Raw genomic sequence first — 141,357 nt, 5'->3', positions numbered from 1 at the left:
TTTTTTCTCGTTATTATTTTTTCTCACGCTGCGCCTCCCCTGAAGCTCTCTGGCGCCCCCCAGGGGAGGCGCGCCTCACACTTTGAAAACCGCTGGTATAGCCCATTCGTTCACACGAGGCCGTAACGGAACCGCGGAAACGGACCCCGTAAACGATAACGGGTCCCAAGGTGGATAGATCTGCAAACGGAACGCTCTGGGGGGCCAAACGGCTCTGTGTGTACACCCTATACGATCATTTCCTGATAACGATGAAGCCATAGCCCCACCTCTGCTGCTCACTGCTGTAGCATGGTCAGTAGCTACTGTCAGTAGCTACTGACCATGCTACTGCTACTGACCATGCTACAGATGTTAGTACAACATCTACAGCTCCTCTACCACAACCATCAGCAACAAGTGGACATGGAGAATTACATGAACTACATGTTGCTAAATCTACCGCGGGGCATAAACAGAAGGGCAACCATGCTCGGGGGTCTTCTTCGCTGCTTTTGGTGTATTTTGTGGCAGAAGTACAGCGCCACTTACAGGCCCGGCATATGTACTACAGCGTCTCCAGCGCTTCCTAGCGGTCTCGTGCGGAAGTACAGCGCCACTTACAGGCCCGGCATATGTACTACAGCGTCTCCAGCGCTTCCGAGCGGTCTCGTGCGGAAGTACAGCGCCACTTACAGGCCCGGCATATGTACTACAGCGTTTCCAGTGGTCTCGTGTGAACGGACACGTTAAATGAGCCGAATGCGTGTGAACGGAATACTTTTTTGATAACGAATTCCGTCTGTTTGCGTTTGCGCTCCCGTGTAAATGGGGTCTAAGTCACGCTTCTCCTGTTGGTGGATCCGAACTATACAACCCTCAAAAGGGGAAACTTAAAGGTAGGGTAGGTAAGTTTGAGAAACCGGCTCGAGATCGCTAGAATTTGAAAATACACAACCGGAGAAAATCTGCCACTTCCTTATAGAGCCCCTCCTCCAACACACACGAACGCGCTAGGGATGCCAGAAACTGACCATGATCAAATTCGAAAATCGGACAGCCCTGGCGAATATTAATCGATTATTCGCCGTCGCCGCCCCGCAAAAAGTGTATCTCGAGCCGGTTTCTCAAACTTACCTACCCTACCTTTAAATGAACCTAATTGAATAGATTCTGTGAAGCTGTGAATGGTTCATGGAAATAAATCCTCCCCATGACTCTTTGATAACTTTATTCTGAGTTCATATATAGGACAGTAGGAGCTTTGCTGTTCAGGTTCACGTAGTCTCAGAGTGCATGAGAGTAGTTTAATCACCGTGACGCCCTCTGTGAGTCGGAGAGGAGCTTCTGTTTGACAGCTCTGCGTTTGTCTTCAGGGTGAACGTGGGCTGCGGTCCTGCGGAGGAGAGGCTGCTGCTCACAGGACTCCACGCCGTCGCCGACATCTACTGTGAAAACTGTCACACCACGCTGGGCTGGAAATATGTAAGTACGACCGCGTGTGAATAAAACGCCGCCTTGGTCGCGGTTAAACTGATATTAGGTTTGACGAAAGGCAGTGACATGGTTGATTTACAATTCAGTGTCAGGTTTCACATGTAGATGGTATTTCATTAGATGGATGCTTTACTTCTATTGCCTTACTGTGTGTACATTCTCTCATCTACTCTGACAAAGCCACGTTAAGTTATGCACATTCTTAGGAAAACTGCTTCAAGGCATTGAATATTTGATGTTCCGTTTATCCAAACGTATTGCAATTCACAATATTATCCTAATAGTCATTGGAAAAAAATGCTTACAACTCTCAAACATTAATTAATATTACATTTTGCAAAGAAACGTTTGAATTACGATTTTAGTTTTTACTGATTTTATTTGTATTTTTAAAATAAGGTAATCATAAGGTCCCCCTGCATAAATCAATGATAAAAAATACCAACATTGTGTGAGTTGTTTCTTTCATGGGAAGTCCTGTATTCTTTTTTGTAAGTCTTTTTTTTCTATAATAATGAGCTTGATAGCTTTTTCAAGTCATTCAAGAAGACGCCAAAGTTGATTCTGATAATGAAAATTCCCCATGATCAGTTTGTTTTGATGTAAGGAGTTATTGTCATGAGTTTCTTTTAGCATGAGAAAAACCCGGGCCTATATTGTAGTTAACCGCAGTTACTTCCAGGGGATTTCTATTATGTGCTCTACATTTCCTGTGCTCACTTTCATTTGTTCCCTGTGGTTGGGAACATTAATTATCTCCACCGCCATCAGAAACAAGAAACAGAAAACACAAGCAGCCCATCTGACCAAACACATTTCTTACATAACATCTTATAAGCTGCAGCAGTCCTAATGTTTAATCACATTTTCAGGAGGAAATCAGCTTCCATGTAGCTACAGAGCTCATGTGCACAGAGTCAGAAGCATCATCGTTACCTCTTGACAAAAAAACTAGAAATACAGCATAACACATTTTATGATGTGGTTGCAGATTACATTTCTCTAGGCTAATAATAGAAAATAGTTTCAAATTAAGAATATTTGAAGGCCACATTTTCACAGCTGATTTCTTCATACTTTATATTATTATAAAGATTATTATAGATGCAATTACATTAGATATACTTTATTCATCCCAAATGGGGAATTTTCTCAAAAGTGATAATTTGGCCTAAAAAAATAACGTTTCAACTTGTAACTAGAGCTAAGCAATATATGAATATTCTATCAAAATCCTGCTATGAGAATAAATATCGTCTTACATTTGGATAGTGTTCTAGTATGTCTTTTCCTGGTTTTAAAGGCTGCATTAATGATATTATTTAACAAATGTACCTGACAATAATGCGTGTTACTAAGCCATTGTGTCCACAATTTCCAAAATGTCATTGTGAAGTCATTTGGAAAGCCTCAATAGTAAACCCTGCATTGTCTTTGCAATATCAATATTGAGGTTTCTGCTCAGAAAAAGAGAGATATTTGATTTTCTTCTTATGTACCTTTGAAAATATCAGTATATCATTTTAGGAAAATTACTGGATAGACATTGTGTAATTCTGATTTGAGCTTTACTCTAACCTACTTTTGAATAACCTCCCTTTCTGCAGGAACAAGCCTTCGAGCTGAGTCAGAAGTACAAGGAGGGGAAGTTTATCATCGAGCTGTCCCACATGATAAAGGACAACGGCTGGGACTGAGAGGGAAATCTTCATCTTTCTTCATGACTTTTTTCAAAAGTTGCATCCCTTCGACTATAAAGGGTTCCAGTGTAGCTTCCTCATCCCGCGTACGAGCCATCGCTGTGCCACACTTTCACTTCGTACCAAGAATAGCATGTGATGCCTTTTATCTTTTCCGTTCTTCATGTTTTTCCAGCGACCACGACAACACATTTGCTGATATATCGCTATCCCAATTGCTGGTTGTGCTGGGACATGGACTGAATGAGTGCAGGGTTTGTGTGTGAACGACTGGGACATGTAGCCACACAGGTGTGTGTGTGCGCATGTTGGGTTTTAAAAGCGTGTGTGAGTGATGACCGCTTAACAGTCTCGCTGTGTGGGGCGAGGCCAGTGAAAGACAGATAATCTGACCTTCTTACACATCAGATGCAGGTATTTGGGTTTTCCTTTCTGAGTTTAAGGTGCGCATTTAGACATATCTGGTCCAAAATGAGCAAAGTATTTGAGACTGTTCAACCTGTAGATCATTTTCTGAGTGATAGATGGGTATAGGAAGAGTTGGATTGGCTTTTTTTATCAGTGAAATCTATGCTTTTTTTTTTATGGTAAGGGATCAGTGACACATATTTTGCTAGAGGCAATCAGGTTGTTGAATTAGTAATGTTAAAACCCGCAAAAGTCTCCTGCAAGAATTCTTAAATCTGGAGTGTGAGTGTCTTCTGCTTGTAGGTATACATTTTAGTGCGTGTGTGTGTGTGTGTGTGTGCTGAGATGTATTTAGCTGGATGTCGTAGAGAAGCATTAGCCTGGGGTTCACGTCTAGAGTTTCTGCTTCACAGTTGGGATGTCTTCACTTTTCCTTCATGCTGAGATCTATCCTACATGTGTTTGTGTGTGTATAGCCTAACACGGAGCTGCCCCTACAGATACATTTACTCAAATGTGTCAGAGGAAAGTGTGTTTAGGATTGTGTAGCATATTTATGGTGATTTTTAATGTCTGCTTCTTTCATTAAAGTGTATTATTTTAACCTAATCTTTCATTAAAATACAGTGTGCCTGTAACCTGTGTTCAGTCTTCTTTTGCTGGTGATCTTTAGGACTGTCTCGATAATTATTATTTGACTTATCATACCATATATGGACATGATCATTTTCGCTGACCAAGATATAAGAACTATAATATTCCAATTCCAATATCTGAATATTCTTAAGTATTAGAAGTTCATTGCTGTTTGAAAACTTGTGCTAGGCTTATTCCATTATCTTATTAGAGGCATAACATTTTCCAAAAAAGGACAATAATGTTAATAGGAATTATCTCTGGAACAATATATCGTTTCTCAAAATAAGTTATTGTGACAGGACGAGTAATATGTTCCTGTATGTACTCTTGCCTTTTATTCCCATTAAAATGACTTTAAAAAGAAATATATAAATGCTTTAGAAGAGTAGTAAGAACAAAGACAACATATAAGCCTTTTCTTTAACCCTTGATAACTGAGGGTCCTTTCAGTTCAGTGTTTCATCTTCATTTTCAGTTCCTGTTTTACTGAGCGTTAGCTAATGCATGTGACGAAATGGTGTGGAAATAAACTGAAGGTCAAACATTCAGTTTGTAATTTAAAGTGAAAATATATAATAAACATGTCAGCGGAGTTGTCATTTACAGGGAGGATGAAAATCAACAGGATCCTCTGACTGGTCCGTAGATCAGCCAGCAGATGGTGATGTAGGGACTTAATGATAAGAGGAATATGATCTGTTTGATTCAAATATGCAAATAATTCAGACAAAATGCTACGAAAATATATGTACAGTCATAGAAGACAAATTCAGTTATGCTACTGAAAAAAATGGTGCGTATTGACATTAATATAATATTTCACAACATGGAGTATGGATTGGGTTTACAACACATTGGAACACATAACCGTCCAATTGCTGCAACGTTCAAACTGAAAGAGGCAGCAAAAATGCCCAGTGTGGGGGAAACTTCTGAAGCACACGAGGAGAGCTGGAGCTTTGATGGCAAACACTGATGGTTTATTTGGAGCTTCGGCCGGAGAATTCACAAGACATGTCACGGGCCACGAGTTGACCACACGGTTGAGATGCCACAATCAATTCTGAAGAATCCTTCTGTAGTTCGAGGTTTTAACTAGTTCGGAGTGTAATAATCAACATTCTTTATCAGCGAGACTAAACAAATATGTACCCTGAATCTAACTAGAGCTGTCGTCCATAGGAAAGAATGTGCGCCAGCCGCCAGGGAACCTACGTTCCTCAAAAGAAGGTCTTCTAGATGTGCCTGAACAATAAACTATCTCATGTCAGCTTGTGCTCGGTCATAAACTGGCAATAACAATGCGCCCAAGCGGCCCCTCCTTAAGAGAGATAGCAGCAATACCCAAGGCCGTAGACCTATGCCATGGGAAAGGAGACAGTGAAAAGAGGAAAATTATGAACTTTGTCAAAGGTTGAATACCTAAGCAAATTATTCCCCAACACCCAGGACAAAATGATCTCCCAAAAAAGCATTCTCCTCCCCCCAAAAAATCCCCCTCTGAACTGTTTTTCCTTTTACAGTAAAGTATAGTGATTGTTGATCTTGGAGCAGGAACTGGTCACATGGTTGAGCTCTGACTAAGGGCACTTTACGACTTTATGACTTTACGATATGCAGCGCAGAGGCTGCTGACAGTCATGTATGTGTGCAACACATTTTCTGCTTTCAGTTTGTATTCCCATATAAGATTTAAGCACATTCTCATGACACAATTGAACTAAGACCAAACTGAGAGACAAGCATTTGAATTAGAAATATATAGGAAATCAAATTTGAGTTAATCAAATACCCTACAAGATAATTCAAACTATTCCTTAAATGCCTGTGCAGGAGCTGGAGTGACTCTAAAACCATGAAAGTGCCATATCTCACCAAGTAAAATCCCTCAGATTGAATATGATCTGTAGTGTAATTAGTATTGTGGTCGATGCTATTAGATTCGGGGAATAAATCTGCTATAACTGAGGACTAATTTGATAATTAGGTTTTGGGTTAAAGACACAGAAACTTAAACCTGGAAGTGAATGTAAATTAAACGTGTAAAGTTGTATAAGTAATCGTAATCTGCAATGAGTATGTGTGTTTATACACCACAATTTTCCAAGTATCAGATGAAAATGTGTGTTAGGCTTATGGATTATAAAGACAATTTCCACAAAGCAAATATTAAGTCATCATAAACCAATTGGGGTGATGATTTACAATGTTTTCTGTTTTAATGACATACTACATTTACATGTTTTTGCTGGTGATCTGCGAGGTGGGTACACAAAATCTTAGTCCAACATTTCTATGGTGCCCTAACCTAATATGTTGACTAGTTTGACAATTCTTGAGTGGAATAGACTTTTTATTCTTTCTTTTTTTATGCTGAATGACCATTTTCAAATAATTATGAGCACATCTCTTGCAAAAACAAGATTTAAAGTGGTACTTGTGCATGAAACTCAGTTTTACACATTGATAGTTGACAAAAATGGTATAAGTGTTAACCAAACAAGAATTTATTTATGCGAGGATTGCTATAATATTACATTTATTGTATAATGCTGTGTTTTAGGCTCAGGTATTGATGTTTGTTTAACTGCTGTTTTGTAAGGCACTTTGTAACCTTTTTATGAAAGGTGCTATATAAATGGATTGGATTTTAGAATTGGTAAAAAGCAAATTGTAGGTTATTATTTTCAAGGAGAAGGATCATTACAAGCTAAAACCAAGATCATTTTATTTTGGTTTTGTACAAAAACATACTTCAAACTAAAAAGGGTCTCAGGAAATAAAACTCATTTGAACCATGGATTACAAAATGTGATAACCATCAACTCAGTAACGGGTGCTGTGGAAGATAAATACCTAAAATATATCAAAAAGGTCAAATAGGATCTGGTAAGAAATAATCTATTTAGGAAAACTGACCAAAACAAAAATACAAATGTCATGAGGGAACATGTCCTTATAGCTGACATTAGATGTTACAGTGTCACCTTGACAGAAGCAGCAGCAGGATGTGTCTCCGGGTCACTCAAAAACGGAAGAATGTGTTTGGTTCTCTAATGTTGATTAAATTAACTTCTGCTTGACAGGTTATTTTCTAGGCGAATAATAACAAAACATATGCGGGGCTATAGCTAAAGGAGCATGAATGGATGCTGGGAAACTGTGCTTTCTGGTCGCCTCTATTTATCAATTGTTTGACTAAAGTTTATTTTGTGTTCCTTTTTAAATTATAGAGCTAACGTGGTGTTTATAGTTGATTTGACTACCTATTTGATACCTAATAATTAATACGCCAGCGTGTAGTGACCATAGACTGTATATTTAAAGGTAGTGACAACTAGCGTTTCAACTGCAGTCAGTGCACTTGCAGCAGAGCGTACCATAAAACACAGTACAGCTACTCGTATCCTAAATCGTATTTTAACAAAATGCTTTTAAATATAAAAGCTATGATAATTAATATCAGATGAGTATTGTATAGGATGTATTTTACAGTGCAATAAACAACAAAGGTTAGATGTTTCAAGCCTGTTCGTGTCGAGCACCCCCGTATTCACATAAATAGATCCTTCCGAGATGGTAGCTCGTCATGTGACTTTTTCCGTTTCGCCATTTTCCTCTTCTACACCGGTGATCTTGTTGGCAGCTACCTTCTCTCCCCTCTCTCTCAGTGTTGTAACCTGTCCGGTAGTTAAACGGGGAAAACCTAAATTAGAAACAAGAAGTCTACCTTGTAGCTGCATCGCCCGCGAGAATAGTGCGAGAATGTCTTCTGAGGAGAGCCCCGAGTACGCGCCTTTCTTCGCTGTGATGGGAGCCACTGCGGCCATGGTCTTCAGCGGTAACTACACCAACCGTCATTTATATACCAACCGTCTTCTGCACCTTTCACTGTTTTATAACGATGCGTTAGCTTAGCAAGGTGTCAAGTTCGTATTAGAAAACTACAAATGGGGGGTGCTGTCTTCAAACTGGGTGTTAGCTGAGGTGGTCACGGCTCACACACCTGCCCGGGATGAGAGGCAGAGGATGGAGGGGAGGAGGTTTCCACCGCCGACGATCCGCTGACCACAAGCTCCTCACCCTGCTAACCCTGGAGCTAGCTGTGGTTATATCATATCAAGCTCTCCATGGTGACGCAGACCGTCATTTATTAGATGGCAGATGCTTGGAACCGGATGTCTTTTAAACATTATTACATTATATTACAACACAGGAAGGTGCAGGTCCTCATGGATTATCAGATAAATACGATGCTCGTTCGGGTTGGATGCAGCCACATTGGTCGTAAGGTGTTGTGTTACAGGAGGGCCAGCATCAAGGCCTTAACGTCAGTGAGTGAACATCCATCCATCCATCCATTCAGGTTTAGCATGCACTCCAGCGAGAGGCGGGGCACAGCCAATCTGTCAGGGAGGAAATATCAGAAGAAGACTTTAACATGAGGAAAGGTAGCCTACTGCCTGGGGCCCAAGCAAAAAAAAAAAGCTTCAAATGGCTGTAGATTATGATTTTTAGATGTGAAAATATTAAATAATTTTCATGATCATACTTATTATACCCCAAAATATCCTTCAAAAGCAATGCATTCTACTTACTCACGGTTTACTTTTACTTCAAAGGAAAATATTGCATTATATTTACCTTGGAGACATTTTACTACTGTTACTGCAAATTGTTCCCACAGGGTTAAACTCCAAAATGGTGCAATTATCTTTGTGTTTATTTAATTTAATTAGCTGAACAGTTATTGTTTTAAGGGCTTAATAATATCTGTCATATCGTAGGTGACAGTCGTTTCATTTTTCACATGCACTGTGAACAATGATTACTTCAAATAAAAAATATTGCATTATATTTGCAGTAGTAATGGTTACATTTCCCAGAGAAATGTAACTATTACTACTGCAGATTTTATTCACAAAAGATCCTTACTGATGCATTATATTAATGGAACTATTAATGGAACTATCCAGCATTATATTATCATTTAAAGCTCCACCTTGAACAGATGTTAATTTATTGTGCTGATAATTGCCCCTCTTCACTTGGAGTAAACATTTGAATGCAGGACTTTTAGGGTGCAGTATTAATAGCTCTACTATTAATAATTAATCGTTTTACTTCAGAAAAAAGGTTTTGAATACTTATTCTACCACTTCTGAGGCCAACAATCCCAGTTGTGGTATAAGTAAAGCAAGGTGGTGTTTGACTTGGGCCTCCAAATGACCCCTGAGGAATATACATCCTGCTCTTATAAAGATCTTTGGGGGGAGATGTATATTCCTGTAGACACAAACCACTGTCTCTTTCATGTGGACATCATTGATACTATGATGATGACATCAGGTGACACTTTGTGCAGTTTGTCCATTGGGTGGTGTGACTCATAATAATTTACTTTATGATTGTATATCTACACATGCACTCAGGGTGTCTATGTATCTATCCAATGCAAGTGCTCTTACCTTCTTAATTTAAAATCTGAAAACCACACTGTAAGGAACTTGGATCTGTACATATGTAAGGTTACGTGAGGCCAGGGTCTGCTGTGGCATTCATCTTTCTGCATGAATTTATTTTGCGGAACAGCAAGGCCCAGATTTTCATGAATTATAACGTAAATACGATTTATGTTGTGATTAGTTCAAGCCCTGTTTCCCATTGGTTGTAACATATTATATTATATTATATTACAGCACAGTTCGGAAATGTTTAAATATTGGATGACTCTTGAGGTACATATCCAAAATGTTATCTGTCAAATAATTAAAATAATTTACCCAGCATATATAGCTAACAATCCAGTACCAGGGCTCTGTCTGATGAAATTACATTTCCCACAGTGCTTTAAAATTGGATTCATATTTTATATAAGGTAACATGAGGACAGGGATTGCTGTGGCATTTAAAAATGGATTCTGTGATTGTAAATGTTACTGAATATTACATTTTGTAATGAGATTGGCAAAGAAACTCAGCTTTTTGTGGAAACTGTCACTTCCTGGCCAACCAATGGTTTCAGCGCTTCTCTAAATGTTATTTAATTGTAGGGCTAAACTAAAACCTATTACTTACTATGCAAATGTAGCTGATGTATACCTTTTCTAAAATTATCTACATGTTGGTACTGCACAAATGTTGGCCTGCTTTAATTATTATTTTTCAATATTTTAGGAAGTGTACAGATAACATATAGCAGGACTGGAAGTAGCATTAATTCCTTTTTCTCAAATTGACATTTTGACTCTGCATTTGTTTCCGTTTACAGTATCACAAAGCAAAGGGAAACACAATTATTTAGTTAAGCACTTCAATGCCTCAAGGCCATTTTATAAACTACTTCCTCCATTATAGGCACACAGAGACACCTTGACACCAGTATAATCTGGGCTTTACAGCTTTCTGCCACAAAAACATCCCGCCCCTCAGTGAAATCTCCATGCTTGCTGCTGTTACAGTGTCACAACAGTTGTTTGATGTTCACAATGGAGTCGGTCCAGGATCTTTCCATATTGGATGCACAGCGGGAAAGCAGAATTAGCCTACGATGCATTGGAAAAGGGAGGCCTCAGAATATATATTGGATGACAAAAAGGTATTACATTGTCTGGTATTCCTGTTTTTTATGAAAAGAAAAGAGATACTCGCTGTTAAAATTGTGGAAGAAAATGCTGGGTTGCTTTTTCACACAATATTAAAAAATGCCTTGTAGTCGATTAGAACACAGCCATCGAAAGTGTCAACACACCCACATCAGCAAGTGAGAAGTGGCGGAGTCGGTGTTGTGTGATATGTTTATTTGTACGCTCCAGCTAGTCTTCATGATAAGCCAGTAACGTCGTCTCATCAGAGTTGCTCTCCACCTGTTGTCGTCAAAGCCGTGTGTGATAATCGGTTATATATGCCTGCACAGATTGTCAAAAATAAGGTGTGTACCAACCCTGTGAATGGGTTGGTACGTTTTTTCCATAATCCTGCTGAAAGTCAGACAAAGGGAATAAAGTGTTGAAGTGTGCAAGGTTGTATGGGATAAAAAGGCTCCAGATTGCATCCGTTTATCACTTTGTGAGGACACATTAAAAATGGAAGCACTAGTGTGAAGTGCAAGCCGTTTTTTTTATATCACTTTAATTCCTGTTATTTATGGCTTGGCTGGAGAAAACTGGCAGCCGAATATATCTTCTACTGTTTCATTTTGCCTGCACGCCGGGTCTTTACACACTGTCAGAGCCAGTATGATGGAAGAGAGAATTTAAATCGATTAGCTGGATAAATAATTCTCCTAAATCCATATCCTGTCTGGTTTTGTAAAGAATCATTTAGGAGTGAAGTACAAACACTGACTGATGAATTACCTCTCTCCTCTCTTCACAGCATTAGGAGCAGCGTATGGCACAGCGAAGAGCGGCACAGGCATCGCTGCCATGTCCGTGATGCGGCCAGAGCTCATCATGAAGTCCATCATCCCCGTGGTCATGGCGGGTATCATCGCCATCTACGGGCTGGTGGTGGCCGTGCTGATAGCAAACAACATCTCAGAGAGAGTCACTCTCTACAAGTAAGATCAGCCTCTGATACAATACTCTACTAGATCTCTTTCAGTGAGTGGGAAGACATTATAGCAGACGGCGTCTTCTACAGCTTATGTGCTTTTAGTTGAAGCCAATACACTTAAACATCAAACTGCCTAACTTTCACAATAAAATCCTCAAAATAAAAAACTCAAAGTCAGTCCTGTAGCTATATTTACCACTTCTAATTGTGACCACGTCATGAATTGAAGGCCTTTTATCCGTTTTGATCAACTTCAAAGATAAACATCTGGGTCTTGCACTCGCTAATCGATTTCCTTCTTGGAAATGGTACATTCACTTTGTTCTGGTCATTGCTGTGTTGTGCTGGGCCGGTAATGAGGTGTTTCTTTTGGTAAAACTCCATCATAGAGTGTGGGCCGGAGAACATTATTCCCTGAGGGTTTTCTTTTTCTTTTCATGCAGGGTATAATTAACTTGGAATCTTTACCCTTGTTACATTTTTCAAAATATACATAAATCAGTTTTTACAGAACAATGTTGCCTCTGATCCCTGTAGGTTGGTCATCTGTTGTAGGTTGGTCATCTGTTGTTGGGTGTTGATGCTTTTCTTTGTGATGTTATCTGCCCTCTATTGTTATTGTTTTCAAACTTTTTAATGGCCACCCATCCTGAACATGACTTCCTGGTAGAGATAATGTTTTTGAGTTGGACTTTTCTGGGTAAATTGAGAAAAATGAAGTTTAGCACAATGAATGACCCTTTCAGATTTCATATGTTGTAACAACAATTTTTGTTCTCATTTTGCATTTATTTGATTGACTCAAATTAGGGAAAATGCAGTAACATGTTATGCATATTACCAAATATGTCTCCAGACAGCAATTCATAGTTATTAAAACTATAAATGCAAGTCTAAAAACAATACTTTTGGATTTAAATTACATTTTCAAACATAAATGGTGCTTGTGAAGTCACAGTGAATCAGCAAAGTTTAATATGAATCACTTTTGATATATTATAGTGTTTAACAGGAGAAGGGACTCAAAATTTGACGTTGTTCTTTCCTCCGTTCCTCCCCAACAGGAGTTTCCTGCATCTCGGTGCCGGTCTGAGCGTGGGCCTGAGCGGTCTGGCAGCCGGCTTCGCCATCGGCATCGTGGGAGACGCCGGCGTTCGAGGCACCGCCCAGCAGCCCCGGCTCTTCGTGGGCATGATCCTCATCTTGATCTTCGCCGAGGTGCTGGGGCTTTATGGCCTCATCGTGGCTCTGATCCTATCTACAAAATAGATGTCCGCATCAAAACACCATCTCATTCATTCCACATCAAAGCAGCAAGAACAAATAGGAGATTTTCACTTAACTTCCATTACACCCCGTGGGTCTGACAGGACAGGATGGCATCAGAAACATGTTGGTGCCGCGTTCCCCAGTAGATGTGATCTATCCATATTGTTTAACGCCATCCGGTTGTGTCAGGTCTCGTGAGTACTGAACGGGCATGAAGATGTATTGGTTGTTGTGGGATGATGTGTGGACAGTCTGCTTGATTTGTTGTCTGATCTTAACATGTACAGTGATCCAGAGTCCCTCCACCCCCCTGTAAATGTAGTAACCAGTCTGTGCCGTGAGTGTGAGTATCAACGTTTATCCTTCTGCCCATTCCCCTCTCCGAAGTTTCGTTTTTCGTTTGGTGGTTTTGATTGTCACTCTCCGTCTTGAGACTGCTGAAGAATCATGCACACTAGTATTTTATCTTTTCATGTTCTTTTCGGTGACTATTTTTTAATCACAGTGGCGAGGAGCTGTCAATACATATTATTTTTGTTCACTATTTATGGAAAGTTCTGAGGACTTTTGACTTAATGAAACTGTCTAAATGGAATAATGTTTATTGAATACCCTATATACATAAAAAATATATAAATGATCTGTGTATAGTTAGATTAATTGCACTGTGGGTAATTGTTCTAAGTGCTTGGAATTCCTCTGGATGTAGTGTGATTATTAATGGAGGATGTCCACATGTTGACATGGGGTTGACAGTGTGTGTGTGTGAGTGAGTGTGCGTGTGTCTGAATGACCTGAGTGCATAATGTGTGTGTGCAAGTCTTTATGTTTAATATGACATTCTGAAACACTAGTATCGTTTACCTGTAGTGCTTATGTCTTTTTTTGTTTTTTGTTTTAAGGTGAGCTCACTGTTCAGCCATGCCTGTCAGATTTCCAAATAAAACTCAACCTCCTCCAGAAACTTGTCATTGTCATGTGCTTTTTTTGCTAATGTGAATGCGATGACTTGGAAACAACATTTCAGAGTTAAAGATTAATTGAATAAGAGACAGTTTGTAGAATCAGTAGCTCGATGACAAGTGAAGGGTTATCACAGTTCACCCTGAGGTGGATGTGAATGTCTCCAAAACATTTTTAATGAAAGCACATGTTGATGTGCTAAACGTGCATAACATTGCTTTCTTAATGCCTTAATACTGCAGTGTTTTAAAGTGGAAATTAATAGACACTTAGTAACTAGGGCCTTCTCGATACATATCCTGCTGTGTAGCTTGAGCTATAAAAACATTTGTATACGTTTGATTTCTAATTATTAATGATCTTAATTTGCATCCTAACAGACTGATAAAGAATACAATGTAATTGAGTTAAGATTCATTCCCCCTGAAATGTACAAATTAAATGAAATGGAAACACTCAAAGGGCAACTCCCTCAAAATGAACTTTTAAGTAAATGTAGCCTACTAAGTCTTATAACGCAAGATGAGTATGTTTTATAGTTTGTGGCATTTATACTATGTAACTACTCCCACCGCTGATAATATGAACAAACTCTAATCTTAAAGGGGACAATCTTCATCAATATTTCCACTATATATTGTTTTAACTGCTATTGTTATAGTATTATTGTGTGTTGTACTGGTACTTTTACACAAACAACATCTAAATACCTCCTCCACCAGTGAATAACACCTCCCTGCTGTCCCATGGATGTATAAAGAGAGTTTAGAGACTGCATAAAGAGAAAAGGGGCTGGTCCCTCTCTGACAGGAGTCTGCAGAAACTTCCTGTGGAGGAGACAGTGCTGGGGCTCCTGCAGAGAGCCTGCCTGTTATTGTTTACCGTCACAATAATGTAAAGTAGGTCATGTAAAAAAGGGAAACCCAGCTAGCCGCTCATTCAGTTGTAATAAAACAACTATCTAGCTTTAAGTGGCATCACGGAACTACGTCTCTTCGCTGCTGTCAGGGATTTCCCGCGAACAACAGGCAGGTAACGTTAACGTTTTATCCAGCGCTGTTAGCTTCACGCAGCTTACAGAAGCTAATGGGCTAGTTTACGCTAGGTCTGAATCTGCCTCCGGTCAGTTTTTTCATAATACATGGCTAATAAACCGTGAAAACACCGCAATAAACGACTTTAAGAAGTGTACATGGTTATATATTGACTCACAAAACCATCAGTCTGGCTCTGAAATGTGGTGTTCTGACCTTGCTATGGTTAGCTTTACTGCTAAAGTGTTATTTGATGCGCAGTTCAGCTGCTCCTGCTAGCGATGGGGCTAACTAAAGCTAGTTAAGAAAACAACAACACACGTCAAATGACCACAACAGTTTTTCTGATGATGACAGCGATATGTAGACAAGGACCTGACTACTAGCAATTTGTTATCGTTGAGATAAGTAGTAAGCATTTGACAAAGTGTCTCACTTTGGTTATTAGCATTTGATAAGATGGCTTAATAAATAAGATAAAGCTGATGTTTGTCATGAAATGTAGGATTGCAAGTTCAAAAGGTAATAGGGTCTGTTACAAAAGGTGTAGTAAATGTTAGGGGTAAAATCAAGACACCAGGATAAACACTAAATGATGTAACTCATGTAGGAATGTGTTTTTAACTGATTCAGAAAACTTGCAGTGCACAGAGCTACAATCAGCAATTCAAACTGTTGGTAAACTACCACTGATAACAATGTTGTCCTTTTATCTTTCAGGAGCTGGATTGATGCTGCTCTGTCAGCATCTGGACTGATCCTGAAGTGTCTCAGTTGCTGCCATGTCCAGGAGAAGCAGGAACAGTCGTGCATGGCGATATGTTTGGGGTGGGATACGACGAGATGCTGATGCCCGGGCACTTGAAGAATGGAGCTATGACCGCTTAGACGTAAGGTTCCGCGTTCACACCGGAGTAAAGGCTGCTGTTTTCCCCCGAGACCTAACGCTCTGAACGGATCTGAAGCATCAGCGGACACTGGGGTTATTGTTTGTGTCATATGATGCCACTTGTTTACACTCCAGGCAGGAGATAGGATGTGCCACCATGAGAAAATTCACCTCATAAAACCCTGTCTTACTTAAAGTGTCTGATTTGCCTTCGGCCGTTAAACAATGTGCGTTTGTTGATGATTTACTTTCAGTTGTTTGCTGCTTTGTATCAGAACCAATCGTTTCCATAGCAAGTAAACAGAGGCAGAAACAGGTTTATTGCCAAGTAGGTTAACATACAAGATATTTTCTTTTGTGTAAAATGTTGCATACATTAACACAGAAAAATAAATTAAGTTTTTAGAATAAGCTAAAAAAAAACTATTATTAAAACTATTACAAAATTAAAAACAGACAAATGTTTACAAGTGATATATCAAAAAGCTTAAATTAATGACAACTAACTCTGAAAAATAAAATATGTCCAATATATCAGAGATGAAAGAAAAAGCAATATAATTCCTGCCTTTCACAATTACATTTGATGTAGATGTGTACATTTTTCAATGCAGTGCCAATTTTCAAAACAAATTTGCTATGCTGTTACATAAGAAATGCTCCTGGCATATGATTTTTTTGTTTATTTGTTTACATTGCTTCCCCCCAGTACAGTGATTCAGACTCTGAGGCAGACTTCTCAGCAGTGATGGTGCCTCCCGTCCCCAGCGCAGTGCCTGTCACCGGAGAGTCCTTCTGTGGCTGCGACTCCCAGGCAGAGACAAACTACAACCCTCGTCTGCGAGGCTTCCACCAGGTTAAAGACTGCCACTGTGGAGAGGAGGACCAGGGTAAAGACACCTGCTGCACTTCAAGACCACTGTTTATAATAAGGTTGATTGAGAGATGTCGCTTGAGTTTTGGGCTGCACATTCAAATCAAGAAAGTATTTGCTCTGTGACTTGCCGAGTCACCACAACAAAAAAGACTATCTTGGCTTTAACACTTTTATAGTAAAGGAATTATAAATATTATTCAAAAATATTACATTTTGCATAGACATTTGCTTTGTGTATGTCGCTCCATTAAGATGTCATCACTTTATTTATGTTGACAAAACTAACAAGATTTCTTAATCAATGAAGTTGATATAATATGATAATTTAATCCATTGAACCTCTTTATTCAAATCAAGTAATTTTTGAATATTTACGACGTCATAAAATATGAGGATTGATATTCAAAACTTTATTGAAAAAAATAGAAGCTTTGAATTTAAAAAATGACATTCGGTACAGCCCCACTTGAGTCACACCATTGTAGTGTAATGTTGTATTTTATTAAGTTCTGTGATTTTCTCACCTATAGATTCTACAAGTAATATTTTTTTGTGCTAATTGACACAGATAAAAAAAAACAGTAAACAATATGTAATGTCTTGTATCTTTAGCCATGTTTGACTGAATGACTTCTGATGTTTCAGAGTTTGACTGGTTCTGGGATGTCAGCAGCAGATCTACAGCAACATTGCTGAGCTGCGACAACCGCAAAGTGAACTTCCACTCTGAGTACAGCTGTGGCACGGCAGCCATCCGCGGCTCCAAAGAGCTGGCAGAGGGCCAGCACTTCTGGGAGATCAAAATGACGTCCCCAGTGTACGGAACAGACATGGTAACCCTCAATGCCTTTACCTTATAACACTGACCTGCTGTTTCATTACAGAAACCCACATCAAGGTTCAAGGTTCTTTATTTGTCAAACGAACATAGCTACAGTGTAGTTATGTCGATGAAAATCTTGTGTCACATAAAGAGTAAAAGTGTGTGGAAGTTGAGGTTTATTTATGTCTATATTGTTCTTTATGTCTTTACAGATGGTTGGCATCGGTACCTCTGATGTCAATCTAGACAAATTCAGACACACGTTCTGCAGCCTGCTGGGAAAAGACACAGACAGCTGGGGTCTTTCTTACACAGGTGAGAATAACACAACTTGCTGTGATGTAGCATTCACTGCTCTCAGGGATTGTTGCATAAATCAATGTTTTTTTTTCCTCGCTCAGGCTTGTTGCATCACAAAGGAGACAAGACAAACTTCTCCTCCCGGTTCGGACAGGGGTCCATCATTGGAGTCCATCTGGACACGTGGCACGGCACACTCACTTTCTTCAAAAACCGCAAATGCATAGGTTAGTAACAACACATGACGTAATCAAACAATCCTTATATGAATGGTGGAGTTTGTCAGTTTTCCTTTGGCGACAAACTATGTAATGAATATACCTTTTAAATTACCTAATGTAGTTTGGCATTCCTGTACTGAAAATCCTTGTACCATAACTCCAAAAAGCTAATACCTTCATATATCAATCAGGCTCTGCCATATAGCTCAATATCAGCATTGTCTTTATGTAAGAATAAGCAAAGAATACTGTGGCCTGAAGCCTGAGAGGGTGGCCTTCCTCATAGCAGACCACAAAATGTTATGACATTTAAAAAATTGATGGTACTGATTTGGCATATCGGATCACTGTATCCATAATCACATATAAACCTCAACAAATTATTTCTTAAGCTTTACAAAGCTTTCTTAGGACCATATGTATGAAACTTATCAAATATATTGTACAGCGAGCATGTAATACTTTTCTAATTGAACCATGAGAGGGTAATGTAGGAATTATTTTAATCACCCTGACCTAATAATGACACTGTACATAAGCTCACTAATTACATGGCAACTTCACTAAACAAGTCAATGATATGACACACAATATTGTTTTAGAAGGAAATATATTTTCTAATGAACAGCATATAAAGTGATGGTATGTTTGTGAAAGCACTATTCAGAAATTACACATAGTACCTGCTGCAGGATTTAGTGACCTGTGTATCCTACCTGTGTGCACATTTACTTGGTTATTGATATGTACACAGAGTGGTATTGTTGCAACATATTACACACTAATATGTCACAATTTTTCTATCTAGGTGTTGCTGCCACGGAGCTACATAACAAGAGGTTTTATCCGATGGCGTGCTCCACGGCAGCGAAGAGCAGCATGAAGGTGATCAGATCGTGCTCCGCCCCCACCTCCCTGCTCTACCTCTGCTGCGCCCGCCTGCGCCAGCTGCTGCCGGACTGCATCGACACCCTGGACGTGTTGCCGCTGCCCCCGGGCCTTCGTCAGCTGCTACACAACAAACTGGGCTGGGTGCTCAGTCTCAATAACGGCAGCACAGAAGAAACCCCCGATGGGCCAGAGCCTGCGTTGCCCGACCCCCCCGCTGCCCGGACCGCTGTCCTCTGAGAGTGACTCGGAGGAGGGCTGTACGCCCGACCTGGAAGCCTGTCAGAGGAAGAGATGCCGCTGGACATGATGGACGGCTCGACTCCTACCTCTCCTTAAACACTGGCTGAGTGTTTCCTGCCTGCCTCCAGCTTTCCTCAACATCTGAAGAAAGGATCGGAGCGGTACGTAGGTGGAAAGCTGTGACGGCGGTATCTCTGCCCGCACGATCTTACTGTGATCTTCCTTCACGCCGTTCAGATGTCTCCATGCTCGTTATTATCCAAACCAGCTTCAGTAATACGTGAAAAGGTGTGGTGTTATTTCGTTAGCTAGCATACGTTGTTGCCATTCATGTATGAGGAGTGCAGGAACCGACTGTACAGTGTAACACTGAAGTCAAGTATGGCCACATTTTGGTGGTCATCATGGTATATTTGCACAAAAAAAGAGGGTTTAAAAAAAGATACTGTATATTTTCACATGTATGCAATTTATGTATGTTGTTCTCAATGCTACCAATGCATTATCCAAGTCATCTGTTACATGTTTTACTGGCATCTGCAGTTTTTTGTCAGATTGCCAAATCAAAGTGGAGAGACACACTTTAGGTCATAGAGGATTTTTTATTACTTACCCTCATGTTACAGCGCTAAAGGTAAAACTGTCCAAAATGTTAAGACAGATCAAAAACGTAAGAAATGTTTAATGTAGGTTCAAGAACCCGAATGTATTTTATAGCTGTTAGCGCTCCAAAAAGGGGCATCAATCATCTCCAATCAACCCATACACACATGATTCCTCTTTCTAATTATCTAGTTCATGTTACAATTTAAATATTTGTTACACTTTTGGCAACATCCATCCGTCGCCAGCTTTTGTAAGTCTCCTGTTGTATTCTCATGCTAGGTGTTATTTTTCCTCTTTTCTAAAAGATATAAGCTGTATACATAATAAGTGTAGCTCCTTTAAATCTGATTATGAGACAGAATGCCACTCATAAGATACGCACATTTAAGGTAGGTTCTCATGGCTCTTTCTCCTTATAGGTTATTTAGACCTTTTTTGAAAAGTACGTTTCTTTCATTGAAAAAGTCTGTGATTATAAGCAGTTTCGTGCTGATCTGTTTATGCAAGTGTGTTCTTTTGGCCTTGTCCCTTCACGTCCTTTACCAACTCTTCTTGACTGTAAGTAATTAAGGTCATACTCTATTATAAATCATTTTTGTAGGAAACACTCAGACCCTGTTGGCCTAAAATGTGGCTGAACAAAGTTCCCTGTTTCCCCATTAATGGGAAATGTGGTCCACACAAACAAAATTCTAATGATTAATGAATCCATAACAATAGAAAACTTCCCACACAGCTCCTGCACCGTTATATTGAGGTTTTAGCTCTGTGTGTGTCTGACAATATTATATATTTTTGATTATAACTAAAAAACAGTGTCTGTATTGGGCCACTGTCTGGTGACAATCACAATTCCAACTAAAGGTGGGATTGAGACATATGTTGTCACAGTTACTATCCCCTTTTAGAATGTATTGATCACATGAAAGAGCAGTAGAGATGTTTATTATGCTGAAAGAGTGGTTTTCAGACAATCTTTGGATGCTTTGATTGTGAAATGCAAACATTTTACAGCCGCCTTTCAAGCCTGCGGGGGGGGGGGGGGGGGGGGGGGGGGGGGGGGGTTAGTTGTGATCAATTCAAGTGTTTCTAGACATGAATAGCTGAGAAGGGGATTGTTACCCTTGAGTCAAATATGTAAATAATCAATGTAGCTTTTGTGGACTCACACATACAAAATATAAGTATTTAAATAGTATTTGACCGAGGCGTTGAAGCTACAGTCTGCCAACTACTGCCTCAGTCACCTGTCGTTGATCAGTCCGATGAGGTCCTGGTTTGAGTGAACGTACACAAAGAATGAAGGTACTATGCAATACCAGCCTCTTATGGATAATGGTTTTCAGAAGGACTGTGTTTTAGGATGTTATGATGGAGGCTCTGACACAAACAACAGCAGTGAAAGTACCAGAGGACCACGATCATTAATCACGAGTAGTGTGACATGACGCACTTAAGTCTGTCTGATTTATCAGATGTAACTATAGATCTACTAATGTAACTACAAAGAGGTTAGTTGTAATCAAAAAGATGTATATTTTTGTTTTATTTCACAGTATTGGTCTTCACATTGATGCATCTAAGCACTTTTTCTTACTGTTGTACTGTAAATAGTAAAATTCTACGTGTCTTCTATACCCGTCATATTAATTATACTGTATGTGAAGGCCTTTACTTGCCTTTTTTCTGTATAACTTATCAGCATGATTTTCAGCTGAAAATAAAAATGAATGCTAAATATGCTCAAAGAACTGGATGTTGTTATTATCTACCATGGGAAATGTTTATTTCTAGATGTCAAAGTCTTATGGTCAACGAAAAAATGTTGTATTTCTTTTTACTTTTCATTTTACATACAATATTGCTGTTACTCAAGTGTAGTAGAAAAAGGTAAGAAAATTGACCTGGGATTGGACCACCAGTTGATTGATATACACATCAGAATTACAAATGACAATCTTTGTTGTATCGTGTTGTCAAAATAAAAAGTGTATTGGTTCACTTTCACAACAGTGCCAAGTGTCCATGTAAAATACGTTTTCTAAATTAGTTAAATGCATCCCGGAGACACTTTCTTGAAGTCCACAGTTTGTAATCCACATCAAGTTTAAATCTGATTAAAAATACAAAGGCCAAAAGTACAACTATTATTTACTGTAGTAATAATATGTTGGACACTGCATTTAAACCAAGTAGAACTTTGTACTTAGACAATTATAATACTTATTATAATTATATTATATATTATTATATATAATAATAATTATATATATAATATAATAATAATATATATATTATTATTATTATTATTATTAATTATAATACTAGAATTTAGACATTTGTAGTAAATCTTTTTTAATTATAAAATGTTATCTAAAAGATCTGCACCGGTTATTTCTCCAAGAACCTTCAGTTCAATAATTAATGTTTCTTCTACTAAAATGTCCCGCATGCGGAACAAAAGTGCAGTCAGTTTATGGGGAACTCTTAGCGGGCGGACCGAGTGAGCGGAAGTTGTGTACCTTGCTTGCGGAGGTCAAGTCGCATTGGTCCTTTTCATCAGGGACATTCAGGTACTTATAACTCCATATTATTTGCAAATTATAAACAGTATCAATAGTTCGACAATAGGTCTGTGTGTGTCAGAGTAGTAAAGGATTTTAGGAAGTGTTCTTAGCATCTAACGCTAGCTAACAGACAGTTAGCATCAGGACTGGACATGTTATTCTCTCCTCTGATGATCCATGCTGACATGAATTACTTTCTTCTGTAACCAAATAGCTGCTTCTGTTAGATTGACGGATAATTACACAAAAGGCCCCCGGGCAAAGACAGTTAATGGGCCCCTAAAGCTCCTAATGTTAGAACAAGAGCCACATTTTTCTGGTCGTTTTGCATCTCCGTTTGGTCATTTACGTTTCTCTATGGTAGTTTATTGTCTTGTTTTGATTATTTTGCATCTCTACGTGGTAGTTTAACAACTTTTTATTAGATAGTTTTGTATTTGTTGTGGGTCTTTGGTCATTATGCATCCTTTTGTGCTCATATAGTTGACTTCCCAGTAAGGTAACAGTGACTTCAAACTTTGTGTCTGGCCCTGGGACCCACATACCTTTTTCAGTGGTGTAAAGTAACTACTTTTACTCAAGTGCTGTACATTAGTAAAATGTTAAGGTACTTGTACTTTCCTTGAGTATTTCCATTCTCTGCTACTTTGTACTTCTACTCTACTAGAATTCCAAGGGAAATAATGTACTTTTTATGGCATTACATTTATTTGACACTTAATTTTACACAAATAACACGATATATATATATATACATATACATATACATATACATATACATACACTCACACTCATTTACTTTACAGTAGTAAAGTAGTAGTGTGTTCTACAATTACAAATTAAAACATTACAAATACTGTGTATTTGTAATGTTTTAAAAATAGGATAATATATATTCTATAATAATATAACACTTTCAAAAGAAACTGCAAACTGAGTAATTTTACTTTTGAAACATAAGTTCATTTTTTCTGATAATACTTTACTTTTACTTAAGTAACATTTTGAACTCTCGACTTTTACTTGCAATGGATTATTTTAAGACCCTAATATTTCTACTTTTACTTAAGGAAAGGATCTGGGTACTTTTCCCACCACTGAACGTTTTAGGCCCCTAACCCGTGCATAGTTCAGATGTAAAGCTACATAACTCTCTTTAATCTCTTCCAGGATAAACACTGTGTATCAGTGAGGGTTTCCTGTAGAAGCTGCTGAGCACCAGGCAGTCATGGTGAAGAAAAAGCAACCTCGCCTCATAGCGGAGATGGCTCGGAAGATCCGGGCGTACCGAGAGCTGAAGTCCCGACCCAGGGAGTCTCAGAAGTACGCCCTGGACTACGAGACCCTGAGGAGGCCTCACACCGGGAAGATGCTGCCAGTGCTGGCCTGGCAGGACGTCCGCAGGGAGACTCGCCTCTTCTCACTGCTGGCCGGCATGAGGATGTTCGGGGTGGGCCGAATGTTCACCCGAAAGTCCTGGCTGGAGCAAGATCCAGAGCCCAGCTACTGGCAGATCACTAAGGTCAAGGTGGACTACACAGCTGAGGTGAGAGGGAGACACATTCATGCACTGCTGCCGCTGTTGAGTGTTGGGCACACATGGGGTTTGATCGGATACCTGTAACAAAATGACTCCTGGTTTGTGTGCTTCCTAGAACATGGATCATGGCAAAGCCTGGGGGATCCTCACCCAAAAAGGTAAAATGATACCCTGTTTATTCCATTTTAAACAGCGACAGTATTTTGTATTTGCATTTTATCTTGATATCTTTAAAGTATATCAGTATTAATGATACAAATAATTGTATATGTAACAGTAAACGCTTATTATTCTCTTACCAAACTGCATGTAGTACATTTGTTGTATTTTGTGCTTGGCAGGGAAACAGGAGAGCGAGGTCAAGGAGGTGGACAAGGCGATATACCACGACTGGCGCCTGATTCCCAAACATATGGAGCAGCAGTTTAAGGAGTTCGAGCCGCTGCCTGAGCCCCCGGTGCGTTACGTCCCGTATCCTCCGCTGCTGCGCGCTATGATGCTGGCTCAGTTCAAGAAGGCACACGGCAGCGCTGCCACCGAGGAGCCGGCCCTGCCCTCACGGAGGGACGTCCTGCTCAACAAAGACTATTTCCGCGAACAGGAAAAAGCAGCGCAGAGGAAAGAGGGAACACCGGTGTGATGCTCGTGGTTTCTAAAGATGAAAATCTTGGACATTATGGACCAATGAGATTTGAAAGAAGTCATAACTTCCTCTGTCAAAGTACACTGGGAGACCTCGCCTAAATGTTCTGACGAATCCTGGACTCAAAGAAGTTCTATCTACATCTGAAGCAGGCTCTCTGTGTGTAATGTAACTGTGTAATGTGATAAATATTAATTATTAAAGATAAGATGGAAAGTGTTGTTTGATGTATTTGTTCCTGCATAGTAGACTATCTAGACTCCTAGAGTACTTCATTAGGGTGATTTCAGTCAAATTATGAGATAAAATCTCAATTAATAAGGTTTGAGATAAATTATAACATGCTAAGATATAATAACTGGATAACTTGTATTGCCTTATTTTCCAGCAAACTTTCCCTGCTACCCTGAGCCTCACCGTACAACAATAGGCGGCAGTGGTGGTGGTGTCATAAAAAATTATGACAAAAAGTCATAGGATATAATGTTATACAGACATTTCATTAAAAATGTCATTAAAAATCAGAGCATGGTATGCTATAACAATATTTGAAAAAGTTAAAATATAATTGTCATGAAAAGCCATGAATTTATAATACATTTCTCATAAAAAGTAATGGCATGTCATGAAATATAAAAAAAAAAACATAGCAACTTTTAGACTAGAAAAAAAACTGCCTTTTTTTCCTTAATTTTCGCGCAATGGACAGATTTGCATATGTTTTGCTACTCGTGAGACTGATTACACACGTGCCCGCGCTTTGAGCAGCTACGTGCCCGCGCTCTGTCCTCCTGTCTGTCTTCCTTCTTCTTCAGAGAAACTCTCCGTCCAGCTTCAACAATGATCTGCCTGTTTCTGTCCGTATTCTCCTACTTCCTCCAGACAGGTTGGTGATATATCTGTTTATTTGTTTATGTTTTATTCATTGTCATTGAGTTTAACTTCCACAGTTGCTCACAGTTTCCACTCTGCAGGAGATGCTAACTCCCCGGACAGACTGCTAGCTACACGAAGCTAACTGGTGAAACAAGTCATGAAACCTTCACTAACTTTGATTTTGTAACTAACTGTGTGTTAAAATTAAAGAGTAAGGTCTCTGGGCTTTGGAGTTGAACTATTAACAGTGTGAGCTACTGTTAGCTACTTTAGCTTCACTCGTGAGTCGTGGCTACTTTTGACTCATACCGGTAGTGGTCCATGTGTCTCCTGTAGAGTTCCTGATCCTATAATTATCCCCGGTGACAGTGCGCTGCTGACGGGCTGCTGCACTGCCATGGGGCCGAGGAAAAGGTCAAAGAGAGATCTGCATGAACTGGACGATTTCGTGGTTAAACATGCACGGATTAAAGAATCTGGTGAGACGCATTATAGGTTAAAATGACAGAGATTTAGGCGTGCTGTGAGTGAGGGGTTTTCTGCAGAAACTGTCAAAATGCAGGGTAAATACACTCTGCTTGTTGTGTGACTAACAGTGAGGGGACTGCTAGGGAAGACTTGAAAGTAATATTTGAGACGCTGTTGATCTAAAATGACATGACATTTGTGAGGACATATGTAGTTTTTCTATTAGTTGTTTTTACTTCTAACCTGTGTGTGCACTGCTGCATGTGTGTATCCAGAGTCTGCAGCAAAACATATGCTGTGTAACCGTTATATGTACAGTCTTTGCGTGTAACACTGACTGTCTTGAAGTGGATTAGACACTAATGTCTGCACTCTAAAGTTAGTTTCAGATTGGATATCAGCCAGATATTTTTCCACAGAGGACGGCTAGTTCAAATCCTCACCCCCCATCAGGGTTTCACTTGGGAAGCATCAATAGAGTTATTTTTGAATTACACAAAACCAGTACCTCTGTGCTAACTTCCCAATGTTAATGAATATTATGCATAAAGTATAATTATGTGTCTTTTTGGCTCATAATTTTTGTTTGCTGATGAGTCATGAAAATATTTCAATCAAAGATCACAGTTAAATAAGCTTCCATGTCATGTGAGCCAGTGACTAAAAATCCATGCCAGATCTGACAAGTACAATTGAAAGTACAAAAGACAAATCCTAATATTTGATTTTAGTCCGCATCCTGTTTTTATATGAATATTTGAATGAAAATTGTTCTTAACTAATGAAAAATCTACATTTCTATTTAATGAAAGGTCTTCATTTAATTTGAACCAGTCGCTCCAAATCAATGCAGCATTGTACCACTACACTGGACAACACACTTCTAAAAAACCAAAAAATGTATTTCAATAACTTCCATATCATGAGCTTATGAGTCCAAATCAATGCAGAATTGTATAACTACACCAGGAGAGAAGGACACGCCTCTTTCCATTAGATTTTAGTGCCTTTTCTGATGGATAAAATATATTTTAAAATTATAATCCACTATTAAATACTATTCCATAATGTTCCATCCTTACCGAGGTGCATGCCAGCTTCTCCAGGTTGTGTGTGGTGGGCGTTGTCGTTCACTGGTTTGCTTTCATCAAACCTTTGCCGCACTTTATCTCTGGTTCCAGTCTTGACCGGTGTGAGCGAGCGCACCTTCATCGCCGTGAAGCCAGATGGCGTGCAGCGGAAACTGGTGGGGGAAATCACACAACGCTTTGAGAAGAAAGGGTTCAAACTGGTGGGCCTCAAACTAGTGCAGGTATCAAAAGCCTTTTCATACTCACTTTAAAACATTATTCAATTCAATTCAAATTGATATAATATTTTTATATATTCAAATATTTTTATAGCCCAATATCACAAAACACATTTGTCTCTGAGGGCTTCATAAATCATAAATCAACAAACATGAATGATAATGAAATAAATGAAGGATCGTTTTTATGTTTTATTTGATCATGTGTCTGTTTTGTGTGCCAGGCGTCAGAGGACCTCCTGAAGGAACACTACAAGGACCTGAGCAGCAAACCGTTCTTCACAGAGCTGGTGAGCTACATGAACTCTGGACCAATCGTAGCCATGGTGAGTTCCCCCCATACTGTACACCTAATTTACACACCACACTAAAGGCTTACAGATGTTCAGAAGGCTTTTGATTTGGCATGTAGTCACGTACATTTCCGTGTGTGTTCAGGTGTGGGAGGGTTTGGACGTGGTCAAGACGGCACGTAAGATGCTTGGAGAGACCAACCCCGCTGACTCTCTGCCTGGAACCATCCGAGGAGATTACTGCGTGGAAGTGGGACGGTAAGAAGAACAGCGATGCTGTCAAATTGTCCAAAAATCAGCTCCTCCATCGTCTTTTCCTAACTACTAATCCTTGACCTCTGTGTGAAACATCACAGGGTTAAAGAATGGTGGTTAGGAGAATTCAAAAGGACTTAGGAAAAGACGACCGGGCATCAAGAGAATCCAACTGCACTTACACTATCCGACATATTTATGATGCACCAGCGGATGTTATTAATGTGTGTCTGCCGTGAGGAAAATACAGTTTGTGGTGCAGGAACGAGTCCTAAAACCCGGAAGTGAGTTAGCATTTTATAATTTTATAATTTTAAAATAGCTAGAAATAAGGTCTGTGGTTGACACAAATTCAAGAGACGGATCACGTTTTGTTCTACGACATTAAATACATCAGCAGTGACCCCACTGGTGATTTCTGAAGAGTTTACGTGTCTGAAAAACGATGGTTGTTAACAAGTGGCTGAATAGGACTACAGAAGTTGTCGAGGACGTTGTACGTCATTACGCCGAACCTGCACTCTTGCAAACTGTTAAAACAAACGCTTCAACTTGTACAATTTTGAATCTGTATTTTTGAATATCGATCTTAAGTTGGCGTGACGTGGAAGTTGTGCGACCCTGCTGTAGTTCGTTTATAGCATAATGTTAGCATTTTGCTTCTGGCGATTAGATTTATGATTCGAAAATTATAAAAGTAGGGTAGACATGTGGAGATCATCCGGCTGAACAAAACGTTTATCTTATTATTAAACAGGTTCGTCCACAGATCTTATTTTTTACAATATTCCAAAATCCTATGGAGAAATCTCATTGCTTTTTTGTCGAGCGAACCCATGCGCAGCTTACTTCCGGGTCGGCCTACAAAGATACGTCATCCCTGCGCATCTAGATACTTTGCACCGTGCTCTTATGTTGTTTTATGCAGGCTTTATGAACAGTAAAAAAATTACAATTGTATTTATTATAAACTTGTTAGGCCTTAACATTTATCACTGTGTATATCACACATGTCCTGAACCTGTTTCTGTTTCCTCTCTGCTCTGCAGGAACGTGATCCACGGCAGCGACTCGGTGCCGAGCGCTCAGAGGGAAATCTCTCTGTGGTTTCGACACAACGAGCTGCACTGCTGGGAGGACAGCAGCAGCCGCTGGATCTACTGAAACCCTGCTGAGATTACACCGTCCTGCTGCTGACACAAAGCTTTATGCAAGATCCCATCGTACCTCAGATCAATCTTATTTGGCTTTAGTAGCTTGTAGACCCAAGGGAGACGAGGTGTCATGGATGGATCTTTTTATTAACCCTTAGATGCACGAGTGACTGGACCCTACACTCTTCCATAAGTGGGTTAAAAAGGACCCGTATTAGAATAATATATGTTTTTATGCCATTTTTGTCATTTTGGTTAAGAAAAAGCACTTTTATAATATTTAGTATTATATTTTGGTTCACACTAGAAATATTTTATATTTAATTTTTCACTATTTAGAATTTTAGAATTTTTTTTTACATTTTGAAAAAAAACGTTTTGAACATATTGATGCAAAGATCTCCGCTATTCTGAGACCCTCACAGTATTCCAGTCCCTTTTCAAAACTCATCTCTTCTCCTCTTGTCTACTCATAGCCCACCCCCCATCAATCCATGCCGGTTGATCAAATTATTATTATTATTATTATTATTATACTGACAGGTATCCGATCTTACTATGTAAAATAATCTTCCTGAGAGGTGTCACGTGTGATGTAGTCCGTGTGGTCTACAGTGAATGTATTCCTGACAGCAACAGGTGATAAGAATCAAAGGTTCCCAGAGGATCCCATAGAAAATGCATGCGGGTCATTTTTGACCCACTTATGGAAGCTTGGGGTAGTAATACAAAAACTACAATTTCTTAAAATTAAAATTTAAAATTTGAATGGCATGATATCCAAAACATGTTTTTTGAGGAATAGCTGGAATATGAAATGATACAAAAATGTAATTACAAAGATACTTCAAGAAAACCACCTCACCGGGTCAAAAAAGACCCACTTATGCATCTAAGGGTTAACATTAATTTGATCTCAATCTTGACTATATCTCTAAGGTAAAAGGGCTTTATAAAGCAATCAAGTGTCCAATAATTCTTTGTCTGCTTCCGTTACAGTTTTCTTTGTTTTGTCTAGAACACAAACTCGTGTTTACGTTTCTTAAGCAATAAGCTATGAATGTGGAGCAATAAAATGTCTCGATTCATAAATGTTCATTATGGGCAACGCATCAGGGAATGACAAGTAAATGGCTGCATTTTAATCAACATTAAAGGTTAATTTATTTAGAAAATAAATTAACCTTTAATGTGATGTGCAAAGTATTTTATTGTTGTTCAAATCAGCAGAATCTTTTCTTATTCACGGTGCTCTGGTAATGGTACTTGCAATACAAATCCCAACCCCATGGGAGGAATGACCCTACACAATGAATGCCTTCCTTCACACAGGAATTGTATTGTACTTTTTAAATTCAGGCTCTCTAGGGGTGGGACTACTTGAATGTTACAAGTTTCAAAAGGAGCTTTATTTTGTAATATATGTAATAGTATATCAGGCTAAGTTTCCAAATAAAATAATATTTGTTTTTATAAAGTTCTCCAAAAGCTGCTTTTTTAAAATCCCATCATGCTGTATGGGTTTGTATTGTAATAATCAACAATAAAGAAAGAAACTCTTTAAAAAAAATGTGTGGCCAGTTTTTGTTTCTGTGTTTGAAAAGTAAACACACATCACTCATACGTTTTTTTCAGCACACATATGTTTAATATTTAATCCACACAAATGGAGATCAATGCATGAATTTCCATACTGAACAAAGAGGATGGGCTTCAGAATGTCTTTTACAATGATCCCTGAACACGTAATGAGGACATCACTGTTCACCTGCTTTACAACGAACCGCCTGATCAACAGCCAGTCAGATGAGAGACCCTCCACACATTAAGCACCGCCCCTTCCCCTGGCTTAACGACAACTCTTTAATTTACATCAGGCACCAGATATTTCCTCGCAAAATAAGTCATTTATATCCTCATGGGGGTTTTTACATTTTTATCAGGGTATAAAATGAGCAAGCGCCTTTTTTCAAGACTCTAAATAGACGTGATTGGATGCAAAATATTTTAGGGTAGCAGCCAAAAAAGCCCAGACAATAAAGTCGTAATTTAGACTTTCTATTAGTTTCATTTTCGTCATAAAATATGAAACTCTGGACATCCACTACAATCTTGAAGAGTTTGCTGCCTCAATTTGACAAAGAGTGTCAATCCTTAAAAACCCGACAACTGCATCCATCTAAAAACGTGGATTATCACTAATTGATACTTGGCTTTATTAAAACCAGACAAATTCACATTTCTGTGCCTGCTGTTTATTTGTTGGTACAATTGATACATGTTGGGGCTCTGGGCTTTTGCTTTAAGACGAGGTGGAGGCTTTACATATGAGAAACTAAGTGGAGGAAGAAGAGGAGGGGGAGTAACTTTTGGGGCAGATGCAGGACAATTGAGGTCAATATAGGAGGAGATACAGTGTGCTCAAAGGGTGAATATAAGGGAGGTAGTTATGAGGCTGGGTTACAAGGCTCATGAAGATAGTAACAATGCCCGGGGGGGGGGGGGGGGGGGGGGGGGCAGAAACAGGCAGATTACTAGATCAGAGGAGGTACTTACAAGGCATTAAAGTTACAAGGTGACGGGGCAGGAGGGGAGATAATAGTTACAATACACGGCTTGGAGGGTCGTTTTAGAGCCAAAGGGGGACTTTTACATGACATGGGATAATTACAAGGGTGGCTGGAAGCTTTAGGGGGCAGGAGGAGGAGAGTGTGTGTGTGTGTGTGTGTGTGTGTGTGTGTGTGTGTGTGTGTGTGTGTGTGTGTGTGTGTGTGTGTGTGTGTGTGTGTGTGTGTGTGTGTGTGTGTGTGTGTGTGTGTGTGTGTGTGTGTGTGTGTGTCACTCAGGGATGTAGGACACCTGCCACACGATGATGTGGCTGCGCTCAGCTTTACACAGAGCCGGTTTGACCTGCGAGGCTCCAGTAGCCACGGCAACAGCAGCGTCTCCTTCCTCCGTCTCATCGTCCTCGCCGTCGCCTGAGGGAAACATAAACAGAATACTTTGGAGATCTAATTTCACAATAACAACAGTAAACATTATTGTGTTGACGATAATGTTAAAGAAGTGTTTCATTTTCAGAAGGGGTAACCTAAAAAAAAAGGACATTTGTAAACACAATTTGGCTTTTATCACAATGTTTAATCACACAGTAGTTGATGCTGTTGAGAATTATAATAACAAACATAAATACATTATTTAAAAAGTACATTTATGAGTGGCAGACGCCATTTAGGTCGACCACATAAAACATACTGCAACCTTGACTAAAATCATCGATGGAAACAATTGGTATAACTACACAACTAAACATATATGTATATAACATAGGTCTTATTATTATTATTGAAGTTACCATATTGGAAGTACACGATCCCTTTCAGGTCTTTTTTTATACTTTTTTGTCAGAGCTCAGTGGTGTGCTGCAAGTTTCACTGAGGGTGTTTGTGTAAGTGTAGTGTGTGTGTGTGTGTGTGTGTGTGTGTGTGTGTGTGTGTATGTGTGTGTGTGTGTGTGTGTGTGTGTGTGTGTGTGTGTGTGTGTGTGTGTGTGTGTGTCATCAGGTTCATGTGCAGGTGTGATTGCTCACCTATGCGGAAGTCGATGTATCCCTCTCCTCCGCTCAGCACCAGCACGTTGTGAACGCTCTGAGTCTCCGTCTCTACGGGCGCTGTTGACCCCTGACCCTCCGACGGGCTGTCCAGCACGCTGCCGTTCAGCGTGGCCAGGACATTACCTGGAGGAACAAAAACAGGTTCAAAACTAGAAGAGAAGTCGGGTACATGTGTGTGTTAGTGGTACAGTCGGGCTCTGTGCGTACCGGGCACAGAGACGAAGAACTTGACAGCATCGCGGTGTCCATGGAAACACAGCTGGGCTTGAGCCATGGAGCAGTACGGGATGAAGCTGCCGGAGCTTTTCTCAGAGCCGTCGTCTCCGTACACATGGATCACCCCGCTGGACGACGTAGGAGACACCTTATTGGCTGAGGGAGGAAGAACCCAGGGGTGAGGAACTAACCAACTCTGAAGGATTACCGGCAAATCATAAGTGGTAGCATGACACAGGCGAAATAAGAAAATAAAACACCCACAATATCCACATGTTTCCATAGAGCAACTGAAAAGGAGAAATGATTTTAGACGGCTGAAACACATCCCGTACATGCAGTGGATCGTCACACAGAAGAAGCTTTCGTCATTGATGCAGTGAAGCTCAATGATAAATAACATGCAAAGCAACCAATGAGCAGAAGCACCGTCTTGATAGACAGTAAAAGGTAAAACCATTGCACACAATTTCAACCTTTATAGATAAAAGAGAATCAATTAAAGGTGGGGTAGGTAAGTTTGAGAAACCGGCTCGAGAGACACTTTTTGTTATATTCCATGGAATGCTCTTAACATCCCGATAGCAATGAATATCTTAAGTGCTTTGACAAAAAATCCATAAAAAAAATGTCATCTGTGGAAGCCGTAGTACTGTAAAAAGCACGACCAATCATTTTAGCCGGCCCGGCTAAAATAACTGGATGGCCTACCTGCCTGTCAGCCTTCCATCTGTGCACAAACTTATCTCGTGCCCTCATTGGTCATGTGCGCGTTCGTGTGTGTTGGAGGAGGGGCTCTGTAAGGAAGTGGCAGATTTTCTCCGGTTGTGTATTTTCAAATTCTAGCGCACTCAAGCTGGTTTCTCCGAAATTACCTACCCCACCTTTAAGTGTTCAATATTGGTTTTGTTCACATTTTAAAAGGGAGTTTGGATTGTTTGAAGTTGGGTTTTATGAGGTTTTCGCCTTTTGGGGAAACAGGAGTTCCAATGGATGCAAAGCAATGTGGACTGCTGTGGACCGGGGCGGCAGCACACACACACACACACACACACACACACACACACACACACACACACACACACACACACACACACACACACACACACACACACACACACACACACACACACACACACCACACACACACACACACACACACACACACACACACACACACACACACACACACACACACACACACACACACACACACACACCACACACACACACACACACACACACACACACACACACACACACACATCATAATATATATTTATCTTGATTGTTAATATTACTGAGTATCATGTTCTGTGGGGATAATGGCCTACATGAAGAACAATCCACTTAGTCCGTTTTATGACTACCACTAAGTAACTTTTAGACTTTAAGGTGCAACATTTTGGGTATTGTGTGTTAACTGTATGTTGTGCTTTCTTATATGCTTGTGGCAAAGGCAGATTTCCATTTTATGTCAATATAATGGTCAATTTAATGGTCAGGGTTTGCTGATACCAAGTCTACAGCAGTACATTGCTTAACTTTCGTCATCTACTGCACCAACACACTGATTATAGAGAGTCACCTCATGCAACTCCACTTTAAACATCCTCCCTAAAATATGGCATAAAAACACAGGAAGCCATATTCTGCACACGTCTCAATGTTTCAGGGGGCATGAGGGTTTGACTGGGCAAGAGAAGGTAGATGATAACAGCAGGGGGGGGGGGGGGGGGGGGGGGGGGGGGAGCGCTCCCACTTACCCCTCAAACCAAGGAGCTGTCCCCGGTGAAGGACCACCGCTACAGGAGGCGGAGGGGGGGAGGAAGGAGGAGGAGAAGGAGAAAGAGGACAGTAGTAATAGTTATGACCAAAGTTTGTTTGTGAACGAGGGGGAACCCTTGAGGGGAGGCAGGAAAAAGAAGGTGTAAAGAGGGAGATCAAGAGGCAGGGGGAGTATGCTAAAGAAGAGAATAGATCTGTGAGGAATAAGACCCTCTGTTTGGGTTTAAGTCTCTCCATTAGCTGAATTTAAGATAATCAAAACAGTTCTAAATAGCAAAGAAATGTGCGAAGTCATGGCCTATTTGTCTCAAACTAAGGAATCTAGAAAAAAAGTCCGGAAGAAATCATGTTTGTATATTATGTATACATATATCATGTTCAGTATTGAAGCTGAAATGTAAAGTGACAACATGGTGGCTGCTGGGTTCAGATTTCTCCCCCAGTCTTTTTAAAACAAAAAGTATTTGAGATATTCTGCTAAGTAACATCCAGACAGACTAACACATCTAAACATGTTCCTCCTTAGCAGAAGTAACTTACGCCCCAAAGACTTTTAAGAGCAACGAAAGACTATGATTTAAAAAGGATTAGAATTGGATTTACTGCTGATCACTCCCTAAAGAACTTTTTAAAATAGGGATTGAGATGTTGCAGGTTTTGCTGACAGAATAAAGGTGACCTTTTTAGTCATTAGACAGTCACTGCTCTCACTGTTAGGACTTTAAATGAAATCAAAGCTGATGACAGATGGTTTGAGTCACGTGTTGTAAACTGAACAATTTAAACTCACTCTCCGTCAGTGGGATGGAGATGATCACGCCGTTTCCAGTTCCTACCCAGAGACGATTTCCACCAATCAGAAGTGCCGTGATGCGCACAAAAGAGAAGCCCAGTTTGCCAGTACCTGTGAATCAAAACCAGAGTCAGTGGAGAACATATGAAGACTGAGAAGGGCTGCCTGTCAGTGAGAAAATAACACCAGAATAATTTACATTTAGCAACCAAATTAGCCCAGGTGTCCATAGATTCTCTCTCAAACAAAGCCAATATCTCTCACCCAGCATCTTGCTGACGTACGGCTCGATGTCCACGTCCTGCAGGTGTTGGTGTGTGTGTGCGTGGTAGAGACGCAGCGTGGAGTCGAGGCGGATCGAGACCCAAACACCGTCTCCGATCCAGGCCAGCTGCCGCACCTGACTCTCCCTGCGAGGGTGGGCGTCGAAGGACTTCTACAGAGTGAGGAAGAGGAGTGGATCAATAAAACAGTATTATTACACTTAACCATTGTGCAGCACTTGCAATATGCAATATGCTATTTTATGATGTAGCCTGATTGCTATATGATCAAACATTTGAGTTAAAATTAGGATTGTTTTGTCTTTTATGATCTGAATGTCTTTATTTTGAATACATAGTTTATTATGGACTTATAATAAGAGCTGGCGGGTAAACCTATGAAATTCGACAAACAATAACCTCACGTGGATTTATTCCTCACCTCGATCTGCATGCTCTTGGGCTGGATGACGTGGATCTTGTTCTTGTATCCGCACCAAACCTTATCGTGGACCACAGCCATGCAGCGGATGGAGTGATGAGGCCGACCCAGGTCCATCAGGTGGTAGTTCGACAGATCCCACTGGCCATCTGGGGACAAAACCAAACCTACATTAACAACTAATCTATTGTTTATTAACACTTTCTTCTTACATTTTTCCAGGACTTACTGAAAGCATTTTTCACAGTTAGTGTTTCATCATCAGGACTGTGATAAAGCCTTGATAGAAGCTTTTCAGAAACAGTTGATTGTTAAACAAAAGTTCACCTACACCTGTTTTAGATCTGCAACTAACAGATATTTTTTAAAACCTTGTTTGGTCTATATAATGTCTTTAAAAAATGCATTGAAATTATTTGATTAAGCATTCAGCTCTACTCTGTGTTCCTGTAAATCCACGATTTTTCATCCTGAATTTAGTTTTTCTTGTTCCACCAAACAACCTAGAACTTCAGTGTTTATGTACTCTGCTTTAAAAAATATATTTAAAACCCCAAATACCCTCTGATCTGTGGAATATGGCGAGGGTCCCGTCAGCGAGGGCGACCAGCACACGACCTTTCACATGTCTGCAATTAGAAAAGAGATGAGACTGCTGCAGTGACAGAAAATCCCAGAAAGACTTCTGAACTACACAACATTATGCAAACAATAACAGAGTTTAACAACGAGCACTTACACCAGGCTGAGCACAGAGTCTTTGAGTTTGATGGAGTGGAGGCACTTCTTCCAGTTTCCAACCGCTGAGTGGACGTAGAGCCTTGAAGGAGAACAGAGGCAAGATACTGCAGAGCAAAACCAAACTGCATACAGAGTTCAAGAGACAAGAGTATGTATAAAGGATGGAAGATATAAGCACTCTTTCTGGTTCTTTTGAGGAAAGAACCAGAAAGAATCCACGCTGGATATCCAGCGTGTACCTTTTTGGAAATGTGTTATATTTTTTGTGTGGCTTCAGCAGAAGTCTGGAGTACTTCTGCGGAGCGACTTACCAGCCGTTCTGGGCCCCGAGCCACATGGTGGGGGCCACGCTGGTGTAGTTCCTGGTGTCTTCACCCCCGTCTTCAGACTCTGAAGGCTGGGAAGATTCCTCTTTGGATTGACCTGAGCTCCTGTGGGAAAACACGAAATACAAACTTATGTTTCACAATTAAAAACAACTGCAGTACTATATTTTTCACTTCATTCAAACTGTTTTCGAAGCTTCACCAATCACCATTTCACTTCTGTAATTGTCTTCTATATGTTTAGAAAAAACAATCACTGTAGCTTAAAGTATACATTGTCATTGAGTTGAACATAACAACAAATGATAAATATAATGTTTTAATGCTGGTGGTAAGTAAAATATATTTGTTTTGCTCTTTGGGTAGAATCACTCCCAGCTGTGCTAATGTTGGAAAGGTTATAGGGTTTTATGTTTCATGCTATAAACATTTGTTTATGACATTCCTGATGGTTGTCTTTATGTTATGGTAAATTAAATGCATTTGTAAATAACTTTTTTCTAGTTTTTGCAACCACTCGAAGGCGCTTTAACAATATGTCAATTCACCCATTCACACACATATTATATATAGAGGCAGACGCTACCTTTCTTAACAGGAGTGACTAACATTCACACAAACCATTAGCCATGCAATCTGTAGCAATGTGAGGTTCAGCATCTTAACCAAACTTCAACATGTTGACTCAGAGGTCAGGGATCGGACCCCGGACCCTCCTGAGTCCCAGGCTCTGGCTCCCACCTGTCCGAGGCGTCTGAGAGGCGGGGCGGGGGGTCGGTGAAGACGTGCTCAGTGAAGGGTCCCGGGGGTCCCGACCTCAGCTCTCCGTGGCTCGCCGTGGACTCGGGGACCTCGGTGGCCTCCGTCGCCTCCTCAGCCGACTGGGCGGGGTGGATCTTACCATTCATGGGGGGGGTGGTGGGGGCTGGAGAAGCACAAGATTGTTGAAATTAAAGCAGCGCAGTTTAGAACAAATTACTAATTGTTAATATTCTTACTAATATTGCTATTGTGATACGACTTGCGTTTTGTATTTGTATTTTATTGTTTTGCACAATTAAAAAATACACAAACATAACAGATACCGAATGATAATCAGTGCAGGAAGAGGCAGAAAACCCACTGGGCTTATTTTATAGAAAACATAAGACCAATATAAAATTCAATAATGATAGCAAACTTTAAGAACAACAAATACTAAAATAACAGACATTTAAAAAAAGAAAAATGGAAATATGATTTTTAATAAGCCTCAGATTGATATTCTCAAATATACAGCTATTAACAAATATTGCGTTTACTGGGATTTGGATATTGCAAATTGCAAAAACTGAGCAGCCCTAGTATAAATAATACACAAACCAGTGGTCTTAACATCTCTCTGTGATGATGATAACGTGCAGGAGCTTTGAGCCCACCTTGTCCTTTGTCCATGATGGGCGTGTCAGTGCGTGAGGAGCAGTTGCTACGGGCAACGCTGCAGTTGGTGGCGCAGCCGACCAGCGTGATGCCGGCCAGCATGCCCTCCACGCTGCCCGAGTCATCGCCCGCTCCCCCGACCCCCCCGTCACCGGGGTCCAACACGATCTCTCCGGGGGGGTAGTCGTTCTCACTGGCAGCTGGACACAACAAACACACACATTAACACACACTTTCTCCCTGTAAACACAACAACAAAGTGTTTGCAGTACATATTCAGGGATATTCTTCGGCAGAAAAATAAGGCGCAGGTAAAAACACTTTTCTGAATCAATGATACAAATCCGATGACAACTTCACTCACACTCAACTGTTGATTCACAATCTGATGACTAGCAGTAAATAAGAGATGTCTGTTTGCACTTTGTGTTTTTCAGACTCTAAAAAAAGACAACATTTCAGTAACAACTCAATTAAAAATACAAAAGGCCTCACTCTTTATCATACCAGATGTATACAATTGCAACTATAAGGGTTTTTAAACATTTTGACTAATATCACCCAGATGAAAACGTACCTACCTTGCTACCTTTTGGTGAACCTATGTAAAATCTACTGATGCAAATAGTTAAGTGCAGTGAAATGAGCACCTTAGTGTCTATGGTGCATGCTTTCTTTGCATTAATCAAAAAGAAAACATGTTATGTAAGCAAGATAGCCCACATTTCAGCAAATGTCCCTGTAGCGCCTCTCCCTAACACCAGCTCTCCGCCTCACCTGGCACGCTGGAGATGCAGAGCACGTGGGCGTTGCAGACGTTGAACTGATCGACCAGCGAGCCCGGCTGGTTGGCGTCGATGATCACCACCTTACTGGCAGAGTGGGTGCTGGTGAGGATCCACACTCTGCTGCTCATGGTGTCCGTCTCCTGCAGCTCCTTCGACTGGGGAGGGGAGGGGGAAGAGAACAGGGTTTACCACAATCACAAAAACTGAAAAATAGTTTCAACTCCATGCAGGCTGTTAATATGATTCTTCCACATGTATTTCTAGTTGAGTGTACAATACCAGCTTTGACTTTACTCAAGTAATATGACAGGTGTTACTCTACCATCCTCTTCTCTGGGGAGGTGTGGCTGCTCTTCCTGCCTCCTCCGTTCTCCTCAGCATGCAGAGGGTCGCTGCCCCCCGACGGAGCTTTGGCTAACTCCGACTCCTGGTAGCTGGCCCTCCATCCCGTCAGGTCCACACCTGCTGCACACCACAACTACAAACACACACACGCATATTTGAAAAACGTGTAAATAGTCAGAGAATAAAGTTCCACCTGACCCTTGGATGACTTGCGCGGTGTCGTTTTTATTATTTGTATTCAGGAGCAAAGACTGCGTTGTTCTAATGAAGCCTCATTGTGACCAATCCTCTTGTAGTCATATGTTTTAAACTCAGATTTTTTGAGGGTAACTTTTCCTGTTTCTGCTGATTAATGTCAAAGTGTCCGTGCCCAGAGAAGATTGAACATGCCGATACATTTTTGATTAGAGTTACTGTTGTTCATCATATCCCATAAAACGTTAATCCTCTGAACTGCTCACCTTCCTGTTGGGGTCTTTCTCTACGAGAGGACGGCAGTACACCGGGACGGGAACGTTCTTCATGCGGTTGTCCTCCTTCTCGGTTGGCGGCTAAAGAAAGAAGGTAATAACACAATGATCAAATAAGTGAATTATTATCTGGTTCCTTCAAGAAACATCCAATGTTATTATCCACTAGTGAGGACTTTCAGTGTTTACAAGCCAGAATATTATTCCACTGTAGAAAGTGCTGTCAATGGACATATTTGTTTCTTTGGCTTTTTCTACAATGGATTTATTTCTGCTGAATTATTCACATCTGCTCAAAATGGTACTTTCAGATAGAATACTCTTTTTGATTATGGCACTAAAATGTAATATCTATGTCTGAATATTGTACAGTTAAACTCCAAAGCAATATACTAAAAACAAGAAAAAAAGAGAACTGTCTCTTGACTTTTATGCATTTCCAGAGTTCATGGCAAACTATTACTCATACAGTGTTGGTGCAAACTTTGTTCCATTTTTCTTTTAAATAGAGCTGACGGTCTCTCAGTTTTCAAAGCACAGAAAATCCTGTCTGGGTTATCTGTGTATGTTTTAGGAAAGGCTTCACTTACCTGTTGTCTCTTCAGCGGGCTGTCCTGAGCGGTTTCTGGCAGAGCTCCAGGCTGCGGGAGACCAGAGTTAGAGACACCTGATTCAAACACACACTGCACACACCTTTTTACTATTCAGAAAAAGGTGTGAGCATGTTTTTAACATCAACAAATTCCAAAAAAAGACCCCAACCAACAATGAATTGATCCTATTATTGTAATGGACTCAAACTAGAGTCAACAGGAGTTTGAGATTAGGAAATGATGTTCCAAAGATATATAGCTATAAATAACACGTGGTAAATATGTAAGAATCTTTTTAAATCTCTACTTTCTAGTGTAAAATCAGGGAGAAAATGTATACCTCTACTTAAATGTGTTTTTGCAGGAGTAACACACAGTGTGAGAGATTGTGCTGAGTTTTATACAAGGTTATTTTTTATTTAAAAAATATTTTGTGTGACATCCATAAAATAAACTTGAAAACCTCATGAGTTCGCCACGCGCTCACTAAAAGTTAAATAAAGCCAAATAATTTCACAATCTTTGTATCGGATCATAATTCGTTTTCATGATTTATTGACTGTTTCTGTCAGTAACGTATCCAAATCAGTGAGCTGCGGGGTTATTCTACATGTGTGTGTGTGTGTGTGTGTGTGTGTGTGTGTGTGTGTGTGTGTGTGTGTGTGTGTGTGTGTGTGTGTGTGTGTGTGTGTGTGTGTGTGTGTGTGTGTGTGTGTGTGTGTGTGTGTGTGTGTGTGTGTGTACCTGTTTGAAGCGAGACGGCACGCTCCAGCCACACGCCTGCATGATGCCGTCGTCGCGCCTCATGTGCTCGCGGACCTGCCGGTACTGTTCACGCCGCTGCTCTCGGCGGGCCAACAGTGCCGAGTCGCTGAGGAGAGACGCAACACCGTTACTGGCCAGTCTGTGAGCAACAGGCGGAGGGAAGAGAGGAAGAGAGGAAGAGAGGAAGAGAGCAGAAGAGAGCAGAAGAGGAGAAGAGAGGAGAGAGAGAGAGAGAGAGCGAGAGAGAGAGTGAAGCGTTAGCAGCCTGGCCAGCCAGCAGCAAAAGAGCTAGAGGAAAGCAGTGGTTATCAGCACAAGTGAAAGTCAACTCTATTCTAGCTCAAGCCAAGCCATTGAATTCGCACAAGAAAATCATAACTTATTTTTAAATGTTCAATATTATAACTTTGTGTCTTTGTGTGAGTGATAGATCTATTGCCAAATGTACTTCTGTCTGTGTACCTGAGATGTTACAACAAATATATAACTTGAGAAGGATACATGAAATCAAACTCTCCCATCCCAATTAACACTCAAAACAGGAAGGTATAAAACTTTTTTTTAAATGTTGGAATAACAATTCTAATTATGTAACTATAGAAGCTCTACTATTAAAAATAACTGTATCTTTCCAAATCATCTTGTTCTTATAAAAGTTATACAATAGCTAAAACAACATGTTACCGTTATTCAGAATATTTCCTTTCACATGCATGAACACATGTGTCTGAAAGGGATGTGAAGGCACTAACAAACATCCTAAATGTGTGAATTATATCGCCACTTCTATGTTGAATTCTGAATAAGCAGCTTGAAGTTTTCTACTCTCCAAGCTTCTGCAAAGCGAGCAAGCGACCAGGCGTTCAGCAGAGTGTGAGGCAGGTAAGGACAGAGGTTTTAGAGAGGTTAGGTTTAAAGAAATGTTCTATCTGGTTCCTGCTCACTCTTCGGGGAAGAACTCCAGCGTGCGGTTGGAGGTGGAGATCTGGCACATGGTGTGGCTGCGGCGCTGAGAGAAGCTGGCGGGCGAGGGAGACTTGTAGTGGATGTTGACGCTGTAGTACGGCCTCTTGACGGGCGGAGGGCTGGACGACGTGCTGAAGAGACGGGCGAAGCTGGAGGATAGAGGAAGAGGGGTTTTACCTTCATGTTTCACAGATTCATTTGTTATCAATCAGGTTATTTATAATTCATAAATCCATTATTTGTTCCATAGAAATTGATTATTCAATTGAATATTGAATAATCAATTTCTTGCACAATTAATGTATATCTAATATCCTGCATTATATTTTGTTACTGGACATTTTTATTTCCACATGTATATTTTTTTACTTTTTAATGCTTTCTTATTTCTACTTCAGAAATATTTTGGATTATTTATTTCTAGTGTCTTAATTTCTCTTAAGTACATTGCCTTGTTTTGTATCTATCTATCTATCCATCTATCTATCTATCTATCTATCTATCTATCTATCTATCTATCTATCTATCTATCTATCCATCTATCTATCCATATATATATATATCTATCTATCTATCTATCTATCCATCCATCTATCTATCTATCTATCTATCCATCCATCTATCTATCTATCTATCCATCTATCTATCTATCTATCCATCTATCTATCTATCTATCTATCTATCCATCTATCTATCTATCTATCTATCTATCCATCTATCTATCCATATATATATATATATCTATCTATCTATCTATCTATCTATCTATCCATCTATCCATCTATCCATCCATCTATCTATCTATCTATCTATCTATCTATCCATCTATCTATCCATATATATATATATATATATCTATCTATCTATCCATCCATCTATCTATCTATCTATCCATCTATCCATCTATCCATCCATCTATCTATCTATCTATCTATCCATCCATCTATCTATCCATCTATCTATCTATCTATCCATCCATCTATCTATCTATCTATCTATCTATCTATCCATCTATCCATCTATCTATCTATCCATCTATCTATCTATCTATCTATCTATCTATCCATCTATCTATCCATATATATATATATCTATCTATCTATCTATCTATCTATCTATCCATCTATCCATCTATCCATCCATCTATCTATCTATCTATCTATCTATCCATCTATCTATCCATATATATATATATATATCTATCTATCTATCTATCCATCCATCTATCTATCTATCTATCCATCTATCCATCTATCCATCCATCTATCTATCTATCTATCTATCCATCCATCTATCTATCCATCTATCTATCTATCTATCCATCCATCTATCTATCTATCTATCTATCTATCTATCTATCTATCTATCTATCTATCTATCTATCTATCTATCTATCTATCCATCTATCCATCTATCTATCTATCCATCTATCTATCTATCATAGGGGGGACATTTTAATTAAATGTTTACAGCAAAGGGGGACATTGCTGATAAAAGGCCAACATAATAAGTCGATTTTCCTATTAACTAAAGATGCAAACATATTTAAATAATATAAAATCAAATAAGTACACATCCATGCTAATAAAAATAAGCAGCACCAGTTTTAAAAGTAAGTCATATAAAGCAGTGATGTAGCAGCCAGTAACTGCATGAATAACATGTGGAAAAGTAATTGTTGCACAGTATTATTCACAACAGTGTCGTTACAGTCAAAGAAGTTAATATATCATTGTGAATAAGTTGAAGAAAAAGCTGATTCTTACAACTGCCAGATGGTGGACTTCTTTTTCTCTGACATTTGAGGACTTTCTCTGGACGCCCTGAGAGGAAACAGAGGTGTGAGGAGAAGGAAAACAATTAAAGTTGAGCCAAACTAACACAGCACACAAAACTGATATTTTATAAATACATGTGGTTTAATATAACCTTTTAAATTCACAATTTTGAAAAATATACCCCTTTAGTAAGATAATTAGTATAAAAAACACAAAATTATGCTTAAAACTGTTTAGTTTCCTGAGTATTGAGAGATCTTGCAGCTTTTTGAAGAGCATAGTAAACCTTTTAGTTTGCTGTATGCTTCTTGTGATCACATACGTTTTTCCTTCCCTAGTTTAAAGCTTCCTTTGGTCTACCTGATCATCTCGGTCCACCGCACGGCCTCCTGCAGCTCCATCAGCCTCTCTTTGTACTGGTTCCTCTCCATCAGAACTCGGGCCATCTCCACCCGGGTGAACCTCCGCCGCTGCGTCATCGTCATGTCTCCGTCCTGCATGGGCGATGAAAACTGGACACGCAAGAGCATAGCGTCATTTAGTTATTACAGAAGATGTGAAAACACAGATTTACATGCAGAGATGTGCACTATACTGGCAGTGGGTTATGTTTTAATGTGTTAAAAGTGTTCTTCCACTGCAACCAAACAACCAAAACGTAGAATAATGAGGATTAAATCTGCTCAAATGTGAGTAATTAAGACAGTTTACACATAGTTACATTTTGTTTTACAAAGTATTCATTTATTTTACTTTTGAAAATAACTCAGTAATGCAGTTTACTCACGTCATCGCCTGCTTCATCCTTTGAGTCCCGAGACGCACCGAGAGCCTCTGCTCTTAACCTGCAGCCCGGAGAGAAAGAACTAATTAGGAAACTTATTTTTTACTCGTGAACATCTGGACTTGCACGCAACAGGTCCACTGAGACTGGGAGAAATGTGGCCTCTGTGTTTTGGTAAGTATTTCAGACAAACACACATTATACTCTGTGTCTCTTCTCAGTTGTAGTTTGATCTTATCTACTTTCTTTCTATCTAAAATGACCAGCCATGAATTTCTTTCTGGGACCTCAAACTGTCTCAAGTATATGTAATGTAGCTTAAGATTTATTAGGTGTCATAAAGATGTTTGTTCAGCCTCTGGCACTGCGTCAAAATGAGTTTTAAAAATCCCTACTTAGCACTTTTTAGCAGTAAAACGTCAGCTTTAACTGCCTGTGAAAGTGATCTTTCTATTGTAAGCACATTTTTCTATAAATACAAATAAAATAGCATACTGAAAATGAATAAAGCCTGAACAGCAGAAACTATTCCAACTGAGGATGTAGAACAAAGTAACATTATCACCTTAGAAATTACAGACGTTAAATGAGAACAAGTTTTGCTTCATGAAACCAGAAAGACTGAGATCTGTATTCAGACATGTTATCCTCTTGTTCTCATGTCACCTGTCGCAGTTTTTCAAGACTATCATGTTACTCTTCCTCTGTGTCTGTTGCCAGGATGCATCCATTTGGTAAGGTCACTAAGTTTTGGACTGCAGGTCAACAGCAATTACGCTGAAGGATGAATGTAATTGTCTCCTAACTGCTGCCCTGTTTATTTATTCATTCTAATTGTGAGGGATCATATCATCATCATGGTTACGGCCGCTGCCTCCCTGGTCCTGGTAACTCTGTTTTGAATGTGTCTTATGTAAATGAGCTGTGCGGTTGCCCTGAGGTCCTTGGCTACCCATCTCCTGGTCCGCCCCCGAAAATATTGTGATTGGAGCACGCCGGGCCCGACGCGCTCCAATCCCAGCGCACATCCGGCGCACACCTTCCGGAGACGACTACAAAGCCTGGGGACAACGATCAGTCGGGAGGCTCTGTTGTGTGAACAGACGCCTCTCGCTACGTGCTCTTTGATTGTGTACGAATCTGTTAACAGTGGTTAACTCGTGTGGTCCGTGTTTAGCTGTGTGGTTATGATTAGATGTGACTAGAGTAGTTTAGCATTTACGTTGACTGCGGTCATTTAGCTTAGCTGTGTTTTCCTACAGCCTCCTTTTCGTAGTCTGTACCACTTCAATAGTGAGGGTTGTTTTGTTACTATTTTTGTTTATTAGTGTCTATTTCTTTGTATTTAAGTAGGCTCCCTTCTTAGAGTCCTCCCTTTGTTTGGGTGCTCAGTTAAACCTGCGCCCTTGTGGCCCTTTTGTTTGTTTCAAGTTGCTTGCCTTCCATTTTGTTATCTTGCTATTTAATAAACTCCTTATAATTATGTACCAATTCCAACTGGTGTGTGTTGCATTTCCTCATCCCCTCGTGGGGACGTAACATACATGTTAACAAAAATACAACTTTGGTATGTCCACCTCCTGAGCTCCTCCTCCAGCTCCTTGACTCTGGCCTCCACTTTGTTCTTGGACTGCCTCAGAGCCTCCACCTCCTCCCTCAGCACCTCATGCTCCCCCGACAGCTCGTCCACTTTGGCAATAAGGTCATTTTTCACAATGTTGAGAGCATTTCTGTGGAGGAAAGAGCAAAAAGAAAGATATCAAAACCATTGAGACAAATAACGCTAATGATAACACTCATAAGAAGTGCCTTTTAATTAAAGATGATTTGTTATTCACTTAAAAGGATGTTCAAGTAAAAAAAATATAAATCTTGAATTAAAAAAAGTGTCCTATCTTTGGAGAAAAATATTAGCTTCTTAGCTAAATGTAAGGTTAAAGGTCGGGTAGGTAATTTTGGAGAAACCAGCTCGAGTGCGCTAGAATTTGAAAATACACAGCCGGAAGAAATCTGCTACTTCCTTATAGAGCCCCTCCTCCAACACACACGAACGCGCACATGACCAATGAGGGCACGAGATAAGTTTGTGCCCCGATGGAAGGCTGACAGGCAGGTAGGCCATCCAGTTATTTTAGCCGGGCCGGCTCAAATGATTGGTCGTGCTTTTTACAGTACTACGGCTTCCACAGATGACATTCTTTAATGGATTTTTTGTCAAAGCACTTAAGATATTCATTGCTATCGGGATGTTAAGAGCATTCCATGGAATATAACAGAAAGTGTATCTCGAGCCGGTTTCTCAAACTTACCTACCCCACCTTTAAGTGATGCCAGTATGTTTAAGTGCCATTGTATATGGAGATACATAAATCACAACTTGTTTGCCCAAGATAAAATTACATTTTTCATATCCATATCAGAGACAAATACACACACATTAATCTTCTCTGTGTCTCTTACTTGGTCTCTAGGAGCTGTTTGTTCTCTGTCAGCAGGTTTTCCACCTCTTTACCCATCCCTGAAATAAATAACATCTCTGTTAACCATCACAAACATCCATAAATCAATAAATACAATGATAGATAAGAACAATTAGAATCCCAAAGTTGCAATGCAGCCTTTCAGACCAGCCAATCTAATTATTAAACCCTTAATAAAAGGTACGGGATTGTGGAGGTTTTCAATCCCGTACCTTTTATTAAAGGTTTAATAATTAAATATGAGAATGAATGAACAGATTGTTGATTTGACCTCTCTCGCTAACAAGGAAACTACGTCAGGTAAGGAGGGATGTCAAATATCTGGATAACACTCATGAAACTAGACTAAACAATATTTGACTGCACATACAAATATGTTAATGTAAAGCTCAACCTATTAACTCCTAAATGAAATCTTTATTATCTTCATCATTGCTGGATATCAACTGAAAATTGTACGTGCAAGCAGCAGGCCCTGTGCAACAGAAGCCAAGCGCACACAGTATAAGCAGAAGCTTCAACACAGAAACATTTGGAAATAAGAAACAAAACAAAAACAAAATAGCCAAGACATTATATTATACGAAGTGCCAAATGGCGTGTGTTGTCTGCAGAGAAACGAGTACTTGCTGAACTCTGGGTTAGAAATCTCTGCAGGCAGATCACATATCACAACATCAAAATTACAGGTTGGTGTCCATCTTTCTGGGTTCCACTTGTGTCTACTTAAGGCTTAGACTGACTTAAGGCTCTGATTGGTTAGCTGGCCGGCTCTGTTGTGATTGGTCAACTGTTTAGAGAATGCCCCGCCCCTTAGCATATCACATACAATTTGTTGGAGTGCTAGGAAATAGAAGTGCAAGTGTTATATAATAATAATAATAATAATAATAATAATAATAATACATTTTATTTATATAGCGTTTTTCCCAACTCAAAGACGCTTGATATATATATATAGTAATATATATTATATAGTAATGTAACTATGTTACAGAAGTAAACAAAGAAGTCCAACGAAAAAATAACCTCTGATGAAGCACTTTGTTCTTTCGTTTTGGCTGTGTGCGTCCTTCAAAGACTTTCACAATTTGTTCTTAATTGTAGTGCCTCTTTACCATTAGATCATTCTGTAGCTTCCTTTTTTTGTTCTGAAAATGAGCAGCTTCGTATTGACAGATATCTAAACATTACGTATGGGAGATGCGAACGTGGTTCAGAATGTTAATAAAAGCAACACGGACACAAATAAGGAACCAGAAAGATGTCAAAACGAGCGGCCAGGGAACAACAGAGCAAGCATAATGTGAGCACGAGAGTAGGCAAGGTGCGCCTTACCGAAGAAATCATCGCGGACTGGAGGCAGAAGAAGAAGAAGAAGAAGAAGGGAGAAAAGTCAAAAAGTGGAGGAAGAGGAGAGGTCATGTATCAGAGAGGAAAATGTGAAGTACAGGAATGGAAAAGAAAAGATGCTGATAAGCATTTATTAAGTTGGACAAACGCTGCTATGTCTCACACAGAAAGAGGTATTACAGTGATCCTACAGATCACATCATCAAATATCATAGGATTCATTTAAAGTCCCAGTGAAACATATTTTACTATATAGAGAGGCGAAGTCCCTCCCCTTCCGGTGGGACCCATGGGACCTTATTTCGGAAATGGAGTCAATGGAGAGAGAAAAGATTATCTTTCGATCCCGTTTGAATTGTGCCACGAATTACACATATGATGTTTGTCAATCTTAAATAATAATTTCCATGTCAAAAAAGTCACAGTTTGTCGTAAAACTGTTGAAATATAAGACTATGAAAAATACGCAACTAGAAAGACTACAAATCCCAGAATCCCGGTCCTGCATGCTGGCTCTTATGAACCGACTAACTCCCCTTGTGTGTATGTACAGCTCTCAACATGCCCAGACTTGTAGTGATTTTCACCTCTTTTAAAAATGTTCGCCTCATTCTGAAAGAAAGAAGTGAAATGTGCCAACGTGACGGCCGTCTTGGTGTGTGGTGCGAGACGGGAGATGTAGTTCATTGAGCGGTTTCACACAAAAAAAGTGTTACTTCACATTTTTACGACACATTTTTATTTTTTTGACTTGTAAAATTATCTTTTAAATTGACAAACATCATATGTGTAATTCGTGGCACAATTCAAACGGGATCGAAAGATAATCTTTCTCTCTCCATTGACTTCAATGCATAACTTACGAAATAAGGTCCCATGGAGCTCAACTGGAAGGGGCGGGACTTCGCCTCTCTATTGCTTCTGTGAAATGATGCAGTTCCTGTTTGAACTGGATGAAAGGGGTTATTATAAACCGTTGAGTTGTATTGTAAGTATGTGAGAGACTAAAAGAAAAAAGGTCTATGAAGTCAATGTAGTCTGATCACAAAGGATTTCAATGATTTCACTGTGACTTTAAAGGAACCGTTTTACTTATGTATATTGGGCATCTACTGTATCATCAAAGTTCAGGGCAATAGGATCATAATAAGCTGTTGTATTGTTCCTTCTTCTACTTCGTAAACACTGGTTTATACCTACCCTTAGATGTGGAGTTTAGAAATAAGAGGAGTCAAAAGAGGTTAAAAAATTAAAATATATACCAACCAATGCATGATCAGATACACACCTGAGAACTCGCCTATGGGTGTCACCAGCAGAAGCACATAAAAAGGAAAAAAAAAGAAAACGTGTGAGAAGTTATCAGATGGACAAGAAGATGGAGAAAATCCTCTGTTCCGTTTCTGATGATGAATAATACAAACATCCCCTAAAAACTGAAATGAAGAATCCACCAGAATCCCCTTAAAGTGTGTTTGTCAAAGTAACAAGCATAAAGTGCAATGAAGTCAAAATAAATGGTAAATATAACTTTTAAAGGATCTGTTTAAACGTGCAGCTTTTGAAATGGACTTTACTAAACATGCCTGTGCCCCAAAAAAGAGAGAAGAGAAAAGTCAAAGAAATGATAAAAAAAATTGAAAATACACTGCATGAATGAGCAGCGTGGGTCGGGGGTGCAGCCAGAGAGGGATTGTATGTTTTTTCAGGATGTGACGGAGAGATAAGCTGCCGGCACAGAGAACATTTCAGCCTCAACAATGCAAAGTAAAAGTCAGTGCAGTGGCACATTCACACAGCCTCACATGGAGCTCCTGCCCTGCAATAACACAGAGCCAAAAGAAAAGATGCATTTATGTAACAGTCACATGCCTTCATTTCCCTTACTTTGGATCTACTCCAAATCTAAGAGTTATAATAATACACATAACTGGCATGTAAGCTTACAGTAGAAGCCTAGAGTGCAGAAGGACGAAATACTGCTACTTAGTTTTCTGTACTTATCTGTTCTTTTCTTTTTTTTACTTGTTTGTGCCTGCTTTTTATATAATATGTAAGTTTCCTCTATTTACTTTAATCTGCACTGTACTTTTAGCTCCTGTGAAACCGTTCATTTCCCCGTTGCGGGACAAATAAAGGATTTCTAATTCTGAAAGCGGGACAATGATCACTTCAGTTGAATGCATCCCTTTGAGTGAACACACTGAGAGATTTATACTGCCAAGCTTCAGGGCAGGTATTCCACTTGAACCCTTAAACACATCTAAACCTATGGAAGACACAGTCCTGTTCGCACCTAGCAGCTCGGCGCCTGCGTCTACGTCTCCGATGATGTCTGATTTGGCGTCTTTGATCTCGTGGTAGAGAGAGTCGGTGTTGATGCCGAAGGCCTCGTTCACGATGCCCTGGGAGGGGCTGAAACACACATGACGTTTAATAAACAATAGCAATAAACAAAGATATAACTTACTATTTATCACTTGTACTCCCTTCTATTGCAACTTTTGGTCCTAAGACCTGGTCAAATCATTACGTTGTAGCACAGCTGGGAAAATTGCACACTGATACATAATTCATAGAATATATAATTTAATTAATTTGATTTAAAATACGACACTTTGTTATGGCACTCCAGTGATGCGGCCACAGTATATTTGTACCTGTTTCCTCCTCCGTACACACGGGGGTCCACACACATGTCCAGCTCAGGGGTCGAATCGATGATCTCCTGAAACTCGGACCACTCATCGCTGCTTCCCATGCCTGGAAAACATGACGGAAACACAACTGAACGTCAAATATCCTATTTTTTGATGCGCAAAAATGCACCAATTTATTATTTGGGAGTGAACAATGTCTAAGTTCCATATCTGAGATACAGATCTAAACTAAGGAGGTTTTATGTCAATAATTGACTAAAGTGTATTCATATTTACTCTGTATATGTCTATACTGTTTTTATTTTTAGTCTATTCAATATTTAAAGGGGACCTATCATGCAAAATGCACTTTTGTACGTCTTTTAACATGAATATGTGTCCCCGGTGTTCCAGGGAACTCACCAAGTGTCAGAAAACACAACCCTCTCTATTTTCCTCCATACCCAAATCTCTAAAAAAGGGGCTGCAACGGATCTGATCAAAACTGATCCAGATTTGAACACTGTCCTGACGTCAGGACGGTGGCGCTACGGCTATTGGGCCAACTCCACCAATCAGGAGGAGACAGCCACGGCCATTGCCGTTCGAAAGCGCTGGAGACGCTGTAGTACATATGCCAGGCCTGTAGATGGTGCTGTTCTCACTGAATCAGCCCTTGCAAAAACAGAGCTAAACATTTCAAATTGAGCGAAATGAGGCATGGCTAAAATGCATGATCTGTTTGGTATTTTGAAAAAAAAAAATTATAAATATGCCTTTATATAGGTATGGTCCTACACTATATTATTCAAATATATCATGATAGGTCCACTTTAAGCTACTGTTCATTGTGTTTAAACCCAGACACACTGTTAATACTCTATATACTGTAGCTTTTTTGTATTTGTCGCATTTATATACATATATTATACCAATAACCTACACTGCACTAAACTGTTTCCTTTGCCCTGTTTAGATGCTAACTGTATTTCACTGTCCCAGTATTTTTACTCAATGCAATGACGATAACGTTAAATATAATCATCTGTTCTGTGACGTCTTCTTACCGATGCTGACGTTCCTGGTCTCCTGAGAAACCTGCACCTCCATGTTCCTGCTGAGCCGCTTCGCACCTTTCCTGCGGTTCCCAGCTCGCATCGCATCAAACTCCGCCGGCGGGACGAAGCCCTCGTTGATGGGGGTGACGGTGGCCGAGGGGACGGTGGAGGTGGGGGTGTTGGACTTGCTCCCTGTGCTGCTGGGTGTCGCTGCCACCGAGTCGGACTCTGATCCGTCCTCCTTAGTGGAGCGAGACGATGACAGAGGAGAGAGACAGCAGTATAAGAGGAGTATATAGTAGAGTATACAGCTCGTTTTATTTCTAGCAACTACAGTGACTGGTAGTACAATTAAATTACTAGATAGAGTTGCTATGATTTGTAAGCAGCTTCATGTTTTGTTGAATAATCCCATTTGAGGCTGTATTTTGTTTTGAATGGCGTACAGGGTTTTGAGCGCAAACTACTTTCACTTATTTTGGACAAGTTAAAGTTTGAATTATGGTTTTCCCAATTTAAGCTCGTCAAATTTGGGGTGTTCTGTCAAAAAAGGCTAAATTACAAACCAAGGTCAAGTAGACAGCTTAATTCCTTGATTTCTGCATAACTCTCAGCAAAAGACTCAAAAACAATGCTAGTCTTTAAATGCTGAAACTTAAAAAATGAAGGTGTCTATGTCCTAAAATCTTAACCTTGAGGTGTGTATACGCTCTTAGCACGTTGTCAAAGCTACATACCAGGAAGAAGCGACAACAAGAAGGCAACACTTTCCTTCTTACCTTGGCTGTTTCTCTTAAAACAGTTAAATATCTATAATAAACCATGAAGCAGAAACATGGCAGGAAATCAATAAACACACAGTTTGGACCCATGCTTGCTTGAGTCAACAAAACTGACTTTAAAATGATAGATTTCCAAGTGACGTGAATAAAAAAGTGTCTTTGAAAGTGACACAAGCAGGTGTGGAGGGGAGGGGGTCCATGTGGCTGAGATCACTCCCCCCCCCCCCCCCCCCCCCTCCCCGGGCTGTGTTTGTGGTCGTGGAGGACAACATGGCCGCCGTCTGTCCCACCTGATAGGCAGAGCGGAAAGGAGACGGGCCGAGCTCGCTGACCTGCCAGATGTCTTTCCCGGGCATCATCCTAGCCCCCCCGAGACCCCCACGTACCATTCCCTCGCCGCTGGGGTACAGGCTCAATGAAGGCGGGCGCTCTGCTTTGCTGCTGGCAGAGAACACACAGAGAGAGAGGGGAGGGGGGGAAACCAACATGAGTATTCATTTGTTACATTCAATCATTGTTTTCTTCTTCGGGGCTCCAGAAACAGCAAAAGCCTGAAATCAAACCCCCATTAAAGTATATAAAAATGAGTAATGTGGAAATAAAGCAAGATTTAAGGGCAAACAGCTGATTTACAAGCCCTGCAGCGAGAAGCAACAGGAGCTCTGAGGGCATGCAGTCCAGTCCATAAGAACATTCATATTGTCCTAGTAGGCTTTCCTAATGTATTGGGGATACGGATGCAAGTCATTCAAACAGGCAGAGAATAAAAAACTACAGGTAGCGTTTGTAACCAGGAATCAGTTTCATGTATGGCTGATTAACTACAAAAAGTGTTTTGGTTATGTTAGGCCTTAACAAAACTCGCTGCAACTGTGTGTGCAGGGTGCGGCTGTCCTCTACCAAATATATTCTTAGTCGACTAACTGTCATACAAATTTCACGAGTACCTGATTACTGATTAAAGACTAGTTTATGAAATAAATGTTACAAAATAAAATTAACCAGAAAATCCACTCAGAGATGCACTCATCCTTAGTGTATATACCTAAATCTGCTGCTCTACAAAACCTCAAGACTAATGGCTTCTGTTTGTGTAATGCTAGATTGAGATCTTGTTTTTCCCACATCAGAAAGTAGTACAAAATTACAAGAACTGCTGCAGATACCTATTACAGTTTATTTTATATGAATGCATTTCCATATAAATGCTTCCCTCTTTGATTAATACTATTGTTTCACTTTTGGTAGAAGGGCAAATAAGGCAAGCAAAGCAGGCACACAGAGAAAGACTGACTGGCAACCCATGAGGGAAAATAGGATAAAACTGGAACATAATGCATCTCTTAACATAATCTCTGAACCATTCCCTATTTGTTATCAGAATGCAAAATGATGTATACATTCAAGGCAATAAAATGTTGTCACAAGCATCTTAACTACTAACCCAAACACATAAAGAAACGCTTTTATAAATAGGGTGTTTAGGCGCGTTGGGGGCATCAGCAAATCAAGTCAGATTTTAAGTCAAGAGCAGGCCAGTTTAGACGGAGGAGCTGAAGGGGGGGGGGGGGCGTGAGGGCCGCTGTGGGATTTACCTTTTCCTCCATGTGTGGCGTTGACTGTGCAAACAGCAGCAACAGAGAGCAAGCCAGCAAACAGACAGACAGACAGACAGTGATTAGAGAGAGACAGGTGACATGAACATGGCATGACATATGAACACACACACACACACACACACACACACACACACACACACACACACACACACACACACACACACACACACACACACACACACACACACCACACACCACACACACACACACACACACACACACACACACACACACACACACACACCACACACACACACACACACACACACACACACACACACACACACACACACACACACACACACACACACACACACACACACACACACACACACACACACACACACACAAGTTGATTTCAGTTTTAAAGTATTATTCAATTTCTCTTTAAGATTGTTCTTCATGAAGCTGCTCCAGGCAATCAGCAGTTTGAAGGAATCTTTTGAGTCTCATTAATGTTTATAATTCAATCATTTGTGAATTATTATCATTAATTTTTCTTTTTCTTTTTGTATTATTATTTTTTTTTGTATTTTGTTATAATTATGAGTGAGAAAAAAAAAAATATATATATATATATTATTATTATTGTTGTATGTTTTGTTTCTGACATGTTCAATAAATTGACTAAGGAAATTAGTAAAAGTAAACACAGTCCTCTGTTTCTATTGGTTCATAAAGACTTGTAGTTTTAGGAAGGAGACAGTTTAGTAGATCGATATTCAAGATACTGTGTTTAGTGAACATAGCAAATGCAGTTCAGCTTCAGTAGCTGCAGCAGATGTCTCACTCCTCCTCTCTCTTCGTGCTTATAAATATTCATGACTCATGGGCTGGCCAACTGCTGAATACTGCGAGCCGGAAAAATAAACTTCAGATTTTCTTATTTTGAATGATTTCCCACAAGGCTGCACAATTTGACAGCAGTGACAAGGTTGTTTTCGAAAGGCTAAATGCCAACAAATATGATTTGGAGCAGAATATTTTGTAGATAAAAACACGATGTGAATCTTTATAAATGATAACATCTGTCTTTTTTTAAACAAATATTTGCCTCTGGCTTTAAGGTTATTGGAAATGTTTGGATCACATGAATCAGAAAGAACCCTACGCATCCTAATCTTATTCCTCAAATAGTATATTATAAGTCAAACGTATCGGCTGTTCATGTATTTACTGACAAACAAGGACCAGCATCAATGAGCATTGTGAATCATGTGAAGCCTAATACATTCAGGACAAAACATGAAACATCAGCAACAACACAATGGGTGAACAAGATATACAAACAACCTTTACACACCAACACACACGTTAAAATAACTCACGTTCGTCCACAGCCCGTGCCTTCTGATTGGCTGTTGCTCCCCGCCTGCTGCATTTTGGACCGCTCTATGTGCTCGACGTATGTCTGGATCATCTGAGATACACATGACAACAAAAAGGGAAAATGTGAGAAGAAAAGGAGAGGAAAGTTATATGTTTAGGACATGTTTTAGGACAAGAAAGCATGAGAGACATTCCTGGATGGGTAAGTAAAGAAGTTTGGATAATAATACATTAATAATAGTCTAATATTTTGATAACGCCAAGGACCATGGGATTCTTAATCTCAAAGGGACCACACTTGGGCTTTTGCATATTGCTGTTTATTTATTACAAAACACACGAAGATGGTAATGGTGACCCTTATTGAATTCACATTTTTTTCTGTATTGTGTTTCTGTACTTTCCAGGAAAACCTTGTTTTCCAATAATATACGAATAGTTGTTGTGACAGTTCATCAATAAGACTAACAAACATGTGTGCAATTGCTTTCTAAGATTAAATCAATGGCTGCTTGGAATGTAAAATGAAGCAATATGGTTGAAGGGTGGTCATTTTAGCAGGAATCAAATTGGTATTAGTTAACAGGCATGTGTTTTTGGTTGATTTTGGAGATATAACAATGGGAATGTTCAAGATGAAGCTAAGATTAATGTGTTGAGACTCCTGAGGCCTGTACTACGAAGCCAGATTTTCGCTTAGCGAGCTAACTTCAGGGAAAACTCTGGGTTTCCGGTCCTACGACGCTGGTTCACTTCTTACCAGGCTAGATCTCCATGGTAACTTGTGCTGAACAGCTAGCCTGGTCCGGAGCAGGTTAGGTTCTAGGATAAAAGATCAACTCAGTGAAAGCACCGCCTGCTGACCAATCAGAGCTCAGTGTGCGGAGTTTAAAGCGATCAAGTCATATTACAGGAGAAAGGAAATACAGTTTAAACTGCCGTTGCAGGAAAGACGGCCGGCCAAAATCACCGACTGTGTGAACGTGAAAATTAATAGAATATCCCCTCCCATCTTCAGAGCAATCTGACTATTATAACATTAGCGTTAAGAAAGCTTACTTAAATATCTGCCACAACATAAGTAACCGGATCAGAGTAACATTAAGTACAGTCCGCGGCACTGTGAGTGCAGACGTCGATGTGTCCCATTATCATTCATATCATATCACATCATAATGTATCATATATTTCCTTATCTGAGTCAGCTTTTTGAGCCGTATCTGGCCGTGCAACACTCACAGTGTCACATACTGTATGCAGAAGTATTATTTTAAGCAACACATTAAGTTGACGAAACACTCGAGTCAAATGTAATTAAAGTCAGATCCACTCGTGTCTTAACGGGGCTGTGATATCATAAACCTGTTAATGTACGCATTCAAACACTTTTTCTTTTACCAGCTGTATTCACCTTGCAGGTGCAGCTATGTGGCTTTTATCCTGGATAAAGTGTTTAAGTCATGGATGTTTAAAGTTTAACTTCTTCATATTTGTCTAATATTATAGTTTACTTTTCATTCAGGAAGTATGACGCGCTGCGCTGTCAGTATGCTTCTCCATGTTTGTGATTGGTGAAATGTTGCTAGCCCCGCCCCTTTCATGTCAGAGAAACCCTGGCTTGAGTTACCGAGTTGATAACCAGCGTCGTAGGACCGCTTAGCGAGAGCGCGTTTGTTTTGGATTAGGTAAACCGGGTAACTCAAACATATCCAGGGTATGTTGAACTGGATTCGTAGTACAGGCCTCGGTTGCGAAGTTGTGATGCTGAATGTTACCCTCACCTCAGTGTGGCGCTGGTGCAGAGCGTTGTACTCTTTCTTCATGTCTGATTCTCGCTCCTCCAACCGCACGACTGGGAGACAGAGAGAGAAAACAGTTTAGAAAAGAGTACGGATTATAATAGTTGGAGCAAAGACTTACCAGGGAGTATTTTCTAAGTATATTATATATAATATTTAAGCTAATTTGCAGTAAACCACTGTAAATCAATTCAATTGTGGTCCTGCTTTACTTACAAATTATTTTTAATTCGATATGGTTTGTTTATATTCTCGTTGTGTTATGTGTAAGGATCAACTTAGACCTGACTATAGCTCTGTATTTCAACTCTAACAGAGACACCCGTGAAGAAACAGTCACATGTGCTGCACGTTCAGTAAATTGTAAGAATACAGACGTTATCAGCTGGGATGTTTTTCCACTCACTCTGGTCGGAGTAGTTCTTTGATTTGAGCTCCTGCTGTTTGGACTGCAGCTCCAGAAACTCCACCTGCACCTGCAGATCCTTCTTCTCAGCTTCCAACGCATCCTCAAATTCAATGAATTTCTAAAAGGAGGAGACGGGAACAAAGATGTGTAAAACAGCTGGGAATACATTCATAAACTGCACCAAAGATGACGAATTATATTGCATGTTGATTCAATATGGAAAGAAACACCAGACTAAGATTAAGGCTACTATGCTTTTGGTTAATAGACAGCATGTACTGTAACAATAGAATTGTTGAGAGTCAATAAGTCAAAAAGTAAGTGTTTTCAATATACATTGAATCATTATTTTAAAGCTTTTGTCTCTTGGAGAAAGGTTTTTATTATAAAACTCTTCACAATGTCCTCCTTTTTTCAGTTCAGCAGTCCACAAAGTCTTAACACTGTAATCCTCTGACTGAAGGGCAACTATTCAACCAGGACCCTGCAGCAGATATTCAATGCACACAAAGGCACTTGCTATAATATAATGACCTTCAGTTTGATACAGAAACTAATATTGATATCCAGCAGACGACACTCCTACTTGTTCGTCATATGCAGAGTGGATTTAAGCAGAAAAATGAACCAATTAGTCCTTTCTGCTGCTGATTGTATCCGACTCTGAGGGTGAGAGGTTGGAGAGATCTTACTCTTCTTGCAGGCTTATTAAAAAAGCCAGGTTTCTATAGCAAATCAACCAAATGACAAAAACACGACTCAATAAAAGGTCAATTTGCATGTTATTATAAACTGACAAGCTAAATAAACACCCGTCTGTAGATACTGTGTTGTTTTGTGAGCATTTGCTACCAATGTAAGAACTGAAAAACAAGTATATGTGAAATAAACCACCTTACAATACAAACAATTATATTTTCCATCTTTTTTAACATGAAGGTTCAAGGTTCAAGGTTCAAGGTTCTTTATTGTCAATCTGACATAGCTACAGAGTAATTATGTAGTTGAAAATCTTATGTCACAGGCTTCTCCAACAATGCAACATAATAACATAATAACAATAAGAGCAAGAGCAATACAAAAAGAAAAATAGTTATAAAATAAAGTGATGATGTGGAATAGTGCAGTACGAGTCTATATACAAGTTATTGGAATGATATATATATATATTAGGTATTAGATACATATTACTGAGTAGCAGAAGAATGTTTTGAAGTTGTTTCAACAGTTCAATTTTTTAACAGTCTCACTGCCCGCATATATCATATATGATGAGCAGCATAGTGTTATGTAGCGCAATGCAGTGCCTTACACAAAAACAATGACTAATTTAAATAAAATAAGCAGCAGGAATGGGTTTCTGCTTGTATTAGTTGTCTTTTTTATTAAAATTATGTAATGGCCTACTTAAAATGGCCTAAAACTAGGGACCAGCACAATGCTTTTCAGTGGCTCTACGTTCAGAGCATCCTGTCCTGCCTAAAATAACACTCTTTAAATGCCTTCTCTCATCTCTCTACTATTATAACATTTAAGAGGTACAGCATACATAATGTACTATATTCTTTACAAACATATTGATGCATTTACCCACAGGATATTTGAGTTATGCAAACATGAAATACTGTACCCAGGTAGAATACTTTAAATGTGTATTTATAGGGTGGAATCCAGTTTGAATAAGTGATTAGGAAACCTTGTGATGACAGAGTAAACATGATGTGCTTCCCTGAGGAACTGTAGCTAAATGCATTTGACTGTAATGTTGTCACACTTCCAGATATTTACACCGTGTACTTCCTGAGATAGAGGGAGAAAAGGCTTTAGCATGTGTCTATGTTTGAAATACGTTCAAGTTCTCAAGTCACATGTCAAGATGCATGTTAGGTGACCTAATCTGCAGGCCAAGAAGCACAGCATATGAATTAAAGTAGGGCTGCAAGAAAAGGTTATTTTCTAAATTAATTAATCTAATGATTTTTTCTTCAATGAGTTAACATTTTATGAAACAGTGCAAAAAGGTCAATCCCACTTTAGAAGGAAAGACATGGTCATTTGTTCTGGGAATGTCATTTTCGAGCCTGAGACCTGAAAAACAGGCTCAGGACTTAAGAGGTTAAGAGCAAAAGTAATGTCTTTAAGTGTTCTTTGAAGACCATGAGTTTTCACACAGAAAAGCCGGAAATCTTCTATTTCAGAGGCTGAAAAAAACCTGTTTCTGCCTTTTTTGAACGACAACAACTAATCCATTATCTAAATTGTTGGCGGTTATATTTGGGTCGATTGAATAATCAATAAATTGTTGCAGCTCTCGATTGAAGTGGATTAGTTAAAAACAGTTTTCTATGAACTGCTCACAATAGTAAATCCATTCATAGACAGCACGTTAGGAGAATAGTGAGAGGCAGATTATCAACGTTTTACTGTCATCACACTTTGATACAGAGTGATGGATCGTTCCAGAAGGCGGCCCCAAAAGAACAAGGCAGGAAACAACAAGGAGGATGCTACAAAATGGCTGAATTTGTTAACGTGGCTGTAGTAACTGTAATGCTGGTTGTGCTAGTCAAGGCTGCACGATGAGCAGACTGTGGCTTTGTTTACCATTAGCTCGAGTCGAACAACCTTGTAATATGAGTCGCTTTCTGCTCGTCTTCTGGGAGGGTGGGTTATTGTCAGGCTCTGAGATTGTCCCTCACACTCTTTTCTTTGTTATTCTCCTGCTGTCAGATCTGGCCTGTGCGTTAACCCGCTCTTACTGCAGCTTTCCAACTGTCAATCTCTTAACTCTGTTTCTGATTTTGTTGTTCTGTCTCTGCTCATGATAAACACAAATCAGGTTACAGTGCCAGACTCCCTCAGTGTGCTATGTGTACTATTGATTTCCTATGTTACCCCACCCCTCACTACTGTCCCATCCCCCATTATACCCCTGTGAGAGTCTGACAAAACTGTCTCTCTGTTTATTTGTTCCATTGAAATGTATAACCTAATGTAACTTCTCTCACTGGCTGCTAACATAATCTTAGAGAGTTCAGAACAGAAGATCAAGAAACAATCAAATACACTTGACCATAAAGAGATCACTAGATTATAACCAAGTAAATTGCTACCTTTTAAAATGCCGAAGGTATTAATAAGGTTAGGACTGAGAAAAATGGGATCATCTTCACAGATATGATTCAGGATATTAGAGCTTTAAATCAAATGTAAAATTGCTATGTGTGATTTTTGCCAGGATCTGTACAAAAAGGATATACTTCTTTTGATCAATCTTAAAAATAATATTTGGATACCAAGACATCTCTGCAGCACTGCACTACTATATTCTAAATGGTATTATGGTAAAAAAATGTTGTCTTAAACAAATATTGTGCCTCCTGTGATTTAGATAACAAACTACTTAATGGTCTCAATCAAATATAATGACAAAGCTTATCATTTAATAGGTGTGGGTGCAATTTAAAAAACAACTTTTGGTGAAGGCATTCAGACATAAAATAGTAAAAGAATATAAATATATGCTATATGCAAGACACTTTAACACCAACTGCCTCAGTGAACTGTTTGTCAGTCAGAGTAACAAAACAGCCTACAACTCTGCATCAATCTCACCACAACCTTCACTCGATATAGAAAATAAGTAATAAAGATCTAATTGATCATGCAAAGTGTATCATTATTATAAAAAGGGAATGTTGTGGACATATCTGTCACATATGAAGTTTCAAATCTGGTCTGGTGAGTGGAAATGTATCATTCGTTGGGAAAAAGAAAAGGGAAGCAGGCAGGCAACTGAGTTAAGGTTATTAACTGAGATAAACAGTGTCATATTCAAGATCTTGGCAGAGATTAAGTCTGCTTTGAAGCATGTTTTATCATTGAGGCTTTTGGTATATTAAGCTACATACCAGCATTACATCTTGTGTTGTTTAACAAAAAAAGGATAGCTCTTCCAACAGCACATTGTCTGATTTAGACCCTTTAGATTTCTATATCAAAGTACAGAAAGTATTTTTAAAGATTATTTCATCACCAGCAAGTTATCATAAAGACACTTTCAGTTGAAGTTTAAGTCACTATTTTGTAAAACAAAAAAACAAAAACATGTCTTGACCTGTTGGCATCTTGTCAATTACAATAGCTTCAGCCGGCTCTGCACCTTACAACGCAACTACATTTCTTTAATACCATGACATTAAAATAAGCTTAAATATCCTAACCCTGAAATGTTAACACACCAAGAGAGTCCTCTCCTCATTAACAGCTTAAAGTGAAAACAAACTAGATAAGCGCCACGGGGAGGAAGCACAGTGTCGGGAGAGCAGATGATGAAAGCTGAGCTAAGCTGATGCTAGCAGGGCTGCAGACAGTGATATGCTGAGGCCTCTTTGGATGGGAGGAGTATTAAAATTGCTTTATGAAAACCTGCCGGATCCCACGGCTGCTGTTACACCGGTCAGAGAGGGGAAAACGATTTGCTGGAGGTGGAGCTTGGCCGGTAATGTAATAGCTCTGTATTGATGTTCACTTTTGTTGTTCTTGTCCCTGTTCTTTTTTTTTTTTTATTGTAAACGCCCACTGAGTTGTGCTTAAACATGTCGTCTGTCAGAGCTGTGCAGACTGTCCCTTTTTCACCATGTAGTGTTTGTACGCTATCATGTCCTTACTTGGTGTTTTGCATATATACTTTAACTGTGCAGAGTGGCACCTCGGGCCTTACGAAAGGGCACTAAAAAGGAGACTAATTTAGCTTATTTAATTTAAGAAGAGAGATTTGTATTGTATATTGGTCATATTTTTAGTTGGCATTATAGTGTGCAGAAGTAGAAGTACTGTTAGTAGTAAGTTGTAGTAACAACGGGGAAGGTAGTAAGTTGTAGTAACAATGGGGAAGGTAGTAAATTGTAGTAACAATGGGGAAGGTAGTATTTGCAGCTGCAGTTGTTGTGACAGTAATACCTGTCAAAGTAAAAACTGAGCAAGGTCCAAAAATACTACAGTGGTATTAGCAAACCTAGTAGTATATGAGTAGTTGTTATAGTAAATACAAACGCTGTTGTCCATACATATGAATAGGTTTTCATGACAGTGTGTACTTGTACTGCATATATTTACTCCACTGCAACAGATTTCTTGTTAAACATTCCTTTGTCTGCTAAATAGTGACTTCACATTGACCTCCACATCTTGACATGTATGATATCACTAGAAAGCAGGTTTAGAATAGCATGATTTTGTCTAAAGAATTTGTATTTCGCAGGATGTTTGATTTTGAATAACCACACTTAAAACCTAGCACTGATAACAGCTCAACAAAAACAAACGTGTAATGGAAATGTAAACAGGTAATGTCTGGTCTTCCTTTTTTAGAAAAAGAAAGTACATTTTCTAATGGATGAGCCTAGTTATTAAACAGTTCTACTAAAACCCAATAAAGTCTATTAAAGGGGTATTGTATTTCTAAGAGCTTCATAGAAGTCACTGCTGCACATTGGTCAGCAGTGTCTGCAGTACATTGACACTAAAAATAATCTGCTGTCACAGGCCTAAACATGAGTCACATGTCTGGTGAGGCGGTTCAGACAGGGCACCGTGACACAGGGAGGATGCAGCGTGAAGCTGGATGTGATGGAGCGGGCAGAGGCCCATCAGAGCCGGGGGAGTGACTCACCTCTTCCGCCTGTTTCCTCAGCGCTTTCTCCCTCTCGTACTGGGTGATGAGCTGCTCGTTGTCCTCCTTCAGCAGCTCCAGCTCCACCTCATGCTCCTGGTTCTCCGTCAGCACCCCGTCCAGGTTCTCCAGGACGTTCACCACCAGCGGCATCAGCTCCTTCACCACCTCCTCGTCATAGCTGCGGATCAGCCTCTCAAACTCCCGGTAGATGCTGTTGGCCAGGCCCGACACCCGCTCCGACATCACGGACCCGGAGCCGTAGTCGTCCTGGTACACCACCTCGTCTATCTGTAGCTCCATCATCTTGGCAGCTGAAACCGGCTTCTGTTTTCCAGATGAGGAGGCTCAACAGTTTTTTCAGGCCTGTCAAAAGGTTTTTGGTCCTCTCAATGCAGAAAAACGTGTATTCAATCAGTGTTTCCTTAAAATAAAGCCCACCAACCCTATGTCATGTTGCAGCATGCACTGATTCACTGAAGGAAGCCTGGCTGTTGCTGTGTGTAACGGCGCATAACCTTGAAATTACTGGCTCTAATATTTTGATGTAAAGAGGCCCCCCTCATCCACACCTCCAGACGCGGCTCAGCTATTCCTCTCCCCCCGCAGACAGCGTGGTATCCGGGGAACAGAGGGCGTGTAGAGCAGCCTGTGGATCGGCCCTCGTTGAGCCCATGCCGAGAAACGAAATGTCGATGATATTGCACCTGCCTCTCAGCAGCCGCAGCCATGGACCCCGGCCATTGCTGACAAGGGAAATAAATAAATAAATATGTTAATAAATAATCTCCCGATCCCCGCTGACGCCCGATCCGCCACTATAATAACACCGTGTCCTCCATGTTTTATTCCCCTTCCTTCCTGCGGGCGGTCGATGGCTAGGCTCGGGCGGTGATGGTGATGTCTCCCAATGGGAGAGGCTCTCCTGCCTTCAGATGCAGGAGCCAGCTGACCGACTGACGTCACCCCGTCTGCATTGAGCAAGCGGACGAAGTGCGTCAAGTCAGGGGGACTGAACCGGAAATCGGATTCACGCTTTCAAAATAAGACGATTATAGAGACCAATACATTCAAAACATTGCTTTCTCCCCGTCGGGCCGTTCATAGGCAGTCCAGAAGCACATAGGGATAGAAACATAATATTCATTCTAAGCTCATGCACTTTCCTACTCTTTGCACTTTCTGGGTGAATGCAAACTGCATTGTGTTGTACTTTGTGCATTGACAATACAATTGTAATCTAATCTTATCTAATAAAGGAAAATAAAATGATATTCAAAATATAAAATCAACTTTGATTGGTGCAGTGGTAGGTCAGTCTTTAGAGACTTGTCTTGAGAACAGAAGGGTCAACGGGTTAAGTACCTAGCGATAAAGGTACAATGTGGATTGGTATCTGAAGAGGTGCCAGTTCACCTCATAGGAACTGCCAAGCTGTCTTTAAGCAAGGCATCGAACCCTGGAGCCATAAAACATGGCAGCTTCTTTGATCCATGCATAGAGTGCCACAGTGACGCGTCCTAAAACCCGGAAGTAAGCTGCGCATGGGTTCCTTCGACAAAAAAGCAATGCAATTTCTCCATAGAATTTTGGAGAATAGCTCTAAATAAGGTCTGTGGTTGACACACATTTGAGAGACGGATCACGTTTTGTTCAGTCGGATAATCTCCACATGTCTACCCTACTTTTATAATTTTCTAATCATAAATCTATAGTAGGCTATAGGGTAGACATGTGGAGATTGTCACTGTGGCACTCTATTTGTATTCAGGCCTAATGTGTATACGACCTGTGCATTTGAGTATCTTTATTTATATGAAAACTGATTTTCCCCTTGTGGTATTAAAAAAGTGTCTTCTCTTTCCCCATCTCTACATGGGTTAGGGTTAGGGTTATGCTCTGGTGGTGGCTTTCTGCAGTTATGTGATGATATTATGTGATGTTTTTGTCATGTTCATCTCAGTTTAGAGACTACACATTTAATACAAAGACTAGTAATAGGCTACTTAAGTAAGTTAGTAAAAGAGTAAGTTAGAAAGAAGGCTTCATTAATACAATCCTCTCTCCTTCATTCAGCTGACTAACTTTAGGATCAAGTAGCCTATTGTATTTACTTACAGCTTAATACTAAACCCAATACCTACATGTTTAGTCTCTAATGAGTAGTCTCCAAAAAAACAAAACATTTCAACACATTTTTAGAATGTATTTGTTCACATATATTTTTAACTGTTATTCCCCATAATAGTAAATAAATACCCCATTTTCATAGAAATACTGAGGACATGACCTCAGTACCCTGTCTATGGAAGGCCTGCTTTACAGTCCCCAGCTTGACGGTAGTTTAATTTGGAAGTTGAAACCGGAAGTGGTGTTGTCTTCATATTCCACTTTACCAAAGACCGCAGCAGTACCTGGTGCTACGTAATAATAATGACAATGCACTCTCTATTTAAAACATTTGTTCTTAACCTAACACTGGCAACACAAAGTATCTTTTTTATTTAAAATATTTTAAAGTTGTGTTTTCAAAGGATTAGTGCTCAGCTGGTGTTAGAAAACCCCCGTCTAGTTCATGAATCATCTGTGTTGAAGATTTTGCTTAAGTAGGCTATGCACATCTTGTCTCAAGGGGTCAGCATATGAGAACTAGCTATAAACGCATGTGTATTAATACCAGAGGAAACAGCTCTGTTGATACAAAGTCATTTCTAATTTTGTTCTGCAGTAAATAGGGACAAAAGTGCAGCATGTCAGAATCTACCTTGCATTCAAAAGGCATCAAATGCCAAAAAATGTATATGAAATCTACTGAAATTATCTACAACTAACTTCAGTAAAATAAGAAATATTAGGAGAGTGCAGATAAAGAAACTGAGAGAGCATATCAAATTAAAAATAACTGACAGTTTGGACTGATAGTGGACTAATTATATCTCCTCAGTGAAACACCGTTTCCCCATCCATCTGAATACAATTCAAAATATCCTCAGAAAAGGGACTCACCTCCATATTTTTTCCCAATGACAAGACAAGATGTAAGAATTCAGCTTTCCATGGTCAGAACTTTATCATGCACTTCACTCTGCAAGAGAGATGGAAAGAGTAACGCAATTGTCATGCCGTATTAATTTAAAGCAAATATAATAGCAATAAGTGTCTCACAAAAAGGCTGATAAGGATCTTCTTCTGAAGTGTGTGCATTACATTTGGTCATTGGCCTAAAATATATATACTGGCTTTAAAATATTTGCAAATGAAGACTGTTGTACACAGTGGCGTAACTATCGACGGTGCAGCCAGGGGCCCATGCAGTCTTCAAAGTAACCAAGCAACCTAAATTAATTTGTAATTTGTCTGTCCAATGACCTTGCTCCCTTAAAGTTTCATGTCATGTGATACCTTGCGTGGTGAGCGAACCGTTTAATCAACCTGTACTGTACTGTAGCTAGCAGCAGCAAGTTCGGCAGCATTAAATGTAATAGTTTGCATTTATAATGTAAGCACAAGAGCGGCGCTCAAAAGAGAAAGGACAAGAGAGAGTGTATGTCCGTGCGTGTGTGAGTGCATCAGCGTGCGCTTATGTTTGGGGCGATGGGGGGGGGCCCCAAAACAATATTTGCACCAGGGCCAATCACAACCTTGTTACGCCACTGGTTGTACAATATTAATATTATGATCAACGGGTAAGAAGGAAATGCCTTAAAATAAGAAGTAAGGTAACAGCCTCAAGACCCCAGAGATAGAACAGCAAAGGACGTATGAAATCACCCCCAGACTATACAAAAAAGGGTGAGGAGTTGAGGGAGAATATCTTCCTCTTGAACTTTCTTTCAGTCAGACAAGTGCAGCTTGGGCCATTGTTTGCGGTAGAGAGGGTTAACAATGGAGACAAAAACTGGTCAATGAAGCATAAAAACTGTAGAGAAAAGGCCCGCAGCTCCGAAGCCTGATGCATCTTAACTACCGCATACATAAAAACTATAGCCAACTGCAACAAAATATAAACATAGTAAATACTTAACACTCTGGAATATGGAAAATGCAAAAGCTTCAGTTGTTCTTATTCACTTCAGTAGGTGGCAGTGAAATACTGACAATTTGTACACGTTTCACTTTTCATCAGTTTTTCCTTCAGAGGCTTACAGCAGACGCTGGGTGGTCCTCTAAAACCAACAAGTGGTTTGAGGTTCAGACATAATACTGCTTGGTATTGCACTAAAAGGAGAGAAAACACATGTTAACTTACATGAACTTGGATGAAAGTTGTTTGAGTTGAGAAACTAAAAACAAGCATCTGGTTTTCTTATTATCTTATTACTGAATTTTCTTGGTCAACTATTATAGTAAGTTCCTCATTTATAACATGTAGTTGCATTTCATTTGCACATGTCCCAATAGTCCTAACTGAGAGAAACACACTACGTGGCTTCGTTACAGGACTTCTTCAGAAAAGCTGGCCAGAGGTTAGACTCAAGGAATTTAGGATGTCTCAGCTCCTGTTTTCCTCCTGCCAAAGATTCACAGTATGCTCAACATCAGCATAAACATCTTAAAGTCTTAGCATACATAGTGAGGTAAACTGACAGCAGATCCAGGACCTGAGCAGCCTTTATAACAATCAGGTTAGTCTAGTATAGATCACTCGTCTTATGTTGTTATAGCTTAAAATGCACCACATGCCATTCTGTTGTTCAGCCAACTGAGACACGAGTTGTTTGTCGTCTTGCTCTCGAATGCATTGTTAAAATGGTTGAGGAAGTTATGCAATTTCCTACAGTTGTCATCATACCTTATTCAAACATGAGTTGCTCTTACACACAAGCTGCATGTGAAAGAGGTGTTTAGTTACTTAAGATGCCGGTCGCAATGGTCCAACAATCAGGCAGAATTGTCATTCTTCCCCACCATTGTAAGCACAATGGGATGTGGAGCGTGATATTTTAATTTCAAGGCTGACATCATGTTTAAGTTAGTCTTTTTTTGTTCTGCCTGCTGAGTCTGGCCTTCATTTCAGGAAATGTGTGTTCAAGAATCTCCCTTCTTTAAGGCTGCAGAGCATCATAGAAATAGGACTCCTACGTGTGTACTCACATGAACAAACTTTGTATTTGTCTGTCCTTAGTCTATTGCTTAAGGGAGGAAATGAAAAAAAGGACTGCAGATTTAGATGTGTAGTTTCAAACCTAAAACTACATTTTCCTACAGGGCATTTAGTAAAACACAAAGGGGCCATTTCTGTCTTAGAACAAGCCGTTTCCACAGTGCTGCCAAAAGGCAAATCTGGACAAAGGTATCAGTGATTCAAGAATATACTTATGTATAAGATGAGGCTTAGTTTAAATATCACATGTACACTTATCCAGGCAAACATTCAACAAGCTATGCACATAATTTCCATACCATTGTAATTCAGTTAGTACGCCTTTTAATTAGCCATTATTACATTTCAATTAGAAGTCTTCGAGCTCAGAAAGTAAACAAAATAGGCAAACTTTAAATGCAAAACAACAGTTTTATTTGCGATACACAGGATTTCTTCTTCTGCTGTGCTCATTGCCTGCCAGGCACATCAACACTTGGGGGCAGGCTGGCACCAGAATACCATGAATGTGCATCATGAGGTGGGTAAGAGGAGATTATAACTGAGCCCACCTGGACTCAGGTAGGCCGCGCGATTGTCCAGAGTTCACTTGTGTTCAGCCGTTTTAATTTAAAACATAAACAGAGGCCTACCCCAAGCTGAAAAAGGCATGTTCTCACAGCAAGCAATGAGGACCAAGCAGAAAAGTACCTGCACAACACATCCGCATACAATCAAAATGGAATTTTCTTTACGGAAGCAGAAACATTTGGGAGTAAACAATAGCATCCATCTTGGTTTTAAGGTCAATTGTTTGGCATCTATCCCTGAACAGAATGTGTGCTCCGACAGCAGGTGTTTAATGTTGGACACATGATAACATATTGAGAATGAAGAGATGAAACAGTTCTGAACAAAAATAAGGCTACGATTATACAAGCATGAGTTGTAGTTCAACACGTATTATTTTGTAAAGCCAAAACAATGTTTTATGTTGTCATCTAAATATAATAATAAGGCAACCCATTAGAAGTTGGCACTAGTGGAACTCCCTGAAACATTTTTAATTGGCGTGGTCTGGTCAACGCCTCCTGATCGAACTCTGACACTTTCAGGATTAAAACATAACCCCGATATTTAGGCGAATGTCTGCTTTAAATGTTTACGCAAAGATTTTGGTTACATCAATTAATATTGAATCTTCGTCTTTAAAGCTGAACATTGTACGAGCTTTCAATGTCTTACCCATTCTTGAGATGCTAAACTGTTTTCCAAATGAAAACCATGCCATGATCACACTACATTTAGAAAACACAGAAAAGAGTAACCGCACTAATGAGATTGAACAGTGTCACTGTGGAGGTGATTAGGTCTTGGCTAGACTGTTGATTGAATGGTTGCAGGTTTCATTTAGGAAGAATATGAAGAATTGGACAAAAAGCTGGAAGCCAGCAAAACAACTGAAAGTGCAACAAGTTGAGGACATGATATCTGGAGAGAGGATTGCTCTGTTTGGATGTACAGGTGAAGTAACCGTGGGGAGAGGGGTGATGGAATGAGAGAGATTAACAGAGGAACAGAATATAAGTGTATGGACAGGGAGAGGGAGGAGGGTGGGTTCAGCTCATCAGTAGAATACCACACTAGACTTTCCTCCGGGGGGGTTGAGGACCCGGTTGTGAGAGCGAGGCTTCGGTCCCAGGTGGGGCTCGTGGTTCTTCTCATTAACAGACTCTTTCGATTCTTTAGCAGGTAAGGAAGGGGAAGAGGAGGAGGAGGAAGCTGGGGGCTGGGGTTCAGGTGGCGGGGGGGCAGAGACAGGAGCAGGCTCTTCCTTCACTGGCACCGGAGCGGGGGGGGGCCGCTGCCTCCTTCACCTCAGGTGGGCTGACCTTGGCTTCTGGGACTAGCAGAGGGAAAAGAACGCGTCTTAGAGAAATGCCAGAACAGAATAATATCCTGAGAGTATAAGCGGCTATTTCCTCCTGGGATACATAACAGGAAGCACATCTTTCCAGAGTCTCGCTGGAATCAGTTGGTATTGATTCTAACGTATAACCAGTGGGTGCTAACTTTAGAATAAACATTACATTAACCAAAGAATAAGACATGGCTATGTGATGTAGTTTCTCTGATATGCATAAGAAAATCATTTCAGCAAGGGTGCCTTCAAACCTACAATGAGTAGGATGGCTCGATGTAAGAAAATAATAATACAAAAATAAAAACATGGACACATTTTCTTTATGTATAACTCACCTGGAGATGATTCAGGTTCAGGTACCACACTTAGATTGTCCTGAAAAATAAAATCAAGATCAAATATTTTTCTTTCAATTAAATAAATTGAGTAAAGCTAAAGCTGGGCCTCAAATTCTATATAGCTGTGCTACTTCCATGAGTCCTCCCTAAGGCTCCGTTACAAGATAACCCATGCACAATAAGGTAGACTATTTTCCATGGCATGATAAAACACCTCAGCATGTGTTTCCAGAGATTAGCGCTAACAGCTGTATGGAAACAGCATCAACATATCAACAGGAAACGGGTAAATTAGGTGACACCTAGAAGAAGCTGCTTGGAATTTATTTTTGTCAATGCTGAGATTGTCGCAGTAGACTCTGCAGTCTAAGCTCACAAAACACTGGCTGCACAGACACTGTGGGCCAGTGGAGAAGACTTGTACACTTATGTGTGTGACACCAACAAAGAATACATTTTTAGTTGGGGTGAAATATCTGGTAAACTAGTCAGCAACTTAAAAAGGAATACAGTAGAAAAAACAAGTAATAGCGGCATTTCAAATGAAGGAGCATGGCCTACCTTTGGTTTATTAGGGTGGCCTTGGTTCTGGCCAGATGGACTCTCTGCAGCACCGAATATGTTGCTGCTCTGTCCACCAGGAGGATGCTTCTGTTGCCGAGCCGGAGGGTCAGGGTCACCAAATATTCCGCTGCTCTTCCCACCTACATATGACCAAGATAAGTGTCAAGTTCTGCAGCAGTGACAGCATGACACACTCCACACTGCATTTGGTGTAGTGCGTGGCAGAATGTAGTCTATGATAAACAGCATAGGACTTATACATATTTTTGACATCTGAATTTAGCTTTTTCAAAACCAGTCACCTTCAGTATCATTCAATGTATGCATGAGAACAAATGCTAGTGTCGTATAATGTACAGTGGCAGTATTTCACTGACCATTTAAGGGATGCTTATGCCAGCCACACTTAAAATAAGCAGATAAGGCAGTCACTGTGACTCAGCAGTCCCGGTCTGGAAACCATTTCTAACAGGAGACTGGACTGAAAACATACTTTCGTTTACCAGATACTCCAGAAAATCTGGAGGTGGATTACTTCCAGGCACAGAGAACAGTGAGAGCGTTTATACTGGAATTATCACATCATAGTAACAGCTTTCACACCCTGGACACATTGATGGATGTTATGACTGGCCCTCCTCTGCAGATATATTAGCCCCGACAGGCTGGTCTTACCTGGAGGATAGGAGCGTCTAGATACACTCTGGGACTCCTCTGGGGGGGCAAACACTTTAGAGGCCGTCTTATTAGGTCTCCTCGGAGATGGGGTGTCTTCTTCATAGCCACCGAAGAGGTTACTGGAGCCGCCACCAGGAGGCTGCAACACCCTGCAGGACATTACAGATTATACTGTCACTTATAACGATCCTATCCCTTATGTGTACATCACAGGTTCATTTATATCAATTACCCTGCAAAAGCATGACCTGGCAAAAGACAAATAGAAGAGATGGAATAGTTGTGAGGACTCAGTAAGTTAATCTTACTAAATAATAACAGATATTTGTCAAATGATGTTGCACTTTCCAACATTTCATAGAGGTTCATGTTTATCGATTACTGTTGAAAAAATGTGGGCATTTTTGCAATCTGACACACAAAGAGCACCAGTAGAAAACAGTAAGTAACCCGACTATAATATGTCACAGTACATAGGACAGCTTGTGCCCACGCAGTCAAATGACAGGTTATCTGATTATATACTGAGAGTGGCGCCATACGTCTGAAACTCTAGTGTGTAAGAATTGATGCTCTACTTTCCCCGTTATTAAAAGCCAAAACATTAGTGAACTAGACTGTTAAACTGAGGCGAAACAAGAACTGACGCATTCAAGTAAGTAAGAGGAAACGTTGTCTCCTCTGGAACAATGTGGCCACACAACGCCGTTGTTGGCGAGTACAAAGAAGATCATTCTGAAGAGGCTTTACACTTCCGCAGGCGCAGCAGGCAGGCAACGCCTGGCCGGTTAGCTTAGAAGCTAACGCTTGACTGTGTGCTAACGCAAGCTAACTCAAACCAAGCTAACTCTTAATGCGCACCAACACACATGTTTGTCTTACATAAATATCACATGCCTGACGTCAAGAAAAATTGAATAAGCCGAAAATGTGATTTCCCCTGACCCACACCGTTAACCTACATTCAGATGTTAGCTGACCTAGCCTAAGCTCAAAATAAAACATTGTCGGCCAGTTACACGACTATTATATTCACCTTGAACTGTTTTTTGCAGACAACCCTTGAAACATGTTGGTCGAAGTCATAGTGGTTTTGTTTTTGAGCCTTCTAGTTTCCAAATACTTCTTCGTCAGTTTGCCAACTGGACGACTTCTCCCTGTCTGCGCGTCCCCAAACAAATTCCGGAGTGAAGCCTTTCAGTCCGCCCAGCTGTGACGTAGAGGAATATGATTGGTCAGCTGCCAATCTGCTGAGTGCTGTGGTGCGCTCGTTTCATGTCCCCTGGTACCCCGTCAGCAAAGGTAGACTTTTGAACTCGTAGTGTTTTGAAACTAAAATGTTCTTGGCAACCACATTAATGAAGCGGTTGTATTATGATTAGTGATATTTCATTCATAGTAAAAAATGAACGGCAAATTCCGACCTGCTTGTCGGTAACAGAGCGATTAAACAGGCACAACCGTGTAAAAACTCCATATAGCACGCTTGTTTTGTGACATTAGGGCACCTGATCTGAACAATGGCAGTGTGGGATGATTCTGACTAATTTGACAAAATGAAAGTGCATATATCATTGAATTAATGTAATTTGTGTGACGTAAAATGGTGCTTTGTAGTTATAACCATGTTAAAATGGCTTTGCCGGGTGATTTCCGGTGTACGCCAGGGTTAATTGCAAGTGCATCATCTGAGTTTCGCCTATGGATTTGATCCTCACAATGTCAATCACTTTCTGGGTGGAACATCTTTTTACTGTGCTGAATATTTACTCTGCGGGGATTTAATCTCGTTGAAATTACGTTTTGCTTTTGAAAAGGGATTCGATCATTAAATTGTCAAAATGCCTTTAGATTGAAAAACACATTGTTGAGACATGACAGGAAGAGAGTGACGATTGGTCCATTGCAGAGTTTCTCTCAGTCACAATTGGCTGAGCAGTCTGTCAATCAAATCCTAACCGTCGTCCTCGTGTATCTCTGACCAATCACAGCATTTGTTTTTGAGTTGTAGTGGGCGTGTCTAAACGCGTGTGCAGTCGAACCGCAGGAACTGTCATCCGCAACAAGCTGGACCAGCTGGACGGCTGCCGTTAGCTAGCAATGCTAGCCTTTTTCTTGACTAATAACACCATCGACAGGCTTCAACTTCAGGTAATTCCTTAACCTTTATAAGTGTTATCTTTCTAACAAACTGTTTGAGCTCCTACGTATAGTAAGCATTATGTTACAAGCATGTTTTGCAGCGTTAGGGCTTGTTGGGCTGCCACAGCGTTAGCGTTAGCTATCCAACAACAGCAGCCATGCTAGGTACCACGTTATGAATGGAGGAAACTCTTGTATGCATGTTATATAGCTTATAAAGCCGATGTAAACGGAAACTGTTTGTATAGAAACGTGTCATTTGTTAACTTTTAACACCGTGCACTTAGCGTGTAGTTGTCAACCTTTTAGTATAACACCAGAGCAGAGGACTGTAAACACCAGGCTGATGAATCTAACTTTGAAGATGCAATATGTAATGAAACTGTTAATTAAGTACAATGCTGTAAGATTTGGGATCAACCTGAACCTATGGCGAAACCATACTTTGAGATTAAGTATAAACTAAAACCGTTGCATTCAATTGTAGTTGTGAGATTCCAATGAGCTCAAGTAAAAACGAATTTAGTAGTTTAGGACCCTCTCTGCTGTCAGATGTGTTATATCTTGTGGGTGATAGAAATTGAGATTTTGCTTTTAGGTGACACAAAACAGGAATTTAAAAATCTGTGTAGGAATGTAGGCAAGGGCCCAGTCATTTTCATACAGAAACTTCTCATATCATCAATTCATATTTCTTTCTGCAGCTTTCTCTTGCTGCAATCCTCTGCCTTCACATACTCCCGACTATTCAGAAATGTATAGATTGATGGTCTCCATTCGAGCATGACAGGAATATTACAAATTACTAGTCATGTTCACACATTATAACAAAATAAGACAATGTAATACACTAGGTATTGATGTGCAACTGCCACAACAAGCCTGTCCTGCCTCGACATAGAATAAAGTACATGCATAAGGCGTTACTAACCTTAGCAAATATAGGGTTGACACAAAGCCTTACATTTTCAATATGTATATACAAATAAATAGTTTTGCAGACATGATTTCAGGCGATGGTGACGTAGTGTCAAGCAAAGTCCACTTGCGCACAGGTTAATACAGCTATCTATGCGTACCAATCTCTTCTATGACATGCTACAGTAAATTCTTCTTCAATGTACGCTTTAAATGCATGCTTTTTGCCAGTGGTTTTCTAATTTGACTTCTTGTTGTAAAGAAAATTGAGAAATGTTGTTACTGATGGAAAACAGTTGAACTGCGCAGAGAGTTCAGTTCAGTCGAAGCAGGAGCAAGGAGAGGGCAGAAAGCGTAGAGATCGCTCTCGGTTTTATTATGCTAAATTTGATCAGCATTTTCCAATCTAACCGGTCGGACTCATGGTGAAGAGAAAGAAGACGTCGCCTACTAGCGAAGAGCACGAAAATGGGTAAAATTCTGTCTAAAATAAACACTTTATTTAGAGGTCGAATGCACGGAGGGGTTTCGTTGTCGTTTCTGCAGGGCGCTAAACTGAAAAGCGCTCGCATTTGAATTTAGTTGAAATTCAACCTGAAATATTGTCCATTTGAGCCGAGAGACACTCGGTAAAACACCACAAGCAGTTACTAAACTGTTTTAATTGTTGAATATAATTTATAAGAAGACGTTTAATGCATATATTTGGTGTTGTTTTGTCGGGACTGGAGAGGGGATTTGAAACAAACAGCGGCGGCCATGTTGAGAGACAGTAAACGTCGTCTTTAGAAGTTAATTTTGCACACTGCTTTGCTCCTAATGTGACAATTTTTCACTGATTGTGTTCTGGCAGCATGACACTGGGCTCCAGGGAGGGGATCGGTGTCGATGGGAGGAGGAATCCGTCCAGAAAGCCCGAAGGTTGCGACGAGGAGGAGAGCGGAGAGCAGGCGAGCGAGGAGCGCAGTACAAAGGGAGACGACGGAGAGGAGATCCTTAATCCATCAGCCCCGGCTCTCAGCCCCGGTCCAGCTCCGGTGCTGCCCGCCTCTCCACCGAACCGAGCCGGGCTTGGCTGTACCGAGCAGTCCCAGACCTCAGCGGATCCCACCCCTCCTTGTCACGACCAGCATCATTTTCTCCGATCAAGCGTCCGACCTCCGAGCAAACGCATCCGGAAAGATTCAATCGGCTCCACCATCAATGGACACGGCGGGGCAAAATCCAAAGGTACTTAATTTGTCCAGCTCAGGGGAAAAAGTGTTTAAAGGTGGGATTATCAGCGGGGGTCTGCCCTTTGCTGTCATTGTTTGTTTATTATTATCAGTGATGGCTAAAGTGATGTTTTTGTTGCTGTGTGTAAACTCCCTCAGCCACAGCCTGGGTTGAACTCTGGGTAGATTTGTTTAGGCTGCTTCGACCCGAGTTGCAATTCCATCCTGTGAAAATGAGGAACATGAAGGATCACAACTTAAGTTTTGATTAAGATCTGACTACTCTGTTACAATTCGTTTAGAAACGTGACATTATGGCTTTAGAAACCAGGGCTTTTATGACTGTCATTATCAAGTGAGTGAAGAACAAACAAACAAATACTTCAGTCTTTCTGCAGGGGAATTAAAGCAGGGCAGGAGATAAGCATTATTATAGAGTATTGTTATATATAGACAGTTGCTCAACATTTTATTTTAAGCAAAAGGAGAAAAGAGCAGTATCAATTTATTGCACTTAACATTTTTTTAACAATGCGAGTGGAGCATTGTCATGTTAGCAAATCTGAAAATAACATTACTTGAGGCCCTCAGGCTTAACTGCCTCTTAAACACACCAAAGGATTTGGCTCGTTGATTAGTGATCACAAATCATGAGAAACACTTACGCAAAGTTTATCAGTGGGGTGTGGCATGTCCCTTATGTTACAGACTTACAGCTATATGGATGTTGAAAATCTGACAATTGAAAAAAACTGTTTTATAGTGCAATCACACCAAATAAAAACCAGCTTCTTCGTTATTAGAAGATTTAGATTTTATGTTTCCCAGACTTGAGAGGAATTATTACAGCCTTGTTCCAGTGTGTATTGTTATGCTGCTCTGTATTGACAGCACGCAGTATTTCTTTCTTAAATATGGCAAAAAGTAATTGAACTCGTATCAGAGAACATTTGAGTCGGTGTGCCCTGACGGATGGATTTCCTTTGTTGTTGTTGGAAAGAGAAGCACACTGTGATGGTTTCATCAAATGTATATTTAGAGTGATGACCAGTTTACTAAGAAAGCCCTACTTATTTTGACATGATGATATATTGGTGCATATCTATTTTAAGAGAGACACTTTTAGGATAGTGTATATGACCCTGACACCGATTTGTATTTGTGAACAAACACCCCGTTTTGTGATGTATGTCTCAAAATAGTCCAGTGCTTCAAAGCAACTGACTTTGTGTTAGGGCTGCACGATTAATATATATATATATATATTATATCCTATATATATATATTTTTTTTTAGGACGTGCGAGATTAAGTAGGCAAATTAACTCAAACACGTCATGTTACAATTATTTTACTGCTTGCTACAAAAGGAAAACTCGCGCGGCTCTCATGTCAGGGGTACTTGAGTGAGTGACATGCAGGCTCTGCATGCACAGCAAACCACCAATCACAATCATTCTTGATCAGATCACAGCAGGATAACCGAGCTAGCTCAGCTTGTTGCTCTGATAACTTAAGATCCAGAAGTCCTTGACTAAAATCCTTCATCTGGTTAAATATTGTTAAAAAAATACCAATTGTATAGCATTAAAGTTCAAGAAAGGATGGTTTGTGGGGAAAAAAACGGTCTTTTCTTCAATTCCTGTATTTTTTCATATCGCAATATATATCGCAGGGGAAGAAAATATCGCAATGTCAGTTTTTTCCAATATCGTGCAGCCCTACTTTGTGTTAATGCCTCTGGCGTTGTGCTGTGAGCTGGGGTTAACTCTGGGGCCGTCAGGAGTTGGTTTTGGACCTGTGTCCTGTGGACCTGGCTGTAGGGACTGATTGTTTTTCCTGCCTCCTTGCCAGAGCCGAACCCCAGAAGGGGGAGCTCTACAGCTTGTGCAGTGGAAGGGCAGTGTGTGGCTTTGTGTGAATCTGTTTTAACATCTCCCAAACCACAAAATACTTTTTCATTTTTCTTTCCTTGCCATGCAAAAAATGTCACGAAATTGACGAAATTCTTACATCTTTTATTGTGGTATAGAAGTTGTGTTTTTTTTTCTCTGAATGCTTCACGACTGATTTATGTGTTGGCTCCCGTCTCTGCGTAACACAGGGGCGGAGAACGGCTCTTCCTCCCAGGGGGCAGTGGGACAGTCGGGGCCAGTGGCCGGCTCCACAGGGGGAGTGTCGAAAGCCTCCAAGGGCCAAGGGTCTGCTGAGAAGGAGGAGCAGGCTGGCAACCAGAAGAGGGCCAGGCGGCAGTGGGAGTCCTGGAGCACAGAGGACAAAAACAGCTTTTTTGAGGGACTCTACGAGGTAAAGGGCTGAACCAAAACATTGTCACAGAACAAAAATGGGTACTAACTTATGTTGCACAACTTAAAGTGCAGAGAGATTACTGACCTCTTAACTACTCTTCTCTCCAGCATGGGAAGGATTTTGAGGCTATCCAGAACAACATCGCAATGAAATACAAGAAAAGAGGCAAGCCAGCCAACATGGTGAAGAACAAGGAGCAGGTTCGACACTTTTACTACCGGACCTGGCACAAGATCTCCAAACACATCGACTTTGCAACTGGTGAGCAGCTCTTTATCTGTTTCACTCAAAAGAAGAGTGGGACCTGTGAAAGTTGAAGGGTAGAACATCTTTTTTAGAGTTGTAGCTCCACCTGTAACCTTTTTTTTTTAACGATATTAAGATGAGATAAGATGGACCTTTATTAATCCCCGTGGGGATATTCAGTAGTTTAACAGCAACAGGGTAAGATGGAAAAACAGGACAGCACAGATTCACACAGATGAATACAATTAAGGATTAAATCAAAGATACAAATTAAAAATGGTAAATAACACACAATTGATCAACTTGTCTTTATTAATATGATATTTCAGTTGGAAAAGTTAACATGGTAATGTGTGTGTTCATGGGCTTTAGATTATATTAGTCACTCCGTGTGTCATGACGGGAATACTTATTTTTAGTCATATATTTAATATATTCCAGGCAAAAAAAAAAGAAGCTTTTTATTTAGTTGTTTCACAATTTCCATGTTGATATTTATAAAGCATTTTGTTAGACATGGAGACTGTCCCAAAAGATACTTGAAAAACACATTCTCAGATAAACTGGAGCCGCTGTTGTGTTAACCTCCTTCTTTCCTTCTCAGCGTACTCCAGAGTGCTGAAGAAATCCTCCCAAGAACTGTACGGCCTCATCTGCTACGCCGAGCTCCGCAAGAAAGTTGGAGGGTGTAAGTGAATGCTTTACTAACATGAATGCAAAGTTGTTTTGTGCGCCTGTGTTTGTCAGCTGTTAGATTGGTACATCAGGGATGTGATTAAGCGCTGCACCCTCCCGGTCACGGGGGACAGCTGCTCCTGTGAGACCGTGTCAAAACAACAGCTCTGTGTTTTGTCTTTGACAGTGATGGACGATAAGAACGTGGCAAAGCTGAACGAATTAATCCAGCAAGGGTAAGTGGGTAGTAAAATTAGAACAAAATGCATTTCCACACACACATATTTTAATGTTAAAAAACAAAGGCTGTGTTTTCATGCACATATCCGGGACTGTCACGTATGTAGTTTTTCATTTAAAGTACTATATCACATCTGCAAAGACACATATAAGTTCTCACCCTCAGTATCAGGTCACAGTGTCATGTGTCAAATACAAGTCATTTGCATTAGCAGCAGGAACACTTGTAATATCAGACTACTATTATCACTGACTCATACATAAAAGACAATTTTTTACACATTGTTTGATATTGTATAATGTACCTACTGTGCTGTACTAATGTTATTTAATGGTAATATAGCTTATTCTGTAGTGCATGTGATCCATAAAAGCTATCCTCACTCACTGCTGTCCTCTCTCTTCGATCAGGGCCACCACGGTGCGCTCCAAAGGGAGGAACTTACGAATCAAAGCGCCGATGTGCCGAGCCCTGAAGAAACTCTGTGACCCAGACGGTGAGCATGTGACACCCACCACACTCTATACATACTAAGTAAACAAACATCAGTGTGGAATAAAATAAAAACCATGGTGATGGTGAGACATAGGGTTTGTGGGGGCGGGGTTTTTAGCAATAACAAATGCAAAGCGTGGGTTACTGGCGTTTCCATGGTAACTCTGTGGCAGCAAAGTGAGGAGGAGAGGCAGGATGGAGATGATGGAGCTCACTGGTCAAACTGACTGGCATGCGCCCCTCACCAAACGTACAGAAAACATATGCTTTAACCAAGGAGGAAATATTAAAATCCCAACACTTGCATCTGCCATGTTTCCCCTTTTTATTCATGTTTACCTTCGGTGCTGTATCAGTGTTTTGCAAAAAATCTTGGCATGGGGTCTCGTCCTGTTGTGTTCGGTTTCCTCTTCTGTTCCACTGACTTTGGCTACTGTATTGTAGTTGCATGCTAGCATGAAAGTTTACAAGATAATTCAACCCTTTTTTATCAAATTATATAAATTGCACTCAGCTCTGTATTGTACTGTTCAAGTCGTGCTTTAGGTTCGGTTACGTTAAGTTCCTTATAAGATCTCTCTACCTAGGCATCAGTCCTTGTCTGCAGTAAATACCATAATGGCTTTGCTTCTTTGTGAGTGTTTCTCATTGACACTGTCTTTGTGTCCCTGCAGGAGTTAGCGATGAGGAGGACCAGAAGCCGGTGCGTCTCCCCCTGAAGGTGGCAGTGGAGCTCCAGCCGCGCAGTAACCACTCCTGGGCTCACGTTCAGACCCTCGCCCACAACCCCCGCCTCAGGTCAGCCATGTTGTTAACTAATGTCTGAGAGGAGTTGTTATCTACAAACACAATCACAATTTCCTTAATAATTATTAGGGATGCTCCGATCGCCAATTTTGGGGCCGATCGCCGGAATCAGTATCGGCCGATACCGATCGCCGATCCGATCGAGTGGGTGGGGCCTATGGGGATCTTCCATTTAAAGTGATGTTTAAAGTGATGTTCAAAACTCAGTTAATGGGGCTCATTCACTGGCGCTTCCACAAACAACAACCAACATAATTATTACATTCAAATGAAGTACATTATTCAAGTTTACATTAACTTTGGATAATAACACGGGAGAAGCGGAAGCGCTCTCTTTTCCTCTCTCTCTCCTGACAGCCTGTCAGTATCTCCTGCAGCTCACTGATCCAGTAATGAGTGACCCGACAGTGAAGAATAAATATATTTATAACTAGTTTAGCTTGTTCCAGAGGTAGATAAAGTAGCTAAGTGTGTTAGGTCTAACTCTTAGTGTGTGTTTTGCTCCGCTCACCGGTCCGTCACGGCGGGTGGAGCTGCAGGATTTCTGCTTCACACACACATTGCATACCGCTATTTTATTGTCATTTTCGGACACTTAAAATACTGCCAGACCGGTGAAGCCATTTTGGCGAGCTTGTTTTGCCGCGCACAGAGAAAAGTGTCATGTATTTTACGTCATGCGATCGGCTCTCGCGATCGGCATTTTTAGAGAGCACCAATCGATCGGCAGAGAGTGAATATCGGCCGATATACATCGGCGGCCGATCGATCGGAGCATCCCTAATAATTATCTTACAAGCAGAACGTTAAATGTATTTATTTTGTACAGCAAGCAGATCCTTTCAGGAACTTTTAGTCAACTTTTCTTTGTTATTGTCAAGGTATAACAATGTGTCAAGCAGAAACAGTTTTCAAAACTCTCTCCTCGACACTGAGTGTCTTCAGAGTGCTCTGACACTTGAGTGAAATAGATTTTAATGTAAGAAAATACATTTTCACAATCATTTGCCATTGTTCAGTTATACAACGCCTTTAAGGCAGATGAATGCCAGTTTTTAGATGTTGGCATTGCATGGATGCAACATCAAGCAACGAGCACCACATGACTACACGAGATTGACCAAAACAACAATTTAAAACTTTATATAAGTATGTGCTTTGGAAAATGGTCCAAATAATTCCTAATAATAAATGTATAGTGTCTTTTTTTATTGTCCAGATAAATGGTCATATTAATGATATCTATGAGAATAAATGTAGTCTGGGACATAAAAGGTCTTAATATATTATGAGCATTACAACTACATTACTCGGCAGTGATATCCAGCACCACAGCAGATTGTAAACTAACAATTATCTATTTTGTATTTTCTCAAACGCAGGATGGTGGTGGAGCTCCACAGGAAAGTCTCCAGCCTCATAGAGTATCTGAAACAGAAGTGGACGTATCACGACCAGCGGATCGTATCCTTTCAAAACCTCAGTTTGTTTGCAACCTCGTACAGAAGTATCGATTGCATATGTGTTTTTTTTTTTAAAGATTGTTTTGTCCATCAGTGATGTCTTGAGTCCTTGACCCCGACGCTTCAGCTCAAGAGTCTGATGGAGAGGGAGGCTCTGGAGGGCGGCCAGTCCGGCACAGCCTCTTCCGGTAAATCCCAGCAGGAAGAGCTCTTCCTCTACCCCGCTGAGAGCAGCACTCTGACCACGCTGCCCGGTGTGGCTCGTGTGGTCCACTCCAAGGCCTCCTGCACTGTACACTGGCTGGAAAGTGGCAAGACCCGGCCGAACGCCAAGGAGCTGCCGGCTGCTCAGATTCTGGGTATTCACACGGCCCAACCACTTCGGACTGGTGCTAAATCTGGGCGGGGAAGCGGTGTCGCTGCTGGATCGGGTGATGGTCGACGAACTGAGCCTCTTAACCCAGAGCCTTCACAAGACTGTTCTCCAAAGGTAGAGGAGAAGACTATGACTGCCTCCTCGCAGCAGACTGTGGCTCAAAGGGAAGAGGGGATGTGGGAAGGGGGAAGCTCTACTGGTGTGGAGGCTTGTAGTGGTTTAGCAGGGACTAAAAGCATGGATAAGTTGTGTAGCGGTACAGAAAGTTCATTGGGTCAGTGCGAAGAAGAGCCGATGACCTGCACGTCTTCCCCAGAAGCTAACCAGACGCCACCGGGAAAGAATCCGTGCTCGGAAGAGGGAATGTTGCAGGGATCCAAAGAGCGAGCTGTGGAGCAGATCAGAGGCGAGGGCTGGAGCGCCCGCGACGCAGAGAACGTGACTCTGGCCGAGCTCTACCTGATGTTCGGGAAGCCTGGCAAGCTGCAGCTGGAGTACGAGTGGCAGCCCATCGGCACTCCTTTCAGCAACCAGGAAAATGGACAAGCTTCGGGTCAGCTGAAGCCCAACAGGACACAGCGGGTCCTGCGCTGCCTGCTCAAACTGGTCGCAACTGAGGTCAATCCTAAACCATTGGTAGGGATTCACTGTTACTTCTTACAATACCTGTGGTGGTTGCTAAAACTTCTGAGTGTCTTAATTATCTGTGCAGACTTTTTAAATTAGGAGTTTTACAGTCAAACATGGACTTTGATTTAATGCATCACAGTGGCATGAAAGACAAATGCAACTTTAAATAATAATTGTTTTATATTCGTTTTTTATTTTTTTGCATTGCCAATGAATTCATCCACAAAAAGTCCTTTCAAGATAGATAAAGGGTAAACCCAATTAAATGTAAAACGTTACATATTCTGTAACTTTGTATTTGCACAATGTAACGAATGTAACGAATGTAACGTGTGAATTTTGTCATTGTAAAATGGTAAACTATGCTCTGTGCCACCCTTAAACTTTACTGAACAAATAACATAACATTTGAAATGTACATGTTGAGCAGACAGTGTCAATAATGTCATTTCTCCTCCAGGCTCCAGAGCTCTGCCCCACATCTCCTCTGAAGAACCATCAGGAGGATCAGAACCAGGCCCAAACACCCCCAGGGAAGGGTCCCCTAGCAGGGGTACGCAGCCCCAGCTTCGGCCGGCAGCCGCCCTCTCTCCGAGGGGCCCGGCTGCACCTGCCAAACGCTGGAGTCTCAGGTACTCTTCACATAACTAAAGCTACGGCTACAGGCTCTCACTGTGCATTCAGTGTAGCTGATTACCCATAAAGACACAACACAGCAGCTTTATATAGACTATAGTGAAAGATGTATCATATCAGCTTTGTTTCTTCAACAATGTAAGTGCTGATACAACTGATGTCAGGTGACTTAACTGAAAATGTGTGTTTGTGCTGTTGTTGAAGTAATTATTATGAAGTATTATGGAGTTGCTCTAATGTTTCTTTTATAATATTACTCACTGGATGTTGTTCAGTGGCTTAATACATTATTATTCAACCCAGTCTCACGGCATTTCGTGTTATAGTCACGAAGTTAATCTATTGATTCTTGTTCACCAAAACCAATTTCTTTCGTGTCACACAGAACGATTTTAAAAGCAATTTAAATAATAACAAATTAGAAGGAAAAAGATATTTAAAAAAATACAGATTTCAGTATTCTGACACAGAACGATTTTAGAAGCAATGTATTTCTATTGGTAGTATGTTTCAGGCCTGCACCAAATAATAACAAATTAGAAGGAAATACAGATTTCAGTATTCTGAGGCTCTGAGCCCCATTTAAAAAAAAAAAAACTCCGACATTATACAATTTAAAATAAAAGGGTTAGGCTTAGGGTAAGATATTGAGTAAGAAAATGTTTTTATGAACCACACAGCTTCTGGTCTTCCAAGACCCGACCAGACAAAAAGACGTGGTGCAGGCACGAAACATACTACCAATAGAAATACATTGCTTTTAAAATCATTCTGTGTGACACGAAAAAAATGCGGAAATCGTGTTGGTGAACACGAATCAATAGATTAAATTAATTTCGTGACTATAACACGAAATGCCATGAGACTGGGTTGTATTATTTTATATTTAACCTCCTCAAATGACACATTTTACCTTCTCCTCTTCTCAAGGTGGACGCAACCTCCCCCGCTCTCTGCTGGGGTCGACAGCAGGCAGCGAGGCAGAAAGCGGCGTGTTTGCAGTTCCCACCACGCTGCCCCCCAACAGCTCACGGCACAACAGAATGTTCTCCCCCAACAAGGAGGCCGAGCTCGCCCTCAAACAGCAGCTCGACTCTATCAGTGTAAGGAGAAAGTCAGCATTATTTTACACCAACTGTACAAAGACTAGATCGTCCATGTCTCACGCACGGATGTTAAAATTCTTCGTGTTTTTGTTACAGATGCAGTCAGATATTTTCCTTTCAAGACAAAGAAAACCTCGAAACAGGCAACTTCGGAAACCACTTGTAGTTCAGGTAAGAGGGAAACGGGTGTATTTATAACGTTTAAAAAAAAACAATGAAACTGGGTCAACTCGTTTTTTATCACAGTGGTTATAGCATATGCCTAAAAACCACAACATCCCAGGTTTGATTCCAGCCTTGTACCTATGTTGGAAGTTATATCACTCTCACTTTTTTTATATATATATATATTTTCATCGATCAGATAAAGTTGAAAAAGCCATAAAAGTTTTAAAAAATCGCAGTTTGTACACACAGCAAACCATATGCCTTTTTAAAAAAAAAAATGCGTTAGTGTGAATCTCGTCAAAAGAGATCATGGCAAAACGTTTTAAATGTTTGTGTGAGAAATAACCTCAAAATATCCATGAACAGTAGGCGATGGTGGGGTTTGGATTGGGAATTTTATCATTTACGGAATAAGGAAATGTTTGTACCAGTAAAATGTCCTATAATGCTTCTCTGTGCTGCGTTAAACTCTGCATGTAGTTCAGTTGCTTCTCTCTCTTCCACAGCGAACACTCCTACCCCGAACTACTGGAGACACTCCGCAGCACGTCTGCTCCTTCTCCATCCTCTCCAACTCCTCTGCCACAGGTACTCTTCACACATCACGACACTACAGTACAATTTCCTGTCAGCAAAAGTAAACCGTTCATTCAAAGTAGGACCTAAAACAGGCTTAATTATGTATAAATGTTAATAATACACTTAGCTAGTGTTCTCTTTGTACTAACTAAATGTAATTTCTCTTTTTCAACAACAACCCTGCTAATCTCTTGTTCTCTCACTTCCTGTTTCTTCCCTCAGGAACTGGATCTTTCCGGCCAATCCACACTCGCCTGGCTCCTTCCTCCCGCCCCCTCCAGTCCAAAGCTTCCCCGTCAGCGTCCAGCTCAGCAGCCGCCAGCCAGCTCTCCAGTACGCCCTGCTCTCATTTTATATATATCTGTTTTTCTCTTTTTAGTGTTTAAACTAAATGCGTGATGTAGTTTGAGTTATGTTATACTGTTGACATTTGAGCATTAGTTTACCTCCTCTTGTTATCCTTCATCCTCCAGTAAGAAAACAGTATTAGTCATAGATATGTTTTGTCTTATTACTCCTTTTAATTGTCTTTTATTTGAGAAAATGGCTCATTTACTACTCAGGAAGCCTACACAAACAAAATATAACAAAAATAAAACCTCTTAAAGTGAATTAAAAATGTTTGAACTTAAAAAATAAGACAGTCAGGATTTTAAAGTTTGGATAAACAAAGTGCTATCTCATAATCAAAGTTACGTTTGTTATACACCACCAAAAATTATCTTTTGAAATGGTTTTCTTTCTTTGTCAAATCAAGCTTTTGTAAAACTATTTACAGTTATTTAAATGTAAGACACTGATCCCTGAATTCTCTGGATTTGTATACAAAATAGAGATTCAGTTTCAAAGTATATAAACAATTCTTTACTCCCTCATGATCCCACAGAGCCAATATGGTTTTGAACAAATACTCTTTGAAAGATGTTCACTTTTCCTGCTTTCCATTTTTATACTGCACTGTTGCTTAGGTTTAATTTTTTGCAACCGTCATTACATGATCAGTTACTGTTAATACTCATCATGGATCTACTGATGTGACAGATCCCTGGTATAACTCTTAATTCTCTTTCAGGTGCCATTGACCTGGCAGCCAAGTCGGCAGGTATCATCCCCGGCAGTCCCTGCAGAGAGCCGGATTCTCTCACTGCTCATACCGCCCTGCTCAACTCCACACCCTCTGTTGATGCTGAACCTGGACCTCAACTCCTCCAGCACAATGTCCCAGAGGTCAGCAACACACACTAACACACACACTGATACAGCCTGGGAGCGTTGCTTCACTTTGTGTCTTCACATACCTTCCTCTTCGGTCTCATGTCTCCTCCTCACCTTCATATCTATGCTTTGTTGCACATATCTCAGTAGTTATTAGGGATGGATATTTTAAAGGTGACCTATCATGCTATTTTTAGGCAATAGCATAGGTCTCAGATATATAAAAATATATAAAAAACATGTCTATGAAGTGTTTTGCTCAAAATACCAAACAGATCACCCATTCTAGCCATGCCTCATAAATCTCTATTTCACTTCCTGTTTCAAAAGTGCTGATTTGGGGTATAAAGCTTTAAAAAAAAAAATTGATAAAAAAGGAGGGGGCTGAGCTCATGCGGGACCCGGCAGCTACTGTCTAAACTAACTACTGCCGTGATGAAACGCCATATCATGGATTATCAAGGATTATCTCTGAAACAGTTTGGAGCTCAAAGGCTTTCTCTCTTGCCGGTTATACCACAAGGTCAGTTCCTTTTTATTTCCTGCTTCTTCACACACATACTCTGTGCAGTACCGGTTAGCTCTGAGTGTTAGCGATGCTAATGTAAACATGCACCGAGCATATTACGTCCAAAACAGTCGGGCATTGTTTCTGATAGCAACGTTTCTGATAGGGCCGTGGGTGTAAAGCCAGCCTACATTTCCGATATTACGTCATATCGGACGCAAATTTGGATCAGCTCCGTTGTACCCCCGTTTTTAGAGATTTGGGTACGGAGGACACACCGGGGACACATATTTATGTAAAAAAGACATCAAAAAGTGCATTTTGCATGATAGGTCCCCTTTAAGTTATTTCCATCTTATATGTTGTTCCTTCTCAACAACTATCAGCAAGAAAGATTTGAAAGCTTTATGTTGAAAGAATACTGACATTCATATTGAGTACTCATGCCTATTTATAGTAGTTAATAGTGTAAATTATAAATATATAGCACTAAAACTGACATGAGATGGATTCATTGGTTCTCATGCTGTTTGACAGAGCAATGCTGGTTACATTTGGGACTGCATTTTTCCAACTCAATATGAATTCAGATCACAGAAAGTATAACCTACAAGGCTCTGGAAGCGGAGGAAGAAATACTACTTAAGAGCAGGGACTTGTGCAGACCTTATTTACAATGATAGGGGCAAGAAATAAGTATAAGTGAAAGAAACAACAGGGAAGAGTCATGTTATTGCATCCAAGCCTGGCCAGCTGGGTAGAAAACACAAGCACATGACAACAGGCAGCTGAAAAACAAATCTTTTCAGGAAATAAAACCTTAGAAAATCTAATAAACTGTCTTTTCTTTTCACAGAATGGTCATCTCTCACCTTCCCCCAGAGCGAGCGGGGGTGCGGACTCTCTCCTCGCTCCCCCCAGCGTGGCCTCGCTGCTGGACATCTCTCTCCCCGGTCCCCCTGAAGAGACTCCTGGAGAATCTCACACACACATCAGCGACTCCCTCATCGAGCTCGCCATCAACTCGGCCCACTACGGTGCAGGTGTGTTTCCACATTACATTTGATTTAGCTCACACGGTTATCCAAAGCGACTTATAATAAGTGCATTTAACCATGGGGATACAAACCCAAAACAAGCAATAATCCTGTAAGTGCATACGTTTGTAATGAGCCAAACCATTTTAAGTGCTACTGCATTGGCTCCAAATTAGCCAAACCATTCAAAGTAATTTGTACAGAAGTGAGAATTGGTTTTTTCCCCCCGAGACGCTTGGTTTGTTTGACATTGTGTGCGTAATCTAATGGCTGTTTTGCCTGTTCTGCTGCAGGCGAGGAGGCCGGCCTCTCTCCCGCTAAGCTGAGCAACAACGACGGCTCCAAACTGTTGTCGTCGTCCCCCTCCGTCAGCCCGTCCAGAGGCTGGATCCCATCGCCCAGCCACGACCCCCAGTGGTACCCCAGCGACTCGTCTGACTCCACGCTGGGATGCCTCCTCTGTGAGTCTTTCTCTCTCTCAAATGAAGACAAACATTAGCCTATGCTTTACAGATCTTCTTTGTTTCCTGTCCAAAGAGATGATACTACAGATTCAACTTTAAGCCTTGGACAGAAAAGCTGAACATTAAGAACCCTACAGACTGCAACTGCCTTTGTGTCAATATCAATTCGACTAAACCGCTCTATAATAAGCGTATTAACCTCTTAAAATATATGAATTTTGGGGGCAAAAGCTTTGTAGTCTTGCCGTTTTAATGTGGTATTTGTGGTAAGAAACTCAATCCTTTTTATAAATTGAGTAGCAAAGGAACACAACTTATGAGATATAATAGAGCATGGAAATTGCCATTATTATAATCTTGAGTGTACCAGTATTTAGACGATAAACACCACTTCTATGTGGCCTATTATCTCCCCCTGAACATCGCCTGTTTACTAACCCGTAGAGAAAAAGGGGTTGGAATTGTAAGAGGTTTATTTGGGATACATTTTGTCTGGTATAAAAAACGTCCAAGGCTGAAAACATGTTCTAACTGTGTGGCTGTTAAACAATAGATACTAGCTTTAATATCAGACACATAACTAAAAAACAATAAAGTTACACAGTACCCTTAACAAAGAACACTTTGTGCCTTCCCACTTTCATTCTCTTATTAATGCACAATCACAGCGCCCTAGTGATAGACTTCCTCTTGCAGCGACATCCCATAAAGCTGACTTTGTTTCCTGTGTCCTTCACTCTGTCTCTCCTCCTCGCAGCCAGCATGGTCTCTCCTGATAAGGGCAAGCGGACCACCCTCACCCCCTCCGGCCCCTCCAGCGGCACGGCTCTGCTCGGACCCAGCCTCCTGGACTGCAACTCTCACGATTCCTTTCAGTCCCGTGGCCTTCCAGATGTGGCAGAAGTGAGTTGAGCCCATTCTCATTCAAAGGAACAAAAAGGTCTAAACGCCGGTGGTGTCAGTGTTCTGACCGCGTGCAAGTAACATTTACTCCATAGTGATAGGATCAAGTCAAACATTTGTCTGCTTTCAATAACATGCACACAGAAACTCGGATTATGACACAAAAGAGAAGAGTAACTTCACTCTCTGCACAGATAGACATTACTATACTTTATCATTACACAGTAGTGGAATAAGGACATTTACTGTACTTTTACCTACTTCATTTTGTAAACTCTGTAAACACTCCACTACATTTATTTTCCAGCTTGAGTATCTTAGCAGATTCAGGTTAGGCTAGCCAGCAGAATAAAAAGTATTAAATGAAACCCCACCTTTACAAAGTGCAACACTGTTGTGATGTACACAGTAATGCATCAATAATCATAATTAGGGCTGTCAAGTTAACGCAATTTTTTTAACGCCACTAATTATTTTAACGTGCGATTTAATGCATGTGTATTTGTCCTCGGCCGCCCCGTAGTTTCAGAGCGCAAAGGCTTGTTGTTGTTGTTAGTTGGATGGTGGGAGATTCTAGCGAGAGATATGGATACAAAAAAAGGTGTTTTAAACAGCAAGCCAAGCACACAGCTGATGCTGACAGCCCCGCTCCTGCCGCTCGCTTGCGGGGGGGGGGTGCTAGTGGAGCCTCGCAGATGGGGGTGCTGCGTTAGATAATTCGGATCGCATCCAACGTGTCGACTGCACATCACAGCGCATTATTTTGACCCTAGATGGGAACTTCAGTCTCATGCTTTGACTGTTATGAAGACAGAGGAGCGGCATTTCGCCGACAACTGTAAACAGGCTTGTCTGTTTGAGCAACTGGCTCAGTGCAAAGAAGTAGACAGGGTTGGGAGAGAGTGTAAGAGAGAGAGAGAGAGAGAGAGAGAGAGGTTCCAGGTTGTTGTGTTGAAAATATTCAGGAGAATATTTGTCATTGTTCCAATGATAATAAACAAACATTTGCATAAAGCATATTTGTCCACTCATATGTTGATAAGAGTATTAAAAACTTGAAATATATTCCTCTAAGGTGCATTTAGAACAGATAGAAAATGTGCGATTAATTTGCGATTAACTATGGACATCATGCGATTAATCACAATCAAATATTTTAATCGACTGACAGCCCTAATCATAATACATTAACTACATCATTTATATATGTGGTGTATTGTAAAGCTGGTACTTCTGTACTTTTTCTTGCGTAGGGTTATTATTTTAATGCAGGACTTTTTTCCATTTTTATTTATAACAGTATTTTAACACTGTAGTATTGCTACTCTCACTTAAAGGTCACCTATTATACTCTTTTTTTAACAATATGTGACCTGCTCCATCGAAATTAGTCTCATTGACCCGAAGACACATTTTGAGTTGGAAAGAGGAGATTCCTAGCTTTCTAATGATATCAGGATTGTTGTTGTACTCCAAATATTAAGCAAAATATATCACATTATATAATGACTGTCACCGAGTCATCATTTTGAGAAAAAGGCCTTCAAAGTTTCCTCTTCTCTGGAATCCATCGATCTGATTGATTATTAGGGGAGCAAATGATCAAAATACTACGGAGGGAAGATATTTTCGTTTGGATTGCTGCTCTGGGGGAAGCTCGCGAGTGTGTGTGTGTGTGTGTATATGTGTGTGTGTGTTTGTGTAATTTTGCGTTTCTGTGTATTGTTTGTTTCCCGGGGAAAACACTCACGAGAAACACCGGCTGTTGTTATGCCTGCTGTGACGTCAAGTTAGTCCGTTCTCCGCTTGTAATTATGCCGTCACAAGCGGAGAAGTTGTATTTATCATCTGAATTTGCCGAAACAAGTTTAATATTCTGAAAGCCAAGACTTTGTTTAATTGAAATCAGATGAAAACACACTGTAACGGACCCTGCCGTGTTATCTATGATTACTATACGCCTTACATTCATAACTTCAGCGGGAGGGAGGGGGTGCGGCGCGGCGCTGCGGAAGAGCAGAGTGGCGAGGGAGAGCTGTCATCTTCCCTTTACAAGCTTCAAACATGTATTTATCGTGTGATTTTGGAAATAAAAGTTTCACATTCTGAAAGCCAAGACTTTGTTTATTTAAAATTTAAAAAAACACCCGAACCCCGAAAAACTATTTTTTTACGCAAATCCACGTTTATTTTGAAATGAACCGTTGCGACTTCCGACTGATTTCGATAGAGCGGGTCACATATATCATAGGTCTCAGATATATACAAAACATGTCTCTGAAGTGTTTGGCTGAAATACCAAACAGATCATTGTAGCATCCCATAAACCCCTCTGTTTCAAAAGTGCTGATTCTGTGTCTGTCTGCAGTACATTGAACTCTCTCTGGTTTCCCACAGATGGACTCTCAGCTGGCCTGTATGATGAGTGAGAGCAGCGTGGACTACATCGCCCGCTTCAACGACCTGGCTCAGGAGCTGGCTGTGACGGAGCCCCCCCCCCCTGAGGAGACCAGGCTCCAACGACCCTCGGCCATCTGGAGGACATGAGTCCGCGCCGTTAAGACTGAGAAAAGATGGCTGTGGAGAAAGAAAGAAAGACCCCCCCCCCTCTCCCTCTCCCACTCCCACTCCCAAAGCTTCCTCCCTGCCCTGTTTGTAAAAGTGCAATAATAACAGTGAGCCTTGAGCGTTGTTCGACAGCGAGTTTGAAACTGGTTGGCTCCACTGAACTGTTCTTTAAGTTGAGATGCCCTTTAATAAGAAACACTTTAGTAAAAAAACAAACAAATGCGTTTACAAAACACAACCTCATGTACAGGAAAATACTATGCCATATCTGAACAAAATCTTTTCACTGATCTTTTATGCGACGTCTCTTCCTGCTCTCTGTGTGTTTGTCTGACTTCTAAGCTCTCAAATGAACCCCCCCAAAAATACAGTGTGCAGATCAGACCCCAGCTGCTGGAGGTTTTTTTTTTACATTAATGGCATTGAGAAAAAAGTTGAAAATGGTAAATACTTTTTATTTGGTAATCGGGTTGCAAAGGTAGAGCATAACACAGCAGGTGCAGGAAAGTACAATCATTTGATACGGCCCTCTGTTTCACATGCTCAGGTTTTATTTGTTGCATTTAAGGAACATATCCTGCCATGCGTGTTTGGAATCAGGTTTCTTACGATCAAATGTCCCGTGGAAAAAAAAAGGCAGCTTTTCTTTTGGAGGATCCTCTCCAGCAGCCATTCCATTTCATATTTCTTGAGATGATAAAACTGACTGCTAAGGGCTTCAGGTTGGTTTGTTGTCGCTTAAAACATGGAAGAAGCGAGTCGAGATGTTTCACCCATAATGTGACTTACCACGCTTTCATTTTCAACATTTCAACTCTTCCAGTCAGAAGTAACTTCTAGAAATCAAACACTAAAGCCATAGTTGACACAAAGTTGTGTTGTCATTCTTTAAATCAAAAGTAAAGCCTTCTGATTGGTTGTGCTGAGACGATAATTCCCCATTGAGAAGTGCTGATACTGATGCTAACAAAAAAACACTATGGCTAACGTTTCACCATTACATAAACACACAATTTCAGACGTCTTGCATCCAGATTTGTTACACATTTCGATTAACCAGCATCCTCTTTATGCAGTATTGTCGACATTTCGTCTCATCAACACGAGGGTAAATTGTAGGAGAGCTCTTGTTGTCATTCCACATCTTAAATGTTTGTCTCCTCCATGCACCTTCAGGGCTTTGACTCTACGATGGAAAAGCTCTTGTGCTGTTTATTCGTTTGTGAAAAAAGGCTTCATCTTCTCACACTAGATACAACGAAGATGATTCTTAATAAGGAATAAACAGCAGGTTTGTTTTTTGTGGTCGAAGGATTTATTTGTACAAATGTCGATTCCAGTATTCACTGCGCTTTTGTAACTTAACGTAAATTGTCATTTGGATTATTTATTATAAACATTTCAGAATTTTTTTTGTTTAACTTAATATTAAGAAGACATCTAAAAAGGAAAAACCTGTTTGTAAAAAAGTGTTTTTATTCTGCGTATAAAGAGTTATAAAAACCTGCTTTCTTTTGGTTTTCATTGTGTGTACCTTGCATTGATTTTACTACACACTTTTTAAAGAATTGTAGGCCTACGTCACAGTACAGGCAAACAAATACAGTTATGAAACCTGAAAATGAGAATAATTGAGCTCCTTTAATTATTTTAACACAAATATATACTACACAGAAATACAGAGGATGTGCTGCTACTCACGTGACTCAAATAAAGTATTACAACATAGCTGAAAAAACACGTTGACCATAACAGGAAATCCAACTGACCATAAAAAAAGCTATTTCCTCCGGTCAGCGATAAGCAGTATTTCCTTCCCCTGCAGGTATTAAAACAACTTTGTGTAGAGAATCATTTACAGTGGTGATACAGCTGACCCAGACACAAGGTGTGCTTTCTGATATCTATGCAGCTGCTGTGAGTAGATCATCTGCCAAAACAGCTCAAACACTTTTATCAAATCCAGTATTTTGGTAGATTAGGTTCTCTCCTAAACTGGTTTCTGCTGATGAGATGGAAAGCAGTTAAAAGAAATGTTTGCACCATCATTCTCATCTGTTTTCTTTATTTAGTTTAAAGGTGGCTTGTAATGCTGATTATGAGTTGGACACAGAAACAATTGAAAAAGTAGTCATTCTCGGACACTGACAGTATTTTCTCCCCATACCTGACAGAATTACACACTAAACAATTTTGGTCTTCCGAAATTAAAGCATTTTGGAAAAACACCATCAAAAACTGTCTTTCCAGCAAAGCTTTGAGTCGTGACAGTATGAGTGTTACTTGGTGTCTTCATGTCTGAAAGAGCTGAATAACAAACCCTGCTTACTTGATCAATCACAAATGTAGGAGCCAAATTGTGATTTAGCAGTTGTTTATTGTCTTTTATTATCATTCATTCTTGACAGAGCACATATTTGTAATTGGTTATCACTTCCTGAAATTGTCACCTGGGTGTGGTTTAATGGTATTTAGTTCACCCGCTGTATCCTGGGGTTTTCTGTTGCTATCGTTTGTTAAACTTTCTTTAATAAAACATTAACTCGGCACGTACGGTCACAGCAACAAGCCTAGCCTCTTAGCGACTTCATTAAGTGGGAGTTTAGTTGTTACAAGATATGGAAGTCCAAACAATACAAAAACACTCACCATAGTTGCTGATTCAACATACAAGCTTCTGTTTTGTTTGTGTCACAGAGAGCTGCATGTATTCACACCTTCATGTAAAGCAGTCATTCATGTTTTGGTCCATGTGCCTCCAACATGTCCTGTGTTTGGTGAGCGCTCCACTTCCTCCCCTCCATCACTCCCTTCAGGTGGTGAGCGCTCCACTTCCTCTCCTCCATCACTCCCTTTAGGTGGTTAGCGCTCCACTTCCTCTCCTCCATCACTCCTCTTCAGGTGGTGAGCGCTCCACTTCCTCTCCTCCATCACTCCTCTTCAGGTGGTTAGCACTCCACTTCCTCTCCTCCACCACTCCTCTTCAGGTGGTTAGCGCTCCACTTCCTCTCCTCCATCACTCCTCTTCAGGTGGTTAGCGCTCCACTTCCTCTCCTCCATCACTCCTCTTCAGGTGGTTAGCGCTCCACTTCCTCTCCTCCATCACTCCTCTTTAGGTTTCTGTTCCTTGCGAGCGTGAGAGGACATGAGTTTGAAGAAGAGTGCGGGCCACAGAGTGCGGAGGTAGAGGGCCAGACTAGGCAGAGGACCGGCCAGAACAACGTCTTTGCTCCTCTGACGGACCGCTCTCAGAACCGCCCGGGCCACATCCAAGGGGTCCCGACCCGACGCTGTGGTTTTATCCAAAACTGTGTTGCACAAACAAGAAGCATGTGAATGACACAGGAGAGTCAGTAGGACAACTAGTAAAGAAAATAGTTCATTTAATTTGGTGGGACTTATCATTTTATATTCCATTTTAACTTGTTTTTATCTTCTATTAAACATTTGTTTGCATCGTTTTGTATTTATTAATGTCTTATTATGGAGTTTGTTGTAGTAGAGTTATAGGATTCGGTCATTGCGGTCAGCTTCTCACGGATAGGATTCCTACACCTTTATCGTAAAAAGGTAGCCATGTTTTTAAGTAGTGGCATCCTCCTTCCAAAAAAAAAAATTGTTAAAATATATAGTTAAAAATTTAAGAAAAAGTTAAGAATTTGGCTTAAAACTGGATAAAAGGCGATTTATGATAGTTTAGATAAAATAACAACAAAAATTGTGCAAAGGGAGAGCGACGCCATTACAGGCCACCAAACTAAACAGGACGTTTTCTTGAATAAAAATCACTGATATCTCTGGGTCTGAAAATTGTTGTACGTAGAATTTTCAATTTGGAAACGTTATATATTATACCTTTGTGTTTACATATTTCCCCCACTCATTGATATTTTCTTTAGCGCTTCACTGCCTCACCTCCATACTTGGATCCGTCTCCTGTGACGGCGTTGAGGGACAGGCTGGTCCGGATGTACCCGGGACTGATCACCGTCACTGGGATCCCGTAGCGCTCGATCTCCGCCCGTAGGCAGTCGAAGTAAGCCTGGGTGGCGTGCTTAGAGGCCGCGTCTGACCACAAACCAGAGTCCTGCGTCATTTACAGTCAACCAGATGGAAACATAATCTGGGTTTTCGTTTGATTTACATAAAGAAGTTAAGAAAACCTACATGCAGATCTGTAAGGAATGGCCATCTTGCCCTGGACGCTGCTAATGACGACGATGTGGCCGCTGCGTCTCTGAACCATGGAGGGCAGGAGCGCTGTGGAGGGAGGAAAGAAGAAGGCGAGAAGCTGAGAAAATTAGGAGAGAGTGCTTCCTCCCCTCAGAAATCTGCGTTAGCTTGGATATTTTATGCCATTTCTCTCCTTATTCTGGTTTATGGTCCTTTAAATAACTTCTCAATGGTTTGGCTTCCTTATGTTTTCTCTAACCCCATAAACAACATCAAACTCTTACTGGCTTCCAAAAGTGCTCCTCACTGACCTTGAGTTAGAGCGATGGGCCCAAAGTAGTTTGTTTCCATCACATCCCGCTGAACAGAGAGATTAGTATCCAGTATGTTGCCGCGGTAACTGATTCCAGCATTATTGATGAGGACGTCCACGTGTCCGTAATATTTCAGGATCTCCTCTGCAGCTCTGTCCACTGTGTCCGTGTCAGCCAGGTCAAAGGTCACACTGCAGGGGGTGTAGGTCTGGTGGTGGAACAAACAGAACAGTTAGGATTCAAAACAAGACTTACGTTATGTATATTGTTGAGTTGTGAATTTACATTATACCAAATCTAATCCAACTAAGATAAATTAGAGCCCCTAATATGCTTTTTGTGGTTTTTCTCCTTTCCAGGGAAGAGTGTTACATAGGTTTTTGTGCATGTAAATGGTCTGCAAAGGCCTTTATTTTAAAGGCAAAATACAAATATGAACCTGAAAATGTGCATAATAGGGGCATTTAAAATGTCTGAGAGACAATGGTAAATATATTAAGTTATTGTGTGATATATTGGTATTGGAGACATCAGGCAGGGAACTCTGGTGAGATAAATAGACCATCAGTGGCTTTGATGGCCTGAGAACCCGATACCATTAGATCTTTGGTTATGTCTGACAACGTGTCTGTGTTTGTGTGCTCACCTGACGCTGTGATCCTGTTGAACTGTCTGTGAGCTCCTGGATCACCTGCTGCAGGCGGCCTGCATCTCGTCCGCACAGCACCAGACGGGCACCTGCTGCGTGAAACACCCGGGCACACTCTATAACACAAAAAACACACTTGTTTATTATGGCGAAGATCAAATCAGGGAATTGAAGCACATCACTGAAACGCATCAGTCATCAACTGCTGCACATCAAATACTATCAATGTACATGTGACCTAAAGTGAAGAAAGAAAATGAGCAGGAGGCCGACCTTTCCCCAGTCCAGAGCTGCCCCCGGTGATGACCACCACAGCGTCCTGCAGAGCAGTGCCGGGTCTGAGGCGGACGAGGATCCGATAGAGCAGCAAGAGTCCGGCACTAGCTAAAACCATCTGAAACACACCTCCTCCCATGATGCGCTCCATGACTGAAACTCAGCCTGCTACCTGTAGACACAAGATTAATAAATGCAGTTACGAAGAGTTTGAACATTGTTAATTGCAATATTAAACCATTTAAATCCAATGCTCTTCTACAACGATGTCACGCAACCAAAGTCTGTTTAAAACAAACATGGTCAGACGATATATCTGTGCGCCATCAATGATAATAAATAACAGTACTGTAAGCTCTGAAGACCCTTTGCCAAAAGCATTGTGAATGTTTGATCATCTGAGGCATTCAATTAAATCCTTTCCTCCTGTGTCACACACACACACACACACACACACACACACACACACACACACACACACACACACACACACACACACACACACACACACACACACACACACACACACACACACACACACACACACACACACACACACACACACACACACACACACACACACACACACACACACACACACACACACACACACACACACACACACACACACACACACACACACACACACAGTGCGATTATGGCAAAAATCATAATCACGATTATTTGGGTCAATAATTGATATCACGATTATTAAATACGATTATTCATTGACTTTGAAAAAATCCATTTATTGAACTTTAAAACAAATACAAATAATAATTTGAACAGTATTTTTTTAACTGTTGATTACCCTGAACATATAATTCAACTGAAAAACCAATACAAAAATAAATAAAATAAATGATACATTTAAATAAATAATATCAAAATAATAAATACCAATAAACAAGATCAACAAATATTTTGGAGCGCAATTCCCCAAGCTACTAAACATATATAAATATGATAAATACAAATAAATGAGACCAAAATTAATTAGATCAAATATGTTGCAGTGCACTGTCACAACCTAGCAAAGCAAAATAATTGTTTTTTTCGATTATGTTGTTTTCGTAATTGTGGCAGGCCAAAATCGTAATTGCGATTAAAATACGATTAATTGCACAGCCCTAACACACACACACACACACACACACACACACACACACACACACACACACACACACACACACACACACACACACACACACACACACACACACACACACACACACACACACCACACACACACACACACACACACACACACACACACACCACACACACACACACACACACACACACACACACTTTGAGTATCAGGAGGATCATTTATTTTAAAACCAGGAGAGTGAAAAAGTTAAAATATAATGGATTTGTATTTAGTCCCCTTTACCATAGGCTACTATAATAATGGCAAGATAAGCATATTCTATAATTGCCTACAAAGGATACTCATAAGCCACATAAGAAAAGTAAGCATTTGAATTCCCTTCACATTCTCAAATCATGCTGATTTGTTTATAAACAAGTCATTTAACGAGCAAGTAAAGTAAAATGGGACACAGTGAAAAACAGTATGCATACTGTGAATATCTGTCCTGTGTCTGCTTTACAGTGTCTTCTGTTCTGTGTATGCCCTTGCATCTTTACATACTCCTGATAAAGCATCCGACATAACATGAACTTCATACAGGCTCAGGAGAAATATGAGTTGTTTGAATTGTCAAGTCTACTGCATAATTAAGCACATTTAAGAATGCATACCTGGTAACAAAAGTGGTGATAAGGTCTTATTCCACCTTTCACAGGAGAACACAATATAAGAGAGTTAAGATGTTAAAACCCTAGGTGAAATATAACAAAACCCAATGAGCACAGCATAAACTGCATAGCCAGGCTTCTCATGTGTAACTCAGAAGTAGCTGCTGTCGCAAATGCTAACGCTAGCTAGCTTCCATATTTTTCCTTAAATCAAACACTAGTTTTCGTGTTTGGTTTAAACTCACCTGGGTTGCTGCCTGTCTGCACGAACACCACAGGAGTCGAGTCGGAAATAAAAGCAGTTCCGGGCTCCACTGACAGGAACACGATAATGGACGGACCAGGGGACCGGAGGGAGATTATTGAAGGACTACCGGCCGCGCTAGGAATTGTGGGAGTTGAAGTTCAATAACCAAGTAGGCTGAAGGAGCAAACACACATGGGCTTAAGTTGCCATTTCTGTGTCAAAAAACAATTATTCGTCCAGGCTTGACTCTATGCAGAATATCAGCAGCTAAATTAATATCAAGAGCTTTATTTTTGTATTTATTTTGTATTTATCTAACAATATACTTTCATTAGAGTCCAGAACAAATTTCCTTACGGGGACAATAAAGTATATCGCATCGTATTATAACATTTGGTTTTGAAACATTACATAATGGCTGTGCTGTTTCAACAGCAGAACGTTAAAGTGGTTTTATTTTCATTTTTGTGTGAGAAACAAGAGGCATGAAATAAAGAGAAACAACCATATTGTAATGATTTGTCTAGGCTCCATCACTGCAAACAATCTACATGTGTCAGTAGATTTCTCTAGTATTGCATTTACACAGGAACTCAGATCTTTTCTTGGGAGAATAAGTAAAAAGTGGCTATTTGTATTTTCTGATGACTGGAGCATTCTTATTCCAGCAGAGCAAGCATCGCTACCTTAAAATGGTTGACAAACAGCCTCACGTAGCAGCCGGTCAGCTGACAGATAATTAGACTGCTCTGGCTGCAAATCAGTAAAATAATGAGTCTGTCAGGCCGCCCTCTGAGCACTGCTCTGCCTCAGATCTGCCCGTCCCATACAGGTATATGTATGGTGGGAGGAAATTACATTAGAATGTGTTGGAGACTGTGTGCGTAAATGTTATTTTTTTTCAATTGCATAATTTACCTTTACTATCTTCTCCAAGTTAAAACCAATAGTCTTTGTTCTACACTTTAAAAATGTAGGAAGAAACTATCACTTTTTGCAACAGTTGTACGCCCCCTTTACTGGTTTAAAAAAGAAAAAGCAGATGAGCATCATGAAGTAAACTCTTTAATACCTTTTCACTATCCTTTTAAACCAGTGTGATAGATGTAATAGATACACCGTTGACGTCTGAAATTGTCCACAGACTGATGTTAGACTGATATAAATCACAGCTGTCTGTTTGCATCACAATACTTACTGAAACACCAAAAATTTTCAAACCTTGAAGTAAGTTTACAATTTATTTAGTACATTTCTTGATGGACCTTTAACGTATTTACACAAAATTTAGGAAATTCTTTATGAACAAGTTGTATTTTGCTCAAGTCCTGCTGGCAAAGTCAACAATCCTCATCCTGCTGATGTCCTTTCAATCAGTGACCCCGACAACAATACTGTCACTCTTGGTATTCCACTTATTCACATTTAAATTTCACTTTATAGTTCAATTGTTGCACGTCTCTTCTTTTATCGGAACTCATGATGCACTTAGTCCATATTTGTATCTCTTCATGGGACCCCAAATTAAAAACGTCTAATCTAAACAGCAACTCATAACAAGCATTGGCTAACATGTACAAGAAAGTATGAATTTATAATTGGCTGTCTTTAGTGTCAAATATATTTTTGGCCTAATGTCAATGTAATATACATTAATAAAAGGATGTGGGAAGTGTGGTTTTCTAAAAGTAAGTATTTATGTAGTGATTCAAAAGAGGACATTGAGCCACATAAGATCTTTCTCACACTCTTTTAAACAAGAATATCTACATGAACAAGACACAATCTCAAATAAGTTGCAGCTATTTGCTCTTCTCTGGACAATGTTGAGAATCCATTTAATGAAAAAAAAAAAGTAAAATAAAATACAGAAAAGTTAGTTTGAAATAACCTAATGTTTAATGAAAGGGTGGTGTACTGATCAGCAAGAAAGGGGTACAGTAAAACTACGAGGGAAAGAGCTTGGTACTCAAAACATGTCGGTCCTTTTCAACTGCAAAACAATTCAATCCGGAGGAACTGCTGCCGTACCCTTGTGCACTTGCTTGTGTGTCAAGGATAGCAGGTCGAGGGTGCAGGGAAGGATGCACAAGGGTACTAAGGAGATAAGTGTGCTGCTGTTGTCACATAGAAGAAAATAAAACGTAAGGGAAAAAACAATTCCTTCTAGTTTTAACTATATCCCTCTGATCAAAGTTCAAAATGGAAGCACCCACCATGTGTGATCGGGACTTCCACTTTCCTTACATCTGGGGTTGGATAGGTTGTTTTTTTGTTTGTTTTTTCCTTTTTTTCTGTTGCTTCTTAAACCCTCTTCAGAGTGCGCTCATACCGCATAGAGTTCATAGATCTTCATGGCGCAGTACGCCAGGGCGGCCAGTGCTATCGTGTTATGGAGTCTCTTTCTGTGGACGTCATCCCTGCGTACCAAAACCACGGGCGTCGAGGAGGTGAGCGTATGCAGGGGCAGCCGCGAGAGTTTTTGGCTGTCGTATTCCACCTGGTACTTGCAGCAGGGGTCAAATTGCCATGAGATGCCGTAGAGGGCAGAACAGGCCACACTGAGGGCGCCGGCGGGCAACGCCACGTAGCGCGTGTATTCAATGGGCAGGGAAAGTGGCGTCATGAGGCAAGCAGTGCCTGACAACACGGCCGTCTTGTGCAGGCAGTTACCCACGGTAATCCAACGGGCCGTTTCATCTCCGATGCGCGTGGGCTCAATGACAATGTATTTATACTGGGCCTCCAGTGCCTGCTCCAGCTCGTACTCAAACTGGTCCTGCGCATTCTCCCCATTGTAGATCTCGTGCACAATGTAGCATTCTGTCGCTGCCATCACTCCCCTGTTCAGAAACAGAAAAACAGGCAAAGAACAATGAGAGAAATGTTAAAAGGCTTGCAGTGTCAAGGTCGGTTTTGACTACATTTTTTACACCTATCTGGCGACATTTCATGGACCTGTGAATGTTTTTGTCTTGAATTGCTAAAACCAACATCCCCAGCTGGTTATTGTACCCAAATTGTTTTTTCGATTGAAACCCCTATCATGTGTGTGTATATGTATATATATATATATATATATATGAATAAGACGTACCTATAAATATAACATTTGTTTTTGTAAACTATATAGTTTCAACATGGCACTCGTGCTGTCTTTTTAAACATCTGTGTTTGATTGATTGTTAATGTGTTGCTATCAATCATTACTCCCTGGTACACACTGTACCAACTACGCAACTATTACATTAGAAACTATTTCCATAACTGATAAATTAATAGCTTCTAGTTAAAATGATACCTGCTTAAGTAAAAGACGACCTTTCAATTATAATAAAGTGTGAGAGTGTAAGATTGGGAATACAACATTAGAAAGCATATTTAAAATTGTATTCTTGAATGTATCCTACGTTGGTTGTAATTCCACATTTTATTTGGATATCTATTATTTCAACTTGGGATAAATTAGTAATTCTTCCATATTGTTTAACATTCATTCATAAACATTTAAAAATTGTGAAATGGTCATCACAAGTGTTCATAGCTGAAGTCATGTAATGTAATGTCATGTCAATGACACATAAAACACAGCAGTTGTAACAAACAACTTTTTAGATCTTTATCTTAACTAATTTCCATCTGCTTTATTTGTCGACTAATTGTGTTTACAGTGTAGTGTTTCCAGGTGTTTCTAAATAATGTTATGTGTGGATCAGTGTTAACAATGCGAGGCCTTTCAGTGCATGATGAGAGCAAACAAACCTAAAAGACTTAGAGAGACACCAGGCTTATCAGGCTTTGCGGACATTAGCTAACGAATAATTCATTTAACATTGACAGTGCAAGGGACATTATGTACCTGTCCATCGGTTGGATAACATAAGCTAACTCGCATGCATGGTGAAAAGTTGGGAGCAGCTAAGATGAGGTGCGTTTCACTTTTTAAAACATGTCGACAAACACAGTGGACCAAACTGTGAGCCCAAACACAAATGTTTAGCATTTAGCCAGCCGAGGCACACAACACCACCTCAAACACCCGCAGACGGTTAAACGCAACTTTTCCCACGATTAAACGTCTGCTGTGAAATAACCAAAACATCACATGAGCTGCTAGTTGGTTTCCTTGCTAACATTAAGCTAGCTGTACACGTTAGCCTGCTAGCGTTAGCTAACACTGGAACAAAATTCTGACTTGTCGTGTTGGCGTTTCACTTTAAGCGCCAAACCATATGCATGGTCGGGGTCTGTTGAATGGCAATATCGACAAAACTATGTATTATATTAAAACAATTTCGTTTAATAGCTAAGATGTGGAGTAACTGACCTCTCCCTGCTTACTGGGACACCGCGCCTCCTTCCCAGCGACGCCATGTTGGAGATACAGCCGTGATTGCAGTTGACGTATGAGTGCGCGAAGCCTTCTGGGTAATGAAGTGTATGAACGCAGCCGACGCATCACTTTGAACCTATTGCGGAATACAACTCCCATGAAGCAACGTATTTTATAATAGCACAGAAGTTTGAAAGGTCAGACCTTATTCCAAATAATTATAACACAAAGATAGCTGATGTATGTTGGTGTAAGATATAATAATTAATTAGGTATTACAAATAAATGTAAATAACAAATGGGAGTTCAATATTTTAATGAATAATTGTGTAAGTAGAGTGCATGCTTTGGTTACAACATACTGTATACATTCACATCTAATTTTGTGAATGGTTTTTGTGTTTGATGACTTCTGGGTCCTCACCTATCCATGCTTTACTGCTCTGTCTGTGTCTGTCCTGCTGCTGTAATCTGAAGCGCATGTAACAACTATAATGGCAACGTTGTGGAATGTGAGATCAGCTGAACCCGAATGCTGCTCATGTGAAAACTATGTCACAGGTGTAAGATACACACGATTGCATAACAAATCAATACAAATCCAACCAATATAGATGATATATATATTTAATATCTACACCACCAACATTTCTCACAACAGATGGAGGCTACAGGGAGACACTTGCACGTCTATATGTTGGTATGTAAATGATCTATCAATTAACATGTTCATTATTTATCCTTGCATCTGTATACATCCTATTAAACAATCAAAAAATGTCAAATAATTAATGTTGGTATAGCATGGAAACTTGGTTACATTACATGTTACTTTTTAGACGCTACAAAGCGACTTACATACTCAATACTGTGACTGCAATGGGGATTGAACCTGTGCTCCCCCGATCCGAACACCAACGCACTAGCCCACTGCGCCACAGCCTCCAAGGTTTGTTGAAAGATCAGATAGTTCCTGATTAGAATTTTTTTTTTTTTGTAAAGGTAATAATCAAGCAAACTTATTATTTTACACTGGTGCACTTAGCATTTTATAAGGAAAAAAATGGGTCAAGACATGTTTAATCCTCAAAGTTAGATATTGATGCCTCGACCTAGGATTTTTGTTAGTCACAAACTATTCAAATGTACCTATATTCAGTCCAAACACACTGGAATCAGCTTGTTTGATAACACGGTTTTTGGATTATAAAATATTATGTCCCCCTGAGGTCTTAAACCACCAGAACAACTACTAGGACATGACATCCGTGTCTCCAATAGATTGATATGATTGCACACTTACATCACAGTCACTCTCACAGATGACAATTGTCAATTCAACAGGATTTTGGACATCAAGTGGAGTTTTTACATGTTTGTGTTGTGAGTTTTTGGTGGGTTAACATTACAGAGCCACGACATTTAACTGAGAGCATTTCTTCCGGGTCTTTTGAGTAACCAGGAGATGTTTTGTAGTTGATGAGCCCCAAAGGCTTCAAGTGTACCAGCCAGGTTTGTAGTTTAACTGCTGTGATTTCAAACAGGGGATTAGGCAGCAGATTTATTTCCATCTCACCCATTTGAAAAGTGCTTGCCCTTGCATTGTTAAAAGCACACAATGTCCCACAGAATTCTAGTAATTCTTGATAAAGCCAATAGATGGCGCCAAGATCTACGCTTTTTCCGAGTTTTTCTTTAAATGGTTTGCTACAGGATGTTAACATTGAAGTAGCCAAGATATACATTACATACATAGTTTAGACTTGTATGCACTTAATCTATTTATATTTTTCTTATTGTATGAATACTGGAAAATCAAATTTTCTTGCAATAACTACTAATGCACAAAATAACACGCAGCACAGTTGAGCCTTGACTTAAAATATATTGAAATATGAGTTTGTTTATGAAGGCAGTATGTCTATATGCTACCCTGTTTTATAAAAAAAATACAAACATTGACATGGATAATATGATAAGTATTGTTTTATTTATTTCTAGACAAGAAGAATGGACAAAAAAGTCTTGAGCACACAAAAAATATGACAATAAATGGTACATTTTGGTAGAGCCACCTGCTCAAAACCTGTAATTCAAACATTTGTTTCCTATCAAGAAAACACAAATATAAAAGTAACTCAAACAATAAAACAATATCTTGGTGTGTAACATTTGACAGAGGGAAAGTGGAGTAACCAGAGTGTGTTGAGTTACCTGAGCTATTTTTCTCCTCAACACTGAAGATTGTCACCAGCAAAAGCTACTGAAGAGCCAAAACAGGAAGGACACAGTGAACCCTTTATCTTTTTTCAGTAAAGAAGTGAATATTTCTTCCATGGTAATCTTTACAAGAAAAGTCATACGCATTTGTCATCCAGTGGAACTTTCTCAAAAGACAGAATATGCACGGTGGACACCATACAATGTAAATGCCCTAAATGTAACAGTGTTATTATTTTTGTTTAAATGCTGGTATGCGCGGATGTATTTATTTATATCCAACCCGAAGTGCTGTACAGAATCAAGCTTCAGACCCAATTTAACACAAGTGACTGTAATATGTAACACGTACAGTGAAGAAAATGATGAGTCGGATATCCTCAGTCTGAGTTCTTTGGTTTATAAACCCCTGTACCTTTGACTATCAATGTATGACTTTATTAATATAGTGCTATTCTGTTACTGGGGACAACGGGATTGGATACATAACAGTTGAAGCAAATTGAGAGTTTGTAAGATTAAAAATACAGATTGCTTTTAATACAATACCAACTAAATGTGTGTGCCAAAAACTTCTGGAATTACCTAGAAAGAAACCCTCTTGAGTAGCGTGATGTTTAAAATATGCATTAAGCATTTGTAGTGTATTTAATAAGCATTCCAGCCATAAAAATACTAAATCTAAGAGAGTTGAGGAAGGCAAAACTGAAAAAAAAGAACATAAAACAGATCCAAAGAATATCAAAAAGGTGTTGAAATATAAAAGTCATCATGTTTGAGCCTCAGTGAAGCCATCATTGCTTCTGTCCAAACTATCATGGAGAAAGACACTTGGGTCGGCCATCTTGTAGCGCTGCTCACATCCAGTGCGTCCAAAGGAGGACATGAAATCTCCAACATAGGATTTAAATCTGCTCTCAGGACAGGCCCTAATCTTGCTTTCAGTCAGTGATGCATCCTGAATGATGTTCGAGCTCACAGGCTTCAGCTTTGGTTAGTTTATTTGCTTATGTCTTTATTGACCTGCTGATTCACTTCCTGTTTTATGGCCATTGTGTCACCGACCCATTAACTCAACGTTCATCTTTCAGACATCTTTTCCTTGAGATCCATCATGTTTAACAATACCTGGAAGGTCTGTGGTTGTATGTTAGCTTGTAACTCGGAAAGCATGATGCCACACAGTATATTCATTTATCCCCTCACAGTCTCTTTTTCCGTGTGTTCCCCCGTCGGAGCCATCTAGGGTCATTGATAGATATGTTCAAAGTACTGAGGCTGTGGATTCTCTTTGACGTATTTCTGAATGTACCAGCAGGTCAGGTGAGCTTTCAGATCCTCCTCCACCACAAAGTCCATGGCTGCCTGCCATCACAGAAACATCAAATCACATCTTCACACGCATTTAATAAGAGAGCATTTCACATGGACACTTCCATCATTAATTTAAAAACACAAGTCATTATTGATTCAATAAAACGTTTTGAGGTGTGCTATCCAGATTTAAGGTACAAGGTTGATCACTAGTGAAGTTAATAAAATAAGATACTTTTCTGTATTTTATAATAAAAAGTGTTATCCCAGAGCTCATCACTAGTGTAATCTGGGTTCAACGACATTCAATTTAATCCAAGATATAGATCAGTGTTTCTCAAACTTTTACATACCAAGGACCACTTAACCAATAAAAAAACACTCGCAGACCACCTAACTCCACAATTATCCAAAATCACATCGTTTTTCTAGAACAGATTACAAATCGCCTGAAAATGGTACAAACAAGTGGCAACATGTGTGATGTAGGTGTTGCGCTGGGCTATATCATGCAATCGAAAGTGAAACTTAAGATTGCTCCATTGCGGAGATATTCCCGCGAAAGTGCGGAAAACTTAAATGTATTTATTTATTTCAAATGTGAAATGTTACCAATATACTCACGGACCACTAGGGGGCGCTCACGGACCACCAGTGGTCCGCGGACCACACTTTGAGAAGCACTGATATAGATCATTGTCGAATTGACATCAAGTAAACATAGCAGGATGTTCAGAGCTGCGGCCATTTTTATACATTACGTTGGCAGTGCAAAGAACTGTTATTAATGAAGCGGGCTAACTTGTTTGGTTTCTACGGACAATGCACAATGCTGAGTGCCATTGCAACAAAAAAGGTTGCAGAGACAATACATTTCAAAACACATTATTTGTATTTGAAATGATGATCAAATTGATATGGTAAGATTCCTAATTTGGCTCCGTCTTCTCTTAAAATGAAGATAAATTAAAAAAACTGTCTTAATGAGTTTTACCTTAGCCAGATGCTTGGCTATGCCTCTCCCCCTGTAAGCATCTGGCACTTCAGTGTGCTGCAGGTCCACCGTCTTCTTCCCAACGTATTCATACAGAAGGACCGCACGATCATGAGATCCTGAGGGCAGACAGAGGCCATAGCAACAAGGTTTGTTTAGTTTTTCTCCACCCAACCCATTCATCTACAGCTTATTAACAGCAGCAACATCCCCACCTTTCTTCAAGGGAATACTGATAAAACATACAAGTTCAATAGGTCACTTAAAATGCAAAATCCACTTTTTGTGTCCCCTCTGTGTCAAGAGATTCGGAAAAAAGATTCTCTCTCTTTTTGTCCTGATCCATTTATAGAATAGAATCGGAGGGATGAAACCCTCTTCAATGGTCACACATGCAGAGCACACAGCACACACAGTGAAATGTGTTCTCTGCTTTTAACCCATCCTAGTACCAGGAGTCTAGTACTAGGAGCAGTGGGCAGCTATTGTACAGCGCCCGGGGAACAATGGGAGTGGGGGGGGGGAAGGGGGTTGTCCGGTGCCTTGCTCAAGGGCACCACAGCAGGGCAGGAGGTGAACTGGGACAGTCCAAGTAGCAGTCCACACTCCATACTTTAGGTCTGGTCCGGGACTTGAACCGGCGACCCTACAGCTCCCAGTCCAAGCCCCTACTGACTGAACCACTGCCAGACGTATAAAAAAAACATGTCTGAAAAGGAGCTGATCAGATTTGGCCACTTTGTGATGTCACAATGTTTTTTTGGGTTACGTGCAACCATAGCCAATAACCAACCAAGGTAACACCCGCCCACCTTATCACCTGAATGTCTTCCTAGAGATGATCTTTTTGGTATTTCGAGCCAAACACTTCAGAGACACGTTTTGTGTATATCCGAGATCGTTGATATATTGTTGAAAAATAGTATAATAGGGGACCTTTAAGGGCAAACTTAATTACAGCTTAAATGATATGTCAGTCTGCAGAAAAGATAATTGCCGATTTCACGTTTCATCGAAAAATGGCCATCTCACACAAGGAGATTTCCTACCTTTCTATGTTTGTATTTATTTATATTAAACTCAATATATTTGTGTTATGGTCTTAAAAAGGAAGACATGAAAAGCAGGGTTCATACACTTTTTCACCAATGATTTTCAATGACTTTTCCATGACCTTTACCTAATTTTCCATGACCAAAAAAATTACTCTTTCTCAGCAGTACCACTGAAAATGGTTTATTTTAACATGGAACAGGAAAATAAGGTCTGCATATGAAACATGTTGTGCCTATCTAAAACAAATCAAATAGTAGGCTTACTAGCTTCTACAGGCTAAAGCAAATAAAATCTCTCACCAGCAAAACACCTCAACAGTTAAATGCCATTTTATGTTTCATTACTATACGATACAGTATTTATTACCATTATAGTATTACTATTTCGGCGATTAGCTAAAATATAAATTATATTTGATGCAACTTTGGTTACATTTCCATGACTTTTCGAAATCTTTGGGAAAAATATTGTTTTCCATAACTTTGCCAGGGCCTGGAATTTGCATTTTGAATTTCCATGACTTTTCCAGGTTTTTAATGAGCGTAGAAACCCTGGAAAAGCCTTCACTTTGTATCATAGAAACCTGGATGGACATTGTTTCACTACTTACTGACATTTTATAGACCAAACAATTAATTCACAAGTCTATAACATATTCATAAAATATTGATTAAAAAAATAATCGCCAGTTGTAGCCCAAAAACACAATACAAAGATATTGCCCAAAGGCTAAGTTATTGATCAAGTTGCAGTAGCAGTGTTTAATTTACATATAATACTGCAACATGGCTGCTCAATAATACAAGGCATGAGTCATTTCCCTCAGTGGTCACTCAATCAAAACAAGAGGGTCCCTTGTTTAATCCCATGTGATGTGGAGCCCATCATTTAAAAACTCTGAGAGAAGAAAGAGATGTGATAAAGATCTTTATTGAGGGAACAATAGCTTTTGCCTTTTGTTGTAAACAAATCTTAATTCATAAATGATCAAAAACGATTTTAATTAAACAATCATTTAAATTGACCTTGGAATATACACATTGATACGGTTTTAAACACCTGTTTTCAGCTTGTAAAATTGGAAGTTGGTTTTGTTAAGGTTGAGGAGAGGAACTAGGTTGTTATACTTGAACTTCCTTTTAAGTAATGCTTTAATTGTCTGTTTATATGACAGAATTGTCTATACAACTGTCTTTAGTGGGTGTGGATGCATATTTGCTTTCAGGATGGAACAAACAAAAATATTTCCGAAAAACAAGCAGGTGAAGTTACAAGTGAAGGAAGTCAGCAGCTTTGACTAAGAAGAAGCACAGTGGTCTGTTCAGTCCTTACAATAAATGATATCTGTGACATCGCAACTATGTGAAAATAACAACGGCTATGTGTCTGAAGTGGCAGCTTGAGACATCAATAAGAAAACGACGACGATGTTGGCAGCAAGAAAAGAACAACAGCAGAGCTAGCATTAGCCTGTTAGCATGCTACTGTTTACATGTTGAACATACTCACCGTTTAGTCGGATAACAAACTGCCGGCGCTTCTTATCGTGCTCCACCTGGATCTGAGAGCTGTTTGCGTCGAAGACATTTCCCTGTGCTGCCTGTGCTGCCTGTGCCATGGTTTACCTCTACAGTTCACTGCTGTGCTACTCTGCAGCGATGCTAACCAGAAATGGCTTCATGAAATGATGAACGGTCAAAGCAAAACACCTCATCCAACGAAATCAGCTGTGAGGCCACGTGATGACCGTCAGCCCATCAGCGCCCGTGTTTTCAGACGGGGGAAGAACAGTGCACACAAATAAAAGGTATCCTATTTGAATTAGGACCAACAAATGTATTGGATTGTAATAACCACTGTAGATACTTAAAAAAAAAAAACATTGTTCAATGGCAGGACTTACTAACTAGTTGGATTTTGAACATGCAGAATATTCCATTGATGAAAGTATTTTACTAACTTTGATATAATGGTGAAAATATGTGTTTCTTGCAGTTAAATGTTAAATGACAGAAATGTGCTCTGTTTTACAGAGTGGGGTCAGTGCACATAGAAGCCTGTAGATGGCAGCATATCGCTATCTTTAACTTCAAAGGTCACCACTGTACAGGCACCTGGAGGTCAGTCTACTGCAGGGGTATTCAACTAAAATTCAACGAGGTCCAGTTAGAGAAAATGTCCCCATGCAAAGGTCCGGAACATCAAAATGTCTAAGTTGCTTTATGAATTAGTGTGATATATATTGAAGTAGCTGTAGCTTTATCAACGTCTGCATGTCATCAACAACCGACTGCCAATCAAATAAAGAAAGTACAATTCAAAAACAACAATATTTATTGTCAATGAACATTGAACTATACAGATATACAGTAAATACTGTGGATATGTGTAATGTTCCTCTCGGGCTGCATTTATAAATAAAATAGCTTTGTTAACCGTTTCACATCATGACTTAACAGTTTCAGACGATTATAGAACATATCAGTCTTTACACATCATAACAATTGAACAGTTTTAAAGTTTCTCTTTCTTTCCCTCTTATATTGCAGTCCCTCACTCACTTCTTTTTAATTCAATGCGAGAATTGAGCTTGAGCTTGTCCTGCCAGGAGTTTAAATCTGGGCTGAAATGGTGTCAGGGCCATTCTCATACACATGCAGGTGCTCATTGGTTAGCCTCGGTTAGCCTGCCCTGGAACGATATTTAGTTTTAATTTTGATCCTGGTGGACTGATCATATTGGGCTCTGAGACTGCTTATTTTTTGTGACCTCAGTTCTGACTTGAGAGGGAATGTTTGGTCAAACACTTTGTGTTTTGTCTCATAGTGGCGTTTTGGCACTTTTAATCAGGGTTGGGAGGGTTACTTTGTAAATGTAATCGGTTACTGAATACTGAATACATGGCTCTGAAAGTAATCCGAATACAGTTACAGTTACTTGTCTTAAAAAAGTAACGTATTCAGATTACTTTTAGAATACTTTTGGAATACTTTATTTTTCCATAACAGATGGGTATGTTTTGGTGCACAGGAGACACTTATTTTACTGTTTTAATGGCTTATCAAGAGCACAACTCAAACACAACATCTTGGTGTCATTCTGGACAGCTCCCTCTCATCTGCACCCCACATAAAAAACATCACCCGGACTGCATTATTTGTACTCTCTTAAACCTTTCCTTAGAATATGTTATGAATTGTCAGGTGTCCTAGGGTGCTTTGAAAGACGCCCCTAAATAGAATGAATTATCATTATTATTTATTATCTGAAACGACGTAATAACTTTTAAAACTGTTTCCAGTCACTTGCCCCATGCATTCAGCAGCAGCAGGCCATTCACTTTGATTTGATCCCGTTATGAAATGTCATCATTTCGACAATAAAGAAATGCTACATAAACGTTATCTTGCACATTTTATCGAACCATCTCCGTTTCTAACTTTCAATATATTTTAAAATAGATCTCTCTCTCTGATCTGCGTGCGGGGGCGGGGCCTCACAGACACGTTGCATCTCTCTCTCGCTCACAGACACGCTGCAGCGCTGTGCAGTGTGCACACAGTTCTGCTGGTAATGACTATTACATTTTATGAGGAAACCTTTCCACCAATAATTCCCATAAGTATTCCAAAATGTATTCACTTCAGGTTTACGAAAGTAACTGTAATCAGATTACTCGTTTTTCAAATATAACGCGAGCTGAATACAGTTACTTGATTTTTGTATTCTGCTTGAGCGCCACGGTCTCTGAACAAATGAGACACACTGGTTCTGTGCTCCCAGTGGGCAGGATGAACATGAATGAGTCCGTCCACGCAGGGTTAAAAGCTCTGTTCTCACTGTCCACTTTCCTCTTCTTGGAGAGCGCCATGTGTCATTATTTGTCTCTCCCTGTCTGCCGCTAACACGCCTGTTCACTCTCCTCTCCGTCTTCTCTGCCTGTATCGCTAATTATTCTCTTTACTCACTTTCCTCTCCGCTTCTCTCTGCCGCTCTCTCATCTCTTCTTCTGTGTTTCTCTCCCTGTATCGCTCACTCGTCTCTTTCGCCCCCTGTCGGCAGCGGTTAAAATAGAATCGTCCCGTCAAAATTGAAATCCCCTATTAATGTATTGATTATAGGTCCGGGTCCGTATAGGTCGGCGTCTGGGTCCGGATCCGGACCGCGGTCCGCCTGTTGCCGACCCCTGGTCTACTGCTTTGTTTGCTTACTATCATCACTTTTTGTGGGTTTACTGGGTCATACATTGCAGAATTCTAAGCAATGTTCTTCCCAGTCTGGTCCTATTCGTGAAATATAAGGTATTTTATGCCAAACAACCCGCTTCTTGTATATTGTGGATTTACACAAATAGATCTGCAGACACACATGAGCTATATTAGGGTTTATGTCAGGGGGAGTCATGTGAAGTAGTTATAGTCTGAGGTAATGCATCTCAATTTACATGATGTTACCAAGTTTTACTTTTTACTCATGGCTACATTTTAAAACACTACAGCAGCAGTCATAAGGCCCTGTTGTCACACAGGAACCATCCACCTCTTGTTTGCCCTGGATGTCTGGATACGGTTCAGTAAAGTTTGGCTGCACTTAAAAAAGCAGAAGAATAACAAAGAAATACATCCTCTTCAGTCATGTGTTTTTGTTTATATATAATAAGGACATAGACCTTAAAGGTAGGGTAGGTAAGTTTGAGAAACCGGCTCGAGATCGCTAGAATTTGAAAATACACAACCGGAGAAAATCTGCCACTTCCTTATAGAGCCCCTCCTCCAACACACACGAACGTGCACATGACCAATGAGGGCACGAGATAAGTTTGTGCACAGATGGAAGGCTGACAGGCAGGTAGGCCATCCAGTTATTTTAGCCGGGCCGGCTAAAATGATTGGTCGTGCTTTTTACAGTATTACGGCTTCCACAGATGACATTTTTTAATGGATTTTTTGTCAAAGCACTTAAGATATTCATTGCTATCGGGATGTTAAGAGCATTCCATGGAATATAACAAAAAGTGTATCTCGAGCCGGTTTCTCAAACTTACCTACCCCACCTTTAAGTCCTACTATACCACTAAAAATGGAAAAGATTGATACAGGATATTGTCTGTAGTATCAGTAATAGTATTATTTAATGTTCATCGCTGTGTCCCATTACGACCAAACATTTACCATTTTGACACCTGTTTTAACATTTGAAAGCTATTTTTGCCATAATTACTGTTTACATTGTAACATCAATAAAAGACCAAAGTGCATTATACAGGTTATCTAGTATGTTGCTAGCAAGTGACGATATAGTTGCCACAGCTAGCTTAAATTATTCAGTATTTTCTCCCTAGCTCTATAATTGTTTTCCTTAGTCAGTTAATTAAGATGATACAAAATGAACCAAGGCATATTTTTAAATGAATTGTACATTTCAAACACTACTGCTAATTGCAACATATAAATCAGTTCTAACCCTACACACATTCCACCACTGTACACAGTTATACATTTGTATGCATTTAATTTTATTATGCTGACACATTTACAACAGGAACATGGAGAAAGTTCACTCCGTCTGGCAGATATATGTTGTTGTCAAAAAATCTCAGGAGGGGATGTTGAATGACTTCACAACCAAGGTTGCCAACAGCCTTTTGCATACATTTGTTGACGCACTTCCTGTCATAGTTGACCTTCCCTGGAGGTCCATTTCTCCACACTTGCCGCTCGGTGATGCAGGAATATGCAATGGCCATTGAAGGAAACTGTGAATGGAGCTTCATCAATTCATTGTTCATGACTGATGAAAGGCTCATTGCAGGCATTGTTCCCAGGCTGTTGCCGCCGGCATGGATGACCAAAATGTCAGGGGGTCTCTGAGAGTTTGACAACTCTGCCTGAAAGTGGGGTAGGACTCCCTTCCAGAGCATGCCTCCTGTGCCAAACCATTGAACTTTGACGCCAAGTCCAAAATTCTCATCGAAGTTCTCATAGGCTGCAACTTCTCCTCTTTGAACGTAACCAGATCCAATGATCCATATCAGACATATTTGTTTCGCAGTTAGGTGTGAGATTTCTGAAGGATCTTCATCACGACACTGCGGATGCTGCTCACAAATATTCCATTCCCCTTCTTGCTGAAGTTCACTCCGTCTGGGAGATATATGTTGTTGTCAAAAAAGCTCACGAGGGGATGTTGAATTACTTCACCACCAAGGTTGCCAACAGCCTTTTGCATAAATGTGTTGACGCACTTCCTGTCATAGTTGACCTTCCCTGGAGGTCCATTTCTCCACACTTGCCGCTCGGTGATGCAGGAATATGCAATGGCCATTGAAGGAAACTGTGAATGGAGCTTCATCAATTCATTGTTCATGACTGATGCAAGGTTCATTGCAGGCATTGTTCCCAGGCTGTTGCCGCCGGCGTGGATGACCAAAATGTCAGGGGGTCTCTGAGATTTTGACAACTCTGCCTGAAAGCGGGGTAGGACTCCCTTCCAGAGCATGCCTTCTGTGCCAAACCATTGAACTTTGACGTCAAGTCCAAAATTCTCACCGAAGTTCTCATAGGCTGCAACTTCTCCTTTTTGAACGTAACCAGATCCAATGATCCATATTAGAGTTTTTCCGTTCTTGTCGACCCCCTGGTTCAGAGATTTCTGCTGGGTCACAGTGGAAGCAGCGTCTTTAGAGGTGCTTGGTAGCATGGTAGTGTCTTTCTCCTGTGTAATTACGATACTCTTCAACCCCTTTGAGAGGAGAGAGATCTGTGGGCTGTGTTTGCTGCCACTTGAAAGTTCAACAGAAGGCCTTTTGGCCAAAGGGGTGGCTTCCCAGATCATCTTTTCTGGAGATGGGATCTTTGGGATTGTTGTGCTGCCCCATGACATTTGACCAGAAGTACTTTTGGCCAAAGGTGTGGCTTCCCAGATCATCTTTTCTGGTGATGGGATCTTTGGGATTGTTGTGCTGCCCCATGACATTTGACCAGAAGTACTTTTGGCCAAAGGGGTGGCTTCCCAGATCATCTTTTCTGGAGATGGGATCTTTGGGATTGTTGTGCTGCCCCATGACATTTGACCAGAAGTACTTTTGGCCAAAGGTGTGGCTTCCCAGATCATCTTTTCTGGAGATGGGATCTTTGGGGTTGTTGTGCTGCCCCATGACATTTGACCAGAAGTACTTTTGGCCAAAGGGGTGGCTTCCCAGATCATCTTTTCTGGTGATGGGATCTTTGGGGTTGTTGTGCTGCCCCATGACATTTGACCAGAATTACTTTTGGCCAAAGGTGTGGCTTCCCAGATCATCTTTTCTGGTGATGGGATCTTTGGGGTTGTTGTGCTGCCCCATGACATTTGACCAGAAGTACTTTTGGCCAAAGGTGTGGCTTCCCAGATCATCTTTTCAGGTGATGGGATCTTTGGGATTGTTGTGCTGCCCCATGACATTTGACCAGAAGTACTTTTGGCCAAAGGTGTGGCTTCCCAGATCATCTTTTCAGGTGATGGGATCTTCAGCGTTATTAGGCTGCCATTTGAAATGCTACCAATGGGCTTATTTACCAACAGAGGTGCATCTTCACAGATCCTTCTCATATTCTTCCCTGATGAGGAGGTCTTTGGGTTTCTTTTCCTAGCCTTTGAATATCGCTTTTTTGGCGTTGGTTTATCTTCCCATAACCTCCTCTTCTTTCTCTCTGGGGAAGTGAAATCTCCAAATCCTCTAGTGCCCTCTGACATTTCCCAATAACGCCTTTTCACTGAAGATCTACCTCCACAAGTTCTCCGCTTCTTCCTTACAGGGGAAGCGCATTCGCTGCATCTGTTTCCAGGAGAGACAGAGACCCTCTTTCTTTTCCTCTGAGGCTGGATTAGAGTGATGCTTGAAGTATTCTCAACCAGTTTCAATGGTTTTTGTGGACTTTTAGCCCCAGGAAAATATCTGGTTTTTGAGGATGGCTGCTGTGTGGATCTCAGACTTTGTGGAGATGGGATCTTTGGGGTTGTTGTGCTGCCCCATGACATTTGACCAGAAGTACTTTTGGCCAAAGGTGTGGCTTCCCAGATCATCTTTTCTGGTGATGGGATCTTTGGGGTTGTTGTGCTGCCCCATGACATTTTACCAGAAGTACTTTTGGCCAAAGGTGTGGCTTCCCAGATCATCTTTTCTGGTGATGGGATGTTTGGGATTGTTGTGCTGCCCCATGACATTTGACCAGAAGTACTTTTGGCCAAAGGTGTGGCTTCCCAGATCATCTTTTCAGGTGATGGGATCTTCAGCGTTATTGGGCTGCCATTTGAAATGCTACCAATGGGCTTATTTACCAACAGAGGTGCATCTTCACAGATCCTTCTCATATTCTTCCCTGATGAGGAGGTCTTTGGGTTTCTTTTCCTAGCCTTTGAATATCGCTTTTTTGGCGTTGGTTTATCTTCCCATAACCTCCTCTTCTTTCTCTCTGGGGAAGTGAAATCTCCAAATCCTCTAGTGCCCTCTGACATTTCCCAATAACGCCTTTTCACTGAAGATCTACCTCCACAAGTTCTCCGCTTCTTCCTTACAGGGGAAGCGCATTCGCTGCATCTGTTTCCAGGAGAGACAGAGACCCTCTTTCTTTTCCTCTGAGGCCGGATTAGAGTGATGCTTGAAGTATTCTCAACCAGTTTCAATGGTTTTTGTGGACTTTTAGCCCCAGGAAAATATCTGGTTTTTGAGGATGGCTGCTGTGTGGATCTCAGACTTTGTGGAGGACAGAAGTCCATCTGATGGCTCGTTGTAACGAAAAGATGCTGCAACACCTGGCTGGGTGTTATTCTCTGAATAGGATCCAGTTGCAGCATCTGCTTGACCAGCTCCACAAAGTTCTCCAGATCAGCCTTATCTCTCATGGCATGTGCTTTTGAGGCATGACTGTCTTGCTTCGGCTGGACTTTCTTCAGATCATCCAGGGAGCTGAACATGCCGTCAATCACTGACATGCCTCCATACTCATGTGGTGTCATGAGTGTCCACTTATTTGGACAAGTGTTCAGGTAAAACTTTCTTGTTTTGAGTCCAGCGTTGAGGAGGTGCCCTGGCATCTCACCCTGAGTCTGTGTTATCTTGCAGATCATGTCATATTCACAGCTCCCGGGGTACAGCGGAGAGCCCAGGAAGAGCTCAACAGCAATGCAGCCCAGGGACCACATGTCTATGGGCTCGTCACAGAGGAGTCCCAGCATGGCCTCTGGAGCCAAGTACCACGTGTGCTGCATTGATGGGACCTGCTCTGCTTTTGTGGCATCGCAGGCGGAGCCGAAGTCAATAAGTTTGACCTTTAATGGCTGCTGTAAGTGATCCACTAGCATAATATTCTCTGGTCTGACATCTGTGTGAGTGATCCCTAAGTCTTTCAGGACTTTCAGAGCTGTTGCCACCTGATGTACAATAGGCCGGATGTCTTTCAGGGGTAGAGACAAGGTCTTTCTCGTATCCACAAACTCCTTCAGATTCATATCCAGCAGCTCGAATTCTTGACAGAGATGGTCTTTGTAGAGGAATGAGGTGTCCCACCTTACAAAGTTCCCCATGTCAGAGTCAAAGCTCCTGAGCTTTTGCAGGATGCCATGCTCTTTTTCTGTCTGTGTCTTTGTTATCCTCACAGCCACCGTTTCATTGGTGGCGGACTTGACACACTTGGTGACGTTTGCAAAGGCTCCTTGTCCAATTAAGTCCAGAACAAGGTAGTCTGAAAACTTGGAGGACAGCTTTGCTCCTCTGATGACCTGGAGGTCGCTGTCAAAAGAGGCAGCCATGTTGTAACAGGTAACCTGTTGCCTGTAGATCAGGTCAGTAATGTTTTTTTTCAAAAAAATTGAAATAAGACAGTGACAAATGAAAACAGCCAGTCTTGACAAGAAAGTGAGTTCAACTGACTGACTGATATGTGAAGATTGGCCTAGTAGAATTCTTAGGTGTTCTAGTGTCCTAGAATGTCTCTGTTTGACATTCCATGGAACTCTGGGTGGAATGAGTGGAATGCAGTATTACAATAATAAGAAATGTCATAAAAACAAGTATATTATTTTTTAATTGTTTATAAAAAACTAATAAATATATATATATATATATATATATATATATATATATATATATATATATATATATGGTGTATTTATATAACTTAATGGGCTTTTGCAGTTTTTCTTGTTTGTCAAGATCACAAAAAATTAAGCGAGGTAATCCTGTTAAACTGTTGGCCTAATCCTGCCAAACTCTAATAGAGTTTGTCAACTGTGTATGGGATTATGTGCGTGTTTCTTCAGGACACTATTGTATAGACCTCCTTGTGATTTCATTTCTCTGGACTTTGCCTCAGTGAGAGGAAGCACATCTCACTGCAGATGGATATTTGCACCAGCCAGAAGTTTATACGTTTATCTTTAAAGTCTATACAAGGGTTTTTTCACCTTACTGCTTAAAAATGATGTCCAGGGCGCCAAGGTGAGTCAGCATTCTTCCTGTTTATATATGAATGTTAAGGCATCATTGCTAAAAATGTTCATTTTGACACTGAAGGCCATCAATTATAATAAAAAAACATACTTGAATTGTCTCAATATGGCAGCTGAAATAATAATGAGCAACATCATGAGAGAAGAAAGAGTGGGCATGTTCATTCTGGTCTATATGTGATCATTTTATTTAGCTTATTCTCTATTTCTTCATACAAAATGCATGTTAAAATGTTGTTTAACTTTTGCCATGTTCATGTTTCCTGTTACCATTCTGCCAAATTAAGGTGAAAAGAGTTGATTTATTGCCACAGTAAAATGACCACCATTACTAATTGACATTTCATTTTTTAATAGTGCAGTATGTATTGCATTTGGTAAACAAAACACGCACAGAAACGATCATATACTTCACTTTATCTTAATTATTGGCTCATAATTTATACCTCTCTGTATTTGTCGAAACTGCACTTAAATACTTGTGACAGATTCTACCTTTTAACAATCTTCAGTGACAGATGTTTGCCAACGGAAACCTATTTTCATTAACTTGGGCCACACAAAACGATCATAACCTCCAATGCTTTCTTTTAATGTATACCTCTTTACTGTCAAATTAAATATATGAATAACATTGTGACGCCCATTTAATAATTGTTTAATGGAAGTGCAGGGTGACAGGACAATTTATGCTTTACTGTCTTAATCTTATCTTTAACAGGTGGCATGACTCCCTGGTTAACTCTAAGCCCAAAAAACCTGCACCGAAGCCAGGGGGGAAGGTAAGTATCCCACTCCCTTAAAACACTGAGAGTTGTAGGATGACCTTTACCAAGAGTTTTATTGTCTTGCACATTTCAGACTCATCACCTTTTCTGATGGATATGAAGCGTCATGACGATTAGGCAACATGTGACCTTTCAAATATTTCTTACTTTACCGTTTCATTCTTTTTTATTCTTCCAGTTAAAAAGGGACGAGTTGGATCATGGTTAAATGATCCTATCTTTCCCAGTTCCTAACTTGCAACAAAGCAGCGCTTGTTTCATTTTGTGAAATAAAAAAGCCTGCTTAATTTGACACATATGCTTAACCTATGTTATCCTGGTTTTTGCATCAGTGAAGACATACAAATATGCACACAGGCAAATATCTCATCTCACTCACCTATCATCTTACTGTACAACTCCCCACTACTCCAGCACTAAAGCTAATGCCAACTGTATGCAATATGTTTTAAAATGTTTGGACTACATCACCATATCTGTGTTGTTCACTAAACACAGAAGACACCATTTTCCTCAGAGTAGGTGCATGTTTTTGCTACACGTGCATTTCATTTCATTAATGCAGCCATTAATGTCCGAAGGTCAAGTCAGTGCTTTTACGACCTGCACAAGTCGCTAAGTCAGGACTCTTGGAGCCTCCTCTAATTGATTTCGCTGTCTAGTGATCCGGCCGCAGATTGATTGCCTCTGCAGTTGGTGAGGCTGCATCGCTAGAGACCGGAATAAACCGCCTGTCTCCAATAGCTTTCCAACGCTCGAGTGTGATTAAGTTCAAGTGTGTGTTTGTCCATGATCACAGTGTCGGTCAGATGGTACTTAAGCAAATTAAGAGCTCTTTTGAGGATTAAAAGGTTGTCTCACATGGTGATTGGATTGTTTGTGTCAAAGAGGCCAAGTTTGGAATCGGGATTAACAGGAGGTGCAGTGATATTTAAATATGAGCATCCTCAAAAAATATACAGAACTTTACACCTACAATCCTGTCTTATTTATGATGTATCTACTCAGACCATGAACAACTTAAGTCACAGGTTGCACTGTTGGGGGTGCCTGGGACTTCAGTTTTTCATTGCCATATCTACACTGTAGCTAATGTGCATATGACAATAAAACCTTTAAACTTGAAACACTGTTCAGCCTATTTTCTCTCTCCCAAAGGAACCTGCTGCTGTTCCTGCGTCCAGTGGAGGTAAACAGGCTGCCAGCAAAACCAGCGTTACTTATGGAAGGAGCAACAGCCTGGGCACCAGAGGTAGTGAGACGACGGCCAGTGATAATAAGGCTGGTGCTAATAAAGCTGGTGTTGGTTTGAAGAGAGGCAGCGTGGTCCACCAGGGGCCCCGAGCGGCGTCTCGCCCCGGCAGACAGGCTCTGCGCCTCTGCAGCAGCCGGAGCTTCTCGTCCCTCCAGAGCTCCTCTCTCTCTGCCGCTCCCTTCATGAGAAGCAGCCGCTCTCTCAACAGGCTCGACCAAACACCCACGGGAGACGGTATGTTTGACAGAATATGCATCCAAATGAAGTTATTTCAAAGTCTATCTATGTTTGTATACAAATCTAAATGTGGTTGCTCTTTTTTCATCACTCTTTTCATGTTTTTTCTTAAGCACCACAGCAAAGTAGTTGTTTAATTGGTTTTCTTCGAAATAAGAATGGATAAATATAACTAAAGGAGCTTCTGACAAAGTATGACTTACAGCTTTTGTCTCTGAAATAGATTCAGAGCATGCAGTTAAACAAGGACCAACTGCAGCACAGAAACCGCTGTCTTATTCTGAGGAGCAGCTCAGGTTTGTTGTTTTAAAGAACTCAGATAACGCAAGGTTTTCCTTTTTGTTGTTGCGTTATGAAATGCTGCTGTTGTGCTATATTTTGAATTATGTAAAATTGCTGGGCTTGTCGATCCTTTCTGTTTATGTGTCCATCCTTAAAGGGATGAGGAGGATCAGTTCGATGGGGATGAGGAGGAGCAAATGAAAACAAGCAGCTCCTCTGAGCTTCAGGAGTCTCCCTCCTCTGCATGTCATCATACCTGCAACAAAGTAAAGAAACAGGTAATGTGTCATTATGAATACCTTAAAGTAACTGTTCTTACGAAACCTCATACAAGACTGCCAATATTTCTGCTTTCTTACTTGTTGTATTGTATTGTTTTCTTATTGAATGTACCAGTAGGGAACGAACCCTCTACACATTTACTACAGTCTATGCTATCTAAGTCTTCTTAACATCAACATTATGAAAACTCACGTTGGATGCTTGAGTAAAGGGAGCTGAGTAGCAGGAGTAAATAATAATCTTTAGATAAACTGTGATAAGTTAATAAAGCATAACACAAACATTCAACTGGAAAAGCTAACATATCCACTACCTCAACGTTAAGGTGTGTAATAAATGATATTTCTCTTTCCACAGACGATAGATGGGGTGCACACACTTTGTGCCATGACCTCTATGCGGCACAACTGGATCCAAGCAATGCTGAAAAATGTGAGGCACAGTCCTACCTCTGACGTCACAAGGTCAATAAAGTTGTTAAAGTGTCTCCACCTTTACTCATTTCAAGATATTTTATAGACGTTGGTGCATATGACATACATAGTCAAAACATATTTCATTGTTATTCCTCACAGCTCCTTTTCAGAGCAGAAAACTCCCCTAAAAGCACAGCTTCCAGACTCAGCCGAGGGCCCGGAGAGAGCTGAACACCACGAGCCCAGCAGCAGTGACTGTGCAGAGGAAACACACGAGCAGCAGAAACACCAGGAGCCCAGCCTGCAGCCGGAGGCAGAGCGGCGTTCTGCTGATGGAAGCTCTGCATCGCCTGCCATCTCCTCCTCTCATCTGGCCTCCCCCATCTCACCCTCCGCCTCCTCCGCTCCGTCTCCCATCAGTCCTCCTGGGCAGGTGGTGGAAGGTAAAGGGTGCTTCCCCTCTACGTTTATATTCATATTTTTTCTAGTCAAGTTCATACAAAAAGCTTGTCGTGCTGTTGCTGTTAAGTCAATGACAGCAATTTGGACAATATTGGCTACTATTTCATCATCGTTATAACACATAATCATGTACATTTAGACGTTATAGGTGTTTCCAGTCTTCATTATTATAATACAAATATATATTTTCTAGTAAAGTAGATACAATTAAACTTTTATTGTAAATAATTAATACATTTTTCTCTACTTGAGTGTTGGATTATAATCTATTGGAGTCAATGATGGCAATTTGCCCGATACTCTATCTGCTACAATTTGTAATAATAAATATATATATCTTAAAGTATATAATAATAATAACACATATTCATATAAATGTTCGTTTATTGGCCGATGATGAAAATTTCCCCTAATATATTATACAAAACTACTTCATATTGTTTCATTTTATATCAAAAGTACTACATTTTCTGAACCTCAGGTGTGACCGGTGCGTCTTCGTGTGTTGAGGGAAGAGCCGGCTCTACTTCCACAACAATGCAGTCAAATACTGAGAGCACAAAGGAGAAGGAGAAGCAGCAAACTGGGCCACTTGTCATAGAGGTGATATTCTAAATAAAAACTTATGATTAAAAACTACAATAGTTACTCTTTATATATGAATAATGAGTATGTGTGTAAAAAAAACAATAGCTTGAAGCATGTTCACCTGAATAAATAAAAGCATGCTGGTTAGTGTGACAGCTTTCTTAATATGTTCTCTACAGCTGGAGCAAACACAGAGGGAACTCTCTCGACTGCGGCAGTTAAACAGGAATCTGCGGGATGAGGTGCAACAAGAGAGAGCGAGGCATGCAAGTGAAATGGTATAACATTCATACGTTATCACTTTAAGTAACACTAGTACGTTTGTAGGGCATGCACTAATGTAATTTGCCATATTGCGAAAACACACAAACTGTATAAAAGGAAAACTAGGATGTTAGATATTTGAAAGTTAAAACCTAAAAGTTAAGTTGCTTGTCCTGTATTAAAACATAAGCATGAAAGCACAGTTTGCGCTAATATTGCTCACTTTGTTCCGTAGAACGACCTCCTCTCAAACTCCAACTCGTCTCCAGAACAAGCTTTGGTTTTACAGCGTCTTCATAAGATGAACCACGACCTGCGCCTTGAGCTGGAGGATCAGAAGAGCAGCTTTGAAGAAACAAGAGAAGTAGAACTGCGGCGAAGGGTGGACCTCTTAGCTCAACAAGCTCAGTTACTGGTCACGGGCGATGCCACTGCCCTCGCTCAGGCCCGTCTGGAGCTGGACCGGCAGCAGTTCATGGAGCAGCGGCAGGAGTGGGAGCGCTGCAGGGCCTCGCTGAAGTCCCAGCTGAGTGCCAGTGAGGAGCAGAGGAAGGAGGCCGTGTCGCGCTCCACACAGCTGCAGCAGGAGTTGCAGAGTTACCACAGTCTGGAGCAGGAGGCTCAGCGCCTACACACACATCTCCAAGAGGTGACCACTCAACTTCAGGCCAATGAGGAGGGGCAGGCTCAGAAAGAGGCTCGCCTGCAGGAGCACCTCATGCTCCTTCAAGCCAGTCAGGACCGAGAGCGCAGGAGCTTAGCCTCAAGCCTGGCACAGGCAGAGCAACTCACACAGGAACTCCAGAGGAGACTGGACATGTCTGAGCTGGAGGTGGACAGCCTGAATAAGACTCAGACGTGGACCAGGGACATTGAGGAGGCTCAACAGCAGCTTCAGGAGGAGCTGGCGTGCACGGTATCTGTGGTGCAGAAACTCCAAGACGAGAGGGAGCATCTGGACCGGCGCTGCCAGGAGCTGCAGAGCCAGCTGGGTGAGGCGGATGGAGAGGTGAGCCGACTGCAGAGCCGCTTGAAGACAGACGAGACGCACTACTACAATCTGGAGCACTCGTTCGAGAGAATTAGCGAGGAACTGCAGCTGGCTTTAGGGAAGGAGCGGCAAAGGGAGTGTGAACTACAGGAGATACGAGAAGGCTACGAGAGACTCCTGGACAGGAAGGAGCAAGAGCTGACTGAAGTGTTGCTGAAGATGGAAGTCTTAGGGAACAGCCTGGAGGAGACAGAAGTGAGGCTGAATGAGAAGTTGAAGGTATGTACCTGTGGCTCTCCTCAGAGGAACGATACATCCTCAGAGCATCAGAATGAGAGATCAGATCTTCTCCCTGTAAATGACCGCAGGCCCAACGTTGATCATGCAGGAGATGACCCGGAAAGGTTTATGTCTGTGATCCAGGTCCTGGAAACCAAGCTTTATTTGACAGAGGAGAAGCTAAGGGAGATCATGCAGAGACTGGAGGAGCACCAGAGTCACATCGGCTGCCAGGACCCCCACCTCTGCTCTCAGCTGACTCAGAGCCGAGCCACCGCTCAGCACCTCGGTCTGCAGCTGCACAGCCAGGCCAAGCAGAGCCGGCGCTTCGCCCAGGAGACGGAGGGGCGCTGCAGGGTGCTGGGCGGCAGGTTTCAGATCGCACTGAACATCATACAGGCCTGCAGAGGGAGGCTCCAAGCCGCTCCGGTCAACATCACAGACTTCGACAAGCAACTCGCCGCAGCTGCTTCCTGCATTCAGCAAGGAGAGAAGGATGCTGATAAACTGCAGCAGGAATCACTTAACGCCTGCAAAGGAGGGGATAAGATCCTCAGTGATGAGACTTTAGCTGGAGCTCAGAACAACAGTGCTACGTCTACCTCAGAGGAGGACATAGAAACAGTTGGAAAGTGTCTAATGAGGGAAGTACTTTTAGTAGATGAAATGTTGTCCGTCCTGCAGAGTCAACCTGGCGTTATGTCTCTAACACCAAGAGAGGAGGAGGGTGATTTGGCACACAGGTACAAAATAATGATATCTCAAAGAATAGCCTTAAAAAGGACGTATTCTGGGAGAGCAGAATGTGACAACAAGGACCCTATAAAGAGGGCAATAGGTAGAGTCTGTGCTGAAGCAGAGATCATTTATGCTGCCCTGAAATTTCAACTGCAACACGAGAGCGTTACTCGAGAAAATAATCCAAAAGTTGAGCATCAAAAGAAGAGTCTGGCAAACGTGAATCCCCCAGAGTTGGCTCCTTATGAGCAGCAGGTTCAGGGACAGCGAAAAGGTTCAGAAGGAGCCACAAAGCCACCTGAAAGAGATCAATCTGGAAGGAAGGAAGAGAAAGAACCAGAGTGGTTAGAGAGACTTATATCTCGGCTGCAAAGGAGAGCTAAATTCTTACGCAAACTCTGCCAGGAAGTTTCTGACGGCGGTGGAGTAGAGCGAGGTGTGGATGATAACTGGGAAAATGCTTCTGCAGCTGACCTCAGGTGGATGCAGGAGCAGGCGAAGTTGATTTATCTGTCAGACAGGCTGCACTCGGATTTAGAGCGGCAGCGGAGCGAGGTGTTACAGGACAAACGGCAAGCTCTGTGCCAAGAGCAGGACAGCACATTAAAGGATGAGCAGGAGGCTTTTCCTCACACCTTATGTCAGCTTCAGGAGGACAACAGCGCATTAAGAGAAACACTGGAGCGTGCTGAGCAAAAGATCATATTTATTGAGACTGGGAACCGGAGGCTGCTGGAAGACATCGAGAAAATCGAGGAATATCACGAGGAAAGGATGGCAAATCTGGAAAGTGGGTTTCAAGAGAAGATCGGGGAGCTGCAACACATCCATGAAGAGGAGATGCAGAACTTGCATGGCTACTACATCAAGTCCTCCAAAGAGAAACAGAGCAAACTCTGCACAGAGTCAGAAGAGGCTTACCTGAAAGAAACACACGAGGTAACACACACTATTACCGTACTTCAGGAAACAAACACAAGTTGCTGAGATGCTGAGGTTTAGTGTATCAAATCCAAAAACACACTAACACACACAACCTCTCTACACTATTATAATCTCACAAATGTTCGACTAAATAATCAATACAGAACTTCTAAATACTAAACAATGCATCAATACAGTACGTCTTTGTTGCTGCACATACACAAATAACATTTATTGGGTCTATTAGTTCTTTATTGTATATTTATTGAAATCAAAATGAACAAATCACAGCTGAAAAAATTGTTTAGTAAGAGTATGAAACACACACACACACACACACACACACACACACACACACACACACACACACACACACACACACACACACACACACTCTGTATAGCAAGTTATGTTTTAACACACACACACACACACGACTACTGCACACACCTTACCTAAGTACTACATGATCAGTACTGAACCTTTTCTCAATGTAAATACAGGCAACCTGTGATCAGGGCTTCGCTGCTATGGAGGAGATGCACCGGCAGCTGATCTCAGACCTGCAGAAGCAGCATCAGACGGAGATGGCAGCGCTGCTGAAGCAGAAAGACAAGCTGCTGCAGGAAGAGACCGCCGCCACCATGGCAGGTGAGGGTCTTCAGCAGGAAGTCAAACAACAGGAAAAGCATTGGGACCTGTTGAGTCAATGCTAAATCTTTAAGGTTCTTTCATTTCAATATCGGAAGCATTTGCAGAAGTTGTAACAGTGTTTAGTTGATCATTGGGAAGTAACTAAGTACATTTACTCAAGTGCTGTACAACTTTGAGATACTTGTACTTTACTTGAGTATTTCCATTTCATACCTACTTCTACTCCATTACAATTCAGAGGTAAATGGTGTACTTTTACTCCACTACATTTATTTTGTACCTTTAGTTACTCTGCATATTTGGATTAATTATGTGAAATGTAAAGAACTCTTCAATAAAACTTAAGTTACACCTGGAGTAACATTCACAAGCTGCAGTATACAAAGTCATTCAAACTAGCTGCACCTTTACCAGCTTTGATAACACTTTAACGCATCAGCAATTATAATAATATAACATATTATATATAGTATTCTGAAATGGACACATTTGCATAATAAGTATATTTTGATGCTAATATTTGTGTAATTTAACTTGGGTAACATTTTTAATGCAGGACTTTTACTTGTAACAGAGTATTCCTACTCTGGTACTTCTACTTTTGCTCATGAAGTACAAGATGTGAGTGCTTCTCCCACCTCTGGTTGATGCACATTTCTCCTCTTTCTACAGCTATTGTAGCGATGAGAAGAGCCCATAAAGTGGAGCTGGAGAAAAGCCGGCAGTCTCAGCACATCAAGGAGAGCGCTGACATTACTCAACTGCAAAATGAATATGAGTAAGTGACTGCTTTTCCTTTTACTGCGTTTTTGTTATTTCTCTTACAATGAAGCTCCTAAGAAACAGTAGCATACATGTCACTACTGGTTCATGGTGTATTTAGTGATGTATTGTAACAAGCCTGTGTCACTGAGCGCTGCCCGTGGTGCTGATACACACAAGAGCTATTTCAGAATGTAACACGAGGCCATTTCAACCAAATCTACCTGCTACTTCTTTAAAAGATGATGTTCTGAATGTATAGTCACTTTACTGTTCAACATCATGCCTCTGGTTTGCCTCTGCAGAAAGGAGTTTCAGTTGATGCATAAGGAGCTCGAGGTGTTGTCGGGGCAGCACACTCAGAAATGTCTGGAACACTCCCAGCTGAGCCAGGAGCTGCAGGAGGAGAGGCAGTCCTCCATTCAGTACCAGAAACAAAACAAGGAGCTCAAAAAGAAACAGGTATCAACATGTTCTTAGCCCCAAGGGAAGCTCCTTATTCTTTCTTTTTATTCAATTAAGATCCTCATTTAAAGGGGACCTATCATGCAAAATGCACTTTTGTACGTCTTGTATACATGAATATGTGTCCCCGGTGTTCCAGGGAACTCACCAAGTGTCAGAAAACACAACCCTCTCTATTTTCCTCCATACCCAAATCTCTAAAAAAGGGGCTGCAACGGATCTGATAAAAACTGATCCAGATTTGAACACTGTCCTGACGTCAGGACGGTGGCGCTACGGCTATTGGGCCAACTCCACCAATCAGGAGGAGACAGCCACGGCCATTGCCGTTCGAAAGCGCTGGAGACGCTGTAGTACATATGCCAGGCCTGTAAGTGGCGCTGTAGTCTGCCACAAAAGCAGCGAAGAAGACTTCCCGCCCATAGTAACCATGGTTACCCTTCTGTTTATTCTCCGCTGTGGCTTTTTTCTCCCTCTCCGAGGCAAGCGTTTGCTCCCGCTGCTTTAATTCAATGCAATCCCTCCCTGTCGAGGCAAGCACTGTAATTCTCTCCGGTTGGTCCACCAGCAGATGACAAACACCCACCTCTCCGCCTCTTCCAAGGAACGAGGGGACCGTGCGGCAGAGTTTCAGTTTCAGTTTGTTTCGCCGGTCAAGATGTCCGTTAAAGTTTAAATCTTCCGGACAAAATTAGAAAAGTGCCGGTCAAAGGTCTTCTTTGTTATTTATTGAGCTTTAAAACAAATGAATAACGACTCTATATAATAAAACACGGAGGACGGAGATCTCTTTTTCTCCCCCTCTTCTGACAGCCCAGCAGCTGATCAGAGCACGTCTCCCCTCTCCTGCAGGGGGGCGTGGTCAGCAGAATCAGACCGTAGACAGCAAACAGCATATAGAGCGAAATGAGGCATGGCTAAAATGCATGATCTGTTTGGTATTTTGAAAACAGAAACATATAAATATACCTTATATAGGTATGGCCCTACAATATATCATTTAAATATAGCATGATAGGTCCACTTTAAACAGTGAGAGAATGTGTTATATTCACCGTCTGTCTCCTGACATTTCTTACAGAGGGAGACAGATGAAATGTCTCAGCTACATTTCTCACTGAATGGGAAACAGTCCCAGGTCGGCCCTCAAGTCAACGACTTCTATGAAATGGAGGTGAGTGTCTGGAAAACAGAGAGTACAGCCTTTATTTCACCCAATTCATAATCATAAAAAAGAAGAAGTAAGCAGTGATTCTGTTTTTGTGTTTAAAAGTCCCATGTCATGGCCATTTCTACTGATCATACTTCCATTGTTGAGGTCTACTAGAATAGATTTAAATTGTGCAATTTTCCAAACTCACATTGTTTCTCATACAGCATCTCTGTATAGTATGTGTATTCACTCTCTGTCCTAAACGGCTTGTTGGAGCTCCTGCCCCCCCCCCCCCCCCCCTGTGAGCGCAGTGGCCGTCTGCGAGACAGCGAGACACAGCGAAACCCAGCCCGAACACACACACACACACCCGCAGCCTGGCTGAGAGTTTGTGTGTGTGCTCACACACAAACTCACAGCCTCGCCGCGTCCCGCCGTCTCAGGGAGGAGAAATCGGCGGAGCTGCAGCTGAGAAAAGATTGAGTGTGTGTGTGTGAGGAAGTCGTAACGTAACGTAACGGCTCCGCGGACGTAACGTAACGGCTCCACGGATTGGTCCATTTGGACCAATGGGTCCATTTGGGTATGGGCACGTCACTGTACCCAGGAAGAAAAAGAGAAATCTCCAACGAGGCGTTCTGGGGCAGCATAGACAGTGTTAGAGTTTTACTCGCTACAGGGTGTACTTTGAGGGTTTGTGACTCTGCAGACGGTTTACATGCAGAAAAAGCTACATAACACACAAGGGGACGGGTAATAACCGGAAAAGCATGACATGGGACCTTTAATGATTAACATTACTTTTATTTGTGTGTAATGGTACAAGAGCTTTGTGTATAGCCTCACTGATCCATAACTTGAGTAGCTGTTTTGTTTTATTGTTATCTGTCATTTATCCAACCTGTACAAAATGTAAACGTCTGTTAATTTCCCATTCCATTACACTGTACACAACATATCAATGATAACATGTTCTGTATGTTTCAGGTGATCCTGAGGGCGAGGGAGGCAGAAATGCAGTTTCTCAGACAGGAAGCTCGTTCTCTTAAGGAAGAGTTGAAGCTCGCTCGAATGGTAACAATATCTCTTTCAACTTTATATTTTGTAATCTTGCTAGATCATAAAACCATTTTGCATATTAAAACAGCATGATGAATTCAACTTCCCAAAGGGAGCTGCATACAATTCCATAGGCTAACACTCAAACACATTGTACGTGGTAAGTTAATGGGCGGGACTAACCTAAGCGGTTGACCGATCACAACAGAGCCGGCCAGCTAACCAATCAGAGCAGACTGGGAGGTGCTGCAGCACAGGCAGTATGAGACAAATAAATACCTTTTTGAACATTAAAGCATGGAGACATGTCACAGCAGAGGCACAAAATACAAATATGAACATGAAAAAATAAGCATAATAGGACCCCTTTAACATGAAAATAGCAACTGTTCACTGTGTGTGTGTGTTTGTTTGTGTGTGTAACAGGACAAAATATACGCCCAGAACAAGCTCAAGGCCCTCCATACGACCAGCCTGGATGAACCACACCAAGATGTCACTTGGTCGAACCGAGACGCTTCAGGACAGAGCCTCAGTGAGACTCACTTTATTTTGTGTACATTGTTAAATTGAATGATAACTTATGAGATGTCTACTTACACATTAAACATTTCTTCTGTTAGTTATTAAACAGGGCTAGTCAAGGTGATAAACATTGTACCCTTTTGTTTTCTCAAAAGACACTGGGACTAACACAAGTAATGCTGCTTTTCTGAAGAAGAAAGATAAATCCTCCCTCACACGTCAGATCAGAGGAGTCCGATCAAAGGTACAATGTGACTTTTGATAAATGCAAAATGTCTTTTTCATATTAACAATTTTGAACCTCTCACCTCACAATGACGTCCTTAAACTGTACTAACAAGTGATGTCAAACTTTGACTCTTTCTTTTATTTTCTTTGGCTTGCAGAGTTTAAAAGAAGGCCTTTCTATCCAAGAAAGAATGAAGTTGTTTGACCACTAGAGGGAGCAACACACACTGGCTTTTCTAGATGACCATTTTTAAGATTGATATAAAATATTAAAGGAATCACAAAAAGCTATATTTATATGTTGGTCCTATTACAATGCACAGTGTAACTTATAGACACAATATCTGTGTTTTTATTGATATTATTCAGTGTATTGCATCGTTTTTGTAAAAACTGTCGTTACCATGTTGTACCACTAGATGGAGCAAAACTCAACGAGCAGAGGAGACTTCTGAAACTGAAACTGTTTATGACCATTTTTTGAGCAGCAAATTAATTTATGACACCTATTTATTACTTTTATTCAACATTAGTCACGATGTATTCCAATGTTGTATCCTGGTATCATTTTGTTATGTAAAGACAGACAATAAACTAAATATTTCTCTGTTTATTAAAAGACTTTGGTTATGTTTCCCTATTTCCCTGAGAGTCTAGAAATAACTAATTTAATTTAATCTCAATGTATCTTTCCTCTGTACCACGGTGATATCAGGGTCTTTCATCTCTATAATAAAATCAGGATTGCTCATTTTAATCCAAAAGCAGATTAAATATCACCTTTAATGTTCCAACATAATAATAATAATAATAATAATAATAATAATCTCATTATAATTATTAATATGAATAAATAAGCAACTAAGTATTTTATTTTTATTTTTCCAACATGTTTTTGTAATTTATTTCATTTTAAAATGTGTTTTAATAATACCAATAATTATTATTATTATTACAAAATGTACTCTTACAATCAAAATAATAAAGTCAATTAAATAAGAATTCAATCAAATACATTTTCCACCTGTTTCAACATTTGATTAGAAACTATTTGAATTTTATATCTGTTCTGTTTTAAACACAAGATAAATTCTAAGACAAAAAATAAACAAAACATAACAATAATGATGAAGATGATGATAATGATGATAATAATAATATTAAATAGGCCGTTGTGTTATGTGTTATATTGGAGGACAGTGTGAAGCCTGAATGTCTGGGAATTGAACACTACTGCAGCTTTGCTTAGCATGCAGTGACAGTGTGTGCGTCTGTGTAAGTGTGACATTGCTAACCTGCAGCTCTCAGGAGCCCAGCAGCAGTGCATGAGGAGGAAGCAGGAAAACACTGATGTCTGCTCTGTCCGGGGACTGAACACACACATCTGTAAGTGTAGCATCAGGTCTGCTCAGAAACTGAGGGTGATATCACACTTCAGTCTCCAACATCAGATCGGACGTCACACAGGAAGAGGAGAATCAGTGTGAGGACTCATAGATACAAACCATTGTGTGTGTTATTAACCACCATCACTGAACATGCTGTTGACATGAAGTGCCTCCAGTTACTCAGGGATACATTACAGGTTGCCTCAGGTGACCCCTAATACATGTGTAAGTAGATTCATCCAGTTACATGGGAGCTTTTACAAGTGTGATTTCTTACTCTATTTTAACCTGTCCATCTGTATTCTATATGATGACAGATCCATAACATTACATGTCTGTATATCCAGAGATCTGATTTATATGTAAATTCTGAAGCATATCTCTTAGTGTCCTTGCAGAAGAGCTAATATGCTCCTTGGAGTCGTATTGCTTTAGAGGAACATCGCACCTCATTAAAACCCAACACTCATCATCTCTTCCCTGCCACTCCCGAGTGTGAACCTGGAGTCATGTGAGCTGACGCTTTGAGAGAGCTGTTTCTTAATCATGGATATATTTCTACACCTGTGAGATTTTCTTTGGATGCTGTGCCATTCAAAATTACGTAAACGCAATTTCTGCACTTGTTTCCTGAAATAAACATGTTTTTCACATCAGGCAGGTAAGATTTTTTCATCCTACGACACCTCGAGAATGTAAAACTAAAACCTGCAAGTGGAGTTCATTCTTTCAAGTTGTAAATGATAAAAATAAATATATAATAATGTGAATTATAGTTCATTCTTGATAATTAGAAATAGACCACAGGTCACATCTGACCCTGAATAACTGGGATTGGCCTTTTTAAAATTATTAGTTATAGACATATCCATTAGTAACATCTGATGATTGACAATTTATGTATTTATTTGCAGTGGACCCTGAGATGAAATTATTTTGTGATCTGTATAATTTAGCAAAATAGATTTGAACTTGTTCGCGTTTAAATTATTACATTTAGGAACTTCTCTTGGAAAGAAATCCACTTTATAATTTTCTTATAAATGTATATTTTCTGTCAGACTTAAGCTTCCTCATGGTTAACTGAGTTGAATAGAGAACAAATTGAACTTAAATCTGTGACACAAAATATATGTGTGTGTGTGTGTGTGTGTGTGTGTGTGCGTGCGTGCGTGCGTGTGTGTGTGTGTGCACCTGCAGGTCGAGCTGCCCCACAAACGGTCCAGGTTGTAATGACTGATCAGCGGCTGATGTAGAAACACCATTACACAGGTGCACCTGCTCACGCTGTAAAAAATAAGTGGCCCATTTTGACATGCAAAGATCAATTACTGCAACACACGGAGGCACAGCCTGCTTCCCCGATGATGCCTTTATTTCCTCTCCTCTCTTTCCTCTAACATGTGACACAGGTTCATGTCTGTGTTTTAAAATACTGTGTAGAGAAAAAGGCTGCATGGGCTCACCAATTTGTTTTGGATCATAGTTTAACAAGGCGTTTTGAACCTAATTTATTTAAAATGTAACCTACAATTTACCAGAGTTTCCATGACAATAGATAGATCCTCAGACAAATACCAATTTGACATCAAATCCAGTTTGGCAACGCCAGCCTCAGCATGGAGGAGGATCAGGGTGATTTATATTTAGGGAAGCACTTTTAAAAATATGTGAGACACATATAAACAAAGTTCTCTGTGTGCAGAAACTGATGTTAGGACGTGAAGCATATTCCTATCAGATATAGATGCCTTAAAGCCATTAACAATAAGACAGATTGTGACTTTTCCACAACGTTGAACTTCTCGTAAACTTTACAAATAACTTTGACGTTAAAGAAACTTCACTTTTCAAATGTATGCAATATAATAACAGCTTTTGAGTGAATCAGGTTGCCTCACAGTGAGAGAGACCTGGAATTCAACCTGCAGTTTTTCGTGTGGAGCTGGCCTCCCTGTGTTTTATCAAAAGGTGAGAGCACTTTGTTATGATGAGGCAGGATGTTGAATAGGCTGGTCTGGCACACGCTCCCTAACCGGAGCAGGGAGGTTAGTGAACACCTCCCTAAAAAAGTCCTGTGTCTTATGTATGCGCAGCATTTCTATCTGATGGGTGGGAGCACAACGCCTCTCTTCCCCACTCAGGTTACTTTTGTCGATGTTGGCTGCCAACAGCGATATGAATATCACTCAAGCGATACAGTATCTTCATATTTCAAGTTTTATCTCTCCTTCCTTGTGATCACTGCTGTGTTACACAGGAGGTTTTTGGCAATAGAAGTACATAAGCTAACTGTGATTTATTTAACTCCCAACAGTCAGAGATAAGGTAAAAACAGTAAGACTGTTAAACACCTGCACTTTTGAAACAACATCCATAACATTCATCTGGCTGCAACTTAGAAATTATTTGTCTAATATATCATATTCCAATCACTTGTATATAGACTCTTATTGGTCTTATTGCACTATTTCACTATTTTAAAATGTTTACTTATTTACTTGCACTATTCTTTCTGTTTTTCTGTCATTCTGTTTTATTGTGTTGCACTGTTGGAGGAGCCTGTGACCTAAGATTTTCATCGTCATAACTACACTGTAGCTATATTCATATACATATAATATGACTAATAAAAGCCTTGAACCTTGAACCTTGAAATATCCATATATAAAAAAACAGTCGGCAGGATTTGCAATAAATGAGATCACTTGACAAAACAGACGGTTACACAGTTTTTTAATTGGAGTGCCTGCCATGCTCCTGATCCTGAGTGTGCTGCCACTTATGCTATACTTTGAGTAAACATCATGTGTCTTATGTGTACCGCACAGGGATAAGTGCAACATGAAATACACTCAATATGAAACAGGAGAGTTTGTGCTGAAAGGTCCTGAGCCTGGCCCACTTTATGCTGCCGCAGTCAGGCGGCCTTTAAATAACTCGCTGGTATCGGCCAGGCTCCCTCTGTCCCTAAAGCACACTTCACATCCACATCTGGTCTGCTGTCTCATGACTGAACCCATAACCCATATACAGGCCTGTAGTAGTAGTAACAGTACAGTAACATTAACACAGTGTGGAAGTACAGTATAGCTACAACTCACACACAGGAGCACAAGTCTATGATTTTACTTAATGAAAGTCTGCTTTGTCTGCTCAAAAGATTAAGTTTATTCTGTTTTGTAAAAAAAAAAAATTTCCTTACAAGAGTGTAAAACATTTGTAATGTGTGGCTTTAGGTAAATGTGTACTCCTGAAAAGATATGAAAAGGCAAGGCAAGTTTATTTATATAGCACATTTCAACATAAGGCAATTCAAAGTGCTTTGAAAAAAGTAATTGTTTGATTTATTTGAAAGCGGCGGCAAAAAGAAAAAGCTTTGGGCGTACTGAAAATACTTACTGCTAGTGAACATGATCCAACAGGGCCGACAAAGGTCAAACATTATTTCCGATTAGAATAAGAAAACTGATACACACACTGGGTTAGCTTCTTTGGAGGCCGTCATGTTGCTGTCACACACAACTTCCACTCACCTCTGCCCTGCGCTGGCCTCAAGTGAATCTGCGTCAGACCTACTGATCTGGTTTCTGTCCTGTAAAATAATCATAAACTCCCGGGCAGAGCAGTGTGGCGGTGGGTTGTTAAAAACCAGCATGAGATGTGGTTGCTTGCACAGAGCAGATATATTTTAATCTGATATGTGTGGAAAATAATTGTGTTTTTAACACTTTAATGCAGACATAAATATCTCAACAACTGTCGGATGGATTGCGATGACATTTTTATCGTGGTCCCTGGAGTCCTTTGACTTTTTTCAGAGGAAATGCCACTATGAGGTTCAAATTCATGGCCTACATAAGATGAACCCTTATAGAGTGGTGCAGTGACGACGTCTTTTTGTAAACCAACCCAGATGTCAGCATCGCAAGGGCTCCCTTTACAAAAAGCAATCCATTGGATGTTGGTATATTGCAGAGAAATTAGCTCTCTTGCAAACACACATATATAATACTTAGGATATTCTAAACTCATTAACACCACTTTATGATTTTATTAAGCGTTAATGCAATCAGCAGAAGTAAAAGCTATAGGCTATAAACAAACTGCATCATGGCCGCATGACTTCACATCACCACCGCTAAGCTAAAGGTCATGTCAGCGTGAGGACGTTTAGTAGTTTACTTAGTCACTTGTTAGCAACAACAGTTTTTAAGACATAGAAGTTTCTGACATTCACAAGTGGGGTATTTACTGACTGGTGTAGAACAAAATACGAAAATCTCTTCAGCTTGTGTGAATCTCAGACCTTATTTCCGATCTATGTAACTACAAACACGTACAAATAAACGATGACTTAAGAGTCAAGGAAACAGGAAATGGTAAAATGTTAAATCATTTCTAAATCATCTATTTGGCAGATTGACCCAAAATGTTGTACAGACCTTCATGGTCCCAAAGTATCCTAATGACTTTTTAACTGTCGGCCTCATTTATTCAAAAGATCAGTTTGTGTTGTTGCCACCAACCTCAGCTGCTCTTTAAGTTTAGTACATGCAGTTAACATGGTTCATGGAAATTAACATTACACCTGCTCAACACCAGCATGCATTTAGCTGAAAGCCCGCTGAGCCTAAGTACAGTCTCACACAGCTGCTAGCATACGTTCTGTTTTACAACTATAATCAAGTCAAACTGCTTATTTGCCCTGTGTTACACAAGTTATTTTTGACTAATTTTGTCCTTTATCCAGACACACACACACACACACACACACACACACACACACACACACACACACACACACACACACACACACACACACACACACACACACACACACACACCCACCCACCCACCCACACACACACACACACACACACACACACACCCACCCACCCACACGCACGCACGCACGCACGCACGCACGCACGCACGCACGCACGCACGCACGCACGCACGCACGCACGCACGCACGCACGCACGCACGCACGCACGCACGCACGCACGCACGCACGCACGCACGCACTCACGCACACTCCACTCACACACACACACACACACACACACACACACACACACACACACACACACACACACACACACACACAATGTTCAGCAAGGAACTGCCTGAATGGTCTATTCACATTGTTGAAGCGTGTTGAACATGAGCTGCTTTGCTTTCAGAATCAAAAATGAAGACCACACCACCCACTCAGTGGTCTGTTGGGTTTTGTTAAAATCAAGACAAAAATGCAGACAATACTCTGCAATTAAAGGTGGGAATTACTTCTCTATTTATAAAGATGCCAACAACACTAATCCAGATGTTCCCAAAATAATATATATTAAATAAAATATATAACCTAGGAAACATAATTTAACACAACCCAGAGAAATCAATTTCGAGTGTGTTTGTCCTGGTTATTTCTGGTCCTTTCTAGTACACATCAGTCCTAAATAAAGAAGTTGTTTCTTTTAACTCTGAGTGTTGCTGACCAGCACGGGTGCAACACTTGGGAGAGGAAGAGCATGTAGTCTCCAAATGCCAAGTATCTACAGTGACACCGTGAGAGGGAGGGGGAGGACGAGAGCTGAGCCGTGAGCAATAGTTCACTGGATGTGGGATTCAGAGTGGGATCTGCAGCAGAAGAAGATCAGATAGCAGATATACCAAGAAAGTGTGAGACTCTTGACTGCCCATGACTCTAAAATAAGCTTTGAGGGATTCATTTTTGATGTGGACTGGCCCCACACAGGCCATGTGAGCTCTACAGACATTGAATTGGGGATAGCCGCGATCATGTTGTCAGGCTATTTTGAGGTCAGAATTATGATTTCATTGCTTCACTAAAGTAATGTTCTAATTTCTTGACTGTTTCTGATCTAGATATCAATCGGGCACTTCCTCTGGAGGACTTGACAGCAGGAGTGATTGTAATGCTCTGCTTATTGAGTGGAGAAAGAGACTTGTTAAAAGGCAAAGACAAGATGCTCTTCTGTGACCGTTTATTTTTCTGCCTCGGGAGAATAAAGTGGTTCTACCCGTAAAAGAAGAGAACATTTGAAGGACGCCTGAGGAGAAACATGCAGTAGCTTGGCAGAAAAACAGGGATTAAAAGTTGGAAATCAACATTTATTGGAAAAGCTTGCACACAAGGTAAGCTGCTTGTGATTAAAAACATGAATGTTATACTTAACCATAACCCTTCAAATGAGTGATCCGTGCACCGCCTCTCACCATTCAATTCAAATTAATTATCAGTCTCTATTGT

At 40.5% G+C, this 141,357-nt stretch overlaps 12 protein-coding genes across 31 annotated transcripts in view; 7 read left to right on the top strand and 5 right to left on the bottom strand.

The window, feature by feature from the left end:
• ypel3 (yippee-like 3) overlaps positions 1 to 4,222 on the top strand; it is a 9,418-nt gene extending 5,196 nt beyond the window's left edge. The window contains exons 4-5 of the mRNA XM_034142311.1: positions 1,356 to 1,464; positions 3,084 to 4,222. Of these exons, the coding sequence (XP_033998202.1) occupies positions 1,356 to 1,464; positions 3,084 to 3,173 (199 nt within the window). The 3' untranslated portion in view covers positions 3,174 to 4,222. The remainder of the gene's footprint in view (positions 1 to 1,355; positions 1,465 to 3,083) is intronic.
• Positions 4,223 to 7,791: 3,569 nt separating this feature from the next.
• Positions 7,792 to 14,016, top strand: atp6v0ca (ATPase H+ transporting V0 subunit ca). The gene is made up of 3 exons (XM_034142310.1): positions 7,792 to 8,064; positions 11,601 to 11,784; positions 12,845 to 14,016. Exons 1-3 carry the CDS (start codon positions 7,800 to 7,802, stop codon positions 13,047 to 13,049), a joined length of 654 nt encoding a protein of 217 aa, XP_033998201.1. The 5' UTR covers positions 7,792 to 7,799; the 3' UTR covers positions 13,050 to 14,016.
• Positions 14,017 to 14,815: 799 nt separating this feature from the next.
• Positions 14,816 to 20,384, top strand: spsb3a (splA/ryanodine receptor domain and SOCS box containing 3a). 3 transcript variants are annotated; one of them, XM_034142308.1, is made up of 7 exons: positions 14,816 to 15,040; positions 15,767 to 15,936; positions 16,645 to 16,825; positions 17,458 to 17,645; positions 17,848 to 17,950; positions 18,037 to 18,162; positions 18,965 to 20,384. In XM_034142308.1, the coding sequence occupies exons 2-7, from the start codon at positions 15,829 to 15,831 to the stop codon at positions 19,282 to 19,284; spliced, it is 1,026 nt and encodes a 341-aa protein (XP_033998199.1). In that variant the 5' UTR covers positions 14,816 to 15,040; positions 15,767 to 15,828; the 3' UTR covers positions 19,285 to 20,384. The 3 variants fall into 3 exon arrangements, with proteins under 3 accessions (XP_033998199.1, XP_033998198.1, XP_033998200.1); XM_034142307.1 differs by having other exon boundaries at positions 14,816 to 15,044; XM_034142309.1 differs by lacking the exon at positions 14,816 to 15,040 and having other exon boundaries at positions 15,788 to 15,936; positions 16,650 to 16,825.
• A 1,987-nt stretch (positions 20,385 to 22,371) lies between these two features.
• mrps34 (mitochondrial ribosomal protein S34) lies at positions 22,372 to 24,863 on the top strand. The gene is made up of 4 exons (XM_034142306.1): positions 22,372 to 22,466; positions 23,631 to 24,006; positions 24,116 to 24,158; positions 24,342 to 24,863. Exons 2-4 carry the CDS (start codon positions 23,689 to 23,691, stop codon positions 24,638 to 24,640), a joined length of 660 nt encoding a protein of 219 aa, XP_033998197.1. The 5' UTR covers positions 22,372 to 22,466; positions 23,631 to 23,688; the 3' UTR covers positions 24,641 to 24,863.
• Positions 24,864 to 25,406: 543 nt separating this feature from the next.
• nme3 (NME/NM23 nucleoside diphosphate kinase 3) lies at positions 25,407 to 29,247 on the top strand. 2 transcript variants are annotated; one of them, XM_034142304.1, is made up of 5 exons: positions 25,407 to 25,529; positions 27,169 to 27,299; positions 27,521 to 27,622; positions 27,735 to 27,847; positions 28,894 to 29,245. In XM_034142304.1, the coding sequence occupies exons 1-5, from the start codon at positions 25,484 to 25,486 to the stop codon at positions 29,006 to 29,008; spliced, it is 507 nt and encodes a 168-aa protein (XP_033998195.1). In that variant the 5' UTR covers positions 25,407 to 25,483; the 3' UTR covers positions 29,009 to 29,245. The 2 variants fall into 2 exon arrangements, with proteins under 2 accessions (XP_033998195.1, XP_033998196.1); XM_034142305.1 differs by lacking the exon at positions 25,407 to 25,529 and adding an exon at positions 25,844 to 25,998 and having other exon boundaries at positions 28,894 to 29,247.
• Positions 29,248 to 30,623: 1,376 nt separating this feature from the next.
• mapk8ip3 (mitogen-activated protein kinase 8 interacting protein 3) lies at positions 30,624 to 65,186 on the bottom strand. Of its 16 annotated transcripts, none has more exons than XM_034143017.1 (34): positions 64,231 to 65,186; positions 58,554 to 58,674; positions 58,130 to 58,200; positions 56,348 to 56,439; positions 54,996 to 55,019; positions 53,691 to 53,838; positions 52,628 to 52,859; positions 51,582 to 51,684; positions 51,218 to 51,336; positions 50,210 to 50,221; positions 48,907 to 48,924; positions 47,549 to 47,606; positions 46,666 to 46,818; positions 45,092 to 45,149; positions 44,665 to 44,816; positions 44,293 to 44,349; positions 42,505 to 42,675; positions 41,540 to 41,699; positions 40,793 to 40,843; positions 40,194 to 40,283; positions 39,710 to 39,865; positions 39,377 to 39,542; positions 38,599 to 38,799; positions 37,922 to 38,105; positions 37,166 to 37,285; positions 36,853 to 36,933; positions 36,675 to 36,742; positions 36,114 to 36,262; positions 35,673 to 35,844; positions 35,406 to 35,519; positions 34,594 to 34,632; positions 32,819 to 32,983; positions 32,588 to 32,734; positions 30,624 to 31,976 (listed from the first exon to the last, which is right to left on the bottom strand). In XM_034143017.1, the coding sequence occupies exons 1-34, from the start codon at positions 64,534 to 64,536 to the stop codon at positions 31,837 to 31,839; spliced, it is 4,098 nt and encodes a 1,365-aa protein (XP_033998908.1). In that variant the 5' UTR covers positions 64,537 to 65,186; the 3' UTR covers positions 30,624 to 31,836. The 16 variants fall into 16 exon arrangements, with proteins under 16 accessions (XP_033998908.1, XP_033998916.1, XP_033998919.1 ...); XM_034143025.1 differs by having other exon boundaries at positions 53,787 to 53,838; XM_034143028.1 differs by having other exon boundaries at positions 41,540 to 41,666; positions 53,787 to 53,838.
• A 4,455-nt stretch (positions 65,187 to 69,641) lies between these two features.
• jpt2 (Jupiter microtubule associated homolog 2) lies at positions 69,642 to 74,008 on the bottom strand. The gene is given in 6 exon segments (XM_034144189.1): positions 69,642 to 71,171; positions 71,173 to 71,219; positions 71,573 to 71,612; positions 72,137 to 72,279; positions 72,815 to 72,966; positions 73,854 to 74,008. Coding segments are annotated over 6 exon segments (663 nt in total). The 5' UTR covers positions 73,904 to 74,008; the 3' UTR covers positions 69,642 to 70,940.
• An 871-nt stretch (positions 74,009 to 74,879) lies between these two features.
• On the top strand, positions 74,880 to 95,024 carry cramp1 (cramped chromatin regulator homolog 1). 2 transcript variants are annotated; one of them, XM_034144187.1, is made up of 20 exons: positions 74,880 to 74,968; positions 76,731 to 77,107; positions 79,195 to 79,397; positions 79,508 to 79,661; positions 80,251 to 80,334; positions 80,509 to 80,557; positions 80,973 to 81,058; positions 81,732 to 81,855; positions 83,247 to 83,328; positions 83,455 to 84,339; positions 84,794 to 84,965; positions 85,900 to 86,072; positions 86,172 to 86,246; positions 86,750 to 86,831; positions 87,045 to 87,155; positions 87,895 to 88,049; positions 89,402 to 89,588; positions 89,876 to 90,043; positions 90,804 to 90,949; positions 93,347 to 95,024. In XM_034144187.1, the coding sequence occupies exons 2-20, from the start codon at positions 76,732 to 76,734 to the stop codon at positions 93,494 to 93,496; spliced, it is 3,462 nt and encodes a 1,153-aa protein (XP_034000078.1). In that variant the 5' UTR covers positions 74,880 to 74,968; position 76,731; the 3' UTR covers positions 93,497 to 95,024. The 2 variants fall into 2 exon arrangements, with proteins under 2 accessions (XP_034000078.1, XP_034000077.1); XM_034144186.1 differs by lacking the exon at positions 74,880 to 74,968 and adding an exon at positions 76,192 to 76,349.
• Positions 95,025 to 95,128: 104 nt separating this feature from the next.
• dhrs7b (dehydrogenase/reductase (SDR family) member 7B) lies at positions 95,129 to 101,002 on the bottom strand. Its single transcript, XM_034144188.1, has 7 exons — positions 100,939 to 101,002; positions 98,927 to 99,101; positions 98,651 to 98,769; positions 98,002 to 98,212; positions 97,685 to 97,777; positions 97,433 to 97,585; positions 95,129 to 96,825 (listed from the first exon to the last, which is right to left on the bottom strand). Exons 2-7 carry the CDS (start codon positions 99,078 to 99,080, stop codon positions 96,620 to 96,622), a joined length of 936 nt encoding a protein of 311 aa, XP_034000079.1. The 5' UTR covers positions 99,081 to 99,101; positions 100,939 to 101,002; the 3' UTR covers positions 95,129 to 96,619.
• Positions 101,003 to 101,992: 990 nt separating this feature from the next.
• On the bottom strand, positions 101,993 to 105,400 carry tmem11 (transmembrane protein 11). The gene is made up of 2 exons (XM_034144184.1): positions 105,268 to 105,400; positions 101,993 to 103,783 (listed from the first exon to the last, which is right to left on the bottom strand). The coding sequence occupies exons 1-2, from the start codon at positions 105,312 to 105,314 to the stop codon at positions 103,267 to 103,269; spliced, it is 564 nt and encodes a 187-aa protein (XP_034000075.1). The 5' UTR covers positions 105,315 to 105,400; the 3' UTR covers positions 101,993 to 103,266.
• A 1,841-nt stretch (positions 105,401 to 107,241) lies between these two features.
• natd1 lies at positions 107,242 to 112,590 on the bottom strand. Its single transcript, XM_034144084.1, has 3 exons — positions 112,367 to 112,590; positions 109,802 to 109,920; positions 107,242 to 108,858 (listed from the first exon to the last, which is right to left on the bottom strand). The coding sequence occupies exons 1-3, from the start codon at positions 112,473 to 112,475 to the stop codon at positions 108,742 to 108,744; spliced, it is 345 nt and encodes a 114-aa protein (XP_033999975.1). The 5' UTR covers positions 112,476 to 112,590; the 3' UTR covers positions 107,242 to 108,741.
• Positions 112,591 to 121,311: 8,721 nt separating this feature from the next.
• Positions 121,312 to 134,255, top strand: LOC117492140 (trichohyalin-like). Its single transcript, XM_034142260.1, has 18 exons — positions 121,312 to 121,331; positions 122,064 to 122,124; positions 123,289 to 123,619; positions 123,846 to 123,918; positions 124,062 to 124,182; positions 124,544 to 124,650; positions 124,762 to 125,045; positions 125,546 to 125,667; positions 125,832 to 125,930; positions 126,152 to 128,863; positions 129,352 to 129,499; positions 130,175 to 130,280; positions 130,570 to 130,726; positions 131,811 to 131,903; positions 132,870 to 132,956; positions 133,368 to 133,476; positions 133,622 to 133,710; positions 133,853 to 134,255. Exons 1-18 carry the CDS (start codon positions 121,312 to 121,314, stop codon positions 133,904 to 133,906), a joined length of 4,773 nt encoding a protein of 1,590 aa, XP_033998151.1. The 3' UTR covers positions 133,907 to 134,255.
• The last annotated feature ends 7,102 nt before the right edge of the window (positions 134,256 to 141,357 follow it).

This window comes from Trematomus bernacchii, unplaced genomic scaffold (genome assembly GCF_902827165.1).
Source record: "Trematomus bernacchii unplaced genomic scaffold, fTreBer1.1, whole genome shotgun sequence".
NCBI classification, from domain to species: domain Eukaryota; kingdom Metazoa; phylum Chordata; class Actinopteri; order Perciformes; family Nototheniidae; genus Trematomus; species Trematomus bernacchii.
Note: the sequence above shows the minus strand (reverse complement) of the source record. Positions and strands in the feature narration are given on the sequence as shown.

What these genes read in the sequence shown, in the direction of transcription:
- atp6v0ca (XM_034142310.1), top strand. Translation starts at nt 7,800, where the DNA reads ATGGTAGCTCGTCATGTGACTTTTTCCGTTTCGCCATTTTCCTCTTCT. An exon ending in TGCGGCCATGGTCTTCAGCG is followed by an intron (nt 8,065 to 11,600) that starts GTAACTACACCA and finishes CTCTCTTCACAG; the next exon opens with CATTAGGAGCAGCGTATGGC. An exon ending in GAGAGAGTCACTCTCTACAA is followed by an intron (nt 11,785 to 12,844) that starts GTAAGATCAGCC and finishes CCTCCCCAACAG; the next exon opens with GAGTTTCCTGCATCTCGGTG.
- spsb3a (XM_034142308.1), top strand. Translation starts at nt 15,829, where the DNA reads ATGTCCAGGAGAAGCAGGAACAGTCGTGCATGGCGATATGTTTGGGGT. An exon ending in CTGGGGTCTTTCTTACACAG is followed by an intron (nt 17,951 to 18,036) that starts GTGAGAATAACA and finishes TTCCTCGCTCAG; the next exon opens with GCTTGTTGCATCACAAAGGA. An exon ending in CAAAAACCGCAAATGCATAG is followed by an intron (nt 18,163 to 18,964) that starts GTTAGTAACAAC and finishes TTTTCTATCTAG; the next exon opens with GTGTTGCTGCCACGGAGCTA.
- mrps34 (XM_034142306.1), top strand. Translation starts at nt 23,689, where the DNA reads ATGGTGAAGAAAAAGCAACCTCGCCTCATAGCGGAGATGGCTCGGAAG. An exon ending in AGGTGGACTACACAGCTGAG is followed by an intron (nt 24,007 to 24,115) that starts GTGAGAGGGAGA and finishes TGTGCTTCCTAG; the next exon opens with AACATGGATCATGGCAAAGC. An exon ending in GGGGATCCTCACCCAAAAAG is followed by an intron (nt 24,159 to 24,341) that starts GTAAAATGATAC and finishes TGTGCTTGGCAG; the next exon opens with GGAAACAGGAGAGCGAGGTC.
- nme3 (XM_034142305.1), top strand. Translation starts at nt 25,917, where the DNA reads ATGGGGCCGAGGAAAAGGTCAAAGAGAGATCTGCATGAACTGGACGAT. An exon ending in TGCACGGATTAAAGAATCTG is followed by an intron (nt 25,999 to 27,168) that starts GTGAGACGCATT and finishes CTCTGGTTCCAG; the next exon opens with TCTTGACCGGTGTGAGCGAG. An exon ending in TGGGCCTCAAACTAGTGCAG is followed by an intron (nt 27,300 to 27,520) that starts GTATCAAAAGCC and finishes TTTGTGTGCCAG; the next exon opens with GCGTCAGAGGACCTCCTGAA.
- mapk8ip3 (XM_034143017.1), bottom strand. Translation starts at nt 64,536, where the DNA reads ATGATGGAGCTACAGATAGACGAGGTGGTGTACCAGGACGACTACGGC. An exon ending in CTGGAGTTCTTCCCCGAAGA is followed by an intron (nt 41,700 to 42,504) that starts GTGAGCAGGAAC and finishes TGTTGCTCACAG; the next exon opens with ACTGGCCAGTAACGGTGTTG. An exon ending in CTCGGGGCCCAGAACGGCTG is followed by an intron (nt 36,934 to 37,165) that starts GTAAGTCGCTCC and finishes TTCTCCTTCAAG; the next exon opens with GCTCTACGTCCACTCAGCGG.
- cramp1 (XM_034144186.1), top strand. Translation starts at nt 76,300, where the DNA reads ATGGTGAAGAGAAAGAAGACGTCGCCTACTAGCGAAGAGCACGAAAAT. An exon ending in AGCAGCTCGACTCTATCAGT is followed by an intron (nt 86,073 to 86,171) that starts GTAAGGAGAAAG and finishes TTTTTGTTACAG; the next exon opens with ATGCAGTCAGATATTTTCCT. An exon ending in CTCCAACTCCTCTGCCACAG is followed by an intron (nt 86,832 to 87,044) that starts GTACTCTTCACA and finishes TTCTTCCCTCAG; the next exon opens with GAACTGGATCTTTCCGGCCA.
- dhrs7b (XM_034144188.1), bottom strand. Translation starts at nt 99,080, where the DNA reads ATGGAGCGCATCATGGGAGGAGGTGTGTTTCAGATGGTTTTAGCTAGT. An exon ending in CAACAGGATCACAGCGTCAG is followed by an intron (nt 98,213 to 98,650) that starts GTGAGCACACAA and finishes TTCCACCACCAG; the next exon opens with ACCTACACCCCCTGCAGTGT. An exon ending in AGACGGATCCAAGTATGGAG is followed by an intron (nt 96,826 to 97,432) that starts GTGAGGCAGTGA and finishes TGTGCAACACAG; the next exon opens with TTTTGGATAAAACCACAGCG.
- tmem11 (XM_034144184.1), bottom strand. Translation starts at nt 105,314, where the DNA reads ATGGCGTCGCTGGGAAGGAGGCGCGGTGTCCCAGTAAGCAGGGAGAG. An exon ending in GTCCCAGTAAGCAGGGAGAG is followed by an intron (nt 103,784 to 105,267) that starts GTCAGTTACTCC and finishes GTTTCTGAACAG; the next exon opens with GGGAGTGATGGCAGCGACAG.
- natd1 (XM_034144084.1), bottom strand. Translation starts at nt 112,475, where the DNA reads ATGGCACAGGCAGCACAGGCAGCACAGGGAAATGTCTTCGACGCAAAC. An exon ending in GTTTGTTATCCGACTAAACG is followed by an intron (nt 109,921 to 112,366) that starts GTGAGTATGTTC and finishes GTCTGCCCTCAG; the next exon opens with GATCTCATGATCGTGCGGTC. An exon ending in TAGCCAAGCATCTGGCTAAG is followed by an intron (nt 108,859 to 109,801) that starts GTAAAACTCATT and finishes CTGTGATGGCAG; the next exon opens with GCAGCCATGGACTTTGTGGT.
- LOC117492140 (XM_034142260.1), top strand. Translation starts at nt 121,312, where the DNA reads ATGATGTCCAGGGCGCCAAG. An exon ending in CACCGAAGCCAGGGGGGAAG is followed by an intron (nt 122,125 to 123,288) that starts GTAAGTATCCCA and finishes TCTCTCCCAAAG; the next exon opens with GAACCTGCTGCTGTTCCTGC. An exon ending in CGAGGCATGCAAGTGAAATG is followed by an intron (nt 125,931 to 126,151) that starts GTATAACATTCA and finishes TTTGTTCCGTAG; the next exon opens with AACGACCTCCTCTCAAACTC.